The sequence below is a fragment of the Ochotona curzoniae genome, unplaced genomic scaffold, assembly GCF_017591425.1.
Source record: "Ochotona curzoniae isolate NIBS_2020 unplaced genomic scaffold, NIBS_Ocur_1.0 scaffold_461, whole genome shotgun sequence".
In the NCBI taxonomy this organism is placed as follows: Eukaryota; Metazoa; Chordata; class Mammalia; order Lagomorpha; family Ochotonidae; genus Ochotona; species Ochotona curzoniae.
Window position 1 is genome coordinate 5027160 of NW_024467120.1, and position 142648 is coordinate 5169807.

Sequence of the window (142648 nt, forward strand, 5' to 3'; positions counted from 1 at the left end):
ACCGATGAGGATGAGGTGACTGCTCCAGGGTTCCCGCAATCCCTAGCGTCAGCTCCAGGACCCAAGCCCTGTCACCCCCAGTCAACCTTGTAGACCTTCACAGAATGGGATGCTGCGTCCAGCACCAGGAGAGAATTCTCTTTGGTGAAGGCCAGGGCCACAGGACGGCAAAGCCCCTGAGTGACCATGGGCTTCACCACCGGGAACTCCTCAGGTTTTCCCAGGCATAGGATGGCGGCCCCAGAGGTCTCAGCCACGACCACATTCCCCTGGTGATCGAAGGTGACCGCCGAAGCCGTTACTTGGGAGGGGAAGAAGAGGCTCAGCCCGAAGGTGTCCACCTGTCCGAGGAGCTGCATCCTGGAGCCGAACACTTTGACCCTGGTGCTGCCGCCAGCAGGATGCTCCAGCACCGCGATGGCCCCGGTGAGCCAGGACACGGCCACCCCGCGGGGGCTGCAGAGAGCCGCCTGCAGCCTCTGCGTGCCACGGAGGACGCCTTCCGCAAAGTCCACCTTCAGGAGGTGCAGCGCCCCTGCCTCGGCGTCGGTCACAACCACCCCGTTCTGAGGGGTGATCTCCACCCCCCAGGGCAACGAGAAGCGGCCACCTCCGACCACGAGCTTGACCTGGCCGAAAAAATCGAACACCTTGACGGAGCGGTCGCCGGCGTCGGTGATCACCACGTGGCAGTCGTTGGTGACGGTGACATCCAGGGGGTACCTGACGTCTTGCGCAGCGTCGCCCTTCTCCCCAAATTGGTGGGCGCACCCTCCCCCGCTGTCAAAGACCTTGACTCGCCTCTTGCCGTCATGCACCACCACCACCCGCCCCGTCTTGGGGCACAGCGCCAGCCCCGTGGGGTTGACCAGCGTGCCCCAGCCGCCGAAGGAGTGCTGGCAGGTGAGGGCCCCGGGCGCGCAGGCTGCGGCGGCGGCGGCGCGGGGGACGGCGGGCGACGGGCGCAGTGCGGAGCCCAGCAGCTCCAGCAGGTGCAGCACCGGCAGGCAGTCGCTGGTGTCGCAGCCGCGGCAGGCTCGCCGGCAGAAGGGACACTCGAGGGCCAGCGTCCTCGGGTGCGCCAGGGCGGCCACGCAGGCCAGGCAGACCACGTGGCCGCAGGGCAGGTTGCGCGGCCGCCGCTGCTGCCGGTGGCCGAACCTCTCAAAGCACACCTTGCATTCGAGCAGGCTGATCTCGGCCTCGCGCAGCAGCTCCCGCAGCGCCGGCCGGCCCTCCGAGGCCTCGGCCCCCATGGCGCGGTTGGTTACGCTCCTGGGCCGCGCGTCTCAGACGCTGCCCTCGCGCCGCCCACGGTCACGGTCACTGCCAAGGCCACGGGGCGGGGCCTCCGTGCTGACGTCAAGCGCGACTGCCCGGGCGCTGGCCGCGGCCTGCTGCCCCAGCTGCCCCTGGTGGGCGCTCTTGTTACTGTTTCCTGAGGACCTCGCCGGCATGCAGGCTTTGAACAGGTGCCCAGGCGCGGTGCTGAGCGGGCCAGGGCGGGGAGCTCTTCCGCAGAGAGGTACACGCACAGCCCAAGACAGCAGATTGCTCCCTGCAGCGCAGTCTGTAAGTGGCAGAGCAGGGACCAGCACCAGGGGTTGCAGCCTGCAGCGCTAAGGCTGGCTTGGCTGAGTCTCTTGTTAGATGAGCTTGTTTCAGCTGATGATCCTTTACAACCTGAATGGGGACACACACATATTCACACACACACACACACACACAAGTTGTCCTGCGCTGAGGAAGCAGGGGCACAGGTGTACACACCTCCTGTTGTGTGAGGATCAGCCCCACTCGCTGAATGAGCGTCGGATGGGGGAACATCTTGCAGATGTGACTTCAGAAAACAGCTGGTCAGTGATGCCTGCTCCAGAGCGCACGCACCCCAGCCTGCTCTCTTCCAGTTGGCTCACTTCGATGATCTCATGCTTCAATATCCTGAATGTGCAGGGCTCGATGGCTGGGTCAGAGTTTGAAGCTAGGTGGTTTGCAGAACCCACAGAGGATTTGAAGCTTTGGCTGCCAACGGTGAGGGGTTCGTGGGTCTGCTGTGGTCTGGGCAATTGGGCTTTGTAATAGCTTCCCAGGTGATTATAACAGAGTCAAGTTTGAGAACACTCCAGTACAATGATTTCTTCACACGTGGCACCGGGGTTAGTCCTCCAATCTCAGTTAAGACAGATAGTGAAGAGAATTCATCATAGGAAGGAAAATCATCGCTCAGGAATCCAGGGGAGGGGGACCATCTCCCATTCTCATGGTTTGCCCTGCAGAACCAGGATTAAAATATTGGCTGTGTCTTGAAACACAGTAACCAACTTAATACTATTATTTCAGACTACGTTTTCATTTCAAATAAATAGCCAGTTAAAACACATCAAATAAAGCCTTTTTTATTTTTATTTTTCTGGTGTCACTGTTGATGGGAGCAGGCCTATGCCGTATTGAAGTGCTTGGGTTCAAGCACTGGCTCCACTTCCAATCCAGGTTCCTGCTGATGCACACCCTGACATGGAAGCAATAGATGATGGGTCAACTACTTGGGTTCCTGCCTCCCACATGGGAGACTCGGATTGGGTTCTTGGCTCCTGGCTTCCTGGCCCAGTCCTGACCATATCGGGTTAGATATCTGTTCCTCTCCAACTTTCACACAAATGAAAGCAATAACATTTTTTAAAAGCAAAAGAAATATAATGGGAACCACATAAACACACACACTTACAAAATTTTGAATAGCTAAAAAAGTAAAATTAGCTCCTATATTTTACTGAATCAAGTAGTATCATTTCAACACATCACTACAAAAGCATTAGATACTACTTGTCTATACTAAGTAAGATACAGTGTGTAGTTGAAGCGGCACTTCCAAATTTAGATGAGCCCCATTTCAAGTGCTCAGTGGCACCGTGGCTGGAGGCCGCTGTGTGGAACAGCACAGCTCTCGACCACCTGCTCAAGATGCTGCCCAGGCTGAGCAAGTGGATCCCTGACTTCCAACTTGTCTCTGCTTCAGCATCCTCTTAAAACTACTCCCTTAGGACTGCAACTCCTCGCTGCTTCTGGCTGAGCTTCCAGGAAAGACAACCTAAAAGGTTCCGTCCCTGCGAGTCGGGTCTCTTTTCCCTGATCCTGGACTGCCCCCGTGGGGTATTCTGTAGTACTGCACTACCGGCTTGCAGGACCCAGGAACTTCCAGTCCAATCAACAGGAGGAATTGAAATATCAGCAGTGAATCTGCAGGCTCAACGAGGGTCATAGTAACTGCTTAAGTGCTTGGTGATTGGTGCAGGGTGGCTTGCGGCCCATGCACAACCTGCCCTAGCGATAACTCTGAAGAATCTAATGCTGGGAGGACTTTGAGTGCTGTGAGTTAGAAACCTTCTGGCATATCTGACATCCCTTATCCTGTATCAAAGTGGAAGACGTGGTCAAAGCTCCTGGCTTCTGATGGGCACAGCTCTGGATCAGAAGTGAGGCAGCACCTATATGGGATGCCAAAGCTGCAGGGTGGAGGATTGGCCTGCTGTGCCACTGCACAGGCCCCTGGGGAAGATATTTTTATTTGGTTTTTAGCTGAATTGGCTTAGGGTTCTTATAATGAATGTCCATTTCTCCTTCAATGGCTGAGAAATTTTCAATCATCCTCTTACTTAGCAGGTTCTCAATAGCTTCCTCTTCTTCTCCTTCAGTTGTAACACAAACATTTGGTCATTTAATAGTGTTCTATATTGTGCATAGATCTGTCTTCATACTTTTTCTTTAATGTTGTCTGGTTGGGTTATTCTTACCCTGGAGGTCAGAAATTTCTTCTTCCACTTGTCTATTCTGCTATTAAAACTCTCAGTGGTATTTTTTATTTCTCTGATGGAAGATTTCATTTCAAAAATTTCTCTTTGGTGCTTTGCTTCCTTTTCACATTATAATGTGAATTATAATAGATGCACACAGATAAGTCTCCCGAACTCCATCCCAATGGGTTAGGTCTCTAAAGGTCTCTTTGCTCTACCAGGAGTCCCCTTCCATCTTGGGGCTCCTTCGAGGTCCGGGCCGCTCCAGCTTGCCAGCGGTAGGCATCAATGGTTCTGTTGACCAAGAGATGATCATCACATGAACTTCTGGTTCTGTCCCACGTGCTACTGAGCAGCGAGCGCACCTTTGCTAGTGAACGCATGCCTGCCCAGTTGACAGCCCAGGACCTTTTTGTCACCAAGAGCAAGGTACAGGGGTGCAGAGAGCATCATTTAAAATAAAATGAAGTAAAGGATGTTTGGGGAAATTCTACAAGTAATTCAACTGCATTAAGATTGTATGTAGCATATCTTCATCTTACAACTGTTTTGTTTAAAGATTTATTTATTTTTACTGGAAAGACAAATTTACAGAGAGAAGGAGAGACAGAGAGAAAGATCTTCTACCCACTGATTCACTCCCCAAGTGGGCACAACTGAGCTGATTCAAAGCCAGGAGCCAGGAAGTCCCTCTGCATCTTCCATGTGGGTGCAGGGTCCCAACTCTTTGAGCTGTCCTCTGCTGCTTTTCCAGACCACAAGCAGGGAGCTGGATGGGAAATGAAGTAGCCAGGACAGGAACCAGTGCCTGTATGGGATCCTGGAGCTTGCAGGGCAAGGATGTAGCCACTGAGCCATCATGCTAGGCCCGAAACTTTTTTTTTTTTTTAAGTTCGTGCTCCCTCAGGAGGATATGAATTACAGGAAAAAATGAATTATGTATAGAGACCTCATGTGTACTAAGGTTTCTTGGTGCTAGTCACAGATACCAATGGTAACTAATGGAGAGAAGAGGATTCTTCCACAGAGACCTGGGGTGTCCTTCCGTGTCCCAGGAAATAGGTCTTCAGAGTGGACCCCACCCCTGGGGTGTCACCTTCTTAGCAGCCAACTTGTCTTTCTTCAGAGAACTGGACTGGCCCAGCTTAGGTGAGTGCAGTGGTCAGGGCTGCTGGAAGCCTCCACTGTGGCCTGAGAACAAGTCTAAGAATTACTGGGAGTGGGCCCAACAGCCTGGCCTAGCGGCTAAAGTGTTTGCCTTGAACACGCCAGGATCCCATTTGGGTGCTGGTTCTAATCCCAGCACCTCCACTTCCCATCCAGCTCCCTGCTTGTGGCCTGGGAAAGCAGTCTAAGACAGCCCAAAGCCTTGGGACCCTGCACCCACATGGGAGACCTGGAAGAGATTTCTGGTTCCTGGCTTCGGATCGGTGCAGTACCAGCTGTTGTGCTCACTTGGGGAGTGAATCATCAGACGGAAGATCTTCTTCTCTGTCTCTCCTTCTCTCTGTATATCTCACTTTGTAATGAAAATAAATAAATCTTTAAATGTACTCAAGTAGATCAGTGGCAGAAAACTTCAAGGACAGGGGCTCCCAAATGTGGGCACAGAGGGACAGGGAGGACACCAAGATGAATTCCTGGGAGAGTGTAGCCTTCATCAGGATCAAAGAAAGAGGTTCATAAACCTTTGCATTGACAAACTTTAATTTGGCACACACACACACACACACACACACACACGTACCGTTGTCTTGATCATGGGGGTACGTTCTAAGACTCCCAGTGGATGTCTGTATAAAAAGCATCAAAGTGATTGACGTCTCTGTACATATCTTTGATGCACTGATAAATTAGGCATGGCAAGAGATTAAAAACAGTAACTAATAATAAGTAAGAAAACAGAACAATTACAACATACTGTAACAGACTATTTGAGGGCCTGACGCGGTGGCCTAGCAGCTAAGGTCCTCCCCTTGAACGCACCAGGATCCCATATGGGCGCCGGTTCTAATCCAGCTCCCTGCTTGTGTCCTGGGAAGGCAGTCAAGGATGGCCCAAGGCCTTGGGACCGTGCACCCGCGCGGGAGACCTGGAGGAAGCTCCTGGCTCTTGGCTATGGATTGGCACAGCTCTGGCCATTGCAGTCAATTGGGCAGTGAATCATCAGACAGAAGATCTTCCTCTCTGTCTCTCCTCCACTCTGTGTATCTGACTTACATTTTATGACACATACCGTCTTATCAACATGAGCTTGTCTAACCCACTTTGCTATCAGCGAGAGGAATATGTAATTGAACAAAATGCAACTGTCATGACAAACCTAGAAATTGGAATCCAACCTTCCAGACATGAACCCAGTCCCCCCAGTGGCCTGACCATGTAGTAAGGAAGAAATAAACCACTGCCAAACTCAGAAAGTTTTAGAAATGTATTCATAACTTCAGAAAAAAAAGATTGTGCTCCATGTAGGTTGATTCATTTAATTAAAAGTTTCTCTTTCTTGATTCGGTTACATATATAAAATCACACATAAAGAAAAGGTCAAAAGAGGTGCCAGAATTTGAACATTAAGATGAGGGCTGATAGTAAAAGTTAATGTTTACATAATTTCTTAGACTAACTTGATCTTGATTGAAGTAGTACCTTTCTTTAGTTATTTTAAACTCCTGAAACACAGTCAGTTTTTCCAGATGTATTATTTTTCTGTTAGTTGCCTAAAATTGCATTTTTCTTTTCTTCTTTGAGCAATGTTGCTGCAGTCTACATGCTGACTATAATGAATTCCTTCATTCGGAAAGACACGCACACGTTCACACGCAGGTGTTTAATCTTTTGTCCTGAAACATAGTCTCTTCTGCAGGAGAGCTAATCTGACACCCCTTTCTCCTAAAAAGTTCTGTGCATTTGTAAGCAACGTTCTATGATTTATGAATAATTTTTTTAGAAAAGAATTCATCCATTATGTTTTCATATCTTGGCATAATTTCCAAAGGCCCCCCCAAACCTCAAAACTACAGTGATGATGTCCTTTTTATTTACGTCTGATCTACTTTTCAGTGAGTAGATACAACTTTTCAAAAATGTAGTCGATTCCCCAACTTTTATGTCGCTCTTCAAATGCATTGACCTTCTCAATACAACGAATATTGCACTTTGCATCTGAAACAAGAAGAGGGTGGTATCAAAACCAGACATTATGCAGAATGTCATCAGTGGTTCTGCTAAAAACACTTCCAATGACTGTGGCATCATTTATAACCCTCCGTATACCATCCTTCTAGAAAAGTCTCTGTGTCTTTAACCTAAAGCATAGAAGTAAGGAAACACATAGAGACTGCATGCTTTTTTACGATAAAATGGTCATCCACTAATAGGTCTCCTACAGATACTTCCAGATGCGAATTTTCCACACAGCAACCCATGAAACAGTTCACTAACAGCTCAGAGCAGTTGGCTTGGTTTGAAAAGCTAAGGACCGCCCAGTACTTACCAAACAACATTTTAATTTCAGCATCAGGAACATAAAATGGTGGGCCTAGATGGAAGAAAAAAATATGAAGAGTAATTTATACAGATCTTTATATTCTAAAGAGAAATAAACTCTCGGGGTGCACCTGTTGGCTTCTTCCCAAAATCCAGACATGCTCATTTTAGGAACACCTGACTGAGGCAAACAGAAGATGTGGCATGTTCTAGTCCTGCCCCAGAAGCGCCCCAGCTGATGTGCAGTTGTCATGGCAGGCCCAGCAGAGTTCTCATGGCCTCATGAGATCTCTCTTTTCTATTAGGATCATCCATTCCCCTTTTTTTTTCTATAATTTGAGGTATGAATGGCAAACAAAATTACAGAGTAACATTTTGGGAAAAAACATGTACAATGTAAGAAGGAGAAAACATGTATCTGGTTCACGCTAGCCAAGAGTAGAATTATCTTCAAGCACTCAAGTGGCATGTCTGCTGAGACACAACAGAATGATTCTCTGTGGCCTAGAATAAAGTCAGGAAACCAGGCAACTAGGAAGAGCAAGAAACAAAAATACATTACCTGCATGTTTTGTAGGATCATAAGAAACGACCGCCAGGAGGTAGTGAAACCCCCTACTCAGCAGGGACAGCATCACATCCACGTAGCTGCAAAGGATACAGAACACAATGAGCTATGCGGTTACTGCGCTCGGCACAGGCAGGGCTGGGGTGGCGGACACAGGGAAGGAAGCCCACATGCAAGGTCATTAGTGTCCCCGAGTTTGATCCATTTTTATTTTCAAGATACAGTTCCATAGGTTCGGGGATTTCCCCTTCTACCTGCCCTAATTTCCCTCCTCCTACTCTTTCCCCCCATATTATTACAATAGTATAGTCCTTCAGCAACAGTCACCAGTGCAACATCCTGCTATGTAAGTGTATCGTGACATTGTAGGTATGGACCATGGTAGAAAGTCCAGCATCCTATCATCAAAGTATATTTAACAGTTTCACTAGGAGTCCTTTTATTAGGGAATAGAGATGTATATTGTGAAGTCTCTTCACTTCTCTGTATGTGAGTCTCCATTATACACTTCCGCTAGGTGAACATATGTACATGCATGTTTACCTACCTATCTACTGATCTTGCATTTTGCATGAAATTTACCTGATATCAGAGAGAACATATGGTATTTGTCCCTCTAGGATTCATTTATTTGAACATAATGGTCTCTAGTTGGGACCACCTGAGTTTGATTCTAACAACCATATGGACTGAGTTAGGAAATGGCATGGATGAGGATGTTTCAGGGGCAGTCAGACCATAAACCATCACACAAGGATGAGAAAGGCCCCTTCCATCTGCTGTGGCTCCTTGGCCGTGACCTTCCAGTCAATTCACTCTGTAAGCTCAGGGCACATGCTCAAAGAAGAGCTGCTGGAGCTCTGGCCCCATTAAGGACTGGGCAGGTTTTGCTTGGAGTCTGGGATGCTGTGGTTTTAGCAAGTATCCTGGATGACTGGAGCCTCTACAAGGGACATATGTTAGAATGCAGATTATAGTCCCTTTCCTCTCTTTCGTTGGAGGCCAACTGACAGGCAGGAAAAGGTGGCAGGAAGTTAAACTACTGCCAAGGCTGTCATTAACCATGAGAGCTGCTGGAAGTGTTCTGTGATGGGTGCCCCAGAGAACAGGTGGCCCAACTTCCCAGCCACATGTCTGATTCTGAGTGAGTGTCTGACCCCAATGTGACCCACTGGCAGACTGTCCAAGTGTTGGGGCTGGGGCTGGATGATGATGAGTTTTATCAACCAGGAGACTCCACTTGGAAATTGAATTAGGAGACCAAATTAGGGGGTCACCAGTTAGCTGTGGCTGGTGTATGGAAAGCAGGTACTTTTGTGGTGTGGGGTGGTAGCAGTGGGAGGGCTGCGGGTGGTGAGCAAGGCAGACCTGCGGGAACAGAGATGGAGTGGGCAGAGGAAGCTGAGGAGCACAGAGACGAGCAGGGTTAGGGGAAAGCCCATGAGGGACTGACAGAGCTGGTCAATACCTCCCTACAAAGGGAGCAAGCTTAGCCCCTGACACCCCCTCCAACCACCAGTTTCCACAAAGCCTGGCTGTCCAGGGTTCTATGAGAATGAGGAGGGCTGGAGAGTGTGGGGCTTAGGGATGGACTCAGAGATACCCCAGCTCACACCTTAGCTTCTGCACATACCAGCTATGTTCAACAGATTCTCAACCTGTCTAGGGACGAGGCTAGAACCTGTGTCACACACGGCAGAGAGAACCTGGTGAGGGAACATGCATGCAGCGCTTGGAATGCTGCCTGCTATGCACTCAGCACTCAGAGGTGGCTGCTGGACTTGCCTTTTACATTTTTTACATAAATCCCCCAACGATGACAGCTTACTCTTTCAGGCGAGTGAACAAAGTATCCTAGAGTAAACCTTTGAGTTCAGACTTTGTTTGCTCAACCCAGTCTTATGAAGAGAGAGGAACACACGTGCTTTCCCCTGAGGGTCATCTGTCAGACTGGTTTGGCCATGTTTCCTAGGAACCACAGACATGTTCTTCCTGGAGTGTAGACCTTCCATCTCCACCAGTTTCAGAACATTTAAAACAAAAATGAGAAAGGTGGACTTACTGATTTGTCATGCCAGAGACTCAGGAGTCTCTGAAGGACTGATGAAAAACACAACAGTTCTTGACAATCAGCAATCCCAAGAGCCAATACTAACCATGGCGATGAGACAAAGCACTCACTTGCTAAGGACTAAGTGTTGGACCCTAACACAGAGATAAAGCTACTCATCAAGAGAGAGAGAGAGAGAACCAAGAGAAATAGGACAGGGCCAAGCTACAACTAGATTTCCTAAATAAAAATTCAGAAAGGCCCCCATTACTCTTTGTTAAACATGAATGGAAGGGTCACGTAGCTGGTCTTCAACGACAGGGACATATGCTGTGGGACAGAAGGTTAAACTATGCTTGTGATGCTCACCTCCCGTACCTGAGCACTGGTTCAAGTCTGCCTGCTCTGCTAACACACCTGAAAAGGTGGTGGGTGATGGCCCAAGTGCTTTGGCTCCTGCCTCCCATGTAGCAGGTGCAGGTGTAGTTTCAGGTTCCTGGTTTTGGCCAAGCCTAGCCTTGCCTGTTGTGGCCCTTTGGTGAATAAAATTCATGGGTGAAAGATCTCTACCTCTCTACCTCTCTGCTTTTCAAATAATAAATAAATCTCTTCAAAAATCTAAGGGTAGGGGATGTTGTTGTGACTTAGTAAGCAGTGTCTTTCCCATGTTTCAAGGCCAAACTGCTGCATTCATGCATTTAATAAACATGCACCAGGCTCAGCTGTGTGCTAAACATACTCCATCTAGATGCCAGCCAGCAGCTGAGGACAGTGGATACCACCTGCCCCCAGTGACATCCTTGTAGATTCTACCTCTCAAGGCAAAGCCTCCAAACAGATTGGCCTCAGAGAAGAGGATGAACATTGTAAATGTAGACATTGGGCAGAACTGAACGTAGAGCATAAATGTGGTATCTTGTGGAGATGCAGAGGCAAGGGGCTAGACTGAGTTGCTAGGGACCCTGATGTTCCAGAAGTAGTTTAGGTGGTAGAAATATGCTCTGACTGTCTGGGAAGAAGGACAGAGCTGGAAATACAAACAAAACAGGCAAACATCTTCAACGTCTGACACAGGACATATTTAGATCCTCACAAAGACTTGATAAATATTTGTTGAACAATGGGATGACATGAAATAGGAGAGCTGAAATAATCATTAAAGGGACAAGCATAAGGAAAAAAAAAAAAGACAGTTGGTCTCTATGGGAATGATGACTTTAGGGCGCATGTGAGGAAGAAGAAGGTTCCAGAAGAGTAAAAAAGGAAGAGTAGAGACAGAGAAAGACAGGAGCACGAACTACCACCAAGGGAAAATATAGAGTAAGAAGATGGGGCACAGTTAAGTTTTAAAAGATCAGATCAGGTAACAAGCATTATTCATGGGATAATTTTAAAAGGTAAAAATGTTAAGTTGACCAATGTGCATTGTAGGCTTCTGTGACCATGTGTTGGCTCATATAAGTACACCAGTATCCACACTCTACAGCCAAGCAAAGTCGAACAGGACAGTTTTTGAGTTGGGATGTATATGGCTATGATCACATTTCTTTCCTCAGTATGTGTTCTCATATGTTTGTATTATTTTGTGCTAAGACTAGGGATAATAAGGATGGTGACCAACAATGGCAGCAGCTAATGTTCTGACAATCATGACTGATGGTTCATCACAGTTAGTGCTTAATAAGCCACCTCTCACACATAAAGGGCACCTCAAGACACTCATGGAAAAGGAAATTAGAAGACAAGGTTATTTTGATGTAAACATTTAAAATATATGCCTCTGGAATATGCAAGCCACGAAAATAAATAGGCATGGATTTCAACACTTTTTGCACCACAATAAGCTTACACGTTAGTTATGCTTTCCTGTGAACTTTTTAAAGTGCGTGTGTACGTCATTTCTTTTGATTCCCACAAGGCTTGGCGGGAGCGTAATGTAGTAACTCTGAGAGCGGACTTTGAAGCCAAACTCTGAGGGTTTGAATCTCAACTTTGCCAAGTACTGCTTAACTTTCTGACCTTGGTTTCCTCCTCTGTCTGATGAAATAATGAGAGTATCTGTCGCAAAGGAAGAGGAATTGAACAATGTCTGACATATGGGGAAGCAGCTAGAGAGTGTCACCTGGTGATGTTAGTAAAGGCGGTGATGATGGGGTTGGTAGAAATATTCTAATTTTGCGAATAGGAAGTGAAGGTTTGGAGAAGTTCAGAATGTTGAACAGGTAATACGGCTCAGAGATGACAGGGCCACGGGTTTACTACCCAGCTCCCTACTGATAAATCATACTTTTTAGACAAGTCTGGTCTTATTTGGCTTTTAATTGTAAATACAGTAAGTTCTTAGAACTTGGAATTAGTAAATCTCAAATAATAAAATCTAGCCAAAGTCTAACTAATTTTCTGAAACCAGAAAAAAAAAAAGCCACATACTAAGTTACAAAGTCTTCAGAAAAAACCGGGAAAAGAAAAATCAATATAATTAACACAATTAAGGGGACCAAATTACTTACCACTTTCGATCGGCTGGATTAATAGCTACTAACGATCCTCTATCCCAAACCCGGTCAAATTTTCCAACATTGACTCTATTACGAAGAAAGAAAAAAGAAATGGAAATTTTTGTGTAAAAAAAAAAAAATTTAATTCTTAACAAGGTGCCCAGTGTTTCGCATGGCACATGCAGGTACTTCAACAACTGTTAAGGAACTGGGCAGTGGGGAGTCTCATGGCTGCTTTTGCATAAACGGTACACAAGGATGGAGAGCCACCCATCTTCTAATAGCTTTGGGAGGTTGCAACAGCAGTGCCCTTCATACAACTGGGGCTCATGAAGGAGAAGCTAGAAACAGTGTGTGATGGCTTTGAGGCGGTGTGATCTTACCGTCCTTCTTGAGTTGTAACTCAAGAAGTTACATAACGTGCCTTGGATGTTTCCTGTAGTTGGGAGGTTGGCCAAGGACCAACATGCTAAGCGTGTTATGTGGGCTGTGATACAAATACCTTTAGAACAGAGCTTCACATAAGTGTTCTGAGACTCTGATCAGTGCTTTGTGCTCGTGGCACAGACGGGCAGGAGTGGAGAAGAGGCCCCGGGGTGTAACCCCAGCATTGCCAATCTGCATAGGAAAGTGCAGTACTCAGGCCTACCTGGGAAGATCAAAAATGCTGCAACAGTACAACGTGATATTCCCCGCAGAGTTCTGTAATGATACAAGGGCAAAATAATCCACTGCTTTCTACTTCATTACGAGGGACTTTGCTGGTGAAGAAAAGACGATCCAAGCCAAACAAAGGTAGCGAGAGAAAACGCCAAATAAATAGAATTAAATCATCCTACTGCATTTTAATGGTACCTCCTCCCAACCCCCATAAAGCCTGTGTCAAATATGCAGACAGGGCTGGAAACCTCTTATCTGAGTGCGTTCTGGAGGCAGGGTTGGCCTCTCTAAGGCTCCTGAGAACACTGCTTACCAGATCTGAGAAGCAGGTGGGAGGAAGCTATCAATCAGAATACTGTCAATGCTCTCCACCTAAGCACCTGATGTTGTCAATATTTAGAAAAGAGAACCAGACAAGTGGAAAACAGTCGGAGCATTTATGACAACAGAGCTCTGATCTCCAACCTCTCCAGCACCCAGGCCTGGGAGGCCGAACCAGTCTCTGTAGCCACTTGACAGTGACCACCAGCTGCTCTAATATGCACCCACCTGCTCTGCTGCTCCAGGACCAATGGAATAGGCACCCTAAGCAATCACACTGGCTGCCTCCCGCACACACACTTCCCAACTGATGCCTGGGCTGGGTCCCCCGAAGGCGCCCTCCCCTCCCCTCATGCCTGCCTGTCTCTGCTAACCTCGAGTGGCCCACTCTCTTGGAACCAGTAACTTGTGCTTGCTCTCCTGCGGGAGCTGCATGTGTATTTCTGTATCGTTCCCCAAGCCGGTGAAGCTCTCTTAATTTACACTGAGCTCTGTGTGATACGGTGGACTTGGTCCCTGGTTTCTTCTTGTGAGCTCCGAGATTCTGCAGGGTGAGCACTGTGTTATCTTTACTGCATCAATGTCTTAGGCAGAGGCTGGCACATGACAGGCTCTCAGAAAATTAAAACACACACACATACACACACACACACACATCTTTCTAGAAACAAGTGCAGTCCTCATTTGGCATCCATTGGGGATTGGTTTCAAGACCCCCATGAATACCCAAAACCATAGGTGTTCAAGTCTCTTACGTAAAATGGCACTGTATTTGCACAGAACCTGTGTGCCCCCTCCAGCATATTTTCAACTACCTATAAATTATTTATTATATATCTAGTATAATGTATTTGCTATATGAATAATAGCATGCTATACTGGTGAGGCAATAATGACGAGAAAAGACTGGACATGCTCAGTACAGACACAATTTCTTTATTCTGATATTTTCTGATCTGCGGTTGGTTGAGTCTATACTCCAAGAAATGCCAAGGGCAGACAACTGATGTATAGAGAAGAGATGGCAAGTACAGACAGTCGACGTAGAGAGAAGCTTGCAGCCCAGCGTCTCCCTCCCTTTCTATGTGCAAATACATAGGGTGCTTCAAAATGTGTGGAAAATGGAGTTAAAATGTAAGTTTATTTCAGTGCTACATTTTTGGGAATCCATATATATAGGAGTCTTCATAAAGTTCATAGGCATGCATATCATAAAAATTATGCATGAATTTGTAGGTTTTTTTGCACAAAAATAAGCTTAGCTCTTCATTCCATTTTCCACAAACTGCCTGAAGTACCCCGGTATACATACATACACATCTCCTGACTTAGCCAGCTATATTTTCAAGCCTAAATTCCTTACAAACAAAATCTCCCTGTCAATCTGTATGACAAGGGGAAGCCGTCTCACGTTCATATCACACCCTCATTCATCTGGGCTGAGAAGGCCCTTTTTTTGTGGAGTATGGCAACAAAGAATAACCAAAACCATTACCAACCTTAAACACTTTAGCTCCAGGAATTTCAGCAATCGGTTCTTCTGAGTAAGAAAGATTCTGCTCCAGGAAAAATTCCTGTATGGCAAGTTCACTGATTTCTACACCAACTACACTGTGTCCCCGGTCTGCAAACCTGCATAAAACCACATTTTATACTGAGATTCTCATTTCAAAGAAAACCCTAGGAAAAGGGGAATAATCCAGTAAACATGATGTCCCTTTTCTCCCTATCTTAACAGACGGTCAACATTCGCACCTAGAATGAATGTGCACCTCATTTGCATATTATGATTATAAGATAATTCTGTATAGAAAATGATTTCCAGTTTTGTGACTTGTGGGTAACCCACGGCAATAGTGGCTTTGTTAATCAGCATGAGTTTTCTTCATAGAGAATTACTCACAAGGAATGGTTGCTTTGTCGCTGGCTTTGTAATGGTGATTCATGGCAACAAAAAAATCCCCTGCGCTCATAGTGGGTGGAGAAGCTTGCTCTGAGCTGCAAGCTGAGCTTTTCTGCCTGCCTCCACTTTAAAAATCGAGCAGGGATGGTAGCATTTTTTTTCCAGCCAAGGGTTATTTGGATATTAATACCATCATTGGTGGGCTACACAAAATGATCAAATACTAGCCTGCTGTAGATTTACTGAATTTTTAGTTCTGTCTGTTGTTACCTTGGCGGGACTAGAACAAATGATTCTGTGGGCCGTACAGTCCTCCTGAAAAGTTATTGTAGCTAAAATCCAAAAACCACTTCCAAGAACTAAACTATACACAAAGATACAGGAGATCTAAGAGGGAAGGCTGTTTTTCTTTTTCTCGCTCCCACCAATGCCAACCTGTTTTTCTTTGAAATGCTACTCAGAAAGATGAGCCTTAACCTGTTTTTACTTGATTTCTTACTATTTGAGAGTATTATTCATAATTTTTGGCCCCATCACTAAGAGCATACTACATGTAAATAAATTTACATTTCCTACAAATGTAATTTTTTAACCTGCATCCTATCAAAGATTTATCCAAGGAATCTGTCCTCAAGAGACTGTGTTAATGTTACTTGTTCATACCATTTCATCTCGACGGCTTTTCCACAAAGAGGAAAAAACACCCTTAGTCCACTTTCGCCCTTCAGAAAAAGATCTAGATGCTTCTTTAATAGCCTGTAGTGAAAAAAAAATTGTGTTTGATCGGCTCTAGGATTACAATTATATGACACCAAGTAGTTTTCATGCAGTTATTCACTTAATATTCTCAAAGAACTTAACAAGTAGATATGTCAACTATTACAACCAGTTTCCACACCCAAAAGATCAAGGATGAGTAGCTTGTTCAACCACAGTTAGCGGTTAATCTTATACCTAGGGCTTTCCTGATTAGTAATTGCACATTAAAAAATAAGTATCCCAAATTTTCTTCTTTTATTTATTAACTGGAAAACACTGGTCTGTTTTTCATTTTTAAACCATTTACTTATTTAAAAATTAGCATTATTGAGAAAGAGGAAAGACAGAAAGATCTTTTGTCCACTGGTTTGCTCCCCAAGTAGCTGAAATGGCCTGGGCTGAACTAAGCCAAAGGTAGGAGCCGTTAGCTTCATCTAGGCCTCCCATGTGGGTGGCAGGGGTCCGAATACTTGGCCTATCTTCCACTGCTCTTTTCAGGCCATTAGCAGGGAGCTGGATTAGAAGTGGCATAACCTAGATACAAACTGGCACCCATACAGGATGCTGGTGGTACAGGCGGTGGCTTTACCTACTATACCACAATGCTGGCCCTGGAAAATACTAATTTCATCGATCAATCTATTTATGTATTTTCTCACTCTTTTACATATGTGCTTGTTTGTGATGTGGAATGGGAACCTGAGAACTCGAGGAGTTTTCAGAAGCCGCTCTGAAAAGCTGAACTCTGAGCTCATTCGCTCTGTGAAGACATGGCGCTGCTAAGCCTTCCTCGGAACAGAGAAAACCTAGCTACTGTTTATGGGATGCTGCCGTACGCATCACTCGGTGTCAGGGAAATGTGATGACGAAGACGATGATGAGCTCCCAGGGAGTGGGAGTGTTTGCCTGGAACAGGGAGCATGTATGCTGACTACATTACTCAGCTCTGGCCCCAGGCTTTACTGCTGATGCCACCAAATCCCCTTCCACTGACACATTGCTCACCATCTGAGCTCACTTGTTAATTCCTCTGTGCTTCTCTTCTGCCACTCTCCTAGGACACTGTAAGAGCTGAATGTATGGCTGTTAGAAAGCAAAGTCAGAATACCGTCACCCTGGGTGTACAGAAATGCAGGCATCAGCGCTGCATCAGCATCTGCCATACGGCTCACGTGCAAGACCAATACAGGGCTGCAACAGGGAGCTAGAGAAGGGAAGTCAAACAATGTGCTAGGCCATCGATTTCAGGCACGCCATCATTTACACAAGGTGGGGAGGAAAAAAATTCCAATCAAATTATACGTACTTCTATTTCCATTACTATCTCAAAATCAGTTTCTGATTGATTCTCTGAAATGTACCAAACATTCTTACTTATGTCCTTGGTCTCGATGAAAGCCAATGTTGTGGCTCAGCCACTTGCCTTGCCATTCTTCCAGAGTCAGTACTCGGTTTTTTTGCACCTCAGTATCGGGGTATTCTTCAGTGTCAAGTAAAGTTCTTGCATCAGCCATCGTTCTGTGCACACTATTATCTCACAGGCAGACGTCTGCAATCCCTAAAGGCAAATATTTGCAATGTTGTCACTTGAAGGCATAATAATTCAATTTTTAAAAATTTTATCAGAGAGGAAGATCTGTCCACTGATTCACTCCCCAAGTGGCTGCAATGGGTGGAACAGAGCTTGATCTGAAGCCAAGAGCCCAGAGCCTCTTCTGCTGTTCCACGGGGGTGGAGGGTCCCAACGCTCCGGCCCATCTCAACTGCTTTCCCAGGTCACAAGCAGGGAGCTAGATGGGAAATGGGACCGCCAGGATTAGAACCAGTGCCCATATGGGATCCCGGTGCATGCAAGGTGAGGACCTTAGCTGCTAGGCTATGGTGCTGGGCCCATAAAAATTCTATTACAGAACTAAATGAAAACCTATTCTCCTTAGCAATATGGCTTTAAATTTTTGTCATTATACAAAAAGTTACTTTTCAGGGACTCTGGCGTGAAAAATATCTCTACTTACACATCAGGAAAGATCTTTACATTAATTATAGTAACTGTAGAGAAGGGTTTAAGTGTAGCAGAGGAGGGGGCTAAAAACGCACCAATATTTCACATTTTGTAATTTTTCTAAGCTCATAATGTTTTCTAGTGTCCTACTTACATGCTTTCAATTCCTTTAATATTTTCTCCTTACTCTATGGCTTATTATATATCTAATTTAAATAGTTCAAGAGGTCGGTTATGAAAATAGCAACCCCATCCCAATGACTCGGGTCAACACTTTAACTCTTCCAGCTGTACCTCTGCATTTCAATGAAAATACTTGTTCTGCATCATCTCGACTTCATTCCCAGTTAACTCCTGCAGAAAGCAAGCAGGTGGTCTTTCAACTTCTCAACATAGACACATGCACGAGCACATCCTCTTTTCTGCCCTTAAACTTTCATTAAATATTTGGAGTACACACTATTATGACTAGATAAATCCTATTCCTAACTAAGCTACTCGGAATTCTATGACTACTTCTCTTTTTCCATGCATCTTTTCAATTCCGTGGTTAACAAACTCCTTGATTTGTCATTTATAAAATTTTCAAGTACTTGTCGCTAATTCAACTCTAAGCCCCACCAATGGGCTCAATGCCTGTCAACACACTCTCAACGTCTTGGTGCTAATATCCTGGTGAGTTCCTTCTCACTGGAATCCCATTCTGTTATCCCATGCTTTCCTTCATTTTGGGGTTATCTCCCATGCATGAGTGAAGAACAATCTCCAGAAACTTCCTCAGAAAAGGGCATGGGAGAAAACTTTTATTGATCTCTGCCTATGTGAGACTTCCCATCCTCAGGGGACCTCACGGCACCACGGCAGCTTCAGCGGCTGCCTGGGACACCCGCATCCCATCTCTCCTACCTGAGGGCCTGCCTGAGGTCCCAGGTACTCTGCACTTCTACTCCAGGTTCCTGTTTCTGTGCCTGGGAGGCAGTGAGTGATGGTCTTACCCCTTGGGTCCTGCCACTCACACAGGAGACCTGGCTTTTGCCTTGCCCAGCATCAGCTGTCATGGGCATTTTGGCAGTGAATTAAAGTATGAAAATATCTCTGTCTTGGCCTCTCCATCGCTCTCTCTTCCAAATAAATATCTAAACATCTTTAAGCAACACAAAAACGCCCCTATCCTTGGTGGATAGCTTTGCTTGAGCAACTGTTTAAGTTCAAAGGCATGCTGGTCCCAGTATTTTTCATGTGGCAATCTTTTTCTCTCAATGCTTTTCTTTGCTTTTGGTTTTGTAATTTCATAACGCTATAACCCCTTTCCATACACCTGATCAAACTTTTTAGATTTCGATAATTTAAAAAAAAAAACTTGATTCATTCAGCCAATAATGTAGATCCTGCTGTGGTAAATTTCTCACCTTTTCTATTTTACATCTGTTTGTCTTTTTGCCCTGTTTCCCGAGTGGTTACCTTCATTTTTATCCTTAATTTTCAGGAGCTCCGTTTGGTTTTCAGATACTCTATCTGCCTATTATTCTCTTCGTGGCTTTAATATTTTTCTTATCTGTATAAGCTGGGCTTTTTTTTTTTTTCTGTTGGCTTGTTCTGATCTGTCTTCCAAAGTAGGGGCGCGCTTACCTTATTCAGCACTCCCTGTTACTAGTCACACAGAGCAAGCGACCAGAACTGACGTGATGCTTAAGAATGTAGTGGGTCCCTGCATGATGACGTGAGTGGTTTTCATTTAGAAAACCGGGTGTGACTGCCTTTATTTTCCTCGGCCAGCTTTGGGGTGTTCTCACAATTGTGAGGATTATGTCTTTGGGGCCATGGCTCTATAGCCCCATGATAAAAACCTAGAAGTGGGGGAGGGTTGCGCCCAGTCTGCCTATGTTCAACGAGCCCCAATGTTTAATACTTCCTGCCCACACTGTATAAGGCATCTTCCCAGTTCACAGACTTGTACTTCCTCTGGGGAAGAAACCCCCCAACAGCCTACTGGTGGGGCAAGGAGCAGGACCCTTGGGTGCAAGAGGTCGACAAGACCTGGAGTTGAATTAAGCCTTCTCCGAACCAGAATTTCAAGCAATCCTCCTTGTTTCAACCACACCTTTCCAGCTCGGGGAGTTACCTGGAACTTCTAATTCCTGAGTATTTGCGATTATGTAGAGTCAATAGGGTTGTCGGGTGGTTTTTCAGGTGACTGGTTTAGCGCTCAGCTTTCTTAAGTCAGCACAATCCTTTCCTCTGGTTCACCTGCTTTCTAGATTTCCAAATCTTACTGCTTTTATCTCCTCTTGATCCTAGTGGTTTATGCGCTAAAATCCCCGTGCCAGTGAGGTTTCGGGAGGGAGCAAAGATAGACACATGAATTCAGTTTTCAAATAATCTTCACATAACTTCTTTTTTGCCTGAGAAAACACTCTCAACAGAAGAGAACTAGAACCCCTCCACCTAACTGCAGTTCAGTGATTGTGTAAGCGCACCACCACCTGCCCTTCAATGTCAACTTTGTGACATCGAAGATGTAACAATGCAAAGAGAGGATTTCCTTCAAACCAGAGAAATGAACTGCGTTTGAATGACACTGTCATGCTATGATGGATGGGATACACTTGAATGAGTGAATCATCCGCGAAACAGCAAAGATGACATAGAAACAGGTATTGCAGATTCGGTTATGAATTTGACCTCTGCTTGGGATTTGAAGAAGATGACACACCTCTGCCTTGATTGGGAACGCAGCTCTCAGCAAACACTTTCCACTAACAGCTTTTAAAAGGCCCCTTTGGAGTCCTAGGAGGTCAGGGGCACGCTGCTGATTATCCTGAGCATGGGAAAGCAAAAGAAGGTCGCAGTTTTCCCAGCTCTAGAAATTCGGATCCCTGAACTGAGCCCTCGCGAAGCAGCCCTCCACTTCACGGTACATCGCAGGCAGAATCGGAGTCAGGCCAGCGAGAACTGCAGGGCCCTTGCACAGAACGAGAGCTCTAACAACATCATCACTTATTAGGTGTTAGCACAGTTTCCCCACAAGCACTCCACTGACAAGTGTCCACACCGTTTCTGGAGCAAGAACAACCTTTTATAACACAGTTCAAAGGGCCAAACACAAGAGTCAGGAAAGGACACTTTCTCAACTACTCCAGATGCGCTCCCGGGGTCTTCCAAGCCCACCTGCGGCTCTAGCCTCCGTCTTTGCAGAGAAACTGTTTCTCCTCCACCCTTACTTGTCACCTTTGGGGGACGGAGGGACTGAACAGCGATCCAGGCGAGCGTGGCTTTTGCACCTGTACGCCCTGGCGGCCACAGACTACCCATGTCGCGCGCTCTGCTATCTCCCCACCGCCTGGCTCACGGCTCCTTACAACTCTATTCTGTCTCACTAATGCACAGCAAGGCTTTGGGAGTCTCAAGATCATTCCAACCTCCTTATTCCCAGTCCCCGGCTTCTGAATCCCGTGACAGCCAGACCAACCCACTCCCGGAACACGGTCCGAGGTGCGCACACCTCGCGGGTCGCCCCATCTCACCCTCGCACAAGGTCCCCAGGACACCACCACCTTTCCAGCTGTCGGCTTCGGACTTCTGCAGCTAGAGGGCCTGGGCCGCCCGGTCCCCTGGGCGCCCTGGCCCCGCCCCTCGGCGGCCCCGCCCCTTCAGCCGGGCCCGGTCCCTGGCCCCTCTCCCTCATTGGGCCTGCTTCTGCTAGCCTTCACTCCTTTCGCTCTGGCCCCGCCCCTGGCCCTGGCCCTGGCCCCGCCCCTGGATCTGACCCCGCCCTCTTGTTCGGACTCCGCCCCTTCGCCCGGTTTCTGCCCTGGTCCCTGGCCCCGCCACCCAGGCCCCGCCCCTCGTCCGGGTTCCGCCCCCTCCCCAGCTTTCTCCAGGGTTTGCGCCGCGGCGGGCGGAAATGGCCGGGGCGGGGCGAGCGCCGCGGCGCTGACGCCGGCGGAGCCGGGGCTCCTCCCACCCCGGGTCACGCCGCCAGAGGGGCGGAAGCGGCGGCCGAGCGGGGCTGCGGCGGCCGGCGGCCGGCGGGCGCTGGGCGCTGGGCACGGGGCGCACCGCCTCCCGGGCGCTCCCAGGTGCGGGATCCTGACGCGGGGGCCTGACGGGTGACAGCGCCCCACCAAGCCGCCGAGCCCAGGCTGCAGCGCTCGTCGCCCCGGAGGAGGTGGGCGAGTTCCCGGGCGCCCCGGTGGGAAGAGGGTTCGGGGAGGGGTTCCTCGTCTAGAGGAGGAGGAGGGGGTCCCTGGCTGAGGAGGAGGGGCTGCCTGGCTGAGGAGGAGGTGGGGGTCCCTGGCTGAGGAGGAGGGGGTCCCTGGCTGAGGAGGAGGTGGGGGTCCCTGGCTGAGGAGGAGGTGGGGGTCCCTGGCTGAGGAGGAGGGGGTGCCTGGCTGAGGAGGAGGAGGGGGTCCCTGGCTGAGGGGTCCCTGGCTGAGGAGGAGGTGGGGGGCCCTGGCTGAGGAGGAGGGGGTGCCTGGCTGAGGAGGAGGTGGGGGTCCCTGCTGAGGAGGAGGGGGTGCCTGGCTGAGGAGGAGGGGGTCCCTGGCTGAGGAGGAGGTGGGGGTCCCTGGCGACGCACCCCCTCGCTGTTTGCCTTCTGGCAGCGGCGCCCTCTCTCGCTTCTTTGCACCTCTCTGAGGTGAGCCCTGCATGGGGCTCCCCTCAGACTCCCCGGGGCGAGCGGTGTTGTCGAAGCCCCTATTCTGTCGGCTGCCTGGGGGTCCGGGGGTGCTCGTCTCCGGTCACCCCTCGCTGCTGCTGCTGCTGCGGTGGACTGGGTGGCGGCGAGGAGCGGGCGCGGCCTCGCAGGTGCGGTGCAAACCCGGTGTGGACTTGCCGGCTGCCGCGGGCAGCTGCTGCTCACAGCCGGCAGCTGGAAGGTGGAAGGCCCCAGTAGGGGGAAAGCGGGGTTCTGTGCCCGCCACGGGGGGAGAGGCCCCGCGTTCCCTGAGCAGCGCGTGCCGGGGCATCCCCGGGCGGACGTGGAGGCAGCATCCGAGGCTTTCCGGCAGTTTTCTTCGGCGTTTTCATCTGTCTCGGTGTCGGAGAGGCGGGTGGGAGGAAGGTTTCTGGGAGAGGTACATGAGAAAATGACCATCAATAATTAATTGGCTTCTAGGCGAAGGAAGTAGTCGATAAAAGACTTCCCAGTCCGTGAGGGTGGAAGGCTGAATTATTGAACTGGATATTGGGTGTTGAATCGCTGCATTTCTGAAAATTGGATTCGTGTGGGAGTGATAAGGCGTTAATGCTGCCTGATTTTAAGTTACCCACATAGCACATGTCGGAAGCAGTTTCTAGTGGCTTGCCCGAATTTTAGAAATTCTGCTGACACTTCTATACGTTTTTTTTTCCAACCTGCTATTCTTTTCATTCGTATTTTCATGAATTCAATGCGTGTTTTTTTTAAAGATTTATTTTTATTATTTTTTATTGGAAAGGCGGATATACAGAGAGGAGATACAGAGAGGAAGATCTTCCATCCGATGATTCACTTCCCAAGTGAACCACAACGGCCGATGCTATGCCGGTCCGAAGCCAGGAGCCTCTTCCGGGCCTCCCACCCGGGCGCAGAGTCCCAAAGCTTTGGGCCGTCCTCGACTGTTTTCCCAGGCCACAGGCAGGGAGCTGGAAGGGAAGCGGGGCTGCCAGGATTAGAACCGGCGCCCATATGGGATCCCGGGCGTGCAAGGTGAGGACTTAACCACTTGCGCCACCACGCCGGGCCCAATGCGTGTTTTTTAAAAAGTAATTTTTTGGGATAAACTTCAGGAAAAACTAAGACTCAGTAAGATAAAAGTATATTCCCTTCTGTTGTTACTTACATAGCCTTCTCTTTTTTTTTTTCTTTTATCACATTAAAATAAAACCTAAGCATGATTTAAAAATTAAGAATGAAAATATGCAAATAAAATGATATTGAGCATGGAATGGCCTCGTTCTGTTTAGTCAAGTATTTATTTCAAGTCCCAGGTGGGTGAAACACGGAATATGCTGGTTGCTTTTAGGGCCACTTGAATCCCTATTTCTGAAATTGTGTGTGAAGCACAGTAATTTTAACGCTTTCAGCTTTGGTTTACCTTAATTTTAAAACAGGGGACCCTGCAACAGTGTAAATATAACAAAGTGCCCAGAAAGAATGGAGGCAGATGACCCTCATTAGTGATGAAAATAAATGGTGTTTGCAGCTGATTTTTCATTTCTGTCTCTTGAATTAAATATGTTCAATACATGTTTTGCAGTGTGTCGTTAGACTGGCATGTCTGATGAAATTGTTTTCAGGAACACGTGTCTTTGTTTCTTTTTGGTTGTTCTTTTAAAACACTTACTGAAAAGCAGGGAGAGCGATCCAGAGCTTCCATGTGCTGTTTGATTTCCCAGATGGCTGCAATGACTGGGCTGGGGAAACCCTAACTCCGTTAAGACGCCCCACCTGAGCGGGAGGGACCCAAGGACTGGGCTCACAGGCTGCTGCTGTTCCAGATGCGTTAGCAGGGAGCTGGCTTGCAAGGGAAGAAGCAGGGGCCCATGTGGTTGTCCGGCTGCTTCCCTGAAGGCCTTAACCCATTCTGCCAGGATGCTGACTAAACGCGTGCACGTCAGGAGACAGCTTCGACTGTTGCGTGGGTCTAGGAGCTTTAAAAAGTGCATCAAAAGTGAAATTAAATAATTTGATGCAAAAAAAAACAAGGTTTGAAATCTATAAATCCATACTATTTTTTTTGTAACTTACCTTCTCTATGGCCTTTATTGTATGCATTTATACACATATAGATATGTATTCACATATGCTGTATTTGTGTTTCGTGTGTAAATAATATTAGAAATGTGTTTTATATAGACGAAGAGACATAGATGAGGTCTGTTAGGTTGGACATCCTTCTAAAACTACAGATAGGATTTGAGTGCGATGACTGGTAGGTAGATGGTACTTGTAACATTAGGCATGTTTTTTCTGGCAGAAGAATGCGTGCTGTAGAGCTAAATGGCAATTTAATGCTTACTAGAACATGTTTCAGAACACACAGTGCTGCTGTGTTCACAGCTCGCGGGGCGTTTGTGGGAAAGTGAAGATCACATGTAACATTGACGTCAAGACTTCCCAAAGTCCGTGTACGTGGCAAATTGGAATTTTTTCCGTGTGATGGCCATGAAAAATACTGTTATGAATGCTGGTAGAACCCAGAAATGTGAAACAACACGATGACAGGATTCCCCAAAGCTTTTCCCGAAGGCTACGTCTGTAGAATTTGTATTTTGTGAGAACGCTTTCCCGTTTTCAGGCTTCTGACTCGTAGATATGCCGTATTTACTTTTGAACCTGTCGTTCTGTGTGTGTATGTGTGTGTATAGTAAATATGTGCCAGGAAAGGTGGTGAAGGACAATTCTATAATCTGTATGTTATTGGCTACATGCTAAGCATAGGTATAGAATTATATAATGTAATAGGAGAAAAATGCCAATAGCTGGTAAATCTTTCATAATTACAACGCAGCTTCTTTTGCACGCTTAAGTTCTTTGTTTCATGATGCTATCATGAGACTGCTTTGAGAATGTAAAACATTCCACCAAAGATCTTTTAATACACATCATGTGCTAAGATGTTGTGCTTGATACTTAGGTGTTGCACTTTACTAAGATGTGTTGTGTTTGGAAAGTATATGGAGATAAAAGTCAGAAACTGCTAAGAAGACAGTGAGATGCAAAGGAACGTAAAATGCACAAGCTAGGTGGTTTTGCTCGTTGCGGTTGACAAACAGCTGTGTAAGCTGCTGATTGGTCATTTGCTTGTGGTGTTTCACCTGTTGAAGTGTGGGAAGTGCTAACATAGTGTTGCCTGGCTGTGGGGTGCTAGTGCAGCAGCTTGGTACTTGTCTGGGTCGTGTGGTTTAATCCTCCTGCCTTTGCTGTGGGACGTTGTCCCCCTGCCGACTTTAGGGAATGCTGAGGCTGGGAGAAGGGAAGCCGTGGAAAGTGGGGGTTTTATGTACACCTGCTAGGCTAGGTGCAGAGGTGTGCTCACACCTGCCAGTCTGCGTGATAACTTGGAGAACACTACCAGATGCTAATATCCAGCGGTTTATAGCTATATGTTTTTAAAATTTTTTTGCAGATTTTCTGCTATAATGGCAGCCACACGAGGGAGGACGAAGAAAAGAACGTGCTATGATCATTCTCCAGACAGCCTTCCTCTGAGGAGCTCCGGGAGGCAGGTATTACTCCCTTGCTGATCCCATGTACCTTTTACAGAAAGTATTATTGTGATTGGCACTGGAGAACTGAGAAGCCATAACTCCAGTCCTCAGGTTGCTTGCAGTTGAGTGGAGGGGTGCACAGCACGATGCAGACACATACTACTATGTAGTGAGTGATAGAATGTGGGAAATCGTGGCCAGTCTGGCAGAGGGACCTGCAAGCGGGCAGAGGGTGTGAGCTGGTAGTTGGTCAGGCATCTGGAGGGCCTTGGGTAGCTCTTTCAAAGAAAAAAACTGAACGATGAAAAAAGAAAATTTAACTATTTTTATTGAAAAGGCAGATTTGCAGAGAGAAGGAGAGATAAAAAATATTTTCTGTCTGCTGGTACACTCCCCAAGTGGCTGTAACAGCCAGAGCTGAGCCAATCTGAAGCCAGAAACTTCTTACGAGTCACCCATGTGGGTGCAGGGTCCCGAGGCTTTGGGCGATCCTCTGCTGCTTTCCCATGTCACAAGCAGGGGGCTGGATAGGAAGTGGAGCTGCTGGGATATGAACCAGTGCCCATATGGGATCCCAGTGCATGCAAGGCAAGGATTTAGCCACTAGGCTACTGCGGCAGGCTCCATGATGAGAATTTTTAAAAATCTGATACTTGGGCCTGATGCCATAACCTAGCGGCTAAAGTCCTCACCTCACAAGCACTGGGATCCCATGGACACTGGTTTTAATCCCAGCAGCCCTGAATCCCATCCATTTCCCTGACTGTGGCCTGGGTAAGCACACTAGGACAGCCTTGGGTCCCTGCACCCGTGTGGGAGACCCAGAGGAGGCTCCGGGATCCTTGTTTTGGATCAGCACAGCTGCGCCTGTTGAGGCCGCTTGGGGAGTGGATCAGCTGATGGAAGATCTTCCTCTCTGTTTCTCCTTTTCTTTGTATATCTGACTTTCCAATAAAATAAATGTTTTTAAAAAAAATCGATGGTACTGAGAGGGTATCACTTTTTCCAGTGGAAGAAGAAATACATTTCTGAGAATGACATTAATTTTGGTTAATGTCACTTTCTCACGAGAAAAGTTAGCACAAATCTTAGTTCTCAGATAGTTCCCGTCCAAGCACCGTGTGTATGTTGCTACTGCATTACGTGAATTATTTGCGTGGGACTCGGTGTGTGCAGATTTGACCTTCTCGTTTAGAACCTGTAATGTGGACAGGATTTCAGTCCTAAACCTCCCCCTGCCTTTGAACCTGATCTTCGGCTGGTTCTCCCCCAGGCAAGGAAGAAAGCAGCAGAGACAGCAGAAGAAGATGAAGATGGCGGGTCGGAGAAGAAGTACAGGAAGTGTGAAAAGGCTGGCTGCACAGCGGCGTGTCCTGTGTGCTTCGCGAGCGCTTCCGAAAGGTCGGTGAGAGGGCAGGTCCAGGTCCGACACCTCTCTCCAGAACATTCTTTGTGGGAACGTAGTTCTTGGAGGTGGTTTTCCCAAAGATAGAGATTCTGTAAGTCATTGGTAATAGAGACACTGCCAGGGTATCTTCTACATGCCACACCCTCTGCAGTGCTCCCCAGACTCCCAGCCCGGTGGGGAAGATCATAGCCATTCTGGCTGAGATCCAGTCCCATCCTCAGTATGCCTCGTTAGGTATGTCCTGAATGTCTGGAGGTCCCAAAACAACCGTTGCCTGCCACGCTGCCAGTCCCAAGCATCCCGAAGGAGGATGCTCAGCCTGTGTCATCCTCCAGTTGTCCATTCCCGTTTGCCCTCTTAGCTTGTGGTCGTGAGGCGTCTTAAGTGGAAATGATAGAAATGTTTTGTCTTTACCAGAGCTCCATGTTTTTGCTATTTTCAGATGTGCCAAAAATGGCTACACGTCCCGATGGTATCATCTCTCGTGTGGGGAGCATTTCTGCAATGAATGCTTTGACCATTACTACAGAAGGTTTGTTCCTTTGTGTTTGTGGTTTCCATGGTGGGGCAGTGGAGTGGACTGCGGCTCATGAATTCTGTCTCTTTCAGCCCTTCCTGGGCTGTGTGTGACCTTGACTGGCACTTTCGTGCGGTGTTTGGTGCGTGTGCTTGCTTACACTCAGGGCTCAAAAACGCTGTGCCATGAGGTGGTGATTCTGTGCCATCTGCACGCTCTGGAAGACCTTGGAGCTAGTGCTTCTGTTTCATTATTTCTAATTTCTTTGATTTATGCTGTAATACTTGTTAGTTACTTCTGTTAGCTTTATACTGTCTTTTTTCTCTAGTCCCCCAAGTGGGGAGCTGATGCTATGAATGCTAGATCTTTGTTCTTTCTCAGTAAGTGCATTTAATGTTATAAATTTCCATTCAGTAGGCACTTAGCTATATTTTGCAGATATTCGTGACTATTATTTTCTTTGCCAACAGTTCAAAATATTTTCAGATTTCCTTTGAATCTCCTTTTTTGACCATTTGGAAGTAAATTGTTGGAGGCTGGTGGGTGGCATAACATGATAATCTAAGTCTCCACCATCCCATATCGGTGCCAGTTTGAGTCCCTACTGCTCCATTTCTGACCCAGCTCCCTGCTCATGTGCCTGGGAAAGCAGCGGAAGATGGCCCCCGTGCTTGGGCCCCTGTACTCACATTAAAGACCTGGAGGAAGCTCCAGGCTCCCAGCTTCAGACTGGCCCAGCTCTGGCCATTATGGCCTTTTGGGAAGTGAACCAGCAGGTGGAAAATATCTCTCCTCTCTCTGTAAATCTGCCTTTCAAATAAAAATAAATCTTGAAGGAAAAAAGTAAATTGTTTAATTCCCAAATATTTGGACCCTCTTTGATAAATTTTCTAATATTTATTTGTAGTTTAATTCTGTAATGGCCGAAGAATATACTTTTAAAATTTTTTTGCTTTTTTTTTTAAATATTTATTGTAAAGGCAGATTTACAGAAAGAAGAAGATACAGAGAAAAAAAAAACCTTATCAAATATTCCATTTAATCCTATCTTAGGTTTTGTAAATCTTGAGAAATGTTAGTTTTTATATATGATGAAATAGTGATTTAGTATTTATACTATTTTAAAATAAAGTATTTTAATTTCCTCTTCAAATAGTGCTGTACCCTTTCTGTTGATTTTAGGTATTAGAGCTGCTGAGCAGCTTTCCCCCTCTGGCAACCTGTTCGGTGGACTGTGCCATAATCACCGTGCCCCCTCCTTGTACCTTGGGTGGTTCAGTTCATAGGTTTAGATAGTGACCTGCCTGCCTCCTGTTCTGAAAACCTGAATAACTTATTGCTTGATATATATAACTTTTTCAGCCACAAGGACGGATACGAGAAATACATCACGTGGAAAAAAATATGGACTAGCAATGGGAAAACGGAACCTAGCCCCAAAGCTTTCATGGCTGACCAGCAGCTCCCCTACTGGGTAAGAACAGTTCTCTGCTCTGTGGTGTGTCTGTGAGGTCCAGCAGGAGCAGAGGGAAACCACTGGTGTTGTGGAAACCATTCTTTCATTACCTTTTACTGTTCTTCCTGTGACTCCTCAGGCTAGGGCTGTTTTTGGGTTTTTGTTTGTTTCTTTTCGTGGAAAACTTAGGTAATTCGGTATTAGAATACTTCAAAATGTTCGTGAGAAAATGGAATTAAAAGATAAGTATATTTGGGTACAAGAACCTGGTGAGATCCATGCCTGAACATTTTTATAATTTGCATTTTCCATGCACTTTTTAAAGTCCACTCATGACAAAACTGAAGATGGCTGGTTGTAGTCATTGTTGAGTGTGGTATAGCTCTTTTTCATCCTTTGCTCCAGTCATTTCTCAGCTTCTTTAAACACCATTTTGTATTTTACATGTAGATCTTCGGTTTAAAATTACACTTGAAATGTAAGTTTTTGTAACTTTCAGACATTTAAAGTTATTTTAACTTTATCTGTGTTTTTCCTTTAGCTGTTCTTTGAAAATGCATTTTAGTGATTGCGCATACTTTATCTACCACCATTTAATAATAACTTGCTGGGTTTTAAAAACGTAGGCTTTTCTGAGCCTCTGTGCACACCTAAAAATTCCTTGACTTGAAGTGAAAATCAGGACATCGAATGAACCGTCGTGGAGTGTGCTAGTCAGGAGCACTTGGTGTAGTCAATGTGGTTGGCAGCCACCTGTTCCTTCCAGTCCCTGAGGTGTCATCCATGAGGGAGGACTGTGTCCAGCAAGCAGACACTCCAGGGCCTTCCTCCCTCTGTTGTTGCAGCTGCTCCAATCCACCTGTTTTGCATGTCTCACTTCATCAGGGTCCTGCTGTATGGGATGTCTTCTGAGCATGGTTTTGAGGTCTCTGCGCCTTGCTGTGGATGAACACTTTGTTGCTTTGGAGTCGTGCTCCTATTGTGGTTCGTGTCACATTGTATTCACACTCATCCTTTGATAGACATCAGGATCATTTCTGTGTTTTAGCTGTTGTGAATAGTTGAATGGTGCTACTTTGAACATTCACATTCCTGTTCATCTATGTTTTGAATGTCTGTTGCAATTCTGTTGAGTAAATGCCCAGGAACAGAAGTACTGTGGGTCGTGGGGATTCTGTGTTGAGGAGCCTCCAAACTTGCACGGGCTGCTTTGCACCATTTTCTAGTCCTGTCTGCAGAGTGTGGAAGTGCAGGTGTCTCCACATCCTCACCAAGTCTTGGTTTGTTTTGTGATGTTAGTTTTCCTGGTGAGTGTGAGGCAATATCATTGTAGCTTTGATTTGCATTTCCGTAATAATACATCTTTTCTTGTGCTTGTTGGCCATTTGCATATCTTTGAGGAAATATGTATTCAAATCCTTTGCCCATCTTTAAATTTGGTGGGCTTTCTGCTGCTAAGAGTTCTTGTATATTCTGGATAGTAAACCCTTGTCTGATTTATGATTTGTATCTTCTCCTGTATGTTGTCTTTCTACCTTGATGGCTTTTCTTTAATGCATTAAAGTTTTAAATTTTGATGATCAGTTGGTCTATTTTTTTCCTCTTATTTGTAAGGTAGCTAGGAATCTGTTCCCAATTGTGAAGTCATAAATATTTTGTTCTTGCAGTTTTCTTGTAAGAGTTGTCATTTTAGCTCTTACATTTAATCGTATGGTCTGTTTTTAGCTCATTCTTGTGAATTGTATAAAGTAGGATCTGAGTGCATTCTTTTTGCATATGGATAACCATATACTTTTAAAAAGATAAATTTATGTTGGAATGATAGATTTACAGAAAGTTATAAAGACAGTACAGAGAATTCCCACATAGCCATTACTCAGTTTCCCCTAATGTTATCTTATATACCATGATGTATCTTAGTCTACTAGCTGTGGTGCTAATAACACATTACAGACTGGATTTTATTCACTCACTTTTACTGTTTTGGGATCCAACCCAGAACAGAACCATATTTATTAGCATATAATGTGCATACTTTTTGGGTAACTAACAAAATTTCAGCCTGATTGGTTTTTGGGTTTCAGCTAAACCTTTCTGACAGCAGTAGTCAAATCCCCTTTGCACTTGCTTATTATTGAATCAGAAATTACCTTAATAAGGTAAAGTGGATTATGTGGCTAGTGGTAATGCAAGGGAGAGAAAAAAAATACTTAAGGTTGCCCAAAGTTTGGTAACATCACATGGTAGTTAGAGTGGTGAAGGGTAGAAATGATAGGTGAGAATTAGCTTATTTTTAAAAAGTTTTTTTACTTCAAAGGAAGAGTGAAAGAGGAGAGAGAGAAGGTGTGAGAGAGAAGTGAAGAATTTTCCATCTACCAGTTCACTCCCCAAATACCTCCAATGGCAATGGCTGGGCTGGGCCAAAGCCAGGAACCTAGAACTCCCATCTGAGCTTCTGTGTTGTTGGAATTAGCTTAGGCATTTGTGCTGTCAGCAGTTGCCTCTAAGATGCATTAGCAGGAAACTGCGCTTGAAGTGGAATAGCAGAATTTAAGCAGACAGAATGGAATGTGGCCATCCCAAATAGTGACTTAACTGGGTGTCCCACAACATCTGCCACTCACTGATTTTTCATCATGACTTATTTATTTATTACTTATTCTTTTTCATCTAGGTTCAGTGTACAAAGCCCGAGTGTAGAAAATGGAGGCAACTTACCAAGGAAACTCAACTTACGCCACAGATAGCAAAGGCTTACCGATGTGGTATGAAGCCAAATAATGCTGTCAAGGTATGAGCTGTGGATTTTCCCTTTCAATTAACATTGATGTGTATTTTTCATTCATTGTGTTTACCGGGAGTGTATTGGAATTCTGGGTCATTGGCTTAAGCAGTTAATAATTGCACTTACCTTTTGTTATAGAAGTTTTGGACGTAACCTTGTTTTATCTGCCCAAGAAATCTGCCTCTAGTTTTTAGTCGCTGTATCTAGTTTACTTCCCACCCCCAAGATAGCTGCACAGCTAACCGTTGTGTTCAAATGTTATGTAGAAGAGAGGGGAAAGGCAAAGACCACAAGGATTGTGTCAGTTGGATCTGTTCCCCTTTTATTAGGGATGCTTTCCTGGAAGTTCCAAGGGCAGATTTCTGTTTATGTCCCATTAACCACAATAGGATCATGCAGCTACTGCGAACTGTAGTGAAAACCAAGGAAGGCGATGTTTTCCAATTGGGCCTGTTGTAACACCAAGTGAAAGTGGGATGTGTTACACAAGAGATAAATAGATATGTTTGGCAATTAGGATTTAGCATTAGGTGGCAAAATGTGTTTTTATTGAACTCTGGCCATTATTTAGTGTTTAAAAATGTATGATAGTTGGGTGGGTCTCAGGATGGGGTGTCTCATGCCTGGATCCCAGACGACAGCCACCATGTGCACGTAGTGAGCTGTCCCCGGGCCTGCCTGGGCTCCGGGGACTGCTCCTTTTGGGGTGAGTACACCAAGGGGGTTGGTCTCCGTGATTGGGCAGGTCTGGGACCCACCCGCTGCCTTCATTGGGCTGTGAATGGGATTGGGGAGGGGCGCGACCTTGGGCCTGGGAGTTTAAACTTCCAGCAGCCTCCTGGCTGCTGGTGGGTCTCAGGATGGGGTGTCTCATGCCTGGATCCCAGACGACAGCCACCATGTGCACGTGGTGAGCTGTCCCCGGGCGGCCAGTGCAACATTTGGTGCCAGGCTCTGCCTGCTGGCTGCCCAGCCGGGGAGCTCTGGGGTTTTGGTTCTTTGAGTTGCTGCTTAGTTAGCTCCAGGTTGAACCCATTGTGCTTCAAGGACGTGAAGCATTCGTAGATTCCCATTGGCAGTAACTCTTCGTTTGTAAAACTTGTAATCACTGAACAATGCTGACCACCAAATACCAGTCCATGCAAAAGCTATGGTTTGGGGCTTATCCAGCAGAATTGTATCATGTTACCTAACATGATGATGGATCAGAAGGGTCACATTAAGCAAGCCATTACATTAACTAGCACTCAAGAACCATAACCGGGGGTAAATTCTGTGAGGGATGTGTGGGCCACATCCTGTGAAAATTCTAGCCCCACTGGTTATCTCAAGAGTTGGGGTCGTGATGGACTAAGCTAGATGTGACCAAGGAGCCTGCCATCAATCATAGGTAAAGGAACCCCCAATAGTCTGGACTGGTCAGGGCAGCAGCACCCGAATGTGCATCCTGATTAGGGTCTAGGGTGGGCTGGGCTGCAACGTTCACCAGCTCATACAAGGCCAAATGGACGGCCAGACTGCGCCGGGCACTGGCCTAAACCCAATGGCATGTATGAGAACTGGGTCTGGGAGTAGATTAAGTGGAGGAACTTGGGAAACTCCCCTGGCGAGTCATAGCTCCTGCTGGTGAACATGTGGTCCAGATCTGGGGGTCAGACAAGCTGGTCAAAGTAGCTCCAACAGCTGGCAAATGTGTCAATTGGCAATGGAACAGGGTAGATCAGGCAGGACTGAGCAACCTTAGCCCACAAGCAAAACTAGAGACCAGGATGGAGCACAGGTCATGCCGAGCTAGGCTCTTGTATCTACTGGTCTGCTTGAGCCAGGAACGCTAAGCCACAGTGTCTAAGGCAGAGGTCAGGACAGGTGAGGGGCTGTGCCAAGCTGAGTCAGAGCAACCACTGGCATGCAAGTGATCTATGGCTGGGAACAGGCCCGTTTGGGGAGTTAAGGGGACAACCCTGACTGGGTTGAGGTTCCCACCAACGGGTGTGTGACCTGGAATGGGGGCTGCGTTCTGATCAGGAAACGGTTGTTGTCTCCCATGGCACAAGTGTGGACTGGGATTGGATGTATCAAACCGGGCCAGACCCCAACACCCTCTGGTGTCCTGAAGGACCGGGATAGATGTGTGATGGACTAGGCAAGGTCTCAAACCCCTACTGAACATGTGTGAGCCATATGTGGGTATGAACAAACCATGGCTGGGCTGAAACATCCAACAGCAAGAACCAGTTTGGGTTGAAGGCCAGTCAGGAAAAGCCACAGTTCCTGCTATGACAGGAGGTGGACTGAGTAGGGCTGGCTCATGGACCCACTGGTAAGCGTGAAACCTGGCATTGAGAGAGGTTCTGATGGAGGAGCCTGGGCAACTCCTCTGGCAGGACACAGACCTGGCAGGTAAGCGCAAGAAACATGATAGGAAACAGCCCCGAAAAGGCCATGGAAAGTTACCCACTGGCATACAATTGGCAGGGGTCAGGGGAAGACCAGGCTGAATCTGTCCATGTCATCCACTGGCAAATCCAAGCACCAGAACAGTGTGGGTTGATCCAGGTTCAGTCGCAACAAAGACTTGTGCACAATACGGAATGCCAAGGTGAGGTTGCCTGTACCAGAAGGGACCACAGCACCCAACCAGCAAGCTTGAGAACAAGGAAGGGAGGGGACAGAGCCGGCAGGGGAATAAGGGAGGGTTCCTTTGCTGGACAGCTACTCCCACTGGAGAGTGTGGGCTGGGATGGGGGCAGACCAGACTAGGCAGGGCTACAACACCTGTGCACCTCATGTGGACCAGATCAGGGAAAAGCCAGGTTGGGCTGATTGTTCCTACTGGTTGTTCCTACTGGTGCAAACAAAATTAAAGTGGGTGAGGGTTGTTTGGGCTTAGCCACAGCAACAGCTGGCAGAAGCTGGCACTGGGGGCTAGTTCTGTCAAGTCAAACCACCAAACTATCTGGAGAGTGCATAATCTGGGAGTGGGAGAGGCCTGGGAGGGAAATAGTGGGCTCTTCCCTCTTGGGTTACCACTTCCACGTGAGGGCATAAAACTAGGACAGTGGCTGGGGTGGAATGGGGTGTGGAACAGACTGGATTACTGGTACACAGACTGGCAAACCAGGATAGGATGTGGGCCTGGTGGGGGTTATTGCGGGTCGCTCCTACTAGGCTGCAGCTCCCACTGCACTGGTTTATGCAAGGGCCAAGTATGTGCTGGGCAGAACCAGGCTGGACTGCAACACCCATTGGTTCCAGTGGAAGTTGGGGCTGAAAACAGAACCAACCCAGCAATTGCAACCACCAGCTGATCGGGGCGATGGACTGTGCTGGGCCCTGTACTTGCTAGCACATACAGGAATCTGGTCTGAGGACACCTCAGACAAAGTTTCTTTGGAAATCTCCCCAATCAAAATGCTGGACTCAGAACCCTAACCAAGAAATAAGAGAAGACAGAACAGGTCAACCAACCATCTCAGCTATATCTTGGCAGCGAAATATGGGGCAAACAGAGACTCTGTGATGGACTATGTCAATCAGTGGATTCTTCAAGGACCTCCTAGTGCTTGGAGTGGCAAGTTTGGCAGCGATTCATAACTGTTGAAATAGCAAAACCACTTGAGCAAGAACCTCGGAGCATACCCTACATCCAGGACCTGGGGAGGGTGAGAAATTGGGTGGGCCTTCTCCCTTAATACCCCCCTTTAAACATGAAGGAAACAATATGGAAAAAATAGTAGTCTTACCCACTTTCCTGTAGCCCTTGAACCTTTTTACCCTAATTAACTATGTAAAGATTGTCAAAAAAAAAAATGTATGATAGTTGGACCCAGTGGGATGGCCTAGTAGCTAAAGTTCTTGCCTTGCACTTGCCGGGCCCCATATGGGCACTGGTTCATATCCCAGCTGCTCCATTTCCTTGTTTGTGGCCTGGGAAAGCAGTCGAGGAGAGCCCAAAGCCTTGGGACTCTGCACCAGTGTGCAAAACCCCAAGGTAGCTCCTAGCTTCAGATAGGCTTAGCTCTGGCCATTGTGGCCACTTAGGAGTGATCAGTGGATGGAAGATCTTTCTCTGCGTCTCTCCTTGTCTCTGTAAATCTTTCCATAATATATACATAATATGTAATGGAATTGTCGCTTGGTGGTAAAGCTGCTGCCAGTGACACAGGTATCCTATATGGGCACCAGTGTTCCATATGGGCTCTAATTTGTGTCCTGGCTGCTCCACTTCAGATCCTGCTTCCTTCTGATGGCCTGGGAAAAGTGGCAGAGAATGGCTCAATGTTTGAGTGCTTGCCATTGCTTGAAGAGACCAGGGGCTCCTGGCTTCAGCATGACCTAACCCTGACTGTTGCAGCCATTGGGGTCAGGACCCAGCAGATGGAAGATCTCTTTCACTCCTTTTCTGTCTATAATGACTCTGATTTTCAAATAAATCTTTTTTTTTTAAAACTACATGTTTTTAAAGAATTATTTATATTTGAAAGATTTATACAAAGAAGGAGAGACACAGAGAGAGGCCTTTCATACGCTGGTTCACACCTCAGATGGCTGCAATGGCCAGAGCTAGGTCAATCTGAAGCCGGGAGCCAGAAGCTTCTTTCAGGTCTCCCACGTGGATTTGGGGTCCCAAGGCTTTGGGCCATCTTTTCACTGCTTTCCCAGGCCACAAGCAAGGAGCTGGATTGGAAGTAGAGCAGTCAAGACTGATTGGCACCCATGTGGGATGCCAGTGTCTTAGGTGGTGGCTTAACTGACTATACCATGGCACCATTTGAAAAAAAATGAAAAAGAACATGTGCAATTGCTTTAATATGTTAAGCGGATTAACCTACACAAATGTTAGGTGTCCCTGGAATATGTGATATTAGGAATTATTGTAATCCTAGAAGCAAATTACATTTAAAAAATTGAGATGTGAGTCACATACCATAAAAGTTGCTCCTTTAAAGTGTAAATGTCAGCAGTTTTAGTATGCAAACAAAGATAGAGTTGTTTTTAGTAAAATAGCTTCTTGGATTAGATATTTCCCTTATAAAGAATGGATAGAGAGGTTTTTGTTTTGTTTTGATTTTAAGATTTATTTTTATTGGAAAGGCAGATTTCCAGAGAGAAGAGGAGACAGAGAGTCTGCTGTTCATTCCCCAAATGACTACAACGGTCGAAACCTGAGCTGATCTAAAGCCAGGAGCCAGAAGCTGCATTTAGGTTTCCCATATGAGTACAGGGTCTCAAGGCTTTGGGCCATACTCTGCTGCTTGTCAGGTGGTAAGAGAGAGCTAGAGTGGAGGTTGAGCAGCTAAAACATGAATCGGCACCTGTATGGAATTGTGGCATTGCAAGTGAAGGATTATCCAGTTGAGCCATTGTGCTTGCCTCTATGAATGGAAAGTTTGCAAAACTTGTAGTCAATTTTTTACAAGCTGGAGATTTAAAATACAAGTATTAAAGCCATTCATGGTTAATGTAAAGAACATTTTGGAGAGGGAAAGATGGTGAAATAGCGTAAGGACACATTTGAACAGAATCATTAGCCAGGGTGAAGCAGAGAGGCTGCAATTCCGGGAAATAGGGTGAGGAAAGCTGATGGCGGAAGTACACCTAGAGACACAGAAAAGCAGCCGAGACAGTGGAGTGGTGTCGCAGTGACCAGATAACCCGACGATGGTCGGAGGTCAGAGCTTCACCAGTGGCCAGGTGGGAAGGGGAATTCAGCAGGAACTCAGGAGGTGGACCAGCCATGGAACTGTATCCTACTGATTCGCTTGATTTAGACACAGGAAAAAGCAAAGTGGCAGAACCCAAGCAGGCAAGTACAGGAAGAGGATGGGTTTCAAAGCTCAGACCTCCACCAGTGCCACATGGACCATCATTTTGTATACTGAGGAAAAGGCTGTGGGGCTGGAGGGACAAAAGTGAGCTTGCTCATTTCTGGCTCGATGCATTGCACTGGTCCCACTGGCAAAATAGGTTCTGCCCAGGATAGGTCTAGGTGTTTCTCAGACCTAACAATCAACTGGCACAGACCCCCTGCAGTGCCACATTGGGTGCTATTTGGTGTACTGAGGAAAAGGCTATAGGGCTGAAGGAACAATAGCAAGCTGCAAATGTACTAATCTGGGAGAGAACCCATGTCCGGCTCAACAGATTGCACTGATCCCACAGGGCAAATAGTACCGACTTGGCATCCTCTGGGAACCATCCCAAATAGCTCCGCTGGCCTTCAGGTCTTATGGCCAGCAGGTTCTGGCAAGGCCAGCACCGCTGACCAACAGTGAATTTAGAACAGTTGGCATCTCCCTAATCCCTGGCATTGCTTGAACTGGGAGTGGAAGATAGGCAGTGCAAGCAGGGGTGCAGCCACAGCAGCAGAGGATCACAGAGGGTGGAAAGCAGTGCCAGGAGCTTGGGCAGTGGGGACCATGGTGGAAGTCTAACATAAGAGTCCAGATCTGAAACTTGTTGCGGGGAGTGGCACAAACAACTGCAAACAAAGAACTGGGTACCGGATGCAATCAGTAAAATCGACCTGTAGACCAGCGGGCAACACAACTTAGAAACTGACCCTAAGGAAAGAAATCTGCTAACCGGAATAGCAGTGACCGAAAGCAAAAGAAGAGACAGAGGCACAATGAATGTTAGTGATGCCTCCCCCACAAAGGAGCAGAAAAAGCCTTTGTCAACCTCAGAGCTAACTGAGGAAAACATCAAGGAAATATGGAATAAAGAATTTAAAAAACTTGTTATAAAGCTTCTTAACAACAATGAGAAGCATATACAGGAGTTCAAGGAATTTAAGGAATATATCACACAAGAAATAGCAACAGTGAAAATCAAGTTGAATTATAAATGAAGGACGCAATGGAGCAAATTAAAAATTCAATGGAACGCCTCAATACTCGATAAGCAAGGCAGAAGACAGAATCTCAGAATTGGAAAACATTTCCTTCAACAATGGGGAAAAAGTAAAAAAGTTGGAAGAGGAACTGAGTTAAGCTAAGAAAAATATTCAAGAATTAAGGGGCACTGTTAAAAAGCCAAATTTAGTAGTTGTGGGAGTTCCAGAAGGTGCAGCAGAAGCTGGGTTTGAAAATGTATTTAGTGAAATAATAAAGGAAAACTTCCCTCATTTGGAGAAAGAATTGGGAAACAACATCCAGGAGAGGCACTACTCCCAGTAGGGTTGGCCAAAAGCCATCTTCACCATGACATATGATAATCAAGCTCTCTTCAGTTGAACATCTGTTGATGTTAAACATTTCAACATCTCTTCAGTTGAAGCCGGGTAACATGTAGAGAAATGGCAGTCAGACTCACAGCTGACCTCTCAGAGGAAACTAAATGCCAGGAGAGAATGGAGTGACATTCCAGATTCTAAAAGGAAAAAGTTGGGCCCAGCGGCATGGCCTTGTGGCTAAAGTCCTCGCCTTGAACATGTCGGGATCCCATATGGGCACCAGTTCTAATCCTGGCAGCTCCACTTCGCTCCAGCTCCCTGCTTGTGACCTGGGAAAGCAGTCGAGGACAGCCCAAAGCCTTGGGACCCCGTACCCCTGTGGGAGACCTGGAAGAAGTTCCTGGCTCCTGGCTTTTGATCGGCACAGCAACGCGGTTGCACTCACTTGGGGAGTGAATCTTCAGACGGAAGATCCTTCTCACTGGTTCTCCTCCTCTCTCTATCTGACTTTCCAATGAAAATAAATAAATCTTTTAAAAAAATCTCTCTTCTACATGCAACTCTGTCTTAAAAAAAAAAAAAAAAAGGAAAAAGTTGTAGACCCAGAATAACTTACCCAGCAAAGCTTACCTTTGTCTTTGAAAATGAAGTAAAATTCTTTCACAATAAAGAAAGGCTCAAAGAATTGGCTTCTTCCAATCCTACCCTATAAACAATACAAAGAACAAGATGTTCTCTTGACAAAGGAAAAGGAACAGCACCTACCAAAGGCAAAGGCAAATCTGAGAAACATGCCCAAAAAAAAAAAAAATCAACAAAAGAAGACAAATAGTGAACAATCCATTGCTAAAATTACAGGACCAAATTACTACCTCTTGATATTAACCCTGAATGTAAATGGCGTAAACTCATCAACCAATGTCATGGATTAGCGAACTGCATCATAAAATAAAAGTTATCTATTTGTTGCTTATATCAGACACATCTTGTCTACAAAGGTATGCGGAAACTGAAAGAATGGGAAAGAATATTCCAGGCTAATGGAAAAGAAGAATGAGCTCCGTATCAGATAATGCAGATTTTGATGTAAAAAATACTAAAAGTGATAGAGAACACCCCATAATAAATAATCAAAGGATCCATTCAGCAAGAAATCACCTTGCTAGTTTCTTACGATGTTTTCTTTTTCATCACTAATTTTATTGGTTTTTCTCTCTTGCTTTTCTTTGCTAGTCTGGTTGAAAGTTTGTTTTGTTCAGCTTCTTAAAAAATGTCTCTTCTGGGCCCAGCGCGATTGTGTAGCAGCTAAAGTCCTTATCTTGCACTTGCCGGAATCCCATATGGTCGCCGGTTCTAATCCCAGCAGCCCTGCTTCCGATCTAGCTCCCTGCTTGTGGCCTGGGAAAGCAGTCGAGGACGGCCCAAGGCCTTGGGACCCTACACCCGTGTGGGAGACCCAGAACAATGTCCTGGCTCCTGGCTTTGGATTGGTGCAACACCAGCCGTTGTGCTCACTTAGGGACTGAGTCATCAGGTGGAAGATCTTCCTCTCTGTCTGTCCTCCTCTCTGTATATCTGCCTTTCCAATAAAAATAAATAAATCTTACAAAAAAATAAAAATTAAGGAATGAGATAAATAAAAATTTTTAGAAATGGTTCTTGTTGCAATTTGTAGTTTTTTAGTTTCAGTTTTATTTCTTTTTGCTGTGATTTTTATCATTTCTTCCTTTCTATTTTTTCTTTTATTAGCAATAAGTTCCTTTTTTTTAAGATTTATTTTTATTTTTTTATTGGAAAGGCAGATATACAGAGAGGAGAGACAGAGAGAAAGATCTTCCACCTGATGACTCAGTCCCTAAGTGAGCACAACGGCCGATGCTATGCAGATCCGAAGCCAGGAGACTCTTCCGGGTCTCCCACATGGGTGCAGGGTCCCAAAGCTTTGGGCCGTCCTCGACTGCTTTCCCGGGCCACAGTCAGGGAGCTGGATCGGAAGTGGGGCTGCCGGGATAGATCCGGCGCCCATATGGGATCCCGGGCGTGCAAGGCGAGGACCTTAACCACTTGCGCATCGAGCCGGGCCTAGCAATAAGTTCTTGAGATGCATTTAGATCATTTATTTGAGATATTTTGATTTTTTGGTAATCACCTGATATTATAAATGTCCCTTTCAGTACTGATTTTGCTTTATCTCATGGGTTTTGATACTTGTGTTTTTATTTTCATTTCTTCCAAACAAGGTTTTTTTTCCCATTAATTTCTTCAGTGATACATAGCAATAGCATTTTTTTCTCCAAGATGGGTTTTGGACCCGGTGTGATAGCCTTGTGGCTAAAGTCCTCGCCTTGCACACCCAGAATCCCGGATGGGTGCCAGTTCATATTCTGGCTGTTCAGCTTCCCTTTCAGCTCTCTGCTTGTGGCCTGGGAAAGCAGTCACGCACTGAGCAAAGCCTTAAGACCCTGCACTGCATGGGAGACCCGGAAGAAGCAGCTCCTGGCTTCAGATCAGCTCAGCTCCAGCTGTTGCACCTAATTGGAGAGTGAACCAGTGGATGGAAGATCTTTCTCTCTGTTTCTCCTTCACTCTGTAGATCTGCCTTCCTAATATAAATAAATCTTTAATAAAAAAAGTTTATATTTTCTTTCACTCATATTCAGCGATACATTGGTCATTCATTAGCATGCTGTTTAGTTTCCTGTTGTACATTTTCTATTTTCCTCCCTGTTGTTGATTTTGTTTTATGGCTTTTCACTTAAGGGGATGTGTAATAACTGTGTAATAGAGACTATCATCGGCCCAGTGTGATAGCCTAGTGGCTAAATCCATGCCTTGCATGTGCCAGGATCTCATATGGGTGTCAGTTCATGCCTGTACTGTTCCACTTCCCATGCAGCTCCCTGCTGCAGCCCGGGAAAGCAGTAGAGGATGGCCCATAGTCTTGGGACCCTGCAGCCATGTGGGAGACCCAGGGCGGAGGCTCCTCCTGGCTCCTGGCTTTGGATCGGCTCAGTCTGGCTGTTGCGTCCACTTGGGGAGCAAACCAGTGGATGGAAGATCTCTGTCTCTGCTTCTCTTTGTAAATCTGCCCTTCAATAAATCTTAAAAAGCAAAAACACCAAAAAAACTAATTTTTGTTAAAAAGAAAAAGACTATCATATCCAGATGCGAGGATACAATGCAGTGTGCAGCTCTGCTTTCATATCAGATGGACTCCCAATGACACTATTAAATATATGTTGACTATTAAATATCTCTTGACACTTAAATACCATCATGATGGACTTAATGACGGTTTATGAATATAAATCTAAAAATTATGGATCCAGAGCTAGTGTTCAGCTTAACAGTTAAAGGGCCCAGTCCCCACCTTGGAGTGCCGGGATTTGATTCTTGGTGTCCTGACTACAGCTTCCTGCCAGTGTAGACAGTAGGTGTCGGAGATTTGACAGTAGGTGTCAGGTATTTGGGTCCCTGCCACCTACATAAGAGGTGTGGATTGAGTTCCCGACTCCTGGCTCGCTCTGATTGTTGTCGTTTGGGGCAGTAAACTGGCACATAGGATATCACTGTCCCTCTCAGGTAAATAAGGGAAAAAATGACATTCAGTTTCTTTGACATCTGGCTGTTTAGGTGCTTTGTAACTTTTTTCCGCTTCAGGCTGTGTTTTGGAAGGAACTGATCACCCGTGACTGTGTTGTAAATGTGTTTGCCTTGTTCCCTTCCTTCTGATGTCCCCGAGCTCTGTGATGGTGTCCGCTCCTTTACTGCTCTTGGTAATTCAGAAGAGAAGAGTGGAGAGGACAGAGTCTTGGGGTTGGCCAGAACTGTTTGAAACTCCCTCGTGTGATTCTCACACTCACCTTGCAGGGTGGAGGGCCCTCTGAAGGGAAAGGCAGGAGGCTGCCTCTGACCAGGGCCTTGGTTGCCCACGCTGAGGGGCTGGCACTGCTGGGCACTGTGCTTCCCAGGCGCTCCTCGGTGGTCGTTTTCTCTGTGAATACAAGCTCGACATCTCACTTCTGTTCTTGGCCTCCCGTTACAGAATTGCGTGTATTTTCGAAAAGACTAGCATATTAGGTTTTGCCTATTTTGGAGATGGCTGTAAATTCTACCATTTTTTTTTTCTTGTAACCTTCTATAATGTTACTCTTTTTACTCAATATTGAGGTTTACTTTAAATTGTTATTTGTGGAGCAGGGAGAAATTAACATAGCAGAGCTGCCATTTGGATGGCAGCTCCAAATGGATCACTCTGCAAATTCATGAAACAGGCCAAATGCCAAGATCTGGGAGCTGAATCCAGGACTCCTGTGCAGGTGGCAGGGACCCGGAAGGTGAGCCATCGCCTGCCACTTGCATGGATCTGAATTAGCAAGCAGCCAGAGTCAGCAGCGAAATCGAGGATCAAGCCAAGTCACTCTGGGTTGGAACCATAGTTATCCCGGTTGGCAGCTAGGCCAAACACCCAAGCCGGTATTGGTCTTTGGCTATGCATCAAGCTGATGCATTCCTAAAGCTCTGCTTAATCCAGTCAGTCTATCAGTGTAGAAGGAATCTTCCAAACTTCACGCAAAGTGCATATCATGAAAAAACTGAGTTTCAAAAAATAATTTTGTACCAAAATCAATTTATCTTTTTTTTTTTTTTTAAGACTACTCGCATCACTTCTTGGCCTTTTGGCTAAGATCAAGTGTAAAGACTACTCACTTTGGGGACACCCTGGACTGAGGGTTCTCCTGCTTGTTTTGAACTCCTGTGTGTGGAGTTGTACATGATGGTGGGTCTAGCTGCTGTTGCTCAGCCCTGTTTGTGAACTGTATCCCTGGGATATGTGTGGCTTTAGTTTGTTCCGATTATATAAATATAACATAACTTAGTCATTGATGCGTGTTGATGGACCTCCAGTTGCTTTTAGCTTTACTATGAACACTGCTCTTCTAGCATTTTTTTTAATTTTGAAGATTTATTTATTTTAATTAGAAAGGTAAGTTTCTATAGAGAAGGGGATACAGAAAGATCTTCCACCCATTAATTCACTCCCCGTATGGCTGCAGTGACAGAGCTGAGCCAGTGTGAAGTAAGGAGCCAACAACTTTCTCCAGATCTTCCACATAAGTGCAGGGTCCTGAGGACTTGAACCATCCTTCTCTGCTTTCTCAGGCAAGAAGCAGGGAGCTGAATGGGAAGTGGAGCAGCCAGTACATGAACTGGTAGCCCTATGGGATACCGGCACTTGGAGTTGGAGGCTGAGCCAATTTAGCCATTTTATCAGGCCATCTTCTGGGCATTTTATACACTTTTCTTGGTACAGGCATACAAGGGACTCTCTAGAAAATACATCAAGGTTATAATTGCTAAATATATCATGTATATATCATATACGCATCTCCCATGATGCAAGATAAGCCCAAATGTAAATGCTTACACTTTGTCAGCTTGCTGACTACAATCATTTATATTACAATACCTGTTTCATGTCCTTACTCATACAGTGTTTCATCAGACTTTTTAAGACATTTAAAACTCAGGAAAGGAAGGAAGATCCTTACTGCATATTCCCCTCCACTAAGTGGCTGCAGTGGCTGAGGTCGAACTAGGATAAAACCTGGAGCTTCAGCTTGGTCTCCCACATGAGGTGACAGAAGTCTAAGTGCTTCAGCCGTGTGCTACTGCGTTGCCAGGTGTGTTAGGAGGGAGCTGGATGAGAACAGGAGCAGCTGGGACTGCAGCTGGCATTCAGAGTTCTGTTACATCACTACGCTGTCCCTTTGTCAGACTTTTGTCTTTTCCAGTTTGATAGGTGAAAAGGAATAGTTTCTTAAAGGTAAATTGACATTTATGACTATTTTGTAAGTAAACCTGATTAACCCTGGGTTATTTTTTGCAGCCTGAGGTCTCAGACCATTGTTCCCTCCCTGAGGACCTGGTGAGTACTCCACAAGTTGAGTTGAACTTGATTGTGACTTCCACAGGGAAACCCCATGATAAATGACAGATACCATTTGGTCCTGGGCAAAAGCTTTATAATCTAAAATGGTAACTGTATAAGCTTTTCATTACTTTAAGTAAAATACCTAAGGGCTTTCTAGGGATGGAGGTTTATTTCAGCTTTCAGTTTGTAGGCTCAGAATTGAGTGACCCCATTAGCTCACTGCCTGGAAAAGGCTGGCGCAGTGCAGCTTGTGTCGGGGAACAGATGGTATAGGGCACCAGAGAACAGAGAGAGAAGCCAGAGTGAACTCAGATCACGAGCCCCAGCTCACTCATGAGAGAGACCTCTCTTCTGAAGATAAGCCCCTGACCACCTTCAGCCCTCCCTGTGCTCCCAGGAGCCCCAGCCCTCTTCTCAGGTTATAGTTTGATGGATTCTGTATCCTAAATCTATCAGTCATTAACCTCACCCTGGTCAGAGGCTTTATAATCTGAAATGGTAATTCTGTTAGCTTTCATTACTTTAAGTAAAATACCTAAGGTCTTTCTAGGCAAGGAGGTTTATTTCAGGTTGCAGTTAAGACATCTGCATGAGTTTGGGGAGTGAAGGCTTGTTCAATCCACAGCAGTAATTTCATTAGGGAAGTGACTAGGAGAATGATGTACCAGGAGATTGCGTCCCAGACCTTGGCTGTGTGTTTACAAGGCAATAAGGCGGGTACTGCCTGCCGTCCTGCTTTGGGGATCGGCTTGCCAGATTTGTTTCTTGCGTCTCTGCACTTGACTCCTCAGGGAAAAGAGCAAAAGGACAATTTTGATTGTCTTGGCCCAAGCTCAGCTACAGGAGTGTTCCTGTGCCTTCTGACCTTTGTGTAACTGCTGTGTCCTGTCCACGCCCAGATGTGGTTGGACAAGCAGTGTCTCCAGCTGGCAGAGCCACGCGCGTCATTTCACATCATTGTGAAACTTTGTGTACAGTGGAGCCAAATACATTGGCTGTTTCAGAAATGATTTTAGAAGGTACAGGTTTCTGAAATTCAAACAATTATGGGTCAGTCTGGTTTCAGTGATTTGGGGGTTCTTAACTAAAGGTTCTAGACGTCTGAAATGTATGAGTATGGATACAACGGATTTTTAGGCAAAGGGAGAATGAGTTGCAAATCTGTTTAAAATCCACTCAATTACATGAAGAGTTTATACCCTCAAACATTCCCATTGTAAAGGAGTGGTCTACATAATTTTTGAATTTGGGGTGGATATGATACAATTTTGGAAGAAAGATAAAGTAAATGCCATTATGATTCCCTCTCCATTTGTCCTTTGCTATTGAGACCTTTTTGTAATCTGAAGAATCTGAGCTGTAGGACAGGGGCCATCCTCCCTGGATACCAGAGCTTAAAAACATGGACCAGCATCCTTGGATTCCATCTGCCATTTATTTATTTATTTGCATTCAGTTAAGAAATGATTGTCAAATACTGATTTATAACCATAATTGTCTGCCTTTTTCTCCAATTTTTAAAGATTCTAGTGTCACTTTTTTTTAAGGATTTATTTTTTTTCTGGAAAGGCAAATTTACAGAGAAGGAACGACAAGAGAAAGGTCTTGCATCTGCTGGTTCACTCCCCAAATGGCCGCCATGGCCAGACTGAGCCAATCTGAAGCCAGGAACCAAGAACTTCCTCCGGGTCTCCCATGCCGGTACAGGATCCCAAGGCTTTCGGCCATATGTCCTCTGCTGCTCTCCCAGGCAGTGACAGGGAGCTGTGTTAGAAATGGCGCAACTGAACTGGTGTCCATATCCTGGTGCTCACAAGCAGAGGATCAGCCAGTTGAGTCATTGCACAGGCCCCATCTTCTAGTGTTGTTCTTAAAACACACACATACACACACACTTTAACAATTGATTTGCAAGGCAGAGAAACCAAGAGAGAAGGAGAAGCAGAGAGGGATCTTTGATTTGCCACAACCACCAGGGTTGAGCCAATCTAAAGCCTAGAGTTAAGGAACTTCGTCCTGGTCTCCCAGACAGGTGGTAAGGTCTCAAGTACTTGGATTGCCATCCACTGCCTTCCCAGCATATTGGCAGGGAGCTGGATTGGAAGTGAAATAACCAGGATTCAAATAGACACCCTAATGTCGCTCATGTTACTGCAAGCCAGCAGCTAAACCTGTTGGTGTCACAATGCTGGCCCCTAAAGCAGTTTCTAAATTTTGGATGTATGTGTGGGTTTTCTAGAACTACTGTAACAAGTTTCCAGAAATTAAGTAGCTTAGACGGAAATATAGTTTGTCACAACTTTAGATGGTGGAACTCTGAAATCAAGGTGTCCACAGAGCCACATCTGAAGACTGGAGGAGGGGCTTCGTCCTACTTCTAGAGGCTGCCAGCAGTCGTTGGTGTTGGCCTTCCTTGGGTTTTAGAAACTCCTCCAGTCTCAGCCCATGCCATCACGTGTCCTTCCCTGTGTGTCTTATCTCTTCATCTCTCTCACAAGGTGACAGTCATAGTGGATCTGGAGTCCCCTCGACTCCAGGATGACTTAATTTATCTAATTACGTCTGCTATGACCTTGTTTCTAAATAAGATCACATTTCACCTTCTGAAGTTACATGGACATAGATTTTGGGCAAATGCTGTTTACGCTCAGTCCACTGAGTGTTGAATAAATGCACAGGTAGATTGTGTAAATTACCATTTCTTCTGTTGTGTATGTATTAGAGATGAGACTGGCATTTCCGATGGTATGTTAACAGAATTACAATCAGGTGTCGAGGAATGGAGACCAGGAAATGGTCGCCCTCCCTCCCCTCAAAGGCTTCAACAGCCAGGGCTGGACCAGGTGGAAACCAGGAGCCGACATGTCCATTCGAGTCTGACTTGGGTGTCTGGAGCCCCTGTGCTTGGACATGCTTCACTGATGTCCCAGGGGTATTAGTGTGAAGCTAGATTGGAAATGGAGCAGTTTGGGCTTAAACCACTTCTCTGATAAGGAATGCAGGTGTCTCAAGCAGCAGCTTAACTTGCTGCGCCACAGTGTTGCCCACTTGGCTGCTTATTTTGATGATTGTAGTTTACTTTTCTCATTCAGTAGGCTTTGGCAAAAAGAGTAAAGCTTGACTACAACTTTAAACTTTATTTTGTTCATTGCAACTATCTTTCCTTCCTATGTAAAAAGAGGGGGCTGGATGATATGTGATTACCATGTGGAAAGAAATTATCCATGTCAAATTTAGGTCTAGGTCTGCAGTGTAGTGAGTCAGTACAGCCTTAAGACTGACCTGGTGGGCCTGGCGTGGTGGCCTAGTGGCCAAAGTCCTCGCCTTGAACACGCCCTGGGATCCCATATGGGCGCCAGTTCTAATCCCGGCAGCTCCACTTCCCATCCAGCTCCCTGCTTGTGGCCTGGGAAAGCAGTCGAGGACAGCCCAAAGCCTTGGGACCCTGCACCCACGTGGGAGACTTGGAGGAAAGTTCCTGGATCCTGGCTTCAGATTGGATAAGCTCCGGCCATTGCACTCACTTGGGGAGTGAATCATCGGACGGAAGATCTTCCTCTCTGTTTCTCCTCCTCTCTGTATATGTGACTTTGCAATGAAAACAAATCTTAAAAAAAAGACTGACCTGATGTTGGTAGGTGCTTGGGGAAGAGGGAGGTTGCTGGGAGTATATTGGAAATAATTCTGCCTGGCAAACATTTACTCCAGGTATCATCACCCATTGTTTCCCCTAAGTCTGTGTGTGCAGAACTTAGTTAAGAAGTGTTAAGTATGATGGTTAGAGAAGCTGAGAACGGGGATCAAGGGTGGATGAGATGAAGCAGATCATCTATTCCTGGTGGGACTGGCACACACGTTTCTCATCTGCCACTGCCCTCTTCTGCTTGGCCCATTTCAGAGAGTGTCAGAAGTCTCCAGCCACTGGTGGTACTCCATGCTCATCCTACCTCCTTTACTGAAAGACAGCGTGGCAGCGCCCCTGCTTTCTGCCTACTACCCCGACTGCGTCGGCATGAGCCCCTCTTGCACCAGCACCAACCGTGCCGCTGCCAGCAGCCCTGGGAAGCTGGAGCACTCCAAGGTGGCCCCCTCTGCACTTGGTGAGCACCCAGCCTGGCCCCTGCTTGCCGCGTGTCCTCCCTGAAATGTGCGGGTAGCAATATGCCGAAGCTCATTTCCAGCCTACATGACACATGAGGGAAAGCAGGTCCCTGCTCCCTGGGTTTGTTGTATGGTGAGCCTTCTGGGTGGTCCCCAGCAGGAGGTTCCACCAAGGATCAGAAATACTCAGGGAGAAAGTTGCATTTGTACTGAATACTTGCACACTTTTTCTTTTTAAAAAAGATTTATATGTTGAAAGGCAGAATTAGAGGCAGAGAGAAAGCTAGATCTTCCATCCTCTGGTTGATTTTCCAAATGGCCTCAGCAGCCAGCCTTTAACAAGGGCTAAGGGCAGAAGCAAGACCTCCGTCACTGCCCTGCAGGTGAGTGGCAGGGGCCCAGGGCCTTGGGCCATCAGCTGTTGCTTCCCCAGGCACATTAGCAGGGAGCTGCATCAGAATCAGAGTAATTGAGGCTCCAACTGGCATTGATAAGGGGTGCTCCCAAGCAGTGGCTCAACTTGCTGAGCCACAACACAGATCCCAGAGTTTCCTTGTTGTCATTGTGCCCTAAATAATGTAGTATAACAACTGTTTAGATAGCGTTTACAAGTGGTAGCTGTTTAGGGAATTTAAACGTGTATATCGAATTTTTGGTACAGAAGCAAGAATTCTGGAAATTCTCGCTCTGTATGAGCAAACTGCATTTTTCATAATCTGAATATATTTTTACCTTGTTGCCCATCTTAAGGTTTTTCACTGATAATGCTAGGCCCTCTTAAAATGTTCTTGGTCTGAAAATGAAAGCCAAAATGGTGATTATCGGTGTTCATGAAGGTATCCTGAAACAGGTACTCACATGCTCTTATGGGGAGGGTACGTTTAGGAAGGACAGTCTGGCAGTCAGTGGGCATCACAGCCTTCCAGGTAAGTGCCCTTTGATCCAGAAATGGTGTTTCCAGAAAATTAGCCTACATGAATGCATAGAATTTGTTTTGATATTATTTGTAGTAGTGAAATAACTAATTATAATTTAAATCCCCAGTATAGTGGAATGATTAAATAATAAACAAACAAAAAGCCATTAGGGTCATGTTTAAAGACATGCAAAAATGTTCACAAGATTGTAAATTTTGAATAGGATAGCATAAGCTGTACTTCAATATCATTCTGTATTCATTGAAGCTGATGTAAGAATGGAGTATCCCCTGAATGCTAGCCCACCCTGTGTCCATCATCCGGGGGTAGTGATGTGAACCTGCCCATTTTGTAATCAGAAAATGCCAACTAAAGATACTTATGAAAGATAATTGCCACAAGGGGTGTGTGTTCGGGAAGTGTGGAATGTCAGTGATTCTGGTCTGAGTTCTGGGAATCAGCGGCACACACTGTGAGTATACTTTACACTCCTGAGCGTTCAGACAGTATAGGTAGTATATTTTATTGCATTTTTGAGCGAGGTAAGATTTTGAGAAAATTTACATTTCATTCCAATCAGAAAGAGTGGGGACGGTGATGGTTTGGTTCATGTGTAGTTTGCCTCCCTGACGGGGAGAAATACCAAGGCTGGGTGCTGCTATTGTTTTGGGTTGGTTTTTGCTCTTTGATTCTCCTGGGTTTGGAAGTTGCCCTTGCAGGAGCTGCCTGTTTGTGTCACTTGTCAGTTCCAGGCATGAACCAGTACTTCCAGCCTTTCTACCAGCCCAACGAATGCGGCAAGGCCCTGTGCGTGCGGCCGGACGTGATGGAGCTGGATGAGCTCTATGAGTTCCCTGAGTATTCCCGTGATCCCACCATGTACCTGGCTTTGAGAAACCTCATCCTGGCTCTGTGGTACACGAACTGCAAAGTAAGTTGGGCATGTCAGCCGCACACTCGCAGAGAGCTGCTTTACCTGGGCCCTGCTGTTGTCTAGGGCGGCTCAGTGTTGAGGTGGGGAGGGCTGTCCCTGGCTGTGTGGGAAGATGCCTGGCACCATTCTTTCCTTTCTTTTTTTTTTTTTTTTTGCCTGCTTCTGAATAGCAGTGTTTTTATTTTTATTTTTATTTCTTTTTATTATTATAATTTCATGATACAATTCCATAGGCCCTGGGATTTCCCTTATCCCTTCCCCAAGCACTCTCCCCTCCCCAGCGAGTTCCCCATGAGATAACGGTTTCCGCTGATCTTTGGTGAAATGTGTAGGCACAAATAGATGAGTTTTGTTTTTTAATCCATTCCACTAATTATGACATTTGATTGATGCGTTTAAGCCGTTTACATTCAGGGTTAATACAAATAGGTGGTAATTTGGTTCTATCTACTGTACCTTTAATTTGCTCTACTATATTCTTCATTTCTGATATATCAGCTTTCATTTGATTCATTTCCAGTGTGACATATTCCTTGAATTCCTTGAATGCCTGTTTAATGTGCTTCTCGTTAAGAAGTTTTATAACAAGTATTTTGAAATCTGTATCCCCATTTTGTTGATGTCTTTCTCAGTTAACTTTGAGGTTACCAAACGGTTTTGCTCCTTTGCAGGGGATTCTTCAGTAATATTCATTGTGCCTTTCTCTCTTTTGCTCTTGGTCACTGAACTTCTGGTTATCAGATTCTTCTCCTTGGGGCAGGTTTCTGAGCTCTGTCACCCACAGGTCTATAGTTCGATTTTACTTATTGCAGTTGGTACATGGCTCTTTGTTTGCAGTCACTTGTGCCACTCCGTCCAGTGAGTTCCAGGTCTGGGTTCTTATGTTAGATTTCCACCATGGTCTCTGTAGCCCCAACTCTTGGCTCACCAGTCTCCACCTCCTGTGATCCCATGCTGAGGTTGCACTGTTGTCTGTACAACCTGTCTCCCACTTGTGGTTGGAACAGTCCTAGGATTAGGGAGACACCAGGTGTCATGTATAGTTAGGTTGTTATTGGTGATCTTGCATGAACCTGTTGGCCGTTAAATCTGAGGGCCACATGGACCTATTTTGACCCATAAATGTCATAATTGGTATTATTTTCCTGTGGGACCAGTGCAATCCACTGAGCTCAGTGAGTTCTCCTGAGCTCAGCACTGTCGACCCTGCAGTTAAAGCTTTTCTGTACAAAATGGCCCCTGATGTACCACTAGTAGATCTGCTTGGCCGTCTTGATCTGCTGGTGTCAGATCAGAGGGCTACCAGGACCTGTCTTGGGTGGAATCTGTAAGATGCCACATTGTTGCAGTTCGCTGAGCCAGAAATGAGTTCATTCCCAGCTTCGTGCATGCGCAGTCCTGCCCCATAGCCCTTGCCTCCTTAAACAAAATGGTACTTAATTCGGCTCTAGGAGGCGGACTTGATTATGAAATCCACCCTGTTCTCACACTCACTGCCTATCTGGGAGCTGGTGCTCTGTCTCTGCTCCTGGTCAAATCAAACAGACAAGCAGGGACAAGCAGTTCTTTGTCTGGGTTCACCTCCCAAGGTGGAGTTCCGGCTGCAGGTGGAGTTCAGATCGCCGTTTGCTGAATGCTGCTGGAGTATCAGTCACTGCAACACTACATAGTTGTGTCTGCTGCTTTCCTGTATCTGTCAGTGTTCAGGTACCCCTCTGCTGTTGTTCTGTCCTCTCTTATTTCCTGGAATGTGCCCTCTTGCTTCACCCTGGTTAATATTCCTCCATCCATTTAAATGTGTCCTTACCCTATTCCAACATCTTTATTCTCTCATCATCCCTCTTTCTGTCCTCTACCTGCTAGTCACACTTGCCAAGTATGGCAACCAATATAGATGTATATCCCTTACTGAAAGCATAAGGGACCAGGCATGTTTTGGATTTGGGATTCCTTGCAGACTGGGGAAGACTGCATAGACTTTAAAGGTTTATTGGGGTTTTCATATTAGAAATATTCAATATATGTGTCTCTACATATTTCCAGGTAGGGCATAATTACTACTGAGGAAAGTCACCACTTTGTTCATTTATTTATATTATGAAATTTTTAAATAATGATTACTTGATGGGTCATGGTGGGAACAATCAGTTTAGGGAAAATTGGGTGTAGTCATTGCTTACAAATTTGCTGTTTCTTCTTATTGTTCTTGAGGGAAAGGGAGAGACAAAGGTGGAAACCACTCATGACTTTCCTTACGTCCCAGTACCCAGGGATGAGGAACTGTCACCTTGGAGTCTCAGTGTGTACATATGCCAACTGTTCTGTTTGGATGGTTTGGATAGTTCTGAAATACTGCCAATTTCACCGATCTGAGGATGATGTCACCCTCCCAGTGTCCGTTGGCTCCATTCACCCAGATTTTTTGCTGCTGTTGTTTGTTTGGGTAGTTGTCCTGTTAGTTCTGTTCCTCTGCTACAGCACCAAATGTGTTGTCATATTCTCCTTTTACAACAGGGCCTGTGTCCACTGCTCCATCTTTTTCATTAAGTAGGACATGTTCTTGCACACATGTCCAAGGACCCAGACCTGGTATCCCAACATTGCCAGATCCCCCACCCCTGGGGCTCACAAACCCAACATAGTTGTCACTTTAGGCCACATTCAGTCAAAGTATATCTCCAGTGAGAATAAGGGTTAGGTGTAAGGTTGGGTGCAAAGGGGTTCAGCGAAAGGCAGTGCCACAAGGGAGACTAAAACACCAAAGATTGGCTTATAAACCCTCAAGGAGAGAGCTTCAGTTTATGCACCTCTGTGTCCTATGATGTTTTCTCTGCTTGGCTGACTAAATGTTACCAGCATCACAGACCACCCCCCTGGGAAAGGATTGAAGGTAAATTTAAAGGCCAGGAAAGAGTGGGAATACTATTTAAAAATTCTAATTTATTTATTTGGAAGAGATTTTCCATCTCTGACTCACTCCCCAAGTATGCATAGCACCCAGGGCTGAGCCAGGCTGAAACCAGGAGCTAGGAACTTCATCTGATCCTTCCATGGGTGAAGAACCAACTGCTTGAACCAGCATCTGCTTCCTCCCAGGGTGTGTGTTGGCAGCAGGCTAGAAGCAGAAGTGAAGCAAGGCATTGAACCCACGAATTCTGATACAGGATATTGGTGTTTCAAGTGCTTGAGCCACCGAAGAGTTTTTTTAAAAAATTAACATTTTAGTGGCCCCACAAAGGCATAGTAGATTAAACCTCAGTTTGTGGTGTCAGCATCCCATATGTGTGCCAGTTTGAGTGCCAATTGCTCCACTTCTGATTCAGCTCCCTACTAATGTATGTGGAAAACAGCAAAAGACAGCCCACATTCTCAGGCCCTCGAATCCATATGGGAGACTCAGAAGAAGTTCCCACGTGGAAAACTGGGAGGGGGCTCCAGGATCCTGGCTCCTGGTTTTGGACTGGCCTGGCTCCAGCCACTGCAGCCATTTTAGGGGTGATCCAGTGGACGGAGAAGATTCTCTCTTTCTCTCTCTTTCATCTCTCCAGTTTTTCTTCTCTTTCATAAAATCTGCCTTTCAGATAAAAAATAACCACAAATTAATTTTTTTAATTCACACATAAAATATATTTTATTATGTATAATATGTTCTGAAATATGTACACATTATGGAATATCTAGGTCACACTAGTATGTGCGTTATTTCACTTTTTTTTAATTGTTGGAAATTAAACTCTACTCAGCCGTTTTTGAGTGTATAATATGCTGTTCATCTCTGTGGCCACCATGTTATTTAAGCATACTCCTGCCGTCTAACTGGTATTTTGAATCCTTTGACCAGCATCTCCCTACACTGGTCTGCCCCGCCCCACCCAAAGAAACCCCCATTCTACTCTGGTCTTCTGTAAGTTAAACATTTTAGATTCCGTGCGAAGTTAGATCATGTAATGTCTGTTTCTGTGCCTGGCTTATTTCACCTGACATACAGTTGTCCAGCTTCATCCACTTTGTTGTAAATGACCTGACTGTAAGGGTGAATACAGTTCTGTTGTGCGTATTCAGTACACTCTCTATCCATTCATCTGTTAAGACACTTAGGTTGATTTTTTTTTTTTTTAATTGGGAATGCAGATTTACAGAGAGAGGGAGAGATAGAGAGAAGGTGTTCCATCTGCTAGTTCATTCCCCCAAATAGCCGCAATGGCTGGAGTTGAGCCAGTCTGAAGCCAGGAGCCCCCTTTGGGGTCTCCACTGTGAGTTCAGGGCCCCAAGAAATTGAACCATACTCTACTGTTTTCCCAGGCCATAAGCTGAGAGCTAATCAGAAGTAGAGCAGGGCGGGGACACAAACCCATGTCCATATGGGGTGCTGCGCCACAGGGTGGAGGATTAGTTTGCTGAGCCACAGGGCCGATCCCACTTGGGTTGATTCTGTGTCTAGGTTGTTATGACTCATGCAACAGGTAGCATGGAAGTGCAAGTATCTCTGACAGTGATTTCATTTTCTTTAGTTACAGGCACATATACTATATTCCTGGGTCATTTGTCAGTGATTTAAAACTTTTTCAGGTGTTTCCACTGTTCTCCATAGTGGCTTATTTATCTTCCTACCAACTGTTGTGCGTTGGTTCCTTTGCTCCACATTCTTGCTGGTGGCTGTTATGGTAAGGCAGTAGTCAGTCTCGCTGGGTGTGATGATACCTCATTGTGGTTTTATTTGCATTTTCCTGCTGAACAATTATGTTGAGCATTTCTTCATAGGCTTGTGGGCCATTCGCATGTCTTTTGAGAACTGTCTACTGAGGTCCTTTCATGGTCCATTTTTAAATGTATTTGCTTTCTTCCTATTGAATTGAGTTCATTGAGTTTTGTTTTGTTTTTAACACTTGGGTTTCATTTCCAAACACAGGAAGCACTTACTCCTCAGAAATGCATCCCTCACATCATTGTCCGGGGTCTGGTGCGCATCCGTTGCGTGCAGGAAGTGGAAAGGATACTGTATTTTATGACAAGGAAAGGTCTCATCAACACCGGAGTCCTCAGCGTGGGAGCCGACCAGTGTCTCCTTCCCAAGGACTATCACAGCGTAGGTGACTGCGGGTCCTGTTGGCGACACAAGTCAAAGTAACACCACAGCAGCAGACTGCTGCAGAATGTGTGTCCCCCACGAGGAAATGTTCAGCCCTGCTTCTGCAAGTGGTAGAAAAGAGTCTTTAGGAAAAGACCTTTCTAGGGGCATCAGAAAAATGTACATGAGTTCTTGCTGGGTTGACAGTTTGTACTTGATGGACCAACTGAAATGGTGGTTACTGTTGTTTGCCTTAGAATCTTATTCTTTTTCTTTCTTTCTTTGTTTTAAAGAAATCCGTCATTGTGATTGGGGCTGGTCCAGCAGGATTAGCAGCTGCAAGGCAACTGCATAACTTTGGAATTAAGGTAAGATTTTTGGAACATGTAGGTGGAAGCAGATGGTTAACTGCTTTGTGAATCTGAATTTTCTAAGAATTTGAAGTTAGTCTCTGATTTTAGTGAAAGATGCTAAATATTCTAGAACTTTTAAAACGGATTTAATAAAAGTGAACAAAAAATACAAGATTATTCAAAAAGTTCATGGAAAATGTAATTAAAATATAAGTTTATTTGGGTGCAAAAAGTTTGAAAGCCATGCCATTTTTTTCATAGTATGCATTTTCCACAAACTTCTGAAAGGCCCAGAGAATTGTATGCTCTAATGAGCAAGTCAGAAGACATTCCATGTTGCTGTAGGCAGGGGCTCTTTGCAGGTCGGTAACAACAAACCAGAGTGACTGGGACAGCCCCTTGTTTCTGCAGAAGCATGAGTTACAAGTAGCTTGGAATCCACTGTTGCCTGAAAGTTTCTGCAAAAGCCAGTCAGATCCTATTAGGCAAATCAAGCATACCCTTAGAATCGGCTGTGAAAAGCCTTTGCCTTTGGAAGCAAGCAGGCAGTTATTTAACCTTCTGCTTGAGACAGAATCAAATGACTTTTTTTTTCTTTAATTTCTTTGAAGGGTGGAGCAGCAGAGAGAGAGAGGGAGTAACAGAGTTGCCTACCATCTGCTAATTCACTCCCCGAATGGCTGCAGCACCCGGGGGTGCTAGGCTGAAGGCAGGAGCCAGGAACTCCATCATGGTCGCCCACACGGGTATCAGGGGCCCACATATTTGAAACCATCATCCGCTGCCTTCACATTAGCAAGCAACCAGATCAGAAGCAGGAGACGCAGGTCTTGAACTGGCACATTGAGAGACATCCTGATTTGCTGTGCCACAATGCTAGCCCTGGATTTTATGGCTTTTAAAATGCTGTACTTTTTTATTCTTTTTTTTTTAAGAAAATGATTTATTTTTATTGGAAAGGCAGATTTACAGAGAGAGAGACAGAAAGACCTATCTGCTGGTTCACTCCCCAAATCACTGCAACAACCAGAGCTGAGCCAATCCAAAGCCAGGAGTCAGGAGCTTCTTCTGGTTTCCCATGTGGGTACAGGACCCAAGGCTTTGAGCCACCCTCAACTGCTTTCCCAGACAATAAACAGGGAGTTCTATGGGAAATGGAGCAGCCAGGGTGAGAACCAGCACCCACTGGGGGTACCAGTGCTTCCAGGTGGAGGATTAGCCAGTTGAGCCATCACAGAAGCCCCAGTTGTTTATTCATTTATTGAAATTTGTGTGCATCCAGTGAATACCGTTTAACAATTACTCTGTGTTAGCTATAAGTCTAACAAATTTCAAGATTTGTACTTTTTTTTTAAGATTTATTTTTATTATTTTTTTATTGGAAAGGCGAATATACAGAGAGGAGAGACAGAGAGGAAGATCTTCCATCCGATGATTCACTTCCCAAGTGAGCGCAACGGCAGATACTATGCCAATCCAAAGCCAGGAGCCTCTTCCAGGTCTCCCACGCGGGTGCAGGGTCCCAAAACCTTGGGCCGTCCTCGACTGCTTTCCCAGGCCACAGGCAGGGAGCTGGAAGGGAAGCGGGGCTCGCCGGGATAGGAACCAGCGGCCATATGGGATGCCGGGCGTGCAAGGCGAGGACCTTAACCACTTGTGCCACCGCACTGGGCCCTGTACTTTTTTTTTAAAGGAGGGAAATAAGACACTTGAGAAGCAAGATAACTACTGAATTTTCTTTGTTTTTTTTTTAATGCTACATTTGTCTCAGATATTAAATAACAGTTTTTTTTTTTAAGAAACTCAGTTTTGTTGGTTTTTCTTATGTACTATTTGGCTTCCATTGAAGAAGAAAACCCTGCTTTTTTAGATTCACAATTTAATATTTTGCCTGATGTTAAGTATAATGTAAAGTAGTTTTAACAAGTCTCAGTAGTGCATACAATTTTTTGAACAACTTAATTTTGTTAAGCAGTGTGGATGATAATAAAAATGTGTTACAACACAAAGGGTAAGCATCGATGGGTCATGGTTAGTCTGTATAGTTTACAGAGGGAAATAAATACTAGATATTATGAGAAGCAGAGTAGATTGAAATTAGGAATGTTCTTGTATGTGGAATTAATGTAATCTTCAACTTAGTTATGTAAATTCTGAAACATAGATCAGTTAATACATTGTAGTCTTTGCAAAAGTCATGAATTTTTTATTTTACAACTCCATAGTGTTTTAATAATTGTATTCTGTACAAGAAGTGTGCTTGTGGTCAGCATTGTATATGCTGACTCGGGCCTTTTCTCTTGGTTTTCTCACTTGCTTGTGTGGCTCAGCTTTACAATTCTGTCAGGTTCAGTGAATGCAGGCATTCTTCACAGCTGCTTTTCCTCTTTCAAAACAGAGTTAGCAGGAGAGAAAAGAGATGTTCCATTCACTGATTCTCTCTGCAGATGGCTGCAGCGGCTACGGGTGAGCCCGGCCGAAATCAGAAGCCAGGAACTTCTTGTGCGTCTCCCGTAGGAGTCGCAGAGGCCCCGGGCACTTGGGCCATCTGCTGTTGCTCTTTCCAGATTATGAGCAGGGGGAGCAAGTACAAGTCTTGCAGCACTGAGCTGCTGTGGCATGTTGGCTGATCTTTGAAGCAGAATGGTGAGATGCAGTCTGGACCTACAGAAGAACTGTTTTGTTTGGTCTGATACACCAACATAGATGACCCTCATTGCTCTGCGAAGTTGCTGGATTGTTTTTTTTCTTTTGGGGAGATAGTGGAGATCTCCATCTCCACTTGGTTCACTCAAGTAGGCAAGCTTACCTTTGACGTGCATCTGGACATGTTCCTCTGCTGTGTATGAGAGTCTACGAGGCGGTGTGGTCCCGCATGTGGCTGTGTCTGCCAATTCAGGGCCCACACCCACGGCTCTGCACTCTGGGACTGGAATCCCAAGGTGGTCTAAAGCCAAGAGGGCATGAACGCACTGGCTGCCTGCAGATGCCATAGACCATCAGGGGGATCCAGGGCAGATCCCGTCAAGGCAGGGCTTCCTGAGGGGGCCTCAGGTGACTGGCCTTCAGGACTTGGAAGGGACACAGGCAGCAACCCCCCGAGTGACCAATACTGGCCTCTCAGGTGCACTGCCCAAGCCAGGTCGGTGTTGTTCAGCGGGGCATGGTGACCCCTGCCTGTGTGTGCCTGGGGCTGTGCTGCTGTATGTTTTAAAGGTAACTTATTTCCCAAAGATAGGATAAAGTGACACTGCTGCCTTGCTGTTCAAAATTAACTCAAGGAGACAGTAACAGCACATATTTTGAGTGATTCAGTACCTAATTAGTAAATTCATTCCATTTAGACATCCCTTAGACTCTTGTGACTTACTAGACCCAGTATGTTTTTCCCTTTGTAAAAAAAAAAAAAAAAAATTACTTTATAAGGACTTTGGTGGTCCCTGAAACCCTAAGTATAAATTTAGCCAAATGTATTTAGACTTTTCACATTTTTTTTTTTGGTCTCTCACTTAAAGTAAATGACACTTTAAAAAAAAATGTTTTCATTTTTTATTTGAAAGACTGAAAGGGAGGGAAGGACAGTTCTTCTTTTCTATCCACTAGGTCAGTACCTAAACGCGCTGTTACAGTTTCAATCTGGGCCATGCCGAAGCCAGAAGCCCAGAACTCCATCTTGGCCCTCCCACATTGGTGTCAGGGATCCAGCTACACATTGGTGTCAGGGATCCTAGCAGGAAGCAGCATCAGAAAGTGGCTACAGCTTGAATCAGACACTCCAGTATGGAATGTGGGTGTCCCAAGAGGCGATTGAACTGCTAAGCCAAATGCTTACCCTGACAGTTTTTTCCTCCTCGGTATCTTCTATGGGAAACGATTTTGAAAGAGTAGAAGAACGGTGAAGACAGGTTTCCTGCTGGTAGAACGGGAGCGCCGTGTGCTGGATTACCGAGAGAGCCCTCAGAGGAATCAGGCCATGTGCTTGCGTTTTGAAATGCCGTCTGCGTGCTATTAAACTCCAAGTGTTTCGACTGATATTTCCGCTTTAGATGTTAGGGCCTTGGTTTTTTGTTTGTGTTTTACTTGAGAATCTACAGATTCTATTACAAAGTAAAGAATTTAGCCTGAGAAAGAACATCTAGAACCTTTGATTGTCCCCTTCCCCTCCACCATCCTTGAGGCAGACTCCGGAGATCAGCCCCACTCTGCTCACGGTTAGGGATTAGATTCCTCTGGAGGACCTGGGAGATGCCTAAACTGGAACCCTCTAGAGCAGACTGCAGGAGTGGTTTTAGGGAACCAGGAACTAAATGACCGGCTTTGTAATGAGTAGCATTCATCCCCCAGGGAATGCAGCCCTTTGAATCCTGGGTCTGGAGACAAGACCTGCCTGTCCACTGGATAGCAGCTCTCCTGCCCCTGGCATCAGAAATTTGGTCTGGTGTGGTAGCCTAGTGGCCAAAGTCCTCGCCTTGTGTGCACTGGTTTCCCATATTGGTGTTGGTTCTAATTCCAGTGGCCCTACTTCCCATGCAGTTCCCTGCTTGTAGTCAGGGAAAGCAGTCAAGGACAGCCCAAAGCCTTGCACCCATGTGGGAGACCCGAAAGAGGCTCCTGGCTCCTGGCTTTGATTGGTTCAGCTCTAGCTATTTTGGCCACTTGGGGAGTGAATTAGAAGATGGAAGATCTTTCTCTTTCTCTCTGGAAATCTGACTTTTCAATTTAAATTTTTTTTTCAATGAGCTGAAAGGAAAGGGAAAGAAAGGAAAGGAAAGTGAAGGAAAGGAATGGAAAGGGAAGGAAAAGAAAGGAAGGAAATGGAAATGGAATTTGGAGACAGAAGACCCCGAGTATGGGAAATGGTCAGGCCTGCACGTGAGGTTGTAATTATACAGAACGGCTCTTAGCTGCTTTTTGTTTGTTTTTAGTGATATCTGTGTCATAGGAAGTTAGACCTGTTTGCAATGTTAAAGAACTGTGCTGCATACATAGGTATCTCATGTCTTAGTCTATGTAGTGAAAACTTTTGAAGCGCGGTCCATGTGGTAGTTCATCCGGTGGTCTTACCATCTGATTTGAGAACAGTGTGAGGGGCTCCTCCAGCAGACCTCCACATCTCCTTGCTAGAGTCTGTCCTGTTCATTTTTTTTTAACACGTTTTTTAAAAACATTATTATTTGAAAGGTGGAAAGAGTAAATCTTGCTTTTGCTGACTTGTTATTCAGATGACCATAATAGCCAAGACTGAGGCAGGCGGAAGCCAGGAGCCTTGAAGCCAATTCAGGTGTCCGGTGGGGGAGGGAGCTGGCACCCAGGCACTTGCTTGGTCATTTGCTCTCTCCCACCACATGCACCAGCAGAAAGCTACATCATAGGGCCTGGCATGGTAGCTTAGTGGATACAGTCCTGCCTTGCACGCACCAGGATCCCATATGGGCACTGGTTTGTGTCCCCGCGGCCCAGGTTCTCATCCAGCTTGTGGCCTGGGAAAGCAGTCGAGGACGGCCCAAAGCTTTGACCCTGCACCCACTTGGGAGACCCTGAGGAGGCTCCTGGCTTCAGGCCAGCTCAGCTCCAGCTCTTGCAGCCACTCGGATAGTGAATCAACGGACCGAAGATCTTCCTCTCTGTCTCTCCTCCTCTCTGTATACGTGACATTCCAATCACAATAAATAAATCATTAAAAACGAGCTGCTTCATAAATAGAGGTGCCAGCACTCCAACCAGGCCCTGCCACTCTATGATGCATCTTGCTCAGTGTCCAGCTGTTGTGTCAAACACCTTCCCGGAGTGTCCCTTTGAACGTTTGATTTGGCTTCTATCCTTGCTGCCTTCTTTTAAATATGATTTCTGTAGGGACAGAATAAGTTAACTTACCTGGAGAGGATTTCACAGTGCCCAGTACGTGTTTATAGTACTGTGTCTGCTTTGACTGTGTGTCGTTGTCTTTTTAGGTGACTGTCTTGGAGGCCAAAGACAGAATCGGAGGCCGAGTATGGGATGATAAATCTTTGAAGGGCGTTACGGTGGGGAGAGGAGCCCAGATCGTCAATGGCTGTGTTAACAACCCGGTAGCACTGATGTGTGAGCAGGTGAGTTTAAGATTTTATTGTGTGGTGAAGAATGTTGCTTAATGATCTGTGATTATTTTAACATTTATTGTATGTGGGTGAAAAGGTGATCTTTTCATTTGTTTATTGTTTATAATCCTTGTCTGTGTTATTGCTGAACTAAGATCTTTTTCTTTAAAAATATATATCCATTATTATGGATAAAGGAAAAGCCAAATTGTCAGTTTGTGTGTGTGTAGCATTAACATTCTCTAGCGTGATACCTTACGACAGTCCCTTTGTCCCCTCTGCAAAGGAAATAAGAACAATTACCTCTACCTAGAACTAGAGGATTTCAATGATTTTTTCCCCCAGGAACTTCTCTCTTCTTTTGATATTTTCAAGCAACTTGATACTTTCATAACTTCAGGTTTGTCAGATTTAACAGATAAAACTACAAGATTCTTTAGACATTCAGATAAGCAACTGATTTTTTTAGTGCAAGTATGTCCCAGATATGAAATACTTCATATGCCGTACCTGTACATACTTACACTTTAAAAAATAGGTGTTATTTATCTGAAAGTCACATTTAACTGGGCATCTTGTCTTTTATCTGGCGTCCTCATGTGGTTTTTTTTTTTCCCCGAAGGCCTGGTAGACTCAAGGTTTTGTCTGAAGCAGTCAGTGGATTGTTTACTCAATCTTGGCTTCAGTGTGTGTGTGTGTGTGTGTGTGTGTGTGTATGTGTGTACGTGCGAGCTCGTGTGTGTGCTCACTTATGAAAAGAGGGGGAGTGTTAGAGCATGCATGTACAGCTTTACCTGGAAGGTCGTCCACGCGTGGCCGAGTGCTGTAGCTGTCACCCTCCTGCAGTCTCGCAGGTTTCACGCTGCTGTCCTCACTGTGTGACTTTCCTGCTGGTCACAGCTAAGCACATTCGGCGTCTCTGCTTGGTGGCTAGACCCTGTTCTCCACAAGAGCTCTGTCTGACTTCAGCTTAGAATCTGCATATTCTTTCCAGGAAAAAAAATGTTCACCTTCTTCTTATTATTTTTGAAGCTTGGCATCAGCATGCATAAATTTGGAGAAAGATGTGACTTAATTCAGGAAGGTGGAAGAATAACTGACCCCACTATTGACAAGCGCATGGATTTTCATTTTAATGCTCTCTTGGATGTTGTCTCTGAGTGGAGGAAGGATAAGACTCAGCTCCAGGATGTCCCTTTAGGAGGTATGGGGGGAACGGTGTCCTGCGTGGTCCATCCTCGTCTCTGCTAACCTAAGCACCGTCAGTCCGTGAGGTTGGATGTCTGCAGTGGGGCTGGCCTCTCCTAGTGTCATTCCTTCTGCACTGATGAACTGTCGGGACTGCCCCTCACGGGGAAGCCCACGTTCCCCAGGAAGCTTTTCCATGCCTCTGTATGCACACACACACATGAGCCTTACAGAATTATCTGAGTGGTTACTTTTACATTTGCCAGAGGAAATGTGAGGTAAGCCATAAGTAAATAAATCATTACCCTGGAAAGTCTTTAACTAAAACTCTGTGTGCCAGAATTTTTTAAATTTTCCTTAAAAAAATTTTTTTTTCTAATATGTCTTGGTTAAGGATTCAAGAGTGTGTATCATATTTCAAAAAGTTTAATTCAAAATCTTTCATGTTTGCTACTTGAACAAATCCTACTAACTAAAACTCTTTGGAAAGCAGGACAACCTACACTGAATAATGCCATACAAGTGCAAACTGAGATTTTACTGTGGGGCTTAAGAGTTCTGTAACCTACAGTTTTGTAACATGAACACATTCACCTGTAGTTCGTGGAGGCTTGTTGGAGTTCCTTAAACTGTGAACTCAATTTGATAAAAGCTCATTTGCTCCAACTGTGTCTTTGCAAGGGTTCTCATTTCTTAGGCTGACGGATGTTTCGTCTCTGTTGGGAGTAAACTCGGCGACAGCAGCTGTCTTACTTGTCTCCTCCTGCTTTGCCTCCGTAATTAACCTGCCACCTCTTAAAAGCATGTACTCTGACCACCCTTAGTAAATTGCTGACTGGCAAACCATGAAACAGAACATTGTTCCAAACAATGATCTGTTACAAGTTAGTGGAGAATGCGAATTAAAAGGCAAATTTGTCTTTGGACAAACTTTGAAATTCGTGTATAGAATTTTCATAATACATATTTTCTGTCAACTTTTTGAAGACCTGTATAAATGCATGGATTTCAGAACTTTTTTGCACCAAGTTAAAAATCTTGTAATTCCAGTTAAGTGCCCATATATATTCCAGTCAACTTTGGTTAAATTCATTCTCAAACCAAGTAACAGGTTCTTAAGTTTTCTGGAGTTGAGGTCAGTTATGAGCCTGACCGGAGCTAGTCTGAGAATTGTTAGTAGTTTACAGCTTCCTGGTCGTCATTAACTGGCATTTTCTCTATATCTCTTTCAAAGAAAAAAAAAAAAAGAGCTAGTAACATGCCTTGCGTTGGCCTTGACTTTATAGAAGTCGTTAAAGAAGGCTTAGCGGTGCTTACTGTGTAAGAAATTGTCTCATCTTCCTAACGTGGAATCTTAAAAGCTTTGCTAGTAGTGTACACATCTCTACATAAAGTCACAGTTATATCCTGCCATTCACTGTTTCAGCTGTCTGAAAACCTCACCTTTTTAATTTTATTAATTGTACTGCATTATGTGACACAGTGTTATGGGCACTGGGATTCCCCCCACCCCTCCCCGAACCCTCTCCACATGGTGGATTTCTCCACCTTTGAAAACCTCACCTTATTCGCCCATTGGTGAAAAAGACAAACACTTAAGAAGCTCGCATTCCGTTTCATGTGGAATGGGCACTGAAGAATTAACCTTAATTTACATTGAAATTACATCAGAGCCCTTTTCATTCCCTTTTTATTTCTGTGTTATCTTGTTTTCTTGATTCTTCCCCTTCCACTAAAAGACTGGCAGACCAGGAGCTGCATATATAAGCAGGCAGAAATGGGGTTATTCCTGAGGCCCCAGACGTGGCCAGAGGCCCAGGGATCTAGGAAGAACAGCTCAGCCTCAGACCCTTTGGGCAGCTTCTGTAGTATATCAACTGCACATCTTGTTTTTAATTTTTATTTTTGGTTGAGATTCGGAGTTCCCGACTGTTGGTTTACTACTCCCCAAATGCCTGCAGTAGCCAATGGTAGGCCGGGCCAAAGCTGGAAAAACTTTGATGAAAACCTGTGTTGTACAAAAACTACATGTTATGCCCCACTCAGGTCTGTTTGTAACCACGCTTGGATTCTGTGATGTTCACGATACATGGTTGTCTCGCTGGAAAAGCTGTCAGAATTAACTACACTAGAGTCCCGTCACCAAGAAGGGAATGTAAGATAGCAGTGGAATGACTTCATAGAGCAGTGTCTTTGTATTTAAAAGTTTTAGGGTTGGGTGTTTGACCTAGAGGTTAAGTAGCCACTGCTTAAAGTACTCAGGTACCATGTTGGAATTCCTGAATTTGATTTACAACTTTTTTTTTAAGATTTTTTTTTTTTAATTTGGAAGACAGATTTTATAGAGGAGGGTTTTCTTTTTTCTTTTTCTTTTTTTCTTCTTTTTTTTTTGGAAAGGTAGACAGAAAGATTTTCCGCCCACTGGTTCACTGCCCAAGTGGGACTTGAGCCAATTCAAAGCTAGGAGCCAACAATTTCTTCCAGGTGTCCCATGCAGGTGCCAGGTCCCAAGGCTTTGGACCATCCTCCACTGCTTTCCTAGGCCACAAGCAGGGAGCCAGACAGGAAGTGGAGCAGCTGGGGCATGAACCAGTGGCCATATGGGATCCTGGCACATGCAAGGCGAAGACTTTAGCTACTAGGCTATTGCATTGGACTCAAGAGAGATTTTCCATCCACTGGTTTACTCCCCAAGTAGCTACAATAGGTGGAGCTGAGCCAAATTCAAGGCAGGAGCTAGGAGCTTCTTCTGGGTCTCCTATGTGGGTGCAGGGCCCAAGCGCTTGAGCCATCCTTTGCTGCCTTCTCAAGCCATTAACAGCGAGCTGAGTCAGAACACTCAGGAGTAGCCAGTGCATAAACCAGTGCCCATATGGGAATGCCAACACCACAGGTAGAGCCTGAGCCTAATATGGCACATAGCTGTTTGTTCTGCTTCCGACTTGCTGTCCATGCAGACACTGAGAGCCAGTGTGGTACCAGGGCAGGCTCGTGCCTACCACAGCACACGGAAGATGTAAACCGAGTTTCCCAGCTGTGGACTTCAGCCCAGCCCAACCCGGGCCGCTGTGGGCATTTGAGTAAGGAAGGAACAAATGGGAGTCCTCTCCATCCGTCTGTCTTGCCTGTTGGAAAACAAAAAGTTCCCAGTGTATGTTTTTATTGATGAGGAACATCTAGGGCCTGAGAGGGTGCCGGGCGATGCTGGCCACACAACATGGGTTTGGGGGTTGGCAGAGGATGATGAGGGGAAAGTGGGAGCAGGAGTCTTGCAGGGTGAGTTTGAATTTTCCAGGGAAAGATTGGGCAGCAGGGCCTGTAAGACGTCAGGTAGTCGTTACTTCTGGCTTGGGTTTTGGGAGGAACCAGTAGCTGAAGACAGGTGATGAAAGTCCACGTGGACTGTGCTGATGGCTCCTCCCTGTGGGCCACTTTGCTGAAGTAAGGTAGGATAAGGACCTGACTCTCGGGTGATATGTATCATCTTGAGCAAAGTAAGAAACACTGTGAGCAGAAAGGAAACCTTTCTAAAGATACACAACCCTACAAACTTTGTTCCCACTTCAGGTTTCACTTCCTGAAATAAATTAGTCCTATGACGAGACCCTCCCCCCCCGCCCCCCCCCCGTCACCTCCCACCCCGTGTTTCCACCTGGAAGAGATGTGGGAAGTTCTGGGGGTTTGCCTGGTGAGAGAGGAGGGATGGAGAATCTTGTTAAATTTCTTTGTTCTGCTGATCCATTGCCCTTGCAGAAAAGATAGAAGAGATCTACAAGGCTTTCAAGCAGGAATCGGGGATCCAGTTCAGTGAGCTGGAAGAACAGGTGCTTCAGTTCCACCTCAGCAACCTGGAGTATGCCTGTGGCAGCAACCTGCATCAGGTACGGGGGGCCGCTGGGCAGCGCGCCCTGGGCCGTGGCAGTGTGCCACGTGTGGCCTGTGTGGTTTGCATGTCTGAACGGGGATCTTGGGAGGTTTCAGAACACAAAGAATGGTGGGCTGGCCACCAGTGGTAGATCATGTGAAACCTGCAGTGGTTTCATATACTTCAAGAGTAGGAGAGAAACCCTTCTTTGCCCGTGCCTTTGAAGCCGCTCTTCCCATACAGCCAGAGGAAGCAGGGCTGTTGGGCAGAGCTGGGTGGACAGGACCTTGCCCTCTGCGCAGGCCCAGCAGGTGTTTCTGTGCAGTTGTGTAGTGTAAAGCACCACGCTCCAGACGCTGCAGTTGTGTCTCCTTGCCGTTCTGCTCTGTTAATCTTGTTAAACTAAACCTAAGCTTGCCCAGTGCGTTCAGCCACCTGGGGCATCACCCTCCACCCTCTTCATCTTCAGCAGACACTCCAGGGAGCAATAAGTTTGTCCTCTTGGATTCTTCCCTGTTCCCATTTGGTTCCTCATGGTTATTGGAATCACATAGGATTGTCAGATCCAACTGGATATCAACACAGAATTTCTGTGTTGCAGACGGACTTTAGTAATGGAGTCTCACCTCCATGGAATTCTGCTTTGCCAATTGTCAGTGTAGAAAGTCCACTTTGGTTCCCACCAAGGATTGGTAGGCACACTGAGATCGCATAGGCCTCTCCTTTTAAGTGAGACTTTTCTTACATTACTGGGAGATTTTCTCCCCGTGGGTTCCCAGCAGCTCCCTGGCTGCTGTGTCTCCCTGTCCCCGAGGCCAGTAGCCCTGTGTTCCTGCCTTGAGTGGCCACTGGACTCAGGCTCAAGGATTCTCCCTCCTGAGTTCCCAGTGTCTCCCATTGTTTCCCAGGTGTCTGCTCGCTCCTGGGACCACAATGAATTCTTTGCCCAGTTTGATGGAGACCACACTCTACTGACACCTGGCTACTCTGTAATCATTGAAAAATTGGCAGAAGGACTGGACATTCGGCTCAGATCTCCAGTGAGTATGGGCAGCGGTGGGAGGTTCTGGGGAAGTCTAGGGCCCGTGGGCTACTCAGCAGACCAGTGGTCCTGTTGACGTCGGCCTGTGCCTGCAGGTGGTTCTGTGCTTCAGTCGTAGCCTGTGATCAGTAGCATTTGCCTTGTCAGTTAGGGTTGCTGCTGTTTGCAAGCAGTGCTGGCCCGGGTCATGTTCAGGTTGCTCTCAGCCTTCTTAGTCCAGGGCAGTTACTTTCACTGTGACATTTCCCCTCTAATTCTGTGCCAGTGCATTTGTGGTACACATTGTAATCATAGAGATGATCCTTTTAGTGTATATTTCAATTTAAACTAATTTCCAAATTCTTTTAAAAATTATGTTTTATTTCTTTATATTTGCAAGACATAGCAACAGTGAGCTGGGAGGAGAGAGTACTTTGCTGTGTACTGGGTCACTCTCCCAGATGGCCATGTGGCTGGGACTAGACTGTGCCAAAGCCAGGAGTCAGGGACTGCTGGTCCTTGAGCCAATGTCTTCTGTCTTCCAAGGCACGGTAGCATGAAGCAGGATTAGAAGTGGAGCAGGCAGAACTTGAGCTGGTACCCTGATGTGAGATGCCAGCATCACAGGCGGTGGCTTAACCCATTGTACTACAGTGCTGGGCCCTAGATTTTCTATATTCTCACACTTTATAATTTTATATCCATTGAGTCAATAGTTCCCTATAGTCTTGGAGGTGTAAACTCCCATAATAGGATACTCAAAGGACCCAGGTCACACAGTTCCATCCTTCATCCTCCTTCACAATTGCTTTTCTCGAGCAGGTGCAGAGCATTGATTACACAGGGGAGGAAGTACAGGTCACCACCACCGAGGGCACAGGGTTTTCTGCACAGAAGGTAAGTGCCTCGGTCCCTCTGGAGTGGGAAGGGCTTGTTGGATTTCTGCTGAGCTGTAGGTCTCTACTGAATTGTGCAAAGATGGACCTACTTGATTTAGTGGATCCATCACTAGTAGAAATTCATGGAGGCTGATGTTTGGTGTGGTGGTTGGCATGCTGCCTGAGCGGTGGGCGTTTGAAATGTCGCTTGGGATGCCCGCATTCCCTGTCGGAGTGGCTGGCTTGAAGTCTTGACTCCACTCTCCACTGCAGCTTCTTACTAAGTTATACCCTGGAAGGGTTCCCACCATCCCTATGGGAGACCCAGGTGGAGTTCTGGGCTCCTATCTTTGGCCTGGTCCAGCTCCAACTGTTGCAGGCTTGAGGGGGAGTGAACCAGCAGATGGGAGAGCTCTGTATTTTTCATGTGATGGCCAGTCTGTCTGTCTGTCTGCTTTTCAAAATTCAAAAGCATATGTAAACAAAAATCATATGACCTTTTAAAAAGAAAAAAAATCCCTTGGCCAGACTAGGTTGGCAAGGACTGTATGCCATACTCTATTTTTGGGTTAACTATTAAAACTCTGAGAAGTCCTGCTAAGGTTTTTTTGTGGTTCACCATTGGACCGTTTTCAGATAAAGCAGTTCTCTGTTTTCATGTTCGGACGTTGATAAGGTCTCTCTCACAGCCTAAACGTGCTGCAAACACCTTAAGCCAGTGGACAGTACAGCTGAGTGAGTCCTGCACCTGAAATCACACTTGGATTTCTAGTACATTAGACAGCAAAGTTGCTTACTTGGATTGAAGGGCAGTTCATCAACTGTAAATGCTCATTTCAAGTTTAGTTACATCTAAGATTATTGAAACATTCTCTAGACTGGCTGTGCTAGTCAGTGTCCTGGTCCCTGACATTTGTGTAGGAATAGGGGTTGCATGTCACATGTCTACAGTATAAGCTGGGGCGGGGGGTGTCCTGATCCACCTGCAGCTATTCTCGGCTGCAGCTCATAGTCATCAGCTCATAGTCATCTGGGAAGTGTTCAGAAGTTGCGAAGCCCCTACACAGAGACGCTCCCTGACTCTGCTCACTGCGCATAAAGCTTTCCAGCTCACACCCGTGTGCAGCCAATGTTGAGAACCACTGACTCATGTCCTTTCTGTAAGCCCCTGATAGTGGAGGGTCTTCCTAATGGGAGAGCCTTTCTCTTTTAATTACTACCTTGTAAAATTGAGGGCTGGTGTTGGTACAGTGTATTAAGCCAGCACCTGGGACAGCTGGCATATTGGCAACCAGTTTGCATCCTAGCTGCTCCACTTGCAATCTACCAAGTACCTGCCAAGGTGCTTGGAAAAGCAGCAGAAGTTGGCCCAAGAATAAATTAAATTGTGGACTGGTGCCAGCATTCGGGCTAGCAGGTGTAATGTGGTTAAGATGCCTGCCTCCCACACCAGAGTGCCTGGCCTAAATGCCTGCCTCAGGCCACTGCATCCAGCTTCCTGCTTCCTGCTTGCACACAGCCCAGCGACAACAAGCGAGAACTCAGAGGAGAGGATTCCTGTTACCATGTGGTAGACCTCGATTGAGTCCTTCACTCGGGGTCACTGGTGTGGGAAAAGGGCAGAGGCTCTTTCCCTGCCTGTGAAATTTTCTGAATTAACAGAATGGCAGGTCGTCTGGGTTCTGTGGTTCTGCCTCTGGTGTCCAGGCTACGAGTTCCACTTGCCCTGTCCCTGGGTTGTGAGCACGTGTGCCCTCTGTGTGTGTATGCTGGCCTGCTGCAGGAACACATCACAGCTGCAGCCTGGAATCATGGAAACCTGTATGTTTATGCGGCCAGCACATGTCACCATACTACACATTCTCCAAGAACTTTCTCAAGACTGCTTCTGTGCATGGATTTCAAAATTTTTTGGTACCAAAATAAACGTTTGATTTCTATCTTCCACAGATTTTTTTGAAGTCCCCTCGCATGTAATCCAGCTGGGCATCTGTTTCTGTCATTGTGTTATGGTGTTGGTGTTATTTTTTGTTTTGGTTGAATGATAGGTAATAGCTGTAAAATACACTCTAAAGGTCCTGAGTGTAGAAAAGATGTTTTGCATTTCATAAACTTTTCATGTGATAGAAACTAATGAATTTACTGTAAGCTTCCTGTGATCCTGAACATTAAGCCAAACAGACTCCTGGATGAGAACCTGAGTGACGGGGAGCAGTGCCTGGGGTTGTGAGGTCACCTGCTCTGACGCCGGGCACTGCACGTGCTGCTGGTAAACTCACCTGGCCCAGACTCCCTTGCGCTGGAGGCTGTCAGCATGTGGCTTGTGCTTTACCACTGCCACCCCCGGCGATGAGGTGCTTGGTTCTTGGGCAGGGTTAGTCAAGCCTTGGATCCAGCCCTTCATTCCAAGGGGTCGAAAGAGGCAGGGCTTGCAGCACCCATTTTGCTGGCACAGGTTGTTCTCTAAGAGGCTCGATTCTGAAACTTCCTTCCTTCTTTCCTCCTACCTTTCTTTCAAAGGTAGATTTATTTTAAAAAGGAGAGACAGAAAGATCTTCCATCCACTGGCTCACTCCCCAAATGGCTACAAGGCTGGAGCTGAACTGATTGGAAGCCAGGAGCCTCCTGTTAGTCTCCCACGTGGGTGCAGGGCCATCCTCTAATGTTTTCCCAGGCCACAAGTAGGAAGCTGGGTTGGAAATGGGGTAGCTGGGATGACAGGCACTTGCAGGTGGAGGATTAACCAGTTGAGCCACTGCACCAGCCCCCGATTCGAACAGTAGTGCCGTGGAAGTAGACCCAGAAACTTCTTCCTGCATGGTAAGGCGTTGCAGGTGGCAACTTCACATGTTATACCACAGGCCTTTAAGGTTAGCGAGGTGAGTGCCCCTTCCTTTCATGGCTGCTTTTGGCAGAGCTGAGCAGCGGCTTGGCTGCACATTAGCATGTGTTAGGAAGGATGACTCCACGTTTAAACCTGTTTCCTCTCAGGGTTAGGACCTGCTTGCTTTTCTGTCCTAGGAAATCTATCAGTTATAAAGAGCTTTTTTGTTTTTATGGTTTCTCTTATTTACTCGAAAGGTAGGCTGACAAAGACTTCCATCCACTGATTCCCAGATGGCCACAGCAGCCAGGGCTGGGCCGGGCTGGGTCTCTCATGTGAGAGCAGGGGCCCAAGCATACGGTCATCTGCTGCTCTCCCAGGCACATCAGCAAGGATCTGAGTGTTGCAAGTAGAGCAGCAGGACTCAATCCAGCACTCCAAAATGAGATGCTGATTATTCAGGCAGTGGTCTAACCCACTGCCCCACAGTGCCAGCCCCAGCCCCAGTGATCTGAATCCCGATTTCTCTGTGTGGATGCTACTTCTACTCAACGCAGGCATCCTTGTACAGTGACCACCTGCACAGTTGCCATGGCAACCCTTTTTCTTGTCAGTATAACAACATGGTTACAGTGGTGAGATTGTCCCGGACATGAGCTCATGGCATAGCTGTGGGTTGGATCCTTTTGCTGTGTGTTTTCTGACTGTGTTGTCTCCCACAGGTGCTGGTTGCTGTACCCCTGGCCATGCTGCAGAAAGGCGCCATCCAGTTTAATCCCCCACTGCCAGAGAAGAAAATGAAGGCCATCAGCAGCCTGGGCGCAGGCATCATTGAGAAGGTGACAGGGGACGTTAGCCTTAGGACTAAAGGGGTGCGAGTCAGACCGAAGGAGCTGCCGCTGGTAGGGGAGGGAGTGGTCCTTTCTGTTGGGATGGCTGTTTCTGAGGAATACGAAAGGCTGACATCAAAGCAAGCAGAGAACTGCTGAGTCACCTTTGAATTCAGGAGAATGCATCGCGACTCCCAAGTTTCAAATCTGCTCTAAATCAGTTCTCAGTTACCTCCGGCCCCCACCCCCCGACCTGCTTGTCTGCCTCCCAGTCATTGGCCTCAGTGAGTGGGGACAGGAGGTCACTTCCTCTGCCTTCCTAAGTGTCCCTTAGCAAAACTGGCTGTGCTGCAGCAGGTCCCAAGAGCTGTGCGTCTTGGGGCTGTCATTGCGGGGTGCTTTTGTTTCCGTCTCAGAGTGACTTATGACTTCAAGCTAGCCCGCAGGTTGTCTGTGGGACCCACCTTTCCTGCGTGAGGATGCATGGAGTGGGTGTGAAGCAGGGCACTCTCTGAGCACAGAGGGGGTGACGGGACCTGGAGGCAGGGAGCTGTCTGTCGTATGGAACTCGCTCTGTGAGAGTACAGCTCACGACGCTTCTCGGGCTGACTGCCGGTGAGACGACACACTGAGCCCGCTTCCTCTCGTTCGCTTTCCAGATCGCCTTGCAGTTTCCATACAGGTTTTGGGACAGTAAAGTTCAAGGGGCTGACTTTTTTGGACACGTCCCTCCCAGTGCCAGCCAGCGGGGACTCTTCGCCGTGTTCTATGACATGGATCCCCAGGTACGGAGGTTTGAGAAATGTGGTCTGAACGCACCGCTCGGCAGTCATGCGGGCATCCAGCGGGAGAATGAGTCAGTGTGCGGGAATCACCCCATATGTGTTTATAAACGGAAGAACACTGGGGCGGTTTCCAATACAAGGACAACCCCAGTATTTGCCTTTTCTTGTGTTTTAAACACTGATGCAGCTTCCCAGGACAGGAACCGGCTGCTGTATTAATGGCTATTTCAGCTTGAGAAGGGAGTTCTTAGCTAAAGCTTGTGCCAGCAGCCCAACTCTATGGACTTTGTGAGGGGGTTCCCAGCTAACTGAGAAGGGTGAGATGTGGTGGCCCAGGTGAGGGGGTCTTGGCATCAGAGGAAGGAAGGGGAGAGTATGCTTCTGCCACTGAAAGTCGAGCAATGTCACCTTGTCCTATTGCTACACACCAAAGAACAGCAGCCGTTGTCTTCAGCTTTTGGATTCAAGAAGCTTCCTGTGTCAGGTTTCACATGGACAGCTGGGCCTTTATTAGATGCGGCCAGGGATGCCCGGGTGCCGTATCCAAGAGCTGGGGTTCAGTTCTTTGCTCCAGTCCCAATTCTGGCTTCCTGCCAGTGCACCCCCATGGCAAGGCTGCAGGTCATGGCACAAGTACCTGGCCCCTGATGCCCACATAGGAGATCTGGATTGAGTTGTTGGCCCGCAGGTTTGGCCTCGCTCATCGCTGGCTATGTCTGGCATTTGCAAAGTAAACCAGTGGATAAGAGCCCTCTCTCTGTGTTTGTGTCTGCCTCTTGAGTCATTAAAAATGCATTTAAAAATACAAAAAGATAAATGACACAAGACTACTATTTCTTAAAAATAGGTTTCCCATAGAAACAAGGAGAGAATTCCTTTACCGTTTCAGAAGGGTTGCTTCCCATGACTTTTCCTGCAGATTTCCCTTCTCAATCTCTTTCTGAAACGAGTTCTGCTAACTGAGCAGCTGTTCATATTTGCTATTCGCACAGCCTCCTGTGGATTTGATCAGCAGGGAGTGGTAGAGTGTGGCCGGGCAGCTGAAGGGGAGGATAAGGGGCAGAGGGAAGTGTTGTGATTGGTTTGTGCAAGACCCTTGCGTGTTTGGAAGTGAGCAGTTTGAGGACTTGCATGCTCCGAGTACAAGGTGTGAGCCACGTTCCCGTGTGCCTCCAGAAGCAGCAGAGCGTACTCATGTCTGTGATCACGGGCGAGGCGGTGGCGTCCCTGCGGACCCTGGAGGACAAGCAGGTGCTGCAGCAGTGCATGGCCACCCTCCGGGAGCTGTTCAAGGAGCAGGTCAGAGAACACGCGGAGACGATGAGGAGCCTGCGCTCCACCTGGATAGCTCCTGTGGATGGAGCGTACCGAGTGGGAAGGGGTCACGGGGAATGGTGTGGCAGGGGCCCGAGTCAGCTTTCCTCCCAGGACTCACTTCTCCCCTGGGTGTTTGCTGGGCTGCTTGGGACAGACCATGCAGCAGAACCCCACAGCCTGAGTGGCTCAGGCAACTGAAATTTCAGTCATGCAGTTCCAGAGGCTGGAGTTGCAAGAACAAGGTTTCTCCCGAGGCCTCTCCTTCGTCTGCAGATGGCTGGCCTGTCCCTATGTGCGCGTGTGTGTGGGCCCTCTTCTTCAAAGATGACATCACAGTGGAATAGGCCCACCGTGGCTCAGTGCCTGCCGTGCCTTTATACACAGCTGTCCTCTTCACACTCCCATCCCTTTGTTTCCCAGGGATGTAAAATGCTCACACTTCTTGCAGATCCTGGGTTTACTCAAACCCCGGGGACTGTGAGCGCAGCCTTGGGCAGATGTCCTCTCCCGTCGTCTTCAGGATCAGGCCCAGCTGACTTCGAGTGGCACAGCCTGGGGTCTATAAACCACCACGGCCTCATCCCCAAGAGGAATGATGCAGTCACACGTTAGGGAAACTGCAGGGGGAATGACAGCTGTAGCAAAGGACCTCGGTTAACCCCCAGCTGGGATTTTTGTCCCAAAACTTGACTCAAAATTCATGCTTAAAACTGAGCAGTTCTCAGAGATTTCTCAGAGGGAGGCTTGTTCGAGGCCAGCTGATAAAATTGATTTAGTGAAGCACATCTCTGTCTTGCTGTGTTGTGGAGAAACCTGTCAGGCATCCCAGATAGAGATTGTCATCTCACCCTCCCTCTGCCTTGGCACCTCTGCAAGGGAGTGGAGCTCTTGGCTCCGGGCACGGAGCGAAGTCCAGGCGTGTGGACGTCATGTGGGGACAAGGCCTCGGATCTACAGAGGGTGGGGAGCAGCTGGAGTGCTGCCCAGTGAACTTTGTCCATGGAGGGTGGGACAGTTGCCGGTGGGATCTGGGCAGCGCCCTGTTGAAGTGACGTTTGCTGATCTCTTTATGCTGTGTTCAGGAGGTCCCGGATCCCATCAAGTATTTTGTTACACGGTGGAGCACAGAGCCGTGGATACAGATGGCGTACAGCTTCGTGAAGACGTGCGGAAGCGGTGAGGCCTACGACATCATTGCCGAAGAAATACAAGGAGCCATCTTTTTCGCCGGTGAGGTACGAATTCTGATGTGTTTTAAAAGCAGTTTCTGCCCAGAGTTAAGAATCCAGGTGAAGGCCTGGCGCGATAGCATAGTGTTTAAAGTTCTCGCCTTGAACACACCAGGATCCCATATGGGCACCGGTTCGTATCCCAGCAGCCCCGCTTCCCAGCCAGCTCCCTGCTTGTGGCCTGGGAAAGCAGCCAAGGACGGCCCAAAGCCTTGGGACCCTGCACCTGTGAGCGAGACCTGGAAGAAACTCCTGGCTCCTGGCTTTGGATTGGCTCAGCTCCAGCTGTTGCAGCCGCTTGGGGCATAAACCATCGGATAGATCTTTCTCTCTATCTCTCCTTCTCTCTGTATATCCACCTTTCCAATTAAAAAAAAAAAAAAAATGTCCAGGTGAAATGCTGTTGAATCGCTCAGGACAGCACTTGGCAACCGCATCTCGACACCGTCCACTCTGAGGCTGCATTAACTCTTCCAGCTGTTTCTTCTGGATTCTAATGTGTACTATAGAGGGATACGTGTAAAAGTTTATGAAAAATGGAACTTGTACTATGAATTTAGTCTTGGTGTAAAGGTTTTGAAAGCCATTCTGTTCACACTGGACATTTTGAAAAAGAGTATTATGTGCCCAATAAAGTTGTTCTTTTTGAGGCACAAAGAGAGAGTGGAGTGTGATCACATACTCCCAGAGGCCTGCTGCAGCTGGGCTGCTCAGGCTGGAGTCAGGAGCCAGAAAGGCAGTCTAGGTCTCCCAGGTGATTTGCCAGAGCAAGCGGAGCAGGCCTGGGCGACTGGAAGCGAGGCGCCCCGGTGTAGCAGGCGGCTGTTCCCAGTCTCTTAACCGCCACACTACACGCGGGGCCCCAAAAAGGCTTCGGCCTTTACTTCCCAAGCTCTTGGTTCTCAGAATTTTTTGGTGGTATTCTCAGTAAAGTTATTAAGGCTTTTGAATGATTTCCACCCCTTCTCTGCATCGTTTCCCATTTCCTAAACTGGGATTTAGTCTGCCTGCTGCATGTCCAAATGACTATTCTGGAATTGAGCCAGGCATTTATTATTAACATGTAAGCGAAAGCCACTGGAAAGCCCGAGCAGTAGTGGGTTGGGTCGCCAGCCACGCTCTGGGAGCAGTGTCTCTGCTCCTGGATATGCATGCAGAGAGCCTTATCAGGGAAAGTTGACCCAGTCCCCACCACCCCAGGGTATTCCAAGCTGTGACCTCAGGTGCTGTGTTACATGGTGATCTCTGTTTACCACATTATCTAATAGTTACTTTTCACCAGTTTTAGAGGCATGGGGTCATCCCTCCGCCTTTCCTCCTCCTCTCTCTACCCTCCCCTCCCAGTCTGTCCTGTGTCATCGCAGCAGTACAGTTCCTCGGTTCATGGTCATAAACCTTTCTGATATTCTGATATGCTAAGTACAAGAAAAAGCAGAAAACCTATAAACAAAACTTACAAATATGCTTCACAAGTGTCATTAAGATCCCACTTTCACTTGGGAGTAGAGAAACCAGTCCTCAAAGAACAAATATCATATGTTCTCTGATGACAACTAATACAGAGCACAAAATATTTTTGTATATATGCAGGTAAAAAAACGTGCCCCCTTAGCCGGATGGCTCTGATCACTGTAAGAGCCAACTGTGCAGGGAGCACAGCCAGCTGCCCCGAAGAGACGGCTCTTGCAGGCCAAAACCTTGGCAGCACGATTGAGCTTCCGTGCTTTCCTGTGCTACAATCCCCTCAGACTCTTGTGCAGACCCGAGGTTTTGTTCCTGTTGCTTTTTCTCACCACCCACCCCACCATTTCCTCCATACACCGACCTCATCCCTTCGCACACAATTTAGGTAACTTATTTTTTAAATTGTATTCAGAAGGCAGGAGCTCTTCCATCTGCTGGTTCACTCCTCAAATGTTTCCACTAGCAAGGGCTGGGCCAAGCCTATGCCAGGAATTCTGCCTGGGTTTTCTAACCTAGGTGGCATGGGCCTAAGCACTTGGACCATCTTCTGCTTTCTCAGGCATGTTAACAAGGAGCTGGACTGGGAGGAGAGCAGTCAGGACTCAAGCAGGTGCCCATTTGGGATGCTGGCATCACAGGCTGTGGTGCAGCACCGGCCCTAATTAGGTAACTTTATTCCGCGTGCAAATCTATACCTGTTCTTCTCCCCCAGATTGCCATGTAACAAGTCCCCAATTAAGGCTGCCTCTTGCCTCTCTTGGGCCCACTACAGCTATTCCTCAAGTCAGCTTGGCTTTTCAAGTGTACCTCCTCCCCAAACAGTCCTCACACCTTCTTGTCTTCTTGTTGAAGTTAAGGTCCATAATTTATCGATTTTTAACTTTTATCCTTTTGCTCTACCCATAAGGCAAAACTGTCTGCTGGATGAACGATTCATTTTTTATAATGATCTACACTCATTATACCAACTTGATTATTTAAGATGATGGAGAAGGACTATGGTCTTATATATAAAGGGGTGTGTGTGTGTGTGTGAGAGAGAGAGAGAGAAAGTGACTGGTTTAAGATGGTCATGTTTGGGACACATTCCTCTTGGCGGACTGCCGAATATATTTAGAATGAATCAGTATGGCAGTCTAGCAAGAAAGTCAGAAAAAATCAGATAATATGAGGTATTAATATGAGTATGCAGCAAGTAGCATCAATCTTTATTTTGAACTAAAGATATATGTATGCTTATGTTATCTTTTGAAGGAATTAATATCAAATTATTTCTTACAGGCAACAAACAGGCATTTTCCACAAACCGTTACAGGGGCATATTTGAGTGGTGTTCGAGAAGCAAGTAAGATCGCAGCATTTTAGCTAGAATTTATCTGGACTCAGCCTTCTGTACTCCAAATGGTAAAGTTTGAAACACATTAAACCTCATTCTTGCAAAGGAAAAAAACACTTTGTATAGCAAAACTGAAATGTTGTTGAGGCGATGGAATGTAAGCTCATCTTCGCACCCTGAAAGCACTGACTCAGAATTCCTTTTGCGCACTTATCCTTGTTTGCACTGTTCACAATTCCAACTGTGCTGTTAGACTTCTGGACTTTGTAAGGCAGAATAGAAAGCCTTAAGAGAGAACCTGGAATCAATTTCTTGCATGGTTGACTGATCAGTTTTCATACACTGAAAAAGCAAACCCTAGTAGGAATCGCTTCTTCACCAGAGAAAGCCACGTGACTTTCCTATGACTCAGTATCTACCAGTGAGCCTTAATGTCTTACATAACTCTACCCTTGAGCCGCTACTGTTCTGTTTTTAAATACAGCACAAATTTCCACTTGGGGATAAAACAGTCTTAGAAGCTGTTTCATATTGTACATATTTCTTCCCATTAGGTGTTCACAAGAAATTTAAATTCTGGTATCTTTTGATAAAATATTTTACATTTGTATACTCACTGGCAAAGCTGTGAAGTCTTTAACTGCCTTCAGTTACAGTACTGGGCCTTTGGTCTTCACACTCAACACAGGCCATTGTTTTTTTCTAAAGACAAATCTAAGTGAACAACACTCTTCAAATGCCCTCAAAGGTTTTGAGAACCACTAGCAAAATGATCTTGTAATTTAATGAAAACTCCTCTACATCTGCTTTTATTTTTTATCCAGTTATGTTTACAGTATTCTATAGGCAGGTCCACTGGAAAACTAGAAAGATGTGACATCTGGCAAATCCTGCACGTTCTCTAAGCCATAGTTTGAACCTCAAGAACAGGACAAAGGTATTTTTTTTGTACACATGACAAAACATTGTCATTCAGAAATCCACTGGTTTCAGCGTGTTTTCAATTTACAATGAAGATTTGAGAAATTCAGTTAGATGGATCTTCTTAGCAAAAGGGGAAGAACCCAGAAATTTACGTTTGTAAGTGGAAGTACCGCCACCGACCCACAAACAAATGACAAAAGCAAGGCGGCAGCAGCCTCTCAGAGCTAACACGGTAGAGCTGACATTAGGCTTATTTGTTGGGACTCATTGGTATTGACTGGGAAGTATTCTGCTTTGATTTCATGTGTTGAAATATTCAAATAGCATGCATTAAATGATAAATGCAAAATGTCAAGTTTGAAATGGCTCACAGTAAATCATTAGTTTCTAGCACTTGTACTGTGTGGCAAGCAGGGAAGAATCCCTCGCAAAGTGTGCTAAATGTATCTTGTCTCAAGGAAAGTACTTCTTTTAATAATTCATTCAAGGTACCATGGTACTTTTTCTCCTAAGTTACTCTGAATGTTTCATTATGTCTGAATATTTTGTAATTGAATTGCAGATCATGAATAAACGTGTGAAACAGCTTAATAAAACGAGACTTGTTTTTTGAAACATGCTGTGTACGGCAGTGATATTCTTTAGCAGTGCACCACTTCCCAAGAACTTCCACCATACCAGCTTCACCCAGTGTGCATCTTAGGTCACAGACATGACTACACCACTGATTGAGAGTTGTAATTTTTATTCACAAGGTTTGCAAGAATATTTAAAATCCAAAGCCAATTTGTAGGTCTCCCTTAGTTGCTTATAATTCCATTCCCTTATATTAAACATACCATTTCCTAAAATATGAACTACCAAGAAACAGGTCAAACCTGTGAAAACACTGGTTCACATTCAAAATCAGTTTCTATGATGCAAAGATTTTTTTTTAAACACTCCATGGATACATCGACTTATTTTGTTATAGCAGCATGGTTTAGTTTAAATTCAGAGATTTAATAAACTGATTAAGGAAAAGATAAAATCTGCCTCACTCAAGAGTGGTCCATATGCTGATTGAATAGAATCCTGATTGGCTAAAACTTCAAAACCAAAAGCCCCAATTACACAAATACGTGAAATTTTTAAATGTTAAAAATAATAAGCATGTTATTTCTGAGAAATACTTTGTCAGAGATATCTACGTCTGTGTAACATTTCTGGCACGACATCTGGTACTTTTGTCATAATTATGACAGCAGTCCAAGTTTTCTGTAGATATTTGCATTTTTATGGGCAAAGCAGTTATTAAAAATTGACTTTTACTAATAAGCTAAATGTGCTTGTATGTAATCTCTTCCCAAAAAGTTTTGGAAATTTTGATGTTTTGATCTGTCCTTACCATTTCTGCAGTCTCAGCAGTAAAACTACAGACTGACTACACTGGAAGGCAGGCCAGGAGAGCAAGGTCCTGCAATGCCTGGCCGCTGGGTGCCAGCTCCACTGCCCGCTCACACTGCTTCAACACTGACTGTTCATGGTTTACAACTAGAAAGATACCTACCCACATGAGTTTAAAAATTGATCTGCACAAAAGAAATTAAAAAAACTATATACAACAAATTGTTTTTTAAAGATACAAAAATAACTTCTGTCATGCTGACAATCTGACATTATATACATGCAGGAGAAGCTCTGATTTAGGCCCCTGGACAGCTGTGGTTTCTGTTCTCCGATCCACACCATCAGTGAGCTCTCACTCTGACAGAAGAGACGTGTATTCAAAATTCAAAATAATTCATGTACTAAATACTGCAACAGTCTTTGTATAAATGCCAGTGAGAGTTCTATTTAGTTAAAAGAATGTCTTAAGCAAGCTAATGTTAACTGCACTAAAACCCACATCTATCTATGACCTTATATAAAGAAATCAAAAATTTACAAAATACAACTATAAAAGCAAGGAACAATTACTGCCATGCACGAGTTTTTAACTAAAACCTGCATAGAAATGCAATTTAAAATGGCAAACTCAATTTTACGTGACACTCAAGACAGTAAAAGTAAAAGGTCAGCAGTTTAGTTCTGCCAACAATACTTAGCAAGGATTTAGAAAAGGAGTTACATTCTCTTTGCTGGTATAATGGTACAAATCAGATCTTCAGATGGATGGGAATACATCCTCTGCCTCTTCCTCTATCACAGTCTCAAGAGATTAGCTGCAAACAAAAGAGAAATGTTACTTTACCACGCCCCCCCAGGGAACTAAGCACACACAAACCTTCCCTTTTCCTCCCACATCCTTTCCACTCTCTCTGGGAAATGAGCTGCAGTTCCTGCTGAGCGCTCCATCATTAACCGCCCCCACATGAAGGCTCTCAAGTGGGACGAAAGGAACCATATGATCTTATCACACCTGCTATTTGGTGACAGGAGTATTGGAAAACACAAAATTCTTAATTCTTGGAGAATCAGGATGGCAGCAAAGGGTGCAGACATGTTTGAGATGATGGAGAATTATTAGGGTAAAGAACAGAGAACAGATTACAGAAAAAAATAGGGATCAAAAGTCAACAAGGAGGTACCTGGAGAACCCCTGGACACAGGGAAGGGGCGAGAGCAGTGTTACAGGGAACAGAAAATCCACCAGCCACCGGTGAGCTGTGATCTGGACTCCGGGGACAACCAGATCCAGATGCAGCCACAGATCAGCCCGTGCAGCAGCCAGGTGGGAGCTTGGGTTCGCACGGGGAGCTGGGGAGGTGAAGGCAGGCTGGGACCGACCAATCCTGCAGAATACTTTGGCCCAGGAACAAATGGAAAGGGAGCTGCGGACTCCGCAGGGCAGACTGGTGGCGGGTCAGAGCTGGCTGCACAAGGATCAAACACCAGAGTGGGGACATTTCCAGCTAGTCACAACTGGATGATCTTACGGGGAGGACAGCACCAGCTTTGCATCCCAGTGCTCCACTGGGTGCCATCTTGTGTGTTCAGACAAGAACATTGCCACCGATAAACTAGTTATCTGAGACAGTTGGTGTCTTCCTAACCCAGGACACTGAATGAACATAAAAACTGACTTGTAGACCTGTGGGGAATACATCTTAGAAAACTGCACTAAGGAGAAAAACACACCACACCAAACAGGATTGAAATGTCAAAATTTAAGAGACAGGGGCACAATGTTACCACCCTAAGTTAACTGAGGAAGACTTTGGGAAAAAATGGGGGACACAGAATTCAGAAAACATAAAGGTTCTGGCTAATAATGAGAAGCACATAATACAAAAATTCAAAATATTTAAAGAAGTTGTTACACAGGAAATGAATCAAATGAAAGCTGACATTTCAGAAGCTAAGAATACAGTGGAGCAAATTAAAAGTACAGTCAACAGTCTAAAAAATTCAATGAATGAAGCAGAAGAAAGAATATGGTAATTGGAAGATATTTCCTGTCACCAGGGGAAACAACAAGCTGGAAGCAGAGCTAGGCAAAGCTAAAAACAGTATTCAGGAATTAAAAGATACAATTAAAAGGCCCAACATAAGAATTATGGGAGTTCCACAAGGCGCAGAAAGAGCAACTAGGATTAAAGGTGTATTCAATGAAATAATGCACGAAAACTTCCCTAATCTAGAGAAAGAATTGGGAAACAACATCCAGGAGGGGCACAGGACTCCCAAAAGGGTTGACAAACAGCAACCTTCACCGAGACACACGAGAACCAAGCTCTCCTCAGTTGAACATAAGGAAAAAAAATCCTTAAATGTGCACGTGACAAAAATCAAGTGACCTATACAGGAACCCCAATCAAACTCACAGCTGACGTCTCAGAGGAAACGCTGCAGGCCAGGAGAGAATAGTGACACATTCCAGACTCTAAAATGGAAAAATTTTCAGCCCAGAATAGCATCCTGCAAAGCTCTCCTTTGTCTTTGAAAATGAAATAAAATTCTTCCACAATAAAGGAAAACTCCCATGAATTTGTGTCCTCCAAACCAGCCCTACAACTAGTTCTCAAAGATGTTCTAGTAAAGAGAAGGAACAGCAGCTGCCAAAGCCACAGGCATCTGTGGAGCACATCCCACTGAAAGGCCAGAACACTCAACCAAAGAACACCACATTGCTAAGATGGCCGAACCAAACTGCCACCTATCCGTAACAACGCTGAATGTAAATGGTTTAAATCCACCAATCAAACGCCATAGATCAGAGGACTGCCTCACAAAAAAACCCATCTATCTATCTGCTGCCTGCAGGAGACACATCTCACTAACAAAGATCAGAGGAAACAAAGTGAAGGATGGAAAAAGATGCAGGGATAGACATATCAAATGATATAGACATCGAAGTGAAAAACGTTAAAAGAGATGAAGGACACCCCATCGTGGTCAAAGGATCCATTCAGCAAGAGCTCACCATAATAAATATATATGCACCAAATGCCAAGGCATCTAGCTACATCAAACAAACATTAATAAAAGGAGCAATAGACTCATAGTGGGAGACATTAATATTCTTTTAACATCAATGCACAGATCAAAATAGCAGAAAGCAAAGAAACAACAGAACTCGCCCAAACTCTAGAGCAAATGGACTTAGTAACATCTATCGATCCTTCCGTCCTACAGATAGAGAATGTACTTTTTTTTCATCAGTGCATGGAACCTTCTCCAGAATTGATGTTAACAGGCCACAAAACAAACCTCAGCAAATTAAAAAATCGAAATTATACCATGCATATTCTCAGACTTTGAAGGAATGAAGTTAGACACCAAGCAGTCAAAACACCCAAGAAGACTTGCAAACACATGGAAACTGAATAATATGTTACTGAATGGGCAATGGATTAGGGAGAAAATCAAAGGGGAAATTAAAAATTGCTTGAAACAAATGAAGGCATCAACACAACATATCAAAACTTATGGGGCCCGGCGGTGTGGCCTAGCGGCTAAAGTCCTCGCCTTGAACGCGCCTGGATCCCATATGGGCACCGGTTCTAATCCTGGCAGCTCCACTTCCCATCCAGCTCCCTGCTTGTGGCCTGGGAAAGCAGTTGAGGACAGCCCAAAGCTTTGGGACCTGCACCCACATGGGAGACCTGGAAGAAGTTCCTGAATCCTGGCTCCGGATCGGCATAGCATTGGCTGTTGCGGTCACTTGGGGAGTGAATCTTCGGACAGAAGATCTTTCTCACTGTCTCTCCTACTCTCTGTATATCTGACTTTCCAATTAAAAAAAAAAAAAAAAAAAAGAAAGAAACAAACTGTGGGTACATCTACTCCATGGAATATTATTCAGCTATTAGGAAGAATGAAATTGGGCCCGGCAGCATGGCCTAGTGGCTAAAGGCCTTGCTTTGAATGCGCTGGGATCCCATATGGGCACCAGCTTGAATCCCGGCAGCTCCACTTCCCATCCAGCTCCCTGCTCGTGGCCTGGGAAAGCAGTCAAGGACAGCCCAAAGCCTTGGGACCCTGCACCTGTGTGGGAGTTTGGGGGGGGAAATCCCAGTCTATACCAAACTGTACCACATAATTCAAAAATTCAAAATAAAAATACAAAAACAACCAAAAAGAAAATACTTACTTCTTTAACAGTTGTTTTTATGAAATCTTTTCTTTCGGTTAAGTCATAAGCAGGGTAACTTTCATACACCTTGAGTGAAAAGGAGAAACATCAGGGTTTTAAATAATATTCCGTCACTGATTAAGAAAGTCGGGATACATAAAAATAGCTTCAAATTCTAACAGTGATCTGAATTACCACATTAATTACACAAAGCAGAAAACTAGAGTACACACATTCAGATTGCCAGACCTCAGGTGCGTGAGGCGGGTCCTACAGGTCCGGTCCTCCTCCTTCACCGGTGTGTCACTAAGACTCCTTCTAAAACCTACCCAAGTGCAGTCATAAACATTCTTCCAAAGGACAAGTAATCTCCCTCCAGTTTTCCTGCACCTCGCCCTGGTCCCCAACTCCCCTCGGAGGAAGCCTGCAGTCGGTTGTGTCATCCTCCAGACCATAAAGGTTAATTCACAAATACACATAACTGGTTGTTTCTTATTTTATTATTTATTTCATTATATTTTTTGACACTCTTACATAGTTGGTTAGGATACAAAGGGTGAAGGGCTCCCTTTGTACCCTAATCAACTATGTAAGATTACAAAAACAAACAAACAAAAAAATTAAAACAAAAAAACCCCAGTCAAGGGCTACAGGAAAGTGGGTAAGACCATTGTTTCCACACTAACATTTTTTTCCCCTGTATCTGGGATCAGGGGAGAAACAAAGGCAGAAGCCCCACCAAGCCCAGGCCGCTGTTGTAAGGCGCGTGGTCCTGCTCAAGCAGTTTTGATAGTTCGACAATTCTGATTTGCTGCCAGTCTCACAGTTCCAATTGCGATGAAATCTCTTCAGAATCCACTGGCTGACACAGTCTCTTCATGCTCAGGGTTCTGAGATCAGCAGTTCAGTTGGAGGGATCTCCAAAGAAACTTCGTCTGTGAGGTGATCTCAGACTTGATTCCTATGTGTGCTTGCCAGTACTGGGTCCGGCACCATCCAATGCCCCAATTAACTTATGCACATGCTGGTCTTTGCAACTGCTGGGTCAGTTCTGCTTCTAGCCCTGTCATGCACTTGAACCAATAGGTGTTGCAGTCCAGCCTGATCCTGCACACTTCATCCTCAGCCCTCATGGAAACCAGTGGGAGCTGCAGCCTACTCTGGGCAACTCCCCATAACCCCCACCAGGCCTGTTCCCTACCCTGGTTCCCATGCTTGCCAGTATGTATCGCAGATTTGTTCAGTCTGTTCCACATCCCATTGAGCTCTCATACATGTCAATGGGCATTGAAGCTTAGTTCAATCCAACCTGCCCTACTATCCAGCCCACACACATGCTGTTGGGTGCCTTTCTGTCTAGCCACCCCTGCCCCTATTCTGGTTTTCATGCTCTCCAATGGGAGTGGTAACCCAAGAAGGAGGAGCCCTCTATTTCCCTTCTAGGCCACTCCCACTCCCAGGTTATGCACTTTCCAGGTGGTTCTGCGGTTTAACTTGACAGATTTAGACTCTAGTGGCAGCCTCTGCCATCTGATGCGCCAGTTGGAACAGCTGACCTCAGTTGAGGAGTCTTCCAAGTTCGTCCCAGCATCTCCCCTACTCCTACCCTCTCAAATCAATTACTGAAAAAACCTGTCTCAGTCCCACCATTGGGATGGGAAAATGGCCTATGTCCATACTTGTGAAATCACTTGGTGTGATCCTGTGAAGGCAACGGCAGACAGTACCAGAAATCCAGTAAATCTATAGCAGGAAAAAAATTATTGGCCATCTTTAATGGCCAATAAATAATGCTGTAAATAACCAAATGGCTCCTGGCAGAAAAAGATTCCTCAGCCCTGCAATGGGCCATAAGCACCCTTTACACTGAGTAATAGTTTCTCTGGCTCTTTGAGGCAGAAACTCAATGAATGATGAATAAACAAATAACCATTACCCTAAAAAATATAAGCTATTTTTACTTTGCACATTTTAAATCTCATTTTACTATGAGAAAATACATATTCTAAACTGGAGTGATACTCAAGTTTAACACTTTCCTGAGAAGTGCTACAAGGATTTCAGAGAAGCAGTTTAAGAATCCAGTCTCATGTGCCATACCATCAAGAGCAAGGTTACAGTCGAAAGATGCATCAATGAAAGTTTCTAGACCAACTGTGGAATGCAGCAGTTTACTGTACTCTGTTCATTGTAATGCTACTAATAAACAACTCGGGACAGCATGTAAGACTGCCTGGCATACGCACACGACTACTGATTCAGTAAATGAATGCTCAAAAGGTTCTAGCTTAATTACCTCTTTACAGATTTGCTTCATTGTCACTTCCTCCAAGTTAGCATTGGCCAACAATTTCTTTATTGTTTCCTTTAGCTCTTCATCTGTAGGTGGTTTCTTCAATTTTCTAATTAGAGGTTCATCATCCGAACTATCCTCAGATTCGCTTTCTGTAAGATGTTTTATTAGATGTAAATAAAGCTTTCATATATAGTAAGTCAACATTAAAGTTGCAAAGAATTTTTCCTAAGTTTTCAGCAGATTCTCAGCTCAAAAAAAAAAAACAATCACTACTCTATAGGGTGTATACAGGTAAGCATGCACTGAAAACTGACACTTTTCCCATGATACTCTTTTGCCGGTTACTTTTCTTCCTACGCACATTACACACAGCTTTTAAAACAGCTTATGTCAGCACCACCATGGTGCTCAGCAACTAATCCTCTACCTGCAAGCACCAGAGTCCCTTACGAGTGCTGGCTCATGTCCTGGCTACTCCACTTCCCATCCAGCTCCCTGCTGAACAGCCTGGAAAAAGCAGCAGATAATGGCTCAAGTTTTTGGGCCCCTGCACTCCCAAGGGAGACCCAAAGGAAGCTCCTGGCTCTGGATCAACTCAGTTCAGGCCACTGTGGCCATCTGGGGAGTGAAACAGCAGATGGAAGACATCTTTATGTATACAAGTCTACCTTTCAAAAAAAGATAGAATAAATCTTTTTTTTTTTAATCGCTGACCCAGCGTGGTAGCATAGCAGCTAAAGTTCTCGCCTTGAATGCACCAGTATCCCATATAGGCACTGATTCTAATCCCAGCAGCCCCACTTCCCATCAGGCTCCCTGCTTGTAGCCTGGGAAAGCAGCTGAAGAGGGTCCAAAGCTTTGAGACCCTGCACCCACGTGGGAGACCCGGAAGAAGCTCCTGAGTCCTGGCTTCAGACTGGCTCAGCTCTAGCCATTGCGGCAGCTTGGGGAGTGAACCATCGGACAGAAGATCTTCCTCTCTGACTCTCCTCTCTGAATATCTGACTTTCCAATAAAAATAAAGTAAATCTCTACCCAAAAACAGCTGATGTAATTTTTCACATACCTTTCTTGGAACTGTTCTGGTTCTTCTTGGTGGTGCTGCTATCTGCTTTCTTCACATTAGCACTTTTTACAGATTTTTTACTTTTAGCAGCAGCTTTCTGCTTAGGTTTTTCTTTTTTAGATGTCTTTTTTGGTGGCTGTTAGGAATACAAAGAACACACATTGATGCGATTCATTGCTTTTCTTTTAGTTCCCTTATGCCCCTTAATTACAGAAAATTCAACATACAGTAGTTAGCACTAAAAATTATCTATTTACTAGATGACTCAACCAATTCTACCCTGATACAAATTTAAGCTGAAGGAAAAAAAAAATCAGGAAAGTATATAAACCTTACATTTATTCTGCAATATGGATAGGAAATTTTATATGTAGTCGCCTACAGAATATTGAAAGATAGCCAAAAATACAGATGCTATCAACCTCTTACTCTCTGCCGCTCCCAACTAAAGGACAAAATCCCTTGCACATCTTTCCACTGATGTGTCCCCAAATCCTAAAATGGTACTCAATCCCCAGCGGTTGTATAAGGCTTATTTATGAATGTGAAGAAATTAATGCTCAGTGAGATTCTGTTGTCCAGTTACATTGCAGAATACAGATCTCACTTCACTGTACTCGTAAACAGGAATTCACTGATGAGTAAACAAAAGCCACACACACACATCTGGGCAGATCAAAATGAGACAACTCCAGTATCCTTTTTCCAAACCAGACCAGGCTCTAAAACCAGGAAGCAGTAAGGTTCTCAAAGGCAAAAATCTAAACAGCATGGTAACTTATCAACTTTATACACCAAAACTATTGCTAGACAACATGTTTTAATATTCTATACACTTGATTACAAACATTACAATCAACTTTTTAGAATTAATTGTTTCAGTGTGTGGCAGGCAGAGCAGCCGACTCCCTGCAAGCCTGCCACTCCCTAAGGGACGCGGTAAAGCAAGCAGCAAGGAACTCAACCCAGGTCTGCCGTGTGGGGAAAGCCAAGCAGCCCAGGCTTAGCTACTGTCAAGGTCCTTTTTGCCACTTATTTCCTAATCCTAAGAGATGTTCTAGGCAGTGGGGACATTTTAATTGAGTTTCATGTTCAAATGTCTACCTAGCACAAATGAACTTAAATAGATTCTGAAAACAAACACTAAAAATTTCTATGTTTTGGGCCCAGCACGGTGGCGCAAATGGTTAAGGTCCTCGCCTTGTACACCCGGGATCCCATATGAGCGCCGGTTCTAATCCCGGCAGCCCCGCTTCCCTTCCAGCTCCCTGCCTGTGGCCTGGGAAAGCAGTCGAGGACGGCCCAAAGCTTTGGGACTCTGCACCCGCGTGGGAGACCCGGAAGAGGCTCCTGGCTTCAGATCGGCATAGTATCGACCGTTGCGGCCGCCTGGGGAGTGAATCATCGGACGGAAGATCCTCCTCTCTGTATATCCGCCTTTCCAATAAATAAATAATAAAATAAATCTTTAAAAAAAATTTCTATGTTTTGTTGATGTGTTTAATATAAGTAATAATCACTATTTGATACCAATCATTAGTTCAAGATTAATATCTGGGCTTAAATGTAAAAGAAACTTAGAACTGAAAGGGTTTTGAGGGTGAGCAACAGAAACAATAATAGGTACCATCATTTTATCTCCATTCATATTGAGTAATTAAAACATTGATAGTCTTTTAAAGCCGATGTTATAAGGCAAACACAACAGGCACCTAGTCCTAGAGCCTGCAAACTGCGAGCCGCAAAAGCTTGACAAGCAAAAACATCAAATACAGATCAGTTTCATATGTAGGCAAGCATGCAAGCAATTTAAAGCTACACATTTTTCCATATGTAACATCTTCTAAAAGGGGTATGTTCAATTTTTCTCCAGTGAGACAAGCACACTACGCAAGCACCACGGTGGGCACGTGACAAAGCGGCGGGAGCCTGAGCAGCTTCCTGGTTCTCAGCCCCACTGCCAGGGGGCTGGCATCTGCCAGTACTTACCTACGGTGATATGGTAGAATAAATGCATCGATGCCGGTTTTTTGTTTTTTAAGCAAATGTTACAGGGCACAGAGTCCAGTTTTTTGATTCACTTCCCAAATCCCCCTAAGAGCCAGGGCCAAGCCAGGCTGAGGAGCAGAGCCAGAATTAATGGCGACTAGCACAATTTTGAGTGCTTTGTTAAACTGGGAAGTTATTAATTGTGTGACTTCCTTTAAAACTTGATGCTCCTAAATGTCTCTGAAAACCATGGCAGGAGGTGGGCGTTTGGTTTAGCCGTGAACATGGATGCCCACCACCCATATCAGGGTGCCTGCGTTGGACTCCTACCTCTGATATTAACTGCTTGTCCTTGTGTGCCTGGAAGGCAGCGAGTGATGGCTCAAGGATGTCATCAAGCCCCTGCCACCTGTGGAGCTACTGAAGGCATCACAACAGCGTTGTGATCACAGTTCTCCAGATATCTGCCCCATCGAGTGCAAGAAAATAACAACAGTGCCAACATGGTGGCACAGCCAGTGAGACCTCCACCTGCAGTGCTCGCATTCCACATGGAGACTGGTTTGAGTCCAGCTGCTATGCTCCTGATCCAGCTCCTGTTTAATGGGCTGGGAAGCAGTGGAGGACTGCCCAAGTCCTTGGGTCCCTGCATCCATGTGGGAGGCCAGGAAGAGACCCCGGTTCCCAAGCAGCCCGACTTTGACCGCTGTGACTCTCTGAGGAGTGAATCAGCAGGTAGAAGATTTGTCTCTCCTCTCTATAACTCTGTCCTTCCAATAATCTTCAAATGAATAAAAGCAGGATAAATATGAAGAACAGAAAACTATAAAGCCTTCAGACTCAGCCCCCTTCCCTGGATGCTGATGTGATTTCACAGCAGAAATGGCCCCCTCTCCATCCCCACTGGCGGGGGACATGGTGGACATGGCGGAAAAACAAAAGCTCATTCATCTCACCCACCTTGCCCCTCCCTGGCCCAAATGGAGGCTCACACGGATAAGCAGCACTCTGTGTAACAGTTACCTACCCATGATGCATCACACTGATTTTATCACATTATCATGAGTGGGACTCACTAGTATCTAAAGCCCTGAAATGGCAAGTTACACTATTCACTCTGAACTCACTTATCTTTCATAAGTCGCTGTAAACCGATGACAAACTTCAGGTAAGAATTCAGTAAACTATGACTTTCAGCCTGAAACGTGCTGACTTGGATAAGCGGAAGCTACCTGGCAGGCTCACTTTAGGCAGCGGTAAGGTAACTGATGCCCTCACTGCTTGCACACTGGTCCTGCGTGTGCTAGCAATCACCTCGGACTTCCTGAAAATAATGTTAGCAGGTAGAGGTGGATAGTAACTTTCAAAGAACATGGTTCAGTACTGGGGTACAATGGACTTTTAAAAAGATTTATTTTTTATTAGAAAGGCAGAACTACAGAGAAGGAGAGACAGAAACGGCTTCATCCACTGGTTCACACCCCAGATAGCTGCAACAGGCAGAGCTGAGCCGATCTGAAGCCAGCGGCCAGTGTGAAGGACCCCAGGGCCTTGGCCACTCTGCTGCCCTCCAGGGCCGTAAGCAGGGAGCCGAACGCGAAGTGGAGCAGTCGGGACACAAACTGGCACACAAAGTGGGTGTCTGCACTGTCAGACGGAGGATTACTTAGCTAAGCCATCACACTGGAAAAATTTTAACAAGTAAAGGCAAACACCTGATAAGTATTTGGAGGTAATAGAAAAGACCCAGAAAACTGAGAAAGTAACTTAAATCAGGTCTATTTTAATGTCACACCAACTTCTAACACTTCACTACTTTAATCCCCCTCTCTACTTAGGAAAACCTCATGACTTGACAGCTCAACAGTCACCTCATCTGAATCTTGTACAGTATCATTAATTTGATTGCACTTCCTGTGGTGAGCACTGTGGTGCTGTGGGTTAAGTCACCGCCTGCAGTCCCAGCTGCTCCGCTTCCCATCCAGCTCCCTGCCGCACACCTGGGAAAGCAGAGGATGACTCAACTCTGGCTCCCTGCCACCCAAGTGGGAGACCCAGGGAAGCGTCAGGCTCCTGGCGTAAGCCTGGCCCACGCTAGGCTGGTGCAGTGCTTTGTGGGTAACTCTTCTTTCTTCCTGGTTCCCACACTGACCGCACCACCACCTTGACCCTTCTCCGCAGCAACGGAGGCGTGCCACCATGACCACTTTACCGACTTCCCCAGCACCTGCATAACCCTGACACTGGAATACTATTCCATCATGCTTATGTGAACTCTAGCCACATCTGTGCTCACTTTGAGGCTAAAATGAGTCAGTGCATGTAAAACAGCAAAGAAAAAAGGCAAGTCGACTAAACAGCAGTTATTTACAAGTCTTTTTTCCCATGACACCTCAAGCCTGAGGGCTATCTGACCACTGCTATGACAAGGCGCAGATCACCTGTACCCCACCCCAGCAACTCGGAGTGCCTGGCTTGTAGTAGCAACTTTAGAATGTTATACTCATCTTTTATGGTTTTTTTTTTTTTTTTTTTTTTTTGTAAAATCTAGTTAACCTACTCTCTGAACCCAGGAGGTCGTTAAAAAGGAAAAAAGATCACTGCATCAAATAGCATTGTACACACATGATCTCCTGACCTAAGAAACAGGACTGATGCCTGGGACACCTGCTCCGGAGTGCAGAGAGCGTGTCCTGCCTCTAGTCTTCAGTCCATCCTCCTGCTGAAGTGCACCCTGGCAGCAGGGTTGAAGGCTCCAATGGCGGGCTCCTTAATCACCCTCGGGTGAGGACTGAACTGCAATTGTTGGCTCCTGGCTGTGGCCTGGCTCAAACTATTGTAGGCAGTTAGGGAAACAAACCAACAAATGAAAAATCTTTCTATTTTTTTCAAACAAAATTTAAAAATAGAAAAAAAAAGGGGGGGGGAGGGGAAGAGGAGACCTCAAAGACAAAAACTGAACAGCTGATCTCATTGCAAATGAGGGAACAGTTCAGTGAGGCAGCATCTTACAGGTAGCAAGAATCAAAACCGTTGGTGAGGTCCAGTGTGTCCACAGTGGAACTAGCCAACAACAAGCCAGGTGATGCTGTAAGCGTACTGTAAATGTGAATGTTTTTCCACTACATATAAATGGCACTAATAATAACAGATGAAAATGGTGGCAGAAAACAGAACAATAAAACTAAACTGGCTTCAGGGCTAACTAGGGCCTTCTCCAAAATGCACCAGCTCTGATTCAGTTTTTAGATTTTATATAAACAGGTAAACAAAAAAGCTAGGATGGATCTTAGTTTAATATAACAATAGTTCCTCCAAAATTCCTTTGCTGCCAGCTTCTATGGTTTTTTTCCTTCAGGACTCAAACTTCTACTTTTTCTGAAGAATCTGTTCCTGGATCCACAGAAAGAGGCAAATATTCCCTCTACTGAGCCCCTACCTGAATTTATCTGTTAAAATCTCTTATTTTTGCTCTAGCCTATACATTTTCCCTTTCTTTTCTTTGAGCTTTCTTCACACCAACCATGCTAAATTGCTTAAAAGTCATGACATTTATTTTCAGTCACCAAACAGAGTAAAGAATCAGAAGACCTCCATTTAGCTACTTTGTAATTATATGGAAAATTGAGATGCTAGAGAACCTGAAGATTAAATAACCTTTAACGATTTCTTCCAGGCCCGGTGCGAAGGCTCAGTGGCTAAATCCTCACTTTGCATGTGCTGGGATCTCATATGGACACTAATTCATGTCCCAACAGTTCCACTTCCCATCCAGCTCCCTGCTGTGGCCTGAGAAAGGAGTGGGTGATGAAAGTCCTGGGATCCTGCACCCTTGGGAGACCAGAAGCTCCTGGCTTCAGATCGGCTCAGCTCTGGCTGGTCAGCCATTTGGGGAGTGAACCAGCAGATAGAATATCTTTCTACAACTCTGCCTTTCCAGTAAAAAGAAATCTTAAAAAGAATTCCAGCTGAGGTTCTATTTCATAACAACCACTCAGTTGCTTAAGATTTTTCTGTTGGTAGCAGTCAGTCAAATTTCTTGATTTTCCCATTTCATCACCTTCTGGTTCAACCTGCCTATCCATGTTGTACATTTAACAGGGAAAAACAAGACTACTACTTTAAGTCCTCCAAATCATTAAGAGTGGAGCAGCCACACGTAACATGTTTTCTGAGGCAGGTTAAGATGAGCAATCCACGTTTCAGTCCTGGAGAGTAAGGATTTTCAGCTTTACTAGTTACAACATTTTTGGTTGCACAAACTTCATCCTGATACTTTTCGTTTTTACAAAATTATTTAAAAATAGAAAACCATAAACAGCTTCTAGGCAATACAAAACAAGCCTTACATTGGATTTAACATAACAGACCAGTTTTCCATTTCTTAAACTAGATTATAAATGCTTGGAGATATAAAAACAAAGCAGGGAGGGCCCGGCAGCATGGCCTAGCGGCTAAAATCTTCGCCTTGAACACGCCAGGATCTCATATGGGTGCCAGTTCTAATCCCGGCAGCCCCGCTTCCCACCCAGCTCCCTGCTTGTGGCCTGGGAAAGCAGTCGAGAATGGCCCAAAGCCTTGGGGCCCTGCACCTGTGAGGGAGACCTGGAAGAAATCCCTGGCTTCAGATTGGCTCAGCACCGGCTGTTGTGGCCGCTTGGGGAGTGAATCATCAGACAGAATCTTCCTCTCTGTCTCTTCTCCTCCTCTCTGAATATCTGACTTTGTGATAAAAATAAATCTTTAAAAATAAATAAATAGTGAAACAGCATTTTGAAAAGAGAAAAAGAATCATCTGTATGACTCAGAGTGACTTCTCCGCCTCCAGAGGCTGCACTCATCACAGCTGCTTGCACAGGTGCGCAGGTGCTCCACTTCCGGGCACATCGCGTTTGTCAAAAACCGCACACCTCCTCTGCTCCCTGCCGCACATGCTCAGCCTTCCTCTCCATATCCGAGTCCAGGTCAATCAGTACTTCTTCCATGCCTGCCCAGGCCCTTCTCTCAGCACATACAGAAACTCTGCCTTTGAGATCCTATAGCTGCTAAGTATCTAGAAGCCCTGGAGTAGGAAATTGTCTCCTACATGCTCAGCAACGCTCACAACACACCCAACTGATTGGCTGCAGCAACCATAAAGTGATTACATGAACTCCACTACTGGCCCACGTTAAGTCTCCTTTTAAAAATACAGTATGACAATATAAAAAAAAAGACTTGCCTAAGATCATACAGTGATATTCCAAGGTAAAAGTGGGATCTGAGCCCAATTTCCAAAGCCCACACCGGCAGTGCTATTATCTCCTTAAAAACTAACATCTAGATGGACATCTCTTTATGTTATTAAAGTTTATGAAATAGGTCTAGCAAACAGTGAATGACACAGATGATCAAAAATTTGTTGACAAGAAATACTATTACTTTAAAATTATCACTGTTACTTGGAAGGTACTACAAAAAGCTCATAGGAAAACAGGACAAGTTCTAGCTCAAGCAACTGAAACGCAGGCTGACACTCCGTGGACCTTCTGAAGACCCCAAGCATACACACAGGCAAAGACTTTTCCCCCAGGTGTCTAACTCATCAAAACCTTAACGCTCACATTAGCAAATTCAAAAGATACTATTCCTTCTTTAATCAGGACTAGATTTAGGTATTTATCTGCTATATCTGCAACCATTCTTCTTAAATTATGAAGTATTTCACATTTTGCTTCACAGTAAAATCTGTCACTGGAAACAAGCCTGCGAGGCAGGCGCGCTGACACAGCAGCCATTACTGCAGACGCTCGCATCCAGTATTGCAGTGGGTGCGTGTGAGTGCCAGCTCTGTTTCAAATCCAGCTTCCAGATGCTACTCTGATGGCCCATGTCACTGGGTCTCTGCCACCCCACCGGGAGACCTGGACTGAGTTATGAGTTATGAGTCTAGCCCAGCCCTGGCTGCTGTGGGCAGACAAATGGGAACTAAACTAGCAGGCAGAAGACCTTTGCTAACTTACCCGGGAAAGCAACGGAAAGTGGTGCACGTACGCGGGCCTCTGTAACCCACATGGCAAACCTGGCAGGAGTTCCAGGCGCTTGGCTTTGGATGACCAAGACTAAACATCACAGATAATTAGAGTGAACCAGATAAAGGTGCTTTCTGGCTGCACTGATTACATAGCAAGAATATTTGTTCTCCATAAAAATGATTTTTAAAAAGAACATATTTTAAAATGTACCTCCTCTTCACTTTCTTTATCTTCATCCTCTGAAGACTCTTCCTTGTTTTTCTTTTCATCTTCATCACTACTCGACTCATCTGACAGAATCTCGGGGTATTTGGTTCGTTTCGCTTTCCTTGCCGATCCAGAACTGTTGCGTTCATTTTTACTGCCTTTGCTAGGAGTCTTCTTAGACTTTGGTAGTGGCTGTGCACAAAAGGTTGAAATGATAAACCAATGAGATATTATACTCAGCAGTTTTCTAACTAGTTTTCACTTCAAATGCTCTCAAATTCCATTTCCAAGATTAGTAGCTTTACAGAGAAATTTACCTTTTAACTTGTCAGGTTCATCTAAAACTGAGACCAATACTCTAACCTGTGTTCTAAATACCTAGTTAAGTTTCTTTAGAAAACAAAGAATATCAGGTGACCCACTTCAGACCCAGCTCCCTGCTTACGGCCTGGGACAGCAACCAAGCAATCAAGTCCTGGACTCCTGCATCTACACGGCAGACCAGAAGTTCCTAACTCCCACCTTTGGACCCGCTCAGCTCTGGCCACGGTGACCATGTGAGGAGTGAACCAGCGTATTGAGTATCTCTCTCTACCTTCCCTTCACCCCGTTAATTCTGTGAAATTAAAAACAAACAAACAGAAAACTATTGTCAGAAGAGCACCCTGCTTAAAGGGCCAACCAAAGAAATGGAGGGAAGCCTGCCACGCCACCATCCTATGTAAGCTCCAGCTCACAGGGCCCCTGCCCCCAGCTGGGAGGCCCAGAAGTACCTCCTGACTCCTGGCTTTGGACTGACCCAGCTCAGCACTGTGGCCGTTTGCAGAGTGAGCCAACAGATCTTGCTCTGTCTCTCACTCACTGTAAGTCTTCAAAAATAAGTAAACTTTTGAAAAATTATTTTTATTTAAAATGGGAGGGACAACAGATCTTCCCTCTCCTATTCACTCCCCAAATGGCCACAGTGACCAGAGCTGGGCTCATTGGAAGTCAGGAGCCTCTTCTGGGTCCCGCGTTTGGCTGCAGGGACTTAAGCCTTGCTTGGCTGCTTTCCTAGGCCACTTGCAGGGAGCTGGATCAGACTGGAGCAGCTAGGATACAAACTGGGACATGTATGGGGATGAGAGTGCTGCAGACAGAGGCCTAGCCTACTATATCACAACCCCAGTCCCCTCAAGCCCAGAAAAGGGCCCACCATACAAGGACAATCATTCGGTCATATTAACCAACAAATGTAATTCCTGAATGCTTTCTTAAGAGAATCATTTGCTAAACTCTGAAACTGAACGCCATGAGCCCTTATATTAAAGGATCTAAAAATACATATGAAAAAGAAACTTGTATTATTTACTTCCAAGATTAACGTTTGCATTTTAACTTTGCTCATGCTAATTTCTGCAATATTCTGAAATATTAAAGTAAAATGCTATAATATAATCTGAAGGTACAGGTTCAGCATCCCTAATCCAAAACCCTGAAATCTGAAATCCCTCAAGACTTGGAGGACCCACACAACCCTTGGGTCTCCAGGTCACAAGGAGGCGCACTGCGTAAGTCGCCTGTGGGGCGCGGCACTGCACGGCGGCCCAGCTGCCTGGCCAGCCTTCTGCTCAAGTGCTTGTGCTTCTGCTACCCACTTTGGAGACCTAGATGGAGCTTGGAGTTCTGGGAGACTGGCCCTGCCCTAGCAGCTGGTTAGTCATTTGAAGATTAAATGATGATGGAGAGCTCTTCCTCATTCTGTCACTGCTTTTGGAATAAACGAATAAGTCTTTAAAAAAAAAAAAAAAAAGTCTTTGAGTTACGTGTCTAAAATATGTACGCTGGCCCTGTGCTGCGGCACAGGGGGTTAAGCTGCCAGCTGCAACAGCAGCACGCCGTATGAGGTGCTGGTTGGTGTCCTGCTTGCTCCACATCCAATCCAGCTCCTTACTCATGCTCCCAGGTAGGCAGCATTAGGTGGCTCATATGCTCCCATGTGCAAGACCTCCTTGCTCCTGGCTTCAGCCTGGCCCAGGCTCACCTGTTGCAGCCATTTAAATGAATTAATAGAAAGAATTGTATTTCAACTTTAAAGACGAACAGAAAGATACATATGAAAACAACTACTAGGGACCCAGTACAGTAGCCTAGTGGCGAAAGTCCTAGCCTCACACGCGCCACAATCCCATATGTGTGCAGGTTTTAACATGGGCAGCCCCGCTTCCCATCCAGCTCCCTGCTTGTGGCCCGGGAAAGCAGTCGAGGACGGCCCAAAGCCTCGGGACCCTGCACCCATGTGGGAGACCCGGAAGAGGCTCCTGACTTCAGACTGGCTCAGCTTCAGCCATTGCGGACACTTGGGGAGTGAATAATCATCAGATGAAAGATCTTCCTCTGTCTCTCCTCCTCTCTGTATATCTGACTTTACTAAAAAATGAAAGAAAGAGGCCAACTACTAGCAACCCCAGCTTGTCAAAGCAACCTACTCCTCCATATCCGAAAACATCCATTGTGGTCGCTCCAGAAGTTTGCAGTTAGTGTACCAACCAGAGCTTTCCCAGGGGCAGGCGTCTGGGCCGCCGGGCAGAAACGCTGGCTCTTCGTTAGCTCTAGCTTCCTGCTGCTGTGCAACCCGCAAGGCTGCAGGTTCGTGTCCTTGGGTCCCTGCCACCCACACGGGACACTCAGATGCAATTCCAGCTCCTGGCTTTGGCCTGCTCCACCTCTGGCCACTGCAGATGTCTGGAAAACTAAACAGCACTTGGAGTGCAGATGTCTGCCTGTCCCCCAGTACCTTCACCTTTCTCAGGAAAACCTGTATTTTGACCGAGTGTCATGGGAACGGGTCGGCTGCTGGATAAATCGATAAGGCCATTTCAAAAAATTAATGGAAAATGGAATTAAAGGTAAATCTGTTTTGGCACAAAAAATGTGTGAAATCTGTGCATATAAACAACTTTTGTAAGATTCAAAGGAAATAATAAATATTAAGACAAATTATGTGTAGACCTCAATGTTTTGCAATACATGCATTCTAACTTCCATCTTTTATGAATTTTTAAAAATCCCTTCAATACACAAAATTGAAATAATGCCAATGACTTTGAAAACAAAAAAAGCAACACATTTTAGAGATTCCCTGTACTGATTCTGAAACAGGTCAATCTGCTCACTCGAATCTGACTTCACTGTATCCTCAGTTTTTGGAAACAAAGAAGTAGTACAAGAGGATAGCAAAACGACGGTCAAGTGCATTCATTTAGAACTGTAAAATTATTAGAGAAAACATAACAATGAGTTTATACCATTTCCTTAAAACTGTGATCCATCAGATTAACAGCCAGTCACCAGAGTCCAACACAAAACACAGAATGCAAGGACTTGATGGCCACAGGTAACAGCGATTCTCAAAATGGGATTCAAGGGCCGAAGGGTTTCCTGAAGCCTTTTCAGGCGTTTACAAGGTCAAAATTTAGAATGAAGACATCTTAAACAGTAGGTAACATGTCCCCCATTGTGTCTTTCTGCCACTCTTAGTAAAATATGTTAACACCTGTAAGATGTAAATTTAGGGAAGCCAACAGTTTCCGAAGGAAATACATGTACCTAAGTAAAAGACCCATGTCGGGGCCAGCGCCATGGCACAGCAGGCAAGGCCTCCTACTATGGTACCAGCATTCCATGTGGATACTGGCTTCAAGACCTGGCGGCTCCACTTTCCATCCAGCTCCCTGCTTAAGGCCTGGGAAAGCAGCAGAGGATGGCTCGGGTCCATGCACCACGTGGGAGATCTAGCGGAAGCTCCTGGCTCCCGGTTTCAGACCAGCCCAACTCCAACCATGGCAGAAACGTGGGCAGGGATCTCTCCATCTCTGTAACTCTTAATAAAAACAAATAAACCTTCAAAAGACCCATGTTTACTAACACACTCTCACATCTACGCATTCATTGTTACATACATCAAGAGCAAACCCACAATCATCTATACAAGCTTTATGTACTTTCTAACTACATACTGTATGAAGCTGGCTTTTCTTCAGCGCTTTAAGCAAAGCAGTACATTGGTAACACAATGAATGTAGAAGTAAATGAAAATCAAGATGTCTTCCCTTAAGCCAAAAAACATGAAAGTGCCAAGTGTCACTAACTCTTTTTGAAGTACTAATTTTCATATTGCTTTTATTGGCCTTTTAAAATAAACATTTGTCTTATTTCCAAATGCATTAAATGACCCTAATTGCTTCTTAAAAGAATGGTAAAAGGGTCCTGAATCAGTGAGAAAAGATGAATGCAAGATATACAAAAAAATTCCACAAATATTTTGAAGACATCTATGTAAACATCGCATAACTCAAGCAATGTAATAATTGCTTCGAAGGCAATCATAAGCTTGCTCCAAGACATCCTTGAAATGTACACGTATAGCCAATCTCTTCTTTCACGTGAAGTTTAAACCGCCAATGTCATTAGAGCCCTTGAGCCGGCTGGTGCCCTCGCCCTCCTTTCCTGGCCTGATCCAGCCACTGTCAACCCAGACCAAGGGCAGGCAAAAACGAAGTTTCCGAGCTACTTTGTGCGCTCTGCCCTTGTGGCACCTCTCCATGCTTCCTCACCTATCAAGATGAGGACGGATCTGAAAGGATGCTGACAGGCAGAAAACCTGCATGTGCCTCCTTAGCAGCCCTTTCTAGCGAGCAACGTCACTTGTTGAAAAGGGAAAAATCAGAAGCTCATTTTACTTTTCTATCTTTTGGGGCTCTGCAGAAAATCCTGGATAGCTAACCCAGCGAACGGGTAAGAATGAGTTTTTGAAAAGTCATTTTTCCCAAAATTTAGTTGTCTAAGATACAGAAAATTTCCAGTTCTAATAGAGATCCATCTTGTCTTCCTGAATTAGAGACCAAACTCTTCCCGCTCAGCCGAAGACTCCATCTTTCACCCAATCTAATCTGTTCTCCCAGTGTATTCCAGGTGACATAACTAAACACTTTGCATTTTCTATCCAAGTGGGCAGGAGTCACCTTAAAGTCTCATAGCCTTTCTATCCAATGAGGAAACATACCTCAACATCTTTTGTAGTATTTGCCTCCAAACTACTAAACTGTCAATGGAAGGCCTATTCTTTGAAGATAGGTCACAGTACTGAATGTCAGCTGAAATGCCTGCTAACCAATGAAATGACTGCTTCACTTTGTTATTAACAAAAGTCGACAGGCCCTTACTTTGCCAGAAGGCTTTGGATGCATTAAGAAGTTTAAGATCCTCTTCACTAGCTCACTGTTCACACCCGATCTCTCCAAATCAAGCACTTCGCAGATGCTCTTCAACATGGCATTTCTAAACCTGAAACAGAGAAACCAGCGATTATTACCCAGGAGATGACATTACTCACAGTAAAAATAGCCAATCAAATCCGCCCAGTTATATATGATTTAAAACCAGCCAATGCTTCTCTGAAAAGTTCACTTAATAATTGTATCAGTGTGCACAAATATGCTCATTAGAAAAAAAATATACATATCTATCTTAAATATACATATACATATTTAAATTTTCTATGCGGCCCAGTGTAGTAACCTAGCGGCTAAGGTCCTTGCCTTGTATGCACCAGCTCCCTGCTTGTGGCCTGGGAAGGCAGTGGAGGTTGGCACAACACTTTGGGATCCTGCACCTGCGTGGGAGACCCGGGGGAGGCTCCGGGCTCCAGTTGGCACAGACCCAGCCGTTGGGCCACTAGCGGAGTAAATCCACAAACAGAAGATCTTCCTCTCTGTCTCTCCTCCCCCCCGTATATCTGACTTTCCAATAAAAAGAAAATAAATCTTTGGGTCTTCCTAGGCCACAAACAGGGAGCTGGACAGGAAGTTGAGCAGCTGGGACATGAACCAGTACCCACATTCGGTCCTGGAGCTTGCAAGGCGTCGATTTAGCCAACTGAGCCACTGCACCAAGCCCAGGAATAATATTAACATAGGCAGCCATTCAAGGAAGTTTTAATTCAAGAAAGTTTTGTTCCAAACTTGTTTGCTGAAGCTTGTCAGTCAGGATACACATATCCTCTCAAAAGCTTTTTAGTTTACTGGCACTTATTTAGAAATGTTAAGATGCGAGGCAGGTACTGGGGCATGGCAGGTACAGTGTCTGAGGCACTGTCATGCCCTGAGGCCCAGTGGCTTCACTTCTGATCCAGGTCCCTGCTAATGTGGCTGGGAAAGAAACAGAAGACAGCCCGAGTACTTGGGCTCCTGTGCCCGTGTGGGAGATTCAGAGGAAAGTCCGGACTCCTGGTTTTGACTGCCCAGCCCTGGCTGCTATAGCCATTTGGGGGAATGGTGTGTATAATTCTGATTTTCAAATCAAATATAGACAAAAGAAATATTAGAATGACATTAAAAATCCAAAGGAAATTTTTAATTATTAAGCTGTAAAAGTGGTATACACAATTTTAAATTCACTAAAAATTGAAACTTTCTAATACCATAAATTCATGTCCTTGGTAATCCTTACAGATGGTGACTTCTCCCCTCAAAGTTCTGTTATTGTTTCAGAAAGGAGCTAGGTCATTACCCGTATTATCTGAACACTGACACAAGGCATTCAATCAACAAACACAGCTGTAAGACTATATATTTTGCTTGTACCATGATGAAGGACATTGCTTATATCAAAATGTTTAAAGGGGGAAGAGTGACTGATGGGATAGGAATGGGAAACACGTTGCTTTATCCCTTCAAGCCTTCAACAATCATGTTAGTTTTTATTGGCAAGTAATGAGCCTATCAAATGAATTGCTAGTAAGACAATTCAATTCAAATCTTCTCACACAGGGGCAGGCATTGTGGGATGGTGGATAAACACACCAAGCGACACATCCCTTATCAGTGCCCATCTGAGTGTGGACTGCTCTGCTTCCGGTACAGCTTCCTGCCGACGTACCCCGAGAGCCGACGAGAGCTCGAACACCTGAGTTCCTGCCGCCGATGTGGGAGACCAGGCTGGAGCTCCAGGCTCCTGGCTTCAGCCTGACCCAACCCTGGGCCCTGTAAGCAATGAAGGAGCAGACCCGCCGAGAGAAGCTTTGATCTCTTCCACCCCCACCTTTCAAGTTAATGAAAATATTTACATTTAGAACCACCTTATCATTTATAGTAAAAATCCACAATCTATGGAAAGTCAATCATTTTTTAGACAGTAAAAATCTTAAAGCACACTGATGAAAGCATGACAGTCATAAAAATAACTTACTTTTTCAACATCTCTTCCTTCTTTTTGTACTGGGTACTTCCTTTCTCAAACGGAAAGCCACTGAACTGACCCACATTCTTCTTTAATGAGGACACCTGGAAAAGATTATCCAGAATGTACACCGGATACTAAGCCAGCTAAGCCAACATTTTCCTCATACCTGTCTTCATGCTTTAACACTGGTTAACTCAATATTTCTTGTTTAAAAAAACACGTTCTAATAATATAAAAATCCTATCATTTTAAATTCTTAGAAAGTAACTGTTTGTATGGGGATGCATTTCCACCAGGGAATTTTCACAACTAAAAGTGTTGTGACCTGAAGAGACAGTTCGGGCTGGGCAGCATCTGGTACACCCAGGAACGCGCTGCTTAGGACACACACATCCCGGCACACGCAAGGTGAGAACCTTAGCCGCGAGGCTACCATGCCAGATCCCTTGTCGGCAGCTTTCAAATCAATAAAAACATAATTTTTTAAGACACTTTCATATTAAGTTCCAATATTTCCTATTCCAAAGTAAAAAAAAAAAATTTATTTCTTATTTACAAAGTAAAAAAAAAAAGTGTTCTAAGAAGTAACACTAAGTACGTGACTTATACAAGCCACACTGTTGTTAAGGACTGAGATAAATACAAGTGAAAGTACATTAGATCATTCTCCAGATATTTTAATTTTTACAAAAGGTTTAATTATTCAAAAGAGTTACAAGAAGAGAGAGATCTTCCATCCTCTTGGTTCACTCCCTTGATAGCAGCAACAATCAAGGCTGAGCCAGGAGAAAACCAGTTAATTCACAATATCCCACAGGGGGCAGAGCCCAGGACCGTGGGCCATCCTCTGCTGCTGCCATCCCACTGGGGGCGGAGCCCAGGACCGTGGGCCATCCTCTGCTGCTGCCATCCCACTGGGGGCGGAGCCCAGGAATGTTCCCACATGCTCCCAGGCCGTTAGCAGGGACTTGGATTGAAAATGGAGCGGTTTGTACACAAACTGGTACCCACAGGGATGCTGTGTATCAGGCAGTGCTACCTGCTGTACAAGAATGCTGGCCCAACTTTTTATCCGAAGCATCAATCTTTTACTGTTGCACAACCCAAATTCCTTAAATTACACAGAATATTAAGGTAAATGTCCATCTGAACAAATATCCTGGCAAAGAACAACCACTTCATCAATCAGATTTGCTATCAGAAATACGAAATAGCTAGATGGTCAGGATATCCAAAGTATAAATACCTTCTAATGCTTAATCACTAAAATCTGTGGTTGTGGCAAGTCACTTAACAAGCATATGTTGGTTTTTTTCACCTGTTACAAAATTAATTTAGACTTCTATTGTGGAGTATTTTAATATACAAATGTAAAAACAGGTTAAAGGAATAATAAAAAAGAGATCTTACTGTGCCTGGTCTATTGTAAAGTAGTTTGTGAAGATTTCTAAGTTCATCAGTTTTCTTCTTACTCAGAAAGAAATGTATCCTTTCAATTTCACAAAGTTTCTGTCCCTTTCCTAGGTGGAAAAACACACACATAATTAAATGCTTGTTATAAATGCAAATTATTAATGCATTTGCTAGTTTAAATAGAATTCACATTTACTTATTATTCTTATTGTGTTAAGGAAAATTACAACTGTATCATGACTTATCGACATTAAAGGATGCTAACCAACATTTTTGTATATTTAGCCATGTTCACCATAACTTGCAAAAATGCAGAATGAACTTACCCTGTGCAATCGTAAATGGCTCCCTCTGCAAGGAAGAGACTTGCATGGTCAACCTCTCTACTTTTTTCTTTTCCCTCTTGCCTTCCACGATGAGACTCTTTTCTAGAAATTGTTAGCATAATTTAAATAATGAATAACTTTATTGGATAACCATGTAGGGAAAAAAAAAACCTTCATTTTCCCCCTAAAACAATGTTTTGAAAACCAGATGACATCAAAATGATACCATGTGATAAGCTAACACAGCATCACAACTGTATTTTTAGAATAACATTTCACTTTATCTGGTAACTTTGGGATTTACCTAAAACAAAAACAAACAAAAAAACCCACTAACATTTCTCCAATTACAATGGTTAAGATTAAAGTCTGTATGGGTGTGAGTTCACACTGTCCCACTTCCAACCACTCCCTGCCTGCGGCCTGGGAAAGCATTCCAGGATGGCCCAAGGCCTTGGAACCCTGCGCCCACATGGGAGACCCAGAAGACACTCCTAGCTCCTGGCTTCGGATCAGCTCCGCTCCAACCCTTGTAGCCAAATAGGGAGTGAACCAGCAGGCAGAAGATTTTTCCGTCTCTCCTCTCTGTAAATCTGCCTTTCGAATAAAAATTAAAATCTTTCTTTAAAAAAAATCATTAAATTGTTTAAATATATGTAATTCTTTAAAATCTCAAAACTTTGTGAAAAATCATTTAGACTACCACCAAGATTATTCTTTAGACATAATTCTATTTTGTTTTACAGCTTGTCACACACAGCCAAGACTCAACCAGGAAGATAAAAGGTTCAACAGGAAGATAGTTATAATTTAGTATGCTAACAAGGCAAACCAAGAGTTAACTGGACAAGACAAAGTTCTGCCAGTTTCTGTCTACTATAATCAACTAGGATGGCATTACTTTGCAGTTGACCAAGTAACACTTGCCATGACAGCCGCATCACTGGGACAAGCTAAAACCTAGAGAACATGTAACAGTGTAAAGCTCAAAAAACGTTCAGCTCCATTTATCTAAAATCAACTACCTACTGACTGAAACAGAAAAAGCTGTCTGACGCTGTAGCTGAGATGTTTGAAATGTCTGCACCCCACTTCCAAGTGCAGGGGTTTTAGGTCTAGCTCCACTTCCAGGTGTAGTTTCTAATTGCCCACCGAGAGGCACACACAGGCGAGAGGCCCAGATGCACTTTCAGACTTCTGTCTTTGGCCTGGCCCAGCTCTGCTGCGGACACCTGCACAGTGAACCAGGAGTAAGCATTTTCAAACAGGAAAATAAAGTTGAATAAGAACACCCCTCCCACAGACATATTGTTGGAGGTCCTTTCAGCCAAATGGACTCTTTTGTTTTGTACAAAGCTGCATGTGGAATGGGAGGAGGGAGCATGCTTGTTAACACTTGACATCTTGTTGAGAAAGATCTTACTGACTTGGAGAAAAGAGTCTGATATTACACTCCAAAGTAAAAGATGATTTAAAAAAAAAAAAAAAGGCAAATAAAAGCTCACCTTGTTGAGGGACAATTTTTGGACCAGCAAAAAAAAAGAATCCAAACATTGATGCTGGCTGGCACTGAAGGCTATGTAAGATTTGGCGAGGCCAGGATCCCCAGCAACTCGTGCATCATTTAACTGCCTCTCTGTGAGTTACACCATCCGTTTTCTTCTGATTGTCATCTGAATGAATGACTGCCTCGTTCTAGCTCCAGAACTTTGATCTGAGGGTCCGATGGCTCCTGGTGCCTGCCTGCTCCCTGAACAGTGCCGCCTCACACCTGAGGGGCACCTCTCCCCAACACGCGCCTAGGACAGTGATCACCTCAAGGAATTGTTGCAGCAGACAACAATACCATCCACTTAGCTACCAGAAACAAACCTTTTACTAGTCACTGCTCTCAAGCCTCCACCCCACCTGCACACAACCACTGCCCACTAGCTTACTTCGGGCCTTACTTAACAGACTTCATTAATTTCCTTGCCTCGTTTCCACATCCCAGTCCTAGAATTAGATGATTAAGCAGAATAAAATCTCTGCAATTCTAGTCGTCCCACAAATACCTAAAAAAAAGATGTGTTGAATCAGAACTATAAACGGTTACCGGATAAACTTTTTACGAGATTGCCTAAATATATCACAATTTACTCATCTGAAAGGGGACACCGAGTTCTGTGAACTGCCACCAAAGCCCACTCTTAGCCACTTGTATTCACACGCTTTCTGTAAGTTTTCCCACACAAAGCTCACCAGCTCTTGCACCCATCTCAACTTTGCACCCTGACTGTCCCCAAAAGGCAAAAATTTTCAAGTGCCGAGACCGTAGCTCGTAGTAAGATACCGCAGCCAGTGTAAACACTTTCTTTATTACAACTTAACACTGTTAAGCCATAGGGCATATTAAAAATTATAAAAAGCGCTGCACCTTGCCCTTCCCTGTCAGGGCACTGCATACACAAAGCCTACCTTGTAATCTTAAACAGACCGGGCTTACAAAACGCTGACACTTAGACCCTGGCTTGGGGAAGAGAACTCTACCTCTCCCTTCCCAAGTTTGGGCCAGCTGTTGGCCAGCCATGACAGAGCTACACCGGGCAAAAAGCAGACAACTGGGTCGCGACTTAGGGCAGGAACATCGAACGAGAGGCCCTGGGCTTCCTGAGCAGCCCTGAAGTTCTGCCCCTAAAGGCCCGGAAAACAGACAGCAGTGGTCTGCTTCGCATGTCCTCCGCCGAGGCTCAGCTCCCAAAGCCAGACAGCTCCTATTAGTGCACTTGTAACTTTTCCTTCACAGCGTAATCAGTTTCAGATTCAACTTTCTCGATTCGCGACGGCTTTCGCTGTCGGCCACAAAGGAGCTGGGCTGAAAGTTCAGCAGAAAAGGGGGGGAAAAAAAAACCCTGAAAAAATGGTGTAACAGCACCACCAACAGCCACAAGTCTTGAACGAGGGGGCTGCAAGAGACCTCGGGGTGGCCGCCACAGGCCAAAGGACACGTGCAAGGGACATGAGCCACCCCGCCAGCTCCCTTGGGGCGCGCCAAACCCCGACCGGGAGGCCCGTGAACTTGTCAAACGGCGCGCAGGCGACTCCACGCCCAAAGCCATCCCGCGCGACGCGCCACCACCGCTTCCAGACAGCTCAACTCCTACGAGCCAGAAAGTCACAAAGCCAACTCTGCCACCGCTCAACACACACACACACACAGACCCCGCACACATCCCGCACGCAAACCACTCCGATTGAAGTCTTTAAGCTCCCCAAGGGCAAGACAACTGGAGGGGAGGGCGCATGCACGCACACACATCCCACTCGGATCTGCAAAAAGCCACTGCAAGGTTCGCGCCCCCCTCCCACCTTTCTCTTCCTCCTCATCCTCCTCCTCGTCCTCGTCTTCTTCCTCCTCCTCCTCCTCGCTCTCCGCTTTCGGGCCGGGCATGTCGGGCTCCTTCTCGGATGCGGGCTGGGCGGTGGTGTCCTCTTCCTCCGCAGTGGGGGCCGGCGAAGACATCTTGAGGACCTACGGGCGGGCACAGGCCGGGCGGCTCGGTCCCCTTCGCTCCCGCGAGCAGAGCCCGGCGGCGGCCACCACCGCCCCCCGCCCCCCGCCCCCCGCGCGACATGGGGCAGCCCCGGGCGGGGGTGCGGGCTGCAGCGCTCCGTTGCAAGGGGACGACTTCTGGCCCGTTCGTCCGGAGAGACTCCCGAGGCGGGAAGGCGAGCGGCCCGCCGCGGGGCCTGGAGCGATGCCTCCCGCCCCCGGCCCCGGGCCGCCCCGCGTCCCCTCCCCCGCCCCAGGCCGCCGTCCGGATGGCCTCGGTGGGGAAGGTGGCCGGGGCCTCCCGTCGCAGCCCTCACCGCGGGCTCCCGGCCGCCGCGAGCTTGGCGCGCGAAGCACTTAGAAGGTTCCGAGAGGTTCGGCGAGGTTCCGGAGGCTGACAGTGAGGAGAGAGCGTGAGGGCGACGCTCTGGCGTGATGCTCGCGCCGCGCGCCCTACTCCCCGAATCAACAAGACTTTCAAAATGGCGGTTCGGGAAGGAGAGCGGGAATGCGGCGGCCAATCAGAGCCGCGGGCTGGAGTTGGCGGGCGCGCGGCGGCGGGGCGGGCCGGGGCGGGAAGCCCGGGCGGCACTCCCCGGCTGCGGCCCGAGGGCGGGCTCGGCGCTCCGGGCCTGGGCCCGGCGGCCCTGTGGGCGGCCTGAGGGCGCGCGGCGGAAGGACGCCGAGGGGGCCTGCGTGTTTACAGTGGCTCTGGGAAAGCTGACGAGTCGGCCGGCCGCTGAGGAACCTCGGGAACCCTGCGGAGTGGCTGCCGACGCGTTTCTGCGGGGTGGAGAAGGAGTTACGACCGAGCTGAGATGAGGGGGGGAAGACTCCCCCCAGATCTGCTGTTCTTGCAGGGACTCGTTCCACCCTCTCCCCTCCCTCGCCACGGCTTGTAAGATGCACCGAGCGCCGGGAGCGTAAATAGCTCGACATATTTGTACACTCGTCAATGTAAGATAACATTTCAAAAGAGATCTTAAGGGAGAGCGGTGGAGACAGACTACAGGCATCGGGCACCGCTGAAAGGCGTGAGGACTGCGGGTTTGAAATTCAAGAATTATGAGAACTGAGGAGCCGGCAGTTGACATGAGAAAGCCTGGGGGGGGGGGGGGGCTGCAGCTGGGCGCTGCTTGCTTTCTTTCTTTCTTTTTTTCCCGGAGTAGATGTTGGAAACCAAAGCTAGTTGTATTGTTTTAGATGTTAGTTTTGAGAACCCTCTTTACATCTAAATGGAGATTCAGAATAAGGCGATCAGATATGAGCCTGACATTCTAGGAGGGAGGCTGTGTGTCTTGAAACCGAAATCAATAGGTAGATGGTATTTCAGATCCTGAAACTAAATGAGATCCTGAACAGGGAATACAGAATGTGATGGCAGGAGAGGTTCAAAGTTGCCCTGAAGCTTTCCAGTCAAAGTTTAGTAGTTCAAGAGAAGGGGAGGCGGCAGTGAAGAGGACGAGAACTGGCACGGAGGAAATCTAACTGGGAAACAGGTGGACAGTCCAATGTCCAACAGCCCAGTGACAAAAGAGACTGATGAATTGAGTCAGGGATGCTAAAATGTGAAAATGTTCTGTGATGGGGTCAAAGCTGTGGCAAGACCAGTTCAGCTGCCATCTGCAGTGCTGGAAATCCTATATGGGCTACCAATTTGAGGCCGGCTACTCTAAATGCAACTTCCAGCTAATGGGTCTGGGTGCCTTGGAAAGCAGTGAAGGATGGCCCAAGTGCACCCCCTGCAGCCACCAGGGAGAAACAGGAAGTCTCCAGCTTCAGGCTTCAGTCTGGCCCTGCTCTGTTGATGCAGTTGTTTGGGGTGAACCACTGGGTGGGAGATAGTGCTCTCTGTCTCACTCTATCGCGCACTCTCTGTCTTGCTGTAATCCTGATTTTCCATAAGTAAATAAATTTTCTGGGCCTGGCACAATGGGTCAGTGGCTAAATCCTCACCCTGTAAGCAATAGGATCCTCTCTGGGTGACAATTCATGTCCCAGCTGCCCCACTTCCCATCCAGCTCCCTACTTGTACCCTGGGAAATCAGTCAAGAACTGCCCAAAGCCTTAGGACCTTGCACTAGTGTGGGAGGCCCAGGAGAAGCTCCTGGTTTCTGGCTTCAGATTGGCTCAGTTCTGGCCATTGTGACCACTTCGAGAGTGAACCAGTGTATGGGAGATCTCTCTCTGTGTCTCTCCTTCTCACCATAAATCTGATCTGCTTTTGCAATAAAAAATAAATCTTTGAAAAATAAGTTTAAAAACATTCTATGGACCATTGGCTAGGACAATGCTGTATTACCAGTAACATTGACGAGTCATTTCCATGTATGGCAAGAATGAAGGTGCCGGGAGTGTGGATATCCATTCAGACGCTTTTCCAGGACCTTTGTTACACAGAGGAGCAAAAGCAGAGTAGTTACAAGGAAATGTGGCTTTGAAGAAGGGATGTGTTGTTGTGTGTATGATGCTGGGAATGGACGTATACGAAAGGGAAACTGATGGATGGTGTAGGATGGGACAGAAGAGTCCCCACAACCAAGCCTGAGTAGTTATGGATGGATGGAGTTCTCCAGAAGCAGGTGTTGCGACAACTTGGCTCATCAGATGTTTATTAGGAACCCACCCTTGGGGAAGGAAAGGAGAAGTAAGGCTGGATATAGAGGTCAGACTATTGCCTTCTCATTGCATTTTGGCAATCATTGAAACCCTCATTCTTAAATTTTCTGACATTTTGCCTTCAAGAAGTTTTCATGTCCACTGTGTACATTGATCTCTCTCATGCAAGGACACTTCAAAACACTCATAGAAAATAACATTAAAAATGAGTTTATATTGGTTGGTATAAAATATGTAAAATCTATGCATAGGAGGGATCTTCAAAAAGTTCATGAAGGACTCGGTGCGGTGGCCTAGCAGCTAAAGTCCTTGCTTTGATTTGGGGCAGGATCCCTGTCGCTGTCCTGCAGAGATGGACTTGGTGCCACGGAGCAGCATGGACCCTGACTGATGGTCAAAAGCCGAAGTTTATTAGTGCCATCAGACTTTATACACTGAGAGTCCATATGGGGGTAAGGGAGGAAGTATTGAGCTTGTCAACAAGACCCATAACTGTTTCCATACTCTTGATTGGAACTCCTTTTGTTTGGTATATTCCACCAAGTGTTCTCATTCACATGCTGTCCACTCAACCCAAATTATCTCCCATCAGGTATGCAAAAGGTAGCCATTTGGTTCTTCTCATGCAAATACTGTCCAATGAACTGTAATTCTGTGCTCACTGACCTTCTAGGGTCACAATGGCCTCCTACAGATCCCATCTAGGTGCCAGTTCTATCCTGGTGGCCCTTCATCCCATCCAGCTCCCTGTTTGCAGCCTGGGAAAGCAATTGAGGAGAGCCCAAAGCCTTGGGACCCTTAAGAGGCTCCGACTCCTGGCTTCAGATCGGCTTAGCTCCAGCTATTGCAGCCACTTGGGGAGTGAATCATCGGATGGAGGCTCTTCCTCTCTGTATATCAGACTTTGCAATGAAAATGGAATGAATATTTTTTAAAAAGAAGTTCATGAAAATGCATCTCATTATGCTTGGATTTTAAAAAAATGGCAAATAAACTTGGTTCTATTTTCCAGTTGGTTCAATTGGAAGCACTCTTGTCTGTCTAGCCCTTACATACTTACATCTTTCCCAAACTATTTCATGGGCAGAGCCCATGTCTGGGCTTTAATTGTTCTCTCTCAGTGCTTGGCATGGTGTGTGACACATCGTAAATCCTTCGAATACGTTTGTTTAATTGAAATGTCCTTACTTTGGATTCTGAGACAGCGACGTGAATCTATTGTCTAGACGTTATTTAAAGACCATCCAGCAACATCATCTCAGTAAATCAACATGGCTTGAATAAGCTAATGGTCATATTCTTTTTAAAACCTGGTCATCAAAATATAGTGGCACATTTGACTCTTCTAAAAATAAAAGTCTAATACTTCGTTTTTGTTAGAGAGAGCTAGCCAGTATGCGTGGTCTAGTAATTTGAGATTGGGCTTGAAATGTCTGGGGCCAATGCTGTGGCATAATAGGCTATGCCTCTGCCTACAGCAACCAGCAATCCCTTATGGGCACCAGTTTTTGTACCAGCTACTCCACTTCCAATCCAGCTTTCTGCTTATGACCTGAGAAAGGAATAGGAGGCGGCAGGCCCGAGTCCTAAGGCCCCTGTACCTACGTGGAAGACCCAGAAAGCTTCTTACTCCTGGCTTCAGATTGGCCCAGCACCAGCTGCTTCAACTATTTGGGGAGTGAATCAGTGGATAGAAGATCTCTGTTTCTGTCTCCCCTTTTTCTTTAACTCCACCTTTCAAAGAAAAATTAAAAAATCAATTCAGGGCCTGGCACAATAGCCTTGAATGCACCAGGAGCCCATATGGATGCCAATTCTTTTTTTCCATTTTTTTTTCTTTATTTTTGACAATCTTTACATACATAATTAGGGCACAAAGGTTCAAGGGCTACAGGAAAGTGGGTAATTCTATTATTTCCACATTTTTTCCTGTTTCTGGTATAAAGGGGGAGATAAAGGGAGAAGCCCCACCCAGTCTCCCACCCATCCCAGGTCCCTGATGTGGGGCATGCTCCCAGGGTCTGGCTCAAGTGGTTTTGATAGTTCAACAATTATGAATTGCTACTGATCTTGAGAGAGGAGTTAGAGTGGGTAGTAGGCAGTTAGGGTATTCTGGGTCCCCGAGTAAAAGAGAATTTCCCCACCATGTCTTGGACTCACCAGAGCACGTCTCTTCCAAGGGACAAGAGTGCTATTAGCATATCAATTCCCCACCAGAAGTATTGGCCACTGTGGGAAGGCCTCAGGCTGATCTCTTTATCATTGAAAGGAGAGCAGGAAGAAGTAATACACATCTGCCTAAGGTCTGGAATGTCCTATGTCTGGCACCTCTGTGGCCTTTTGTCCCAAGGAAACCAGGAATTTTCTTTGTTCATGGAGAAACATCTTTGAGGGAAACCTTTAAAAGGTGCATTCCCCACCATTGATACGGGTTTTGGCTTCTTGTCCTCCTGACACCAGGAATTTTCTTTGTTCATGGAGAAACATCTTTGAGGGAAACCTTTAAAAGGTGCATTCCCCACCATTGATACGGGTTTTGGCTTCTTGTCCTCCTGACACTATGGCAGGGGGTGAGGGTCTTTTCTATCTCAAAACCCCCTCCCGTCACTAGGACGGGAGTCTTTTCTTCTCAACTTTTCTAATAAATCTTGCTTTAAAACTAAACTGTGTCTGCATGAAAATTCTTCTTTCCTGTGAGTCAAGAATTTGAGGTTGCTGCCATACTCGGAGTCAAAATTCCTGCAACAATCTCACCATTCCAAGCATGATGAGGTCGCTGCAGAATTTACTGATTGACATAGTTCACCTTAGAGTCTCTGTTTGCCCAGCTTTTCAATGCCAACATGTGGCTGGAGTAGTTGATTGATTTGTTCTGTCCTCCGTTTAGTGCCAGGTATCCTCTGCAGGTTCCCCCATGTACACTTGGTTATGCTCTCCACTGCTCCATCTGAGCCTCTTAGGAGGCTCAGCTCTGGCACTTGCACTCCATGGCAGACCATAAACCTGCACTTCTCTTCTTGGTTAGGGTTCTGAATCCGGCAGTTCGATTGGGAAGATCCCTAAAGAAACTTTGTCTGAGGTGATCCCAGACCAGATTCTTGTGTGTACTTGCAAGTACAGGGCCGGCACAGTCCATTGCACCAATCAGCTGGGGGTTGCAATTGATGGTCAGTTCTGTTTCCAGCCCTGTCTTCCACGCGAACCAATGGGTGTTGTGGTCCAGCCTGATTCTTCCCAGCACACACTTGGTTCTCACATAAACCAGCGGGAGCTGCAGCCTAGTAGGAGCAACCTAATAACCTCCACCAGGCCCGCCCCCTTCCCTGGTTCCCATGCTTGCCAATATGTGTAGCAAACTAGTCCAGTCTGTCCCACATCCCATTGAGCTCTCATATATGTAAATGGGCATTGAAGCTTAGTTCCATCTAACCAGCTCCACTATCCAGCCCACACACCTACTGTTGGGTGCCTTTCTGTCTAGCCGCCCCTGCCCCGTCCTGGTTTTCATGCTGTCCAGTGGGAGTGGTAACCCAAGAAGGAGGAGCCCACTATTTCCCTTCTAGGCCACTCCCATTCCCTGATTATGCACTCTTGAGGTGATTCTGAAATTTAACTTGACAGATTTAGACTCCAGTGCCAGCCTCTGCCAGCTGATTCTGCGGTAAAGCTCAACCAACCCTCACTCACTCTAATTTTTGCTTGTTCCAGTCGCAACAGTCAGCAAACCTGGCTTTTCCCTGATCTAGTACACATGAGGCCCACAGGTGTTGTAACCCTGCCTAGTCTGGTCTGCCCCCATCCCAACTCATCTCTCCAATGGGAGTGGCTGTCCAGCAGGGGAGCCCACATTTCCCCTGCTGGCTTTGCCCCTCCCTCCCTGGTTCTCACATGTGCTGTTTGGGCACTGCGGCCCCATCTGGTACTGATCACCTCTCCTGGGCATTCTATAATGTGCACTGGTTTTTGTCATGACCGAAACTGGCTTGATCCACACTCTGTTCTGGTGCTCAGATTTGCCAGTGGGTGACATGAACTGGTTCAGCCTGGTCTGCTCCTGACCTGTGCCAAATGTATGCCAGTGGGTACTTTTCCATGGCCTGTCTGGGCTGTTTCCTATTGTGCTTCTTGTACTTACCTGCAGGGACTGTGTCCTGCCAGAGAAGTTGCCCAGGCTTCTCCATCAGAACCTCTCCCAGTGCCAGATTTCGTGCCTATCAGTGGGTCCATGAGCCAGCCCTACTCAGTTCACGTCCTGTCCTAGTAGGAAGGGTGGCCTTTCCTTACTGGCCTTCAACCCAATCTGGTTGTTACTGTTGGATATTTCAACCCAGCCAAGGCTTGTCCATACCCAAACACAGCTCACACATGGCTCAGTAGGGGTTTGAGACCTAGCCTAGTCCGTCCCACATCTACCCTGGTCCTCCAGAGCACCAGATGGTGCTGGAATCTAGCCTGGCTTGGTGTATCTATTCCCAGTCCACACTTGTTGGGCGCCAGTTCTAATCCCGGCAGCCCAGCTTCCGGTTCAGCTCCCTGCCTGTGGCCTGGGAAAGCAATCAAGAATGGCCCAAAGCCTTGGGAACCTGTACCTGTGTGGGAGACCTGAAAGAAGCTCCGGACTCCCAGCTTTGGATTGGCTCAACTCCAGCCATTGCCAACTACTTACGGTGTGAATCATTGGATGGAGGATCTTCCTAGCTGTCTCTCCTCCTCTCTGTATATCTCACCTGCCAATAAAAAATAAATAAATCTTTTAAAAAAATGATTCTTGTTTTAAAGAGAGAGAAAGCTTTCATCTGAAGGTTTATTCCCTAGGTCACAAAAGGTGAAACTGAACCAATGCAAAGCCAGGAACTTCTTCCAGATCTCCCATGTGGGTGCAGTGGCCCAAGGAATTGGCCATCCTCTGATGCTTTCCCAGCCCATAAACGGGGAACTGAATTGCAAGTGGAACAGCTGGGACTGGAACCTGTGCCCATATAGTATGCCAGTGCTATAGGCGGAAGCTTAACCTACTGTGCCATAATGCCCAGCTCCCCAAATAAATCTTTTTTTAAAATCTGAATGAATTAATACTCAGTTGTTTGGTGAAAAACTCGGCGATCCATTTTGACCATGGCTAAGAATAAATGTCAGAGCTGAGTAGACAAGGTGAGGGAAAGGGTGATGAAACTTGGAAAGCTTAGAAAGTCAAGTAACTGTGTGGTTACAAACTGTTGCCCCAGTAACTGATTTCGTACTAAATTTCAAAGGTGTAATGGGCGACGTATTTGATTAATATAGCGTATCAACTCTCCCATGGAATGAAACCAAAGTATTACAGAAGCATAGAGATTTTCTTACTGAGAGGGGGGGGATAGATCTTCTATCTTCTGGTTCACAACTCCTCTATATAAACAGTTGGTGCTATTGTATCTGCAGCTTCCACATCCAGGGATCAAATCAGTAAGGGGCCAGTGTGGTAGCCTACTGGGGTCAGTGTGGTAGCCTACAGGCTAATCCTCTGCCTGTGACACCTGTCTCATATAGGTACCAATTCTAGTCCTGACTGTTCCACTACTTATGGCCTGGAAGAGTAGCACAGGATGGCTCAACTCCTTGGCTCCTTGCAGCCGTGTGGAAGATCCTAAAGAAGCTCTGGCTGCCAGCTTCAGATTGGCCCAACTCTGGCTATGGTGCCCATTTGGGGAGTGAACTAGCAGGTGTCACGTCTCCACTTCTGCTTTTTTTCGTAGATCTTTCAAGTAAAAACAAAATCTGAAAAAGATAAAATCAGCTAATGATTGAAGATGTAAGTGACTGTGTTTGCATTGAACATGTATGTATTGTTTTTCCTTGTCATCCCCTAAGCAATACAGTATAATGACTATTTTTAAAAAGATGGTTATTTGGGAACCAGATCAAAAACTGGAGAAGTCATGACTTGAACTGGTACGCATACGGTATGCTGACCCGGCAGGCTGTGGCTTAACCCACTGGGCCACAGTGCCAGCCCCAGTAAAAACAGCTATTTGCTTTAGTACTTCCTTCAGATTAGTTAGCACAAGTAATCTGGAGGTTTAAAATATTCAAGGAGATGTGCCTAGGTTATATGCGAACACTAAGGCATTTTATAAGAAGGAACTTGGGCCTCCATGGATTCTGATATTCCTGGAACCAACCTCCCCACAGATACCATGACCTAGTATACCCAAGTATCTCCTTTGTGTCAATGTTTTCATTAGTTCATTCCACTGCTCAGTTACAAATCAACCTTTTATTCTTGGATTGAGTGAGGCTGCCTGTGGTATAAATAAAATATCCATTTTTAAAAAGCCATGTTTAGGAACAGGTGTTGTGGCTCAGTGAGTTAAGCTGCCACTTGGGGGTGAGTCTTACTCACTTCGGGTCCAGTTCCCTGCCGTTGTGCATTCTGGGAGACCTGGGTGGGGTTCCTGAATCTTGGTTCAGGTTGGCCGTTATGGGCTTTCTAGGCGTGAAACAGCAGGTGGCAGCTGTCTGACTTTCAAAAAAAAAAAAAAAAAAAAGGAGGCGGGAAGAAAGGAAGAAATGGAGGAAGGGAGGGAGGAAGGAAAGAGGGAGGTGGAAGGGAAAAATTAGAAGATAAGAAGTTATGGGAGAATAAACAAAAGAAAAGGTGCATTTTCCTTGAACGAATGAAAGCGAAGTAGCATTTAACAAGCCGTCCTCCGCACTCCACAGTAGGAATCTGTCACTCCAAGCTAACGCGTGATGGTGAGGTTGTACACATCCACTTCTGTGGTTCCTATCTTCTGCATCATTTGGCAAGCTCTGCCCATTGCCAGTGATTCTCTGTGAGAACTCTCTTTAGATACATCCACCCGCTCCTCCGCAGGACCTGAGCCTGTCCCTGGGCATGCGCATGCTTAGCGGAGAGCTAAGCTTGCCCTGGCACAGACCCCGACAGGTGGCAGGGATCCCCAGGGATGAGGGAGACTTGTCCGGTGAAGTTGAGCATATGCCTCCTGAGGCCAATCGAACGTCCTGGAAAATGAAGTTTAGAGGGGGAGGGGGACGTCTTCGTTGAAAACACACACACACACACACACACACACACACACACACAAATACACACACGAAATAAAATGGAAGGCTCTATTTTGGACAAAATGTAAATGGTAGCTGCTTGTCAGAATCGCTCCGACAAGTATTCAGAGATGTGGTGTTTTAAGACCCAAGTTCGTGTGCCTTGAGCTTCACTGAGCAGATCAAAAGCTTTGAAAAGGGTGGGTTTGTTGTTTGTTTATGTTCTCCCGAAGTCGTTCAGGACCAGAATGCCAAGGACCACCTTCGCCGCCGGCTTCCGAAAGGGAGCGCGTTTCTGGGGGCGGTGCGCGCGCCGGGGAGGGCAGTCGTCCGCCGAGCGGGGCCACAGCTCCCCGGAGCCAACAGCAGGGGGAGAGGCCGGGCCGGCGCCCGCGGAGCGGCGAGCGGGGCGCACGGCGCCCGGCGGGGAGCCAGGGCCGGGGCGCGGGGAGGCAGGGCCCTTGGGACGCGGACCGAGGGAGGAGACCCGAGGCGCGCCAGGAGAGGTGGCTCGGACACTCCACGTCTTTGGTAGCCGAGGCCGCAGCCTGAAGCGGCGGACCGAGGAGGAGGCGCGCACAAGCCCGGCTGGAGAGCCCCCCTCGCTGTCTCCGAGGCTCCTTCCTCCGCCTCTCGCTCCAGGTAAGGAGGGGCGCGCTCGTGGCCGGGACCGCCCTGTACCGGGTGCGCCGGGTGCCCTCCCGGGGTGTCATCTCCTCTTCTCCTTCTCTCTTCCCTTGCTCTTTCTCAGGGGCCGTTGGCGCCGCGCTGACGCCCTGGCCGGGGTCCCGCGCGGATTCCCTGCCTCCGTGGCGTCCTCCTCCCACCCCCATTTCTATTCCTTCCGCCTCCTGTCCACGCACCACCTCGCGCCTTCTCCGTTTTCTCCCCGGGGCTGGGGTGAAGGGCGCGAGAGGGCGTTACTCTTTCCAGGTGTGGGGTGCAAACGCGGACGCACCTAGGGTCCAGGGGGCTGTAAGAATTCCCAGCCTGAAGGATTGCCACTCGCCTTCTAGAACATTACCTTTTTTTTTTTTTTTCTTTCTTGTCTCTTTCCTTTATGATCCTAACTTTGGGAAGATTATTTGTTCCTCATCAAGATAAATGTCCCATCTTTTCTTTTTTAAATCTGCACAAACCATACATTGCCCCCTGCCTTTAAGTATTGTTGATTAAGTTTATAAAGTTTTCTGGAAGACGGAGATGTTAAAAATGTATTGTAGCTTAAAGCTAAGGTCCTGCTCTGGCGCTGGGGAAAAGAAACAGCCCCCTCCCCTCAGCCGTTGCTACCATTTGGGGAGTGAACTTTCTGCTAGAAGATCTCTTTTTCGGGGTCCCTAACTTTGCCTTTCCAATAAATTAAAAAAAAAAATAGCGTTAGGTCGCCGGCTTGTGTCATGTTTAGAAAGAGTTTTTCTTAAGTGGTTGCTATGGTTAGTTTGAAGGCCTTTGTAAGGTCAGCTGGGAGATTGTGGGAACCCTTGAGTGCAGCGCGGCCGGAGTGGGTGCATTTGGCCCCGCTGGTTCTGAGAGGCAGTTGTGGCTACGCCTAGTCTGTGACTCAGATATAGTGCGAGGAGAAGCAGCATACTTCTAAGAGACCCGGGAGAAGAGTTAGCAGTTTTCGTTTGTTCGAAGATTTATTTATTTATTGGAAAGGTTGGATGAGAGTGTGTGCATCGGGGTAGACTTTCCATTGGCTGTTTCACTCCGTAAGTCAACAAAGGGCCACGGGGATCCAGAACAACCCGGCAGGCTGGTCCCACCAGGCAGGTCTCCCACGGAAGTGACCTGAGCCCTGATATTTGGGTCATCACTGTCGCCTTCCCAGGTGCCTTAGTAGGGAGCTGGATTGCAAGCGGAGCAGCTGGGACTTCGAGTGGGGCTCCTAGCTGCCTGCAACCTTCCACCCAGCTCTGCCAGGTAGCTTTTAACTCTCACTGTCTGAGAGGCAAAGATCCTTCACTAGAAAGCTCAATCTACCAAGGACGTAGGGCAGCCCGCTGGCATTTTTTTTTTTTTACACGTTTTTGCTTTTAAAGGCCAACGACTCTGATGGACCATTTATCTGTAGGAACCAGGAGGAGGAGCAGTGGTAGAAATGAGTTTCTCTTGGTTGTTCCTGGCATTTGAACTCTTCTGCCCTGCCCTGGCTGTGTGTGATGGTGTGTACACAGATGCATCATCTTTCTCCGTTGCGTCCTCCGTGGTGGGTACACGTTATCGGACTGTCAGAGGGAAGACAGTGGTTCATATTTGTGATTTGCAAAGCCAAGGGGAAGGACTCATTTGAAAAAGGATACTGTAAGGGCCGTATCTAGATGTCTTAATTTTTATGGAAGGAGACGCCTGATAGGAAATAGGCTGACTTCTGGCTCTGCCGTCAAGGATGTCAAGGACAAACTGTAGGCTGCAAAGCATTTTCTGCTAGTAAGAAGAGAATCACTGTCCAGTTATTGAGCCAATAGTAATTGTTTTCCTGGCAAAGTTTTTCCTCCTTTCTAAAATTAACTTTTCCCCCCAGGAAAAATAGTGCAGATGCGCAGAAGATACTGTTTGAATTTTAAAAGTGCCTTTATTTCATCCCCATAGACCTACTGTTTCTAACCTATGCCAAAAAGTAGGCAGATATATTCACTGCTTGCTGGTCTTTGCAAAGTGTTGGTTTGGTCGGCGGGGTAGTTACGGACAGAGTACAATATCGCATTACAAATTTTATTGGTTTGGGCAAAACTATTATCATTATTTTCCTATGGTTTGTGATTGTGTGTACTGGTACTGGGGCTTGTAGAAGTGTGTGTGTGTGTGTGTGTGTGTGTGTGTGTGTGTGTGTGTTTGCAACACATGTTTTTAATAGGAACAAAAACCACATTATTTTTCTCTGTGGCACAGCATGGTAAACATTAGGTTTCAATTACTTTTTCATGGAAATTTTAATAGGACAGAACTAAGAGCTTCAAGGAAGTACTTCCGTAAAGATCTATTTGGAAGCAGGAGTCATTGTCAGAGGACATTGGAAGCGCTCGGTGAGCTACGTGCCTAGCCTGCGGTGTGCAGGCCCTGGTGAGGGAGGGAGGGTGGTAGATCCAGTTCTGGCAACCAAAGCCGCGCATGATTAGACCCTGCCACTCTTGCACAGACCTTTAATTTAGTCTGTAACTTGATGCTTCACTGACCCCACACTCTCTCTGCCACGCTAGCTCACAGAGGAATTGCTGGCACTCTGGATTCAACATTTTTTTCCCCTCCCATCAATTAGAACTTGTTTGCATAGGTTACAGAGCACTGTTATATTTTTAGCTCAGTATTCTAAGAAATACCTCTGGCCACAGAGAGAGTAGCCTTCGCGCTGCCTGCCTCATCAAGTGCCTTATTTCATTGTGCTGTGTTAATTTCCCAGGGATTCAACTGTGTAGAAAGAACAGTCATAGAACGTTAGGATTGGAAGGCACTTTAAAAGTCATCTAGATTTTAATCATTTCTTGCTACCCATGAATATTGTAGCGCTCACTGCCGCGAGCTACGCTTTGAGAGCAGACATTGAATTTTATATTCTTTCCAATTCTTCCGGTAATGAAGATTTTACTCAATTGAAATGAATTCATCTTTGAGTTTAAGAATACAGCAATGGCAACAAAGTAGGGGCACATCTCAACTAGATTTCCAAGTTGTGGTGGCGTTAAAGACAATTGTAGGTCATATACCAAGGCAGTGAACTATAGCACGCTGGCATCCTTGGGGTTTCATTGAGTTGGGTGGGGACTGTTTCGGCTGGCTGCCAAGACAGATGAGTGTAAGAGGGAGGGGGAAGTGAGCTGGCAGGTGTACGAAGGGCTTGGCTGGGCGCTCTACAAACCCCTCAAGAAAGGTGAGCAGAGACTTCACTCTAAGATAATGGCAGTAATCCTGGGACCTTCTGGAGTCTCAAACTCCACTTTAAGACTTGCCTATTGGAAGCCTCATTGCTTGAGACTTATGTCTTTCAAGATCTGTCTTGAAGCTCTGCCTTGTCAAGTGCTGATTTTTTTTTTTCTTACTAGTTATATAAGAATTCATCCTGATATATAGGCCATAAGAGGATTGATTACTGAGAAGTGTTCTTGCTAGGACCACAATGTTGCTGCTACCTTTTGAGCACATTGGAAAGCAGAGTTGCTTAGATTTCACTGGTCTCACGTCGAACTGGGGGGGCTCCACGCGACGGCTTAGTCCATTGTGTCGCAATGCTCGCCCTGGCTGGGAACCGGAATGTAGGAGCACGCCCTAAAACAATGCTAAAAATTCTGGTAAATGCATGAACTAGAACCATTGTATTGTCACCGTCAGTATTACATAATCACACCATCGTGGGTGCTGTGTTACCAGCAGCACAACAGTTGTGTATATAGCAACATTGCCACACACACGGTAATGCAACATGCTGCCCTCGGGGACAGGGCTTTTCCCATGGCACGATGATCGCTCGTATGTGTGATGACTGATGTCACCACACGGTGCACGGCTGTACTTTACCCATAGGAGGAAAGTATTTTCGCAGCCATGCGAGGTGGCCCGTTATCCCCTTTTGCAATTCAGAGATGTTAACAACTCGGCCAAGGATGCACACCGCTTCTAACACCCTCCGCTGCTTTGCTAATGAGGGCACTCTGTTGGATCTGTACAAGGGGATGTGCTCGTTCTGTGACATCTGAGTTGTTTCCTAATTCTGAAGACTTTACAAAGCCTTCCTTGTTTTTCTATTTCCACTTGGGTATTTTTGATGTGCAGAACAGTTTTGTATAGATCTAGCGATTAGAGACAATTGCTGTGTTCAGCATATGTTTTCCAAGTGGAATTAATCCTCAATAATCAGAATGTCTTTAAAACCAGTGTTCTTTATTATTCTGTGAAATTTTGGTAGTTCATTTTCAGAATATGACTAATGTGTGTACACCCCGTTGTGCCCTGTAAGTCAGTTCCTGTTGTGTGATAACATTTCCTTTAAAGCATCTTAAATTCTGACTTTTATTGTAGGTCATCTACACCATACCTGTATGAGAAGACATAAAGTGCTACTGCTTTTTTTAAAAAAATAGTTATTTAATTTAATTGCAAAGTCAGATATACAGAGAGAAGGAGAGACAGAGAGGAAGATCTTCCATCAGTGGTCCCAACGACTGGAGCTGAGCTGGTCTAAAGCTAGGAGCCAGGAGCTTCTTCCAGGTCTTCCAGGGTCCCAAAGCTTTGAGCCATCCTCTACTACTTTCCCAGGCCACAAGCAGGGAGCTTGAAGAAGAGTGGAAGAACCAGGACAAGAACCTGTGCCATACAGGATCCCGGGACATGCAAGGCAAGGACTGTATCCATGAGGCTAACACACCGGGTCCACTGCTGCTACCTTTTAAAACATAAGTTTTTATTAAATACTTATTTAATTATTTCTATTTATTGGAAAGGTAGATTTACAGAGAGGAGAAACAGAGAGAAAGATCTATCATCCGCTGGTTCACTCCCCACATGGCTGCAACAGCCGGGGCCGAGCCTGTCCAAAGCCAGGAGTCAGGAGCTTCTTCTGGGTCTCCTATGTGGGTACAGGGTCCCAAGGCTTTGGGCCGTCCTCCTTTGCTTTCTCAGACCACAAGCACGGAGCTGGATGGGAAGTGGCACATTTAGGACATGAATGAACTGGCACGCATATGGGATGGGGGCAGTTGAAGGCTGAGGATTAGCCAACTCAGCCATGACACTTATCCTGGCTTTTTGTTTTGATTTCCTTACTTCTGACAGCATTTGTTTGAAAGGTAGAGAAGGGGCCCATGAGGTATCTCAACAAGCAAATCCTGCTCGCTGTGGTGTCGGCAGTTACTGTTTGTGCTGCACCGACAACAAGGTTTTAGTCCATGATCTGCTGCTGTCGCCGAACACCTGAGATTGAGCAATTTATAAAGAGAACAGTTGGTTTTTGCCCAGGTTTACAAGTCTGACAGCTTGCCGCCCTGTATCCACATGGCTTTTGGTGATGGCCTGGCGCTGCTCCATGTGTGGTGGAGAAGAAAGACTGGCAAACAGGTGAGGAAGTGAGAAAACCTGGGGGTGGACTTGCTTGCTAACACCCTACCCTCTCCGTGCCGACTCTGGTCTTGATAGAGAACTTGCTCACGAGTTAGACGTTTTCATTCCTTCATGGTCCACTTTTGGGACCAAGTGCCAGCATCAATTTTGGTAGGGACAGATTGTAGCAAATCTTTTTACCTAAGCATATGAGTAGCTCTGTATTAGAATTGAATTGTGACGCTTCATCACTAGGGGGAGGTGAGAGAATTCCCCCTTTTTCTTTTACCACCATTCTTCCATTGCACTGAACCTTCATATCCCAAAAGGTAGAGGCTATTTTCTGACTTAGGGCCCTTGTTGGAAACCTTTGAAAGGCAGGCACCACGTCGAGCTTTACTAGGACAGCAATTGGTCCAGGACAACACAACCATGGCATGGTCCGACGTCCCAAGTGCTGCTTGGGATTGAGGCGGCAGTGGAAGTGCTTCTTGGAATCTATTAGAAATGCCTCATGAAATTTTACTTTATGCTGTTAAGTATGTTCTTGTAACTTAATGCTTTTCCGGGCCCGGCGGCATGGCGTAGTGGCTAAAGTCCTCGCCTTGAATGTGCCGGAATTCCATATGGGCGCCAGTTCTAATCCCGGCAGCTCCACTTCCCATCCAGCTCCCTGCTTGTGTCCTGGGAAAGCAGTCGAGGACGGCCCAAAGCCTTGGGACCCTGCACCTGTTTCGGAGACCTGGAGGAAATTCCTGGCTCCTGGCTTCGGATCGGCACATCACCAGCCATTGCGCTCACTTGGGGAGTGAATCATGGGATGGAAGATCTTCCTCTCTGTACATCTCACTTAGTAATAAAAATAAAATAAATCTTTTAAAAAAATCTAAATTTAATGCTTTTCCATAATGCTTATTTATCCCAGAATTTTTCCCCTGTCAACAGCCGTATTCTCCGTTAGCACACTTTAATACTTTATAACTGTTTAAATTTCATCAATTTTCACATTGTTTCCTGGAAACCATATGGACAGAAATAAGTAAGAATACTGGAGTATCCTATTTAAATTTGTTTATAAATAGCCTTGGGAAAGGAGCTAAGGGACCATGTCATGCAATATTGTGTTTTTGAGTTGGGAAAATACAGCAGGGTATAAACATGAATATTGAAGCTACTTACAAATGCACCACCGGGAGCTGACCACATCTAATATTTTGGTAGAATTTCTAGTCTTCTTTTTTAATTAATCAGTTTTATCTATTGGAAAATCAGATATACAAAGAAGAGGAGAGACAGAGAGGAAGACCTTCCGTCCATTGATTTTACTTATAAAGTGGCCACAATTGTGGGGTTGATCCGAAGCCAGGAGCCAGGAGCTTCTTCCGAATCTCACACGTGGGTGCAGGATCCCAAGGCTTTGGGCCGTCCTCGACTGCTTTCCCAGGCCACAAGCAGGGAGCTGGATGGGAAGTGGAGCCACTGGGACACATACAGGCTTCTACATGGGATCCCGGCTTGTGCAAGGTGAGGACATTAGCTACTAGGCTACTGTTCTGGACCAGTAAGTAGTTCTATAGTCTTTAACCAGCTGTATAAATATATGTGAATATATGGTTTTTACACTTCTGAGACAGCATTGGTTTGCTTACTCCAGGCTTGAGAAAACTCTTTCCAAGGTCGGTTGGCTGACCATGTTCACCCTAGCGCATCCTCAGACCTCACTTGGGGTGACGCCAAACCTGACTCTTACATGTGGCAGCTAGTGTGGGCTCTGGTTTAGTCCAGCTCCGCCTCCTGTGCCCGCTCTCCTTCTTCATTTGCCTTAGTTTGTCCTTTTTTTTTTTCTCTTTCTTAAAGGTTTATTTTTATTGGAAAGGCAGGTTTACAAGGAGAAGGAGAGCCACAGAAAAAGATCTTGCATCTGCTGGTTCACTCCCCAAGTGACCTCATCAGTTGGAGCTGAGCTGATTTGAAGCCAGGAGCCAGGAGTTTCTTCCAGGTCTCATCCATGGGTACAGGGGCCCAAAGCCTTGGGCCATCCTCCTCTGCTTCCCCAGGCCACAAGCAGGGAGCTGGATGGGAAGTGGGGCAGCCAGGATATGACATGCGCATATGGGATCCTGGTACGTGAAAGGCAAGGATTCAGCCACTAGGCTGTTCTACTGGGCCCATAATAATGTGTTTTATTAATTTTTCCTGATACTCCTGGAGTAGTTTAGCTTTAAAGACATTTCCCCCACCCATTTTCCTTTACATTTTTTAAAAATATTAATTTTGTTGTTATTATAAAGTCAGATATACAGAGAGGGGGAGAGACAGAGAAGATTTTTATCCATGGATTTACTTCCAAAGTGACCGTGATGGCTGGAATAGAGCTCGATCTGGAGCCAGGAGCCCAGAGCCTCTTCCGGGGCTCCCATACGGGTGCTGGGTCCCAAAGCTTTGGGCCATCCTCGACTGCTTTCCCAGGCCACAGGCAGGGAGCTGGATGGGAAGTGGGGCTGCCAGGATTAGAACTGGGACCCATATGGAATTCCGGTGCATGCAAGGTGAGGACTTTAGCTGCTAGGCTACTGTACCGGGTCCCTCCTTTTGAAATATTTTTTTTTCTTAAGTTTTTTTTTTCTTTTTAAATTTCATTTCATTTTATGGCACAGTTTCATAGAATCTGGGATTCCCCCAACTCCTCCTAAATCCCTCCCCCCACATGAATTCCTCCAAATTGTTACAGTAGTACAGTTCATAACCAGTCATGATTCCTTCGTTGCGGACATGTACCGTGCAGAGAGTCCAGAATCTTATTGTCCAAGTAAATTCAACAGTTTCATTGGGAAACCATCCCTGGTCTGAAAGTAGAGCTGGCACAATGTCATTCCCTCCAATGAGATGCCACCTCACAACTTCAACAGGAAGAAACATGGCAATTTACAACATTATGGAGTTAATTGACATGGTATTGAGTGACCAATATGCTAGAAAATGCAAGTTCTTAACCACATCCTGTGACTACTTCATTGACATTCCAATTTTAGTTTATACACAACCGGCTTCTATACACCTTAAAATGGCTATAGGGTACTATTCAGCTGTCTCGTGTCTATTTTCATTTTTATATTTAGCAGCTTATAGTGTTCAAGCATGATTTTTACTGAACTTGGCGGATTTGAGGATAGTCCAAACAGGCTTATAACTCTAACAAGGCGTATGTCAACAGTTGGGGCACAGAACAGTTTTAGGAGGGGTGTGCAGAGAAATTTTCAATATCTTAGTGAGGAGTAACTAATTTTTGTGTCCTACCTAGTAAGGCATATGTGAATCCAAGCTGACTGTTTCCTGTTTGTTCTAAGCTTTCCTTATTGGTCTCTATCTGATCTAATTTTTTTAGGGGGTGGAGGGGCTCCGGAGCAACCCTGATGGTCATTGCCAGAGAGGGTGGGGATCCAAAGTTGAAACTCTGTAAGGACAGGAGAAAGCTCCTCTCCCTAGTCCCGAAGGAAGTTTACTGTTCTTCTGTTTCTGAGGTCCACTCAGGGCTCCCGGCTATTGTTCCGATGACATTAGATCCTGTGAGGAAGGATCTGGGCATCTTCCATCCCATGTGGGAGATCTGAAAGGGAGTGGATGACCCCTGAGTTCTTGGCCTACAAGAGTACTTCAATTCCCCATGGTCTCCTTGGCAGTTGGGATATAGCCCTCGGTGCCCATACTGAGTCCTTGGTGAGGATCCGGGAGTCTCCAGGATTGGGATACATACCTCCTCCTGTCCTCCTGCTGGGGTCCCCCCTCCCTGCTCTGTGCATGTGACTTCCTGTTAAGAGATTGTCAGGATCATTCTTGATTCCCCCTGTATATATAGTTTTGCTAATGGTTAATGCTGATTCAAGTCTGTTATCTATAAGTTACCTGTTATATTCTTGATATACTTAATGTCTTCCTTAGACGTTCTAGGGAGATGGAAGATTTCTCTGCTCTCCCGCCCCATTACAGAATAACATAGGGTATTAAAAGTATATTAGGTGTTACAGTTCTTTGATGTAGATCATAAGCAGTCTGACTCACATTGATTGTTGGTTCATTGGTTACATCACAATATCTTATTGCATGTGATACAGGCTGTTTGAGGTTGAAATAATATTACAATTTACAGGTGCTATTTTTCAGATAGACATCATTTCATCTTAAATTAAGGCAAACATGTGATATCTAACCTTTTGCGATTGGCTAATTTCCCTTAGCATGATGGTTTCTGGTTGGGCCCATTTGGCCACAAAGAACTGCATTTTTTTTTTTTTTTAAAGCTGAGTAGTATTCCATGGAGTAGATGAACCATAACTTTCTTATCCAGTCTTCTGTTGATGGGCATTTCAGTTGCTTCCAAGTTTTTGCTCTTATTGATTATGCTGCTATGAACATAGGGGTGCATGTTGGTTTCTCGTGAAACAGGTTTTTTGGATATATTCCTAGGAGTGCTATTGCTGGATTATATGATATGCAGATTTTCAGTTGTTTGAGTGTTCTCCAGACTGATTTCCATAGAGGCTGCACCAACCTGCACTCCCACCAACAGTGGAGTAGGGTTCCCTTTTCCCACATCCTGCTGCTTCATTTTTCAAATGGCTGAGCTGAACCAAAACCATGAGTCAGGAGACTTTTCTGGGTCTCTCTTGTGGGTGCAGAGTCCAAAGGACTTGGGCCACCCTCTGTCCCTTTCCCAGGCCACAAGCACAGAGCAGGACGGGAAGTGGAGCAGCAGGGACAGACAGGTGCCTGTAGGGGATACTGACGTTTGCATGCTATGTGCCATTCTCACTCCCATTGCACTTGATAGTGTGGTCCTCTGCTGTAAATCTTTTTTTTTTTTTTTAATGTTTAAGACCCTTTTATATTTTAAAGTAAGAATCCAAGCATTTAGTTTGTGTCTTTGTCATTTACATGTATACAGCTTAAATTTTTTTCAGGCTTTTTAAAAAAAATTTTGCTTCTTTTTATTATTATCATTTTGTGATACAATTCCATAGGCCCTGGGATTTCCCTTGTCCCTTCCCCAAGTACCCTCCCCACTCACTGAGTTTCCCTATATCGTTACTGTAGTATAGTTCTGTATACACAGTCATATGTCCATCATTGAGGGCATGGACAATGGCAGAGAGTCCAGCATGCTATTGTCAGGATACAGTAAATAGTTTCACTGGGAGTCCGTCTTTGTCTGGAAGTAGAGATGCACACTGCATTGTATCCTCACATCTGGATATGATAGTCTGCATTACACAGTTACTGTACATCCCCTTAAATGAAAAGCCACAAACAAAATCAACAACAGGAAGAAAAAAGAAATTAGCAACACCATCAAGTTAAATAACATGCTACTGAATGACTAATGTGTCACTGAAGAAATGAAAAAGGAAATCAAGAACCTTCTTGAAGAAAATGATGCTACTCTATGATCTATGATTCATCGAGGAATTTAATCAGAAGAGAATATTTTGAAGAGACGAAATTAACAAAAAAAATCAAAATCCATGAGATACAGTTTTTGCTCATCATTATTAGTGAAATGTGTCTCCTGTAGGCAACAAATAGATGGGTTTTGTTTTTTAATCTGGTGTATTAATCTGTGAATTTCGATTAATGAGCTTAATCCATTTACATTCATGGTTAATATGAATGGATAGTAATTTGGTTCTGTCATTTTAGCAATGGGTTGTTCATTGATTTAGTCTTCTGTTGTTATTTTACTGGAATGTTCTTCACATTTGCCTTTTGTTTTAGTGGTCGCAATTCCTTTTCTTTGTCAAGAGAACAGCTTTAAGTATCATTTGTAGGGCAGGTTTGAAAGAGGCATATATATTTTTTTAACTTTTCTTTACTGTGTAAGAATTTATTTGAAGAGATTTATTTGAAAGGTGGAGAGACAGGTCCAGTGCAATGACTCATGGCTAAATCCTAACCTTGCAAGCTCTCGGATCCTACTGAATGCCAATTTGTGTCCTGGCTGTTCTGCTTCCCATGCAGTTCGCTGCTATTAATAGCACCTGGGAAAGCAACAGAAAATGGCCCAGGTTTTTGGACCTCTGCACCCACGTGGGAGACAAAGACAAGTTCCTGGCTCCTGGCTGTGGCAAGGCTCAGTCATGGCCGTGTGGCCACTTGAGGAATGAACCAGCCAATGAAAGACTTATTTGTTTCGCCCCAACTTTGCCCTTCTTTCTGTAACTTTTTGAGATAAGTTAACATTTTTATTTTTTTAAAGATTTATTTTATTTTTATTGGAAAGGCGGATATACAGAGAGGAGAGACAGAGAGGAAGATCTTCCATCTGATGATTCACTCCCGAAGTGAGCGCAAAGGCCAATGCTATGCCAGTCCGAAGCCAGGAGCCTCTTCTGGGTCTCCCACGTGGGTGCAGGTTCCCAAAGCTTTGGGCCGTCCTCGACTGCTTTCCTGGGCCACAGGCAGGGAGCTGGAAGGGAAGCGGGGCTGCTGGGATTAGAACCAGCGCCCATATGGGATCCCGGGCGTGCAAGACGAGGATCTTAACCACTGCGCCATCGTGCCAGGCCCTAAATTAACATTTTTAAAGCATCAAAAGAAAGAAAGAAAGGAAGGAAGGAAGGAAGAAAGAAAGAAAAGAAAGAAGGAAGGAAAGAAAGAAAGAACGAAAGATTGATTGAATGGACATCCCATATGAGCACACGTTGCAGTCCTGTCCTCTCTACTTCCATTCAGCCATCGCACCAGGCCCTAAATTAACATTTTTAAAGCAAAAAGGAAAGAAGGAAAGAAGGAGAGAGAGAAAGAAAGAAAGAAAGAAAGAAAGGAAGGAAGGAAGGAAGGAAGGAAGGAAGGAAGGAAGAAAGAAAGAAAGAAAGAAAGAAAGAAAGAAAGAAAGAAAGAAAGAAAGAAAGAAAGAAAGAAAGAAAGATTGATTGAATGGACATCCCATATGAATACACGTTGGAGTCCTATTTTTTCTACTTCCATTCAGCACGCTAGCGATACGTCTGGGAAGACAGCAGAGGACAGGCCAAGACCTGAGCTGAGCCCTAAATCCCTGTGGGAGAGCTAGATGGAGCCCAGTTCCTGACTTTGCTGGCTCAGCCCATCACTGTGACTATTTGAAGAGTAAACCAGCAGGTAGAAGACCGATCTCTCGCTCTCTCTGATGTGTGTGTCTCACTCTACCTTTCAAATACATTTAAAAATCTTGTAAAAAAAATTGGGGAGTAAGTTTGGCATAGCTGTTAAGCCACTGCTTGGAATGTGTGCATCCTGAACTAAGGTGCCTGGGTTCAGTTCCCTCTTCTGCCTTGTGTTCCAGTTCCTTGCTGATGTGCACCTGGGCAGACAGCAGGTCACGACTCCAGTATTTTAGTCCCTGCTGCCCACCTTGGGGAGGCCCAGGTGGCATTCCAGATTCCTGCCTTGGGTCCATCGTAGCCTTTGCTGTTGCTAACATTAGGAGTAACCCAGCAAATGGAAGATGTCTTTGTTTCTCCAATTTTCTTCTTTTATGTGATTAAAAAAAAAAGATTTATTTAATTTTTTGGAAGGCCAGATCAGATTTACAGAGGGGAGAGTTAGAAAGATCTTCCATCCACTGGTTCACTCTCCAAATGACTGCAATAGACAGAGCCAAGCTAATCCTAAACCAGAGGTCAGGAGCTCCTTCCAGGTCTCTCATGCGGGTGCAGGGTCCCAAGGCTTTGGGCCGTCCTCTACTGCTTTCCCAGGTCACAAGCAGGGAACTGGAAAGGATATGAAGCAGCTCGGATACAAACCAGCTCCCATACGGGACACCAGCAAAAGCAAGGCGAAGACTTTAGCCTCCAGGCTACCACACGGGTCCCAGCCTCATTTTCTTAATCTAGAAAACTGGGTTTGAATACCTGGAAAAGGTAGCGTCTGTCTCATAGGGCTGTAATGATGACAGGAGGTAAGTATGAGGGAATTGTCAGAACATGCACTGATGATAGTGGCCATGCAAGAGATGCCTGGAAAAATGTGTGGGGCAAGAGTAGGTGTCAAGCGATGAAACCCTAAGGACACTTTAGAAATTTCCTGAACACTGAGGAAGAGTGACCAGAGTGTCAGAGAGGCCAGTGGAGGGAATGAAGTCTGGGGAGTGAAGACGATTGAGTCACTGAAGATGAAAAGCATAATCATTAGTGCTGTGCTTCCAAGGATGAGGAAATAACCATTGGATTTAGCAATTAGGAGCTCCATGACCTCAGCCACAGTAGTTTTCAGTAGGAAGCAGGTAGGAGGAAGGCTGGACTGGACTGATTAGATAGCGCAGGGCAAACAGCTAGTAAAAACAATGTTCTCCCTTAGGATAAAAGGAGAAGATGGGTCAGTGAGTTGCTGAACTTCCAGGGTACTCAAGACTGAGAACTAGTCTTTGGGTTTGGAGGGCTAATAACACGTTTGATTTGAGAGGACGAGAGAGTTCTCCCATCTTGCAGTTCTCTCCCCAGACCTGTGCGGTGACTAGGACTGAGCAAGGGCCGGGGCTCAGAGTCTGCCAACTCCAGGTTGGAGAACTGGAAAGCTGTTGATGTTGTGATTCTTTTCGTTCAAGTCTGGAGGCGCAGGCACCAGGGGCTCTGATGCCGAGGGCAGGAGCAGGTGGGCAGCCCAGCTGCAGAAGGGGAGGACCGGTGCTGTCCTCTGCCTCCACGGATTGGACGACGCCATCCCATCTGTTGGTGAGGATGGTCTGCACTTGGTTCACGCACTCAAATGTTCATCTCTTGTAGAAGCACCCTCACAGAACTGAAGTTCTTTTTTTTTTTTTAAAAAGATTTATTTTTATTATTTTTTTATTGGAAAGGCGGATATACAGAGAGGAGAGACAGAGAGGAAGATCTTCCGTCTGATGATTCACTCCCCAAGTGAGCGCAAAGGCCGATGCTATGTCGATCCGAAGCCAGGAGCCTCTTCCGGGTCTCCCACGCGGGTGCAGGGTCCCAAAGCTTTGGGCTGTCCTCGACTGCTTTCCCGGGCCACAGGCAGGGAGCTGGAAGGGAAGCGGGGCTGCCGGGATTAGAACCGGCGTCCATATGAGATCCCGGGCGTGCAAGGCGAGGATCTTGAACCACTTGCGCCACCGCGCCGGGCCCAGAACTGAAGTTTTGTCTGCCGTCTGGATTTCACGTAGCCCGATTTGACACGTGAGATTTACCATCAGAAGGAAGCGATGGAGAAAATAATTTTCTGATTATATGCCGAGTCCCGCTTGTGTGCTGTAATGCTCACATGTGCAAAACTGTCTATCATTTTTAGTGATACGCAAGCGACGAGAGGGCAGAAGGAAAGGGCAGAGGTGGCTATTAGGGGAATTAAACTTTTTCGCAGAAATGTCACAATAACTATTTTCATTTCTTAAAATGATGCGAGGCACATTTTAATTAATCAATTTAAATATGCGTAGGGTAATTTGAAAGTGAGGTTTGCAATCTGTTCCACAGCTGGGGAAACGAGCTGAGATATTAGCTGTGTGTAACAAGCACGTAAGACATTTTACTCCTTCTGTTTCCAGAGAATCACAGAAGCAATAAACGGCTAAGATGAATTGTTCACCATTTGTATTCTGTCACTGATCAATTAAAAAAATGTGTGTTCGTGTAACACAGTGAAGATAATGCCCCCAAGCCAGCAAAGCCTAGAATAAACATGAATGCTAATGCACTTTGCTTTTTAACATTTGGGAATTTTAAAAGGCCTGTAAACTGTTAACTTCCAGGTTATCTTCCCAGAATGTGCAGTGTTATTCAACCAAAGTCTTTTAATAGTAAAGGAGTGACAAGGGAACAATCCAAATAATCCTTATATTAATGTGCTTCTAAAAGCTGGAAAAAAAAAATTTTTTTTTTAAATACATGGCACCCACAAGGCTACTGCGCCCGGCCTAGTACTATTTTTTTTTTTTTAAGATTTATTTATTTTTATTACAAAGTCAGATATACAGAGAGGAAGAGAGACAGAGAGGAAGATCCTCTGTCTGTTGATTCACGCCCCAAGTGAGCACAACGCTGGTGGATGCTGTGCCGAAGAAGCTTTTTCCAGGTCTCCCGCATGGGTACAGGGTCCCAAGGCCTTGGGCCATCCTCGACTGCTTTCCCAGTCCACAAGCAGGGAGCTGGATGGCAAGTGGAGCTGCCGGGATTCGAACTGGCATATATGGGATCCTGGAGCATTCAAGGCGAGGAGTTTGGCCGCTAGGCCACCGCGCCGGGTCCCCTCGTACTATTTTTAATCCAGTAAGTCAGTTTCTTGGTGAGTATAAAGCAGCAGACATATTTGTACAGTTCAGTTAGCACCTTTCTTTATAAGTTTCAACTTATTGTTCAGGTATTTAAAATATACATTTGTCAAAATCAGTCAGCATGCACATAAATCAAACTTTCTGAAATATGAGGAAACTACTAAGATCTCATTCAATAATACAACATTAAGCTAAAATTAATGTGTGAGGGTAGTTGAAAGTTGCATCAGAAGATAAAACCATTTGGTGCAAGAAAATTTTAAAATCCATGCATAATTAAAACCATGTTTTTACTTACTGTTTCTTTTTATTGTTATTGGTAAGGTAGCATTACAGAGAGGCAAGGGGAGACAGAGGAATCTTCCATTTGCTTGTTCACTCCCCAAATGGCCTCAATGGCCAGAGCTGAGCTGGTCTGAAACCTGGAACTTGTTCTGGCTCTCCTGTGAATACAGGTCCCTAAGCACTTAGGCCATCCTCTGTTGGTTTCCCAGGCCTTAAACAGGCAGCTGGATCATAAGTGGAGCAGCTGGGACATACACTGTTGCCCATGTGGGATGCCAGTGCCATAGGCGGAGGCTCAGCCTGATATACCACAGTGCTGGCCCCTCTATATGTAGTTTTGTTTATTTGTTTGTTTTATTCAGAATACACATTTTCATGATTGAAGATCCTTCTGGCAAAAAAGAATGTCAGAATTTTTTTTGTGCCAAAATACTTTCATCTTTCAATTCCATTTTCTGTACATTTTTTGAATTACCCTCGTATGTGATTTTGTGACTTGACGCAGGCTAAATCAGGATTGGTAAATTCGTTGCTTTAAAGCATGCTATGTCATTTTTAGCAGACTTAGGTCTCTTACTAGACTAGGAGCTCAGCTTTGGGCAACAGAGTGTAAGTGAGGTGAGCAGTCTTCATCAATAGGGTAGGGAGGAGTCAACTCAGCTTAATGACATGCAAATTCACAGAGCGTCCTCAGTTGCTGCTACTCTCAGCCAACAGCCATTCTCCTTTCCACGTAGACTATGAGCCGGAATCTAAAAGCAAGCCTTTCAGCAGCTGCCCACCAAGCTGGAGACCAGGTGGAGTCGTTTTTTTCACTGCTGCCGCTATGTAATCAATACCTTCTTATTGCATGCAGACTTACTGATTTTATGCCGTAGAACTCTTTTCTCTTGGGCTCTGTATATTAATGTAGATATTTAGGGATGGGAGAGATTTAGAAGATTTCGAGTTTACAAACTAAAGATATGTATCAGTCCTTCTGCGGAACATTTGCAAGGTAATCGTGAAACCTACTGATTCAGTAGGCCTGGAATGTAGAATGGAGAATCTGACGCATGCTTCTGGTTTGGAATCATTTTTCTAGTCTAATTGTGTGGATCAGAGAGGTTTTTTTGGAAAGAGAGAAAAATTGCTTTCAATTTTAGATTGCTTTGGATAGCACAGGGAGTTGGAAAGGTTAAGCCTCACTGGTTCCATTTTCTCCTGTTCTTTCAGAGCTCACATTTCAGCACCGTCACGTTGTAATTTCGTTTCTGACTTCATGACTCGGACCTTTGTTTTCCAAACAAATCTCTGTTTTTCCATTATGTAGATGAATGAACAATGCTCTACAGTGCGTTTGGGTGCAGAAATGGTGAGAAGAACTTGAATGGTCGTAGTCCAAGTTGGTTGTAAGCACTGCAACAGAGACAGCGACCGGAGCTGCTGGGTCCGATGTCGGAGGCCACAGTGAAGCTTGTGTTGTTTGTGGGATGATGAAGTAATTCTTTCATGCATGTGTATCTGTGGCACTCATCAGTATGTACAACTTACAGAATGTTTTCATCTCCCAGGGTGGGCATGATTAGTAAGTTTCCTAATCAGATTGTTGAAACATAGTTCACCTGTCATAAAGTTGGTGCAAGTAGAGTTTACTTTTTTAGATGGGTGAAGCAGGCTTCTGTAGTTCATGGGAAAGCAGAACCATCCTTTTCCTTCCGTTTAATCGTAGGGAAAATCCCTCAGAAGAGGCGTGGAGTTGAGGCAAGGGTTAAAACCCTGCTTGGGATATGTGCACCCCGTGTCGAGTGCCTCTGTTGCTGTCACAGATCTGTTCCCAGTTCCGTTGTCTGGGCAATGCACACCCTCGGAGGCCACATGATGGCTCAGCTAGTTGGGTCTCTGTAACTCCCGAGAGGTCTGGATGGGGTTTCTGGCTCCTGTGACTTAGCCTGGCTCAGCCCCAGCTGCTGTGGGCGTTTGGGAGGGGGTTTCTACCAACAGATGGGTGATATTTTTCTCTCTGCCTTTTAAGTAAATAAACATTAATTTTATACTTAGTTCAGGTTATTCCCCCTTGCTTAACTGGTAGCTAACTAGGGTTTCTTTTTCATTCATTTGGTCTCAGATTCAGCTGAGCAGAGATTAGGATGTTCATAACGTAAGACCTAACTAAAGTATTTTTAGATGTAACCTGCTTTATAATCTACCATTATTAGAACAAATTCACTTTTTGTTTTGAAAGATTTTTAAATTTGTACTTAAAGGCAGATTTTACAGAGAGGGAAGATCTTCCATCCATTGGTTCACACTCCCTAAATGACCACAATGGCCAGGGCTGAGTTGATCCAAAGTCAGGAGCCAGGAGCTTCTTCCCAGTCTCCCGTGTGGGTGCAGGGTCCCAAGGACTTGGGCCATTCTCTGCTGCTTTCCTAGGCCACACGCAGAGGGTTGTGTTGGAAGTGGAGCAGGTGAGAAGTGTGCGATGCCTGTGCTAGCAAGCAGAGGTTTAGTGTGATGTGCCACTACAGTCCCCCAGAACCAACTCAACTTTTAAAGGAAACTGTAGTTTTGATCTCATGTTTTCCTTTCTCAAGTAGAAGCATATCTTATTTACTTTAAAATATTTATTTATTTATTTTATTTTAAAGGCAGGGTAAAAGACACAGAAAAAGTGTGTGAGCGAGGCCGAGTGTTGATGGGGTTGGCTAACGGAATATCTTCCATTTGCTGTTTTACTCTCAAAATGGTCACAGTGATGGGGGCTGGGCCAGGCTGAAGCCAGGAGCCAGGATTCCTATCCGGGTCTCTCACGTCAGTGGCAGGGGTCAGGCATTTGAGCCATCTGCTGGTTTCCTTGGCATGTTGGCTGAAAGCTGGATTGAGGGTGGAGCAGCCAAGAACCCAAACTGGCGTCCTGATGCCAGAATTGTAGGTGGTGTCTTAAAGCTCTTTGCCATACTGCTGGTCCCTCATCCATTGTTTTACAAACAAGAAAACGAATGTGCCTCAGTAAGCACCATCAGTTAGCTGGTACTTGAACAAAAACTTTTGCTGGACGTTCTAAAACTTTTAGTGACATTCCCTTTTGAAGTTTTCAACTTACGATGAAAAGTATAGATACTTACTAAATTGTTTTGTATCCAGAGAGTCAGTATTCATTTTTTTTAGGTTTATTTTAATTTTTATTGGAAATTCAGATATATAGAGAGGAAGATCTCCTGTTTACTGATTCACTCCCCAAGTAGCCACAATGGCTGGAGCTGGGCCAATCTGAAGCCAGGACCCAGGAGCTTCTTCTGACTCTCCCACGTAGGTACGGGTTCCTAGGACCTTGGGTCGTCCTTCACTGCTTTCCCAGGCCACAGGCAGGGAGCTGGATAGGAAGTGGGTCACCGGGATTAGAACTGGCCCTTGTATGGGATCCCGGCGTATGCAAGGTGAGAACTTCAGCCGCTAGGCTGCTGCGCCAGGCCTTGTATTCAAGTTTTTTTTTGTATCTCATAAATGCTTGCATTGGGTACAGTAGCTATTTGTGTAGTTTCAGTGTTTTCCCCTGTGATGTTGCATTTTCTGACCCACCTGTGGCTGAGTGTCTTATGAACCATTTGACCAGTGACTCGTGAGTGGACTGAGCGCTGCTGGAGCGGGCCTGTGGCACAGTGAAATAAGCTGCTGATTGGGACACCTGAATCCCGAATCGGGGTTCCGAGGACTGAGTTGCTCCTCTGGTTTCATATCCAGCTTCCTGCTGTTGTGCCTGAGAAGTAGCGATGCCCGTTCTAGAATACATGGGTTCCTGCCCCTGAGAGGGGCAGATCTGGGTAGAGTTTCTGGCTCCTTGCTTGTGCCTGCTGGCCCTGGCTGTTGAAGCCGTGTAAAGAGTGAGTCAGTTTGATGGAGAGTTCTCTCTCTCTGTTCCTGTATCTCTTTCTCTTTGTCGCTCTCATTTCCAAATGAATATTAAAAAAAAAAAATGTGCTACTGCTGAATAGGAAGTTAAAAAAAAAAACTGTGATAAATAACAGTGGTACAGGCTTAGGGGGAGCAATGTGATGTTCTCATATGTGTTGACGGTGTGGAGTGGCTACTTTAACATGAGTACCAAATCCCGGGTGGGGATGGTTAGTCTTTGGCGTGAGGCCCTGCTGCCTTGGCCTCTGCTGCTGTCTGTTGACGTGTGCCATCCCCCCACTGAGCCAGAATGCATGTTCAGGATGAATAAGAGCACCCTTTGTATCTTAAGCCGCTGACATTTTGGAGTTATTGGTTATACACCTGCTAATGGGCGTTTTCTTAAAAAGGGAGAAAAATGCTCCCAGTTGAAGCCATCACATTAAAGGGAGATGAAACATTTCAATAGCACATGTGACACTGGAGGGTAAAGGGTAATACAGAAAAAGTTAGCTTATTGAGAATAGCTTTTTTGGGGAAGGGTTATGGAACTATTATTTTTCCAGATTCCCTCTTTTTAAATGATACTAAGCCCTGTGTTGAATGACCGTTGCAACTGACCTCAAGACGTTTGAACTCTTGTCACTTTCAACTTTGTTTATCTGGAAGGAAGAGAGAAAGAATCAAAGGGAAATGAGCAGAATGCTATCCTCCGGTTTACTTCCAAAGTGGTCACAACAGCTGGGATGGGCCATGCTGAGGCCAGGAGCCCGGAGCTATATCCAGGTCACTGTGCAGGTGACACAGGACCCAGATGCTTGGGCTATCATCTGCCTCCTAGGGTACATGTTAGCAACAAATTGGATGGGTATGGGAGCTGGGATGCCAAGCCAGGTGCTCAGGTTCGAGTGCTCCGAAGCAGGGTCTTATCTATTATGTCGAACGCTGCCACTCCATGTTGTCCTTTGCAGTTGCAGTCAGGAACCAGTGAGTTAAATGTCAAGGTCTTGGTTCTCATTGTGCCACTGCATGACCTTCACCTGTCCTAGTCTTAGGGCACTCACCCATCTATAAATAGGTGCTGAGACAAGCTGTCTTGAATGTCTTCTTGGTCTGCTAATCTGTAGTTCCAGGAACCAGAGCAGCATGCTGCCAGCTGTTTAGGGTCAGGGATCTTAAACACAATTTTAAAACACTAGGACCTATACATACTTTGGACTGTTAATTCAAGGAAAATCATTATTTCTTAAATCATTCACAACCTGAGTGTATCAGAATGTGATATTGTACTTGCAGAGTCCTCTGTGTGTATGAGTACTAGCTATGATTAAAAAAAAAAGATTTATTTATTTATTTTTACTGGAAAGTTAGATTTACAGAGAGAAGGAGAGACAGAAAAATCTTCCATCCACTGGCTCACTCCCCAAGTGGCCGCAATGGCCTGAGGGGAGCTGAGTCAAAGCATGGAGCCAGGGACCGAAGGCTTTGGGCTGTCCCCTACTGCCTTCCCAAGCCATAAGCAGGGAGCTGGATGGAAAGTGATACAGCTGGTAAGTATAATTTAGAAAAAAAAAAACAAAACAAAAAAAAACCATGCCTAGTGGGCCGGGTGTGGTAGCCTAGTGGCTAAAGTCTTCGCCTTGGCCACCGTGGATCCAAACATGCCTCACTAGGTGGGACACAAAGATTAGTTACGCCTCACTGGGGTATTGGGGATTTCTCTGCACATCCATCCTAAAAAATGTACTGTACCTGAACTGATAACTGTATGGAATCCGGCTTAATATAAACCAAAAATTGAAATGTCTATGAAGAAGTCACAGGATGTCGTTAAGAAACCGCATTTTCCTGTTAACATACTATTAATCAGTACCATGTCAGTTGATGCCATAAGGTTGTAAATGGTTGTTGATGTTATGTTCGGGCTTTTAATTGATTGGGATGATAATTTGCTGGCTTTACCTTCAGACCAGAGATGGTCTCACCAAGAAATCGTTGAACCCACTAGGATAATAAGACGCTGGACTTTTTGCTTGGTAATACTTCCAATGAAAGAACCTCAACTGAATTTGGACTGTGGTAACGCAACAAGGTGGAGAAATCCACCATTGGGAGGGGGTTCGGGGAGGGGTGGGGAATCCCAGTGCCCATAACATTGTGTCACATAATGCAATGTAATTAAAAAAAAAAGTCTTCACCTTGGATGCGCCGGGAACCCGGATCCCCTACATGGGTGGCAGGTGCCCATTTCCCGAGCCACCGCTGCAGCCCTTAGGGTCCTGTGTTTGT

The 142648-nt window shown here is 45.7% G+C and overlaps 4 protein-coding genes across 5 annotated transcripts in view; 1 reads left to right on the forward strand and 3 right to left on the reverse strand.

Annotated features, from left to right (window-relative positions):
• The window catches only part of NHLRC1 (NHL repeat containing E3 ubiquitin protein ligase 1), a 1294-nt gene extending 38 nt beyond the window's left edge, over positions 1 to 1256 (reverse strand). The window contains exon 1 of the mRNA XM_040967724.1: positions 1 to 1256. This exon is cut by the window's left edge and continues 38 nt beyond it. Coding sequence (XP_040823658.1) covers positions 72 to 1256 — 1185 coding nt within the window. The 3' untranslated portion in view covers positions 1 to 71.
• Positions 1257 to 6207: 4951 nt separating this feature from the next.
• TPMT (thiopurine S-methyltransferase) lies at positions 6208 to 21649 on the reverse strand. Its single transcript, XM_040967632.1, has 9 exons — positions 21563 to 21649; positions 17411 to 17594; positions 15941 to 16033; positions 14874 to 15006; positions 13043 to 13095; positions 12406 to 12480; positions 7840 to 7925; positions 7285 to 7329; positions 6208 to 6953 (listed from the first exon to the last, which is right to left on the reverse strand). Exons 2-9 carry the CDS (start codon positions 17548 to 17550, stop codon positions 6841 to 6843), a joined length of 738 nt encoding a protein of 245 aa, XP_040823566.1. The 5' UTR covers positions 17551 to 17594; positions 21563 to 21649; the 3' UTR covers positions 6208 to 6840.
• Positions 21650 to 22107: 458 nt separating this feature from the next.
• Positions 22108 to 81545, forward strand: KDM1B (lysine demethylase 1B). Its single transcript, XM_040967742.1, has 21 exons — positions 22108 to 22206; positions 26153 to 26252; positions 27508 to 27635; positions 28085 to 28174; positions 29522 to 29633; positions 32290 to 32406; positions 45465 to 45503; positions 49408 to 49609; positions 51274 to 51458; positions 56371 to 56547; positions 56823 to 56897; positions 62834 to 62971; positions 63992 to 64163; positions 67901 to 68028; positions 68921 to 69052; positions 69856 to 69930; positions 73458 to 73574; positions 74225 to 74350; positions 75527 to 75649; positions 76750 to 76902; positions 79642 to 81545. The coding sequence occupies exons 2-21, from the start codon at positions 26166 to 26168 to the stop codon at positions 79723 to 79725; spliced, it is 2460 nt and encodes an 819-aa protein (XP_040823676.1). The 5' UTR covers positions 22108 to 22206; positions 26153 to 26165; the 3' UTR covers positions 79726 to 81545.
• On the reverse strand, positions 81349 to 110726 carry DEK (DEK proto-oncogene). Of its 2 annotated transcripts, XM_040967743.1 has the most exons (11): positions 110559 to 110726; positions 110058 to 110220; positions 106710 to 106811; positions 106381 to 106490; positions 104977 to 105071; positions 102954 to 103074; positions 97753 to 97941; positions 89540 to 89675; positions 88474 to 88622; positions 86196 to 86264; positions 81349 to 82824 (listed from the first exon to the last, which is right to left on the reverse strand). In XM_040967743.1, the coding sequence occupies exons 2-11, from the start codon at positions 110209 to 110211 to the stop codon at positions 82813 to 82815; spliced, it is 1137 nt and encodes a 378-aa protein (XP_040823677.1). In that variant the 5' UTR covers positions 110212 to 110220; positions 110559 to 110726; the 3' UTR covers positions 81349 to 82812. The 2 variants fall into 2 exon arrangements, with proteins under 2 accessions (XP_040823677.1, XP_040823678.1); XM_040967744.1 differs by lacking the exons at positions 110058 to 110220; positions 110559 to 110726 and adding an exon at positions 108647 to 108849.
• Positions 110727 to 142648: the final 31922 nt, after the last annotated feature.

What these genes read in the sequence shown, in the direction of transcription:
- DEK (XM_040967743.1), bottom strand. Translation starts at nt 110,211, where the DNA reads ATGTCTTCGCCGGCCCCCACTGCGGAGGAAGAGGACACCACCGCCCAG. An exon ending in ATAAAGAAAGTGAAGAGGAG is followed by an intron (nt 89,676 to 97,752) that starts GTACATTTTAAA and finishes TATTCCTAACAG; the next exon opens with CCACCAAAAAAGACATCTAA. An exon ending in CCAGAACAGTTCCAAGAAAG is followed by an intron (nt 88,623 to 89,539) that starts GTATGTGAAAAA and finishes AACATCTTACAG; the next exon opens with AAAGCGAATCTGAGGATAGT.
- KDM1B (XM_040967742.1), top strand. Translation starts at nt 26,166, where the DNA reads ATGGCAGCCACACGAGGGAGGACGAAGAAAAGAACGTGCTATGATCAT. An exon ending in GTTCCCTCCCTGAGGACCTG is followed by an intron (nt 45,504 to 49,407) that starts GTGAGTACTCCA and finishes GGCCCATTTCAG; the next exon opens with AGAGTGTCAGAAGTCTCCAG. An exon ending in GTGGCAGCAACCTGCATCAG is followed by an intron (nt 68,029 to 68,920) that starts GTACGGGGGGCC and finishes ATTGTTTCCCAG; the next exon opens with GTGTCTGCTCGCTCCTGGGA.
- TPMT (XM_040967632.1), bottom strand. Translation starts at nt 17,550, where the DNA reads ATGGCTGATGCAAGAACTTTACTTGACACTGAAGAATACCCCGATACT. An exon ending in CATCGAGACCAAGGACATAA is followed by an intron (nt 16,034 to 17,410) that starts GTAAGAATGTTT and finishes TTTTCACTACAG; the next exon opens with GCTATTAAAGAAGCATCTAG. An exon ending in AAAGCCGTCGAGATGAAATG is followed by an intron (nt 15,007 to 15,940) that starts GTATGAACAAGT and finishes GGTTTTATGCAG; the next exon opens with GTTTGCAGACCGGGGACACA.